This window comes from Schistocerca cancellata, chromosome 11, assembly GCF_023864275.1.
Source record: "Schistocerca cancellata isolate TAMUIC-IGC-003103 chromosome 11, iqSchCanc2.1, whole genome shotgun sequence".
Lineage (NCBI taxonomy): Eukaryota > Metazoa > Arthropoda > Insecta > Orthoptera > Acrididae > Schistocerca > Schistocerca cancellata.
The window spans coordinates 106,427,495-106,571,673 of NC_064636.1; the positions used below are offsets into that span (position 1 = coordinate 106,427,495).

A 144,179-nucleotide genomic window follows, 5' to 3' on the forward strand; every position below is an offset into this window, starting at 1 on the left:
CCCATCGCACCCCCCTCAGATTTAGTTATAAGTTGGCACAGTGGATAGGCCTTGAAAAACTGAACACAGATCAATCGAGAAAACAGGAAGAAGTTGTGTGGAACTATGAAAAAAAAAAAAGCAAAATATGCAAACTGATTAGTCCATGCACAAGACAGGCAACATCAAGGATAGTGTGAGCTCAGGAGCGCCGTGGTCCCGTGGTTAGTGTGAGCAACTGCAGAACGAGAGGTCCTTGGTTCAAGTCTTCCCTCGAGTGAAAAGATTAATTTTTTATATAATCAACTTCGCTCTCCAAAATTCCAGGACATGTTCAGATTTGGTTGGACATATGCAGGATTTGACGGTCTACACAGGGAAAAAATTTGACAACGTTAAAAACACATTTTGACGGAGCACAGAGAAAACTGTGCGACTGTGAAACTGTTGCATTCATCTGTTGCAGTTTATGTGACAAACTCTTATGTTTTCATCACTTTTTTGGGAGTGATTATCACATCCACAAGAAAACCTAAATCAGGCAAGGTAGAAGAATCTTTTTACCCATTCGCCAAGTGTAAAAGTTAGGTGGGTCGACAACATGTTCCTGTCATGTGACGCACATGCCGTCACCATTGTCGTATAGAATATATCATATGTGTTTTCCTGTGGAGGAATCGGTTGACCTGTGACCTTGCGATCAAATGTTTTCGGTTCCCATTGGAAAGGCACGTCCTTTCGTCTACTAATCGCACGATTTTACGACGCGATCGCAAAACACAAACACTAAACTTATTACAGTGAATAGAGACGTCAATGAACGAACGGACAGATCATAACTTTGCGAAAATAAAGAACGTTAACTTTTCACTCGAGGGAAGACTTGAACCGAGGACCTCTCGTTCCGCAGCTGCTCACGCTAACCACGGCGCTCCTGAGCTCACACTATCCTTGAAGTTGCCTATCTTGCGCATGGACTACTCAGTTTGTATATTTTCTTATTTTTTTTCATAGTTCCACACAACTACTTCCTGTTTTCTCGAATGATCTGTGTTCAGTTTTTCAAGGCCTATCCACTGTGCCAACTTATAACCAAATCTGAGGAGGGGTGCGATAGGGAGGTTCTCTTGTTAGAATTACTCACTTTCGAAAGAATAACGAACCTGTAAACTTATGCAAAGGTTCAAAACAACTAGCATCTGTCAACACACTATAAATACTGACGATTAATCATCTTGATTGCGAAGCAATCGAACCTAGCTAACCTGTTGCAATTGCCTCCACCTGACTGCTGACACTTGCATCCTGAAAGCAACAACTATACCGTGTTTCCTAGTTCCTCTACCTTTTAATGTTGACTTAGTTCTCCTTCATTGCATTAGAGAAATGGTTCATCCTGTTCCAACAATGCTCTGCTGTACTGTGATTTAATATGAGAGCGGCTGTGTTGAAGACAAATTTGGTAATCCTGATCAGGCTGATGCAGATTGCTTCGATAAAGATCTCTCCAAGACTATATTCTTTGTTACACAGAATCACGAAATCTTAGTATACCAGCACATGTAGTTGACTCACATTGATGACAATCTTTTGGCTACCAATTGATAAATCCATAGTATAGCCACTGAGCTAGAACTGCAACATTAGGAAATTCAAAACTCGATCCAGTACGACTTCATAACTACACAGGGAATTGTGATAACTGACTACTACTTCGAAAGTAACCAAAACCTTACAGATGTTTTTGTATAGCACACATGCAACACAGCTGCATGTTAACACCTTGCACGCTATCATTCAGATAGGATTACAATAGAAGCTGAGCCCTAACTTACTGCACAAGCGAAATCTTCATTAATCTTCAATAATATCGACATATTAACTTTCATACAATAAACTACATAGTATATTGAAAAAAAAAGGTTGTTGGCAATATTATTAAGCTAAATCTCCTTTGCATCGAAATACCCCACAATGATTTGCTGACACACCCCACTGATGGAGTGTTAGATCTTCAAAATTTGTAACCATCTTTGGTGCCCCAATGCTGTCGTTTCTGACCACAACACTCCATCACTGTGCTCAGCCATCACCATTGCATCAGAATCGCCACTGCCCAAATGATGCATCTTGCTGTCCCTGCTGCCTCAGTACACTTTTGGTACATCTTTCATCACTGCACCATCACACCACTGCATCATTTCAGTTGGCCACATTTTTTTCTACAATAACCAAAAATGACCAATTCAAACAATAAATTATTGTACTATTTTTTATAAAATTCTTACAAGCTTTATATCACTGTCCGCTGTTTTACTACGTTCAGCAATGTTTCTGTTACTCTGATTAGAACAAAGCATCCCTTAGCAAGTGCTACTCATCCAAAGGAGTATTTTCAGTCATTCACCAAATATGTCTGTAATTTTGAGATCAGTAACCTGCAGCTATGGAGGGGGAAATAAGTGTGCATTGTGTACCAACTGACAAGGTGAAAAGCTTTATTTTAACCAGAATTCTAATTTTTCAAAGGTATCTCTTTATATAACTGAACTGTGTTTCGCTGTAGAGCTATGGCTAGGCAGAGGCCAGTTCTGTACTATTTACTTCTGTATATTGTCAGCAGTGCATGCCTTCTTCACATGCATACCATGCTCACAAAGAGAATGTTAAGATGCAACACTTCACAGAAGCATTGCTGGTTAGGAAAAGCTAGAAAACGCTGCTCCAACTAATCAGGTATCTGCGAAGAGTCACATGGGGCCATAGAGCATACCTGGGACCAATGTGACTTGCTCTTGGCTATCGGGTTTTGATCTGATTCGGCATGCCTTCGATCCCTCTCTTGGGCAGTATGTCTCTAAGTGTGTTAGTGGCCGCAGAGCATTAGATTATGGAAGTAAAGACAAGTCAGTTATCTTTAAGCACAATACTTCGTTCCCTATTCAACAATACGTTCAATTCTCATGCACTTCTGGATCCCATGTCCCACAACTCTCTTGCCATTGACAGTTCTTATACAATGGGTTGTTCATCAGTTGTGATTTATTTAGTTTGTTTTTATTAGGAGCAGTTACATTCATGTATTTATGGGTATGTATTGTTTCCATGGATCAATTTCTTCAAAAATGGCTCTGAGCACTATGGGACTCAACATCTGAGGTCATCAGTCCCCTAGAACTTAGAACTACTTAAACCTAACTAACCTAAGGACATCACACACATCCATGCCCAAGTCAGGATTCGAACCTGCGACCGTAGCAGTCGCAGGGTTCCGGACTGAAGCGCCTAGAACCACACGGCCACTGCGGTCAGGAGATCAATTTCTTTTACTGGTTATCCACACAACCACAAAATATGATGTTCATTTCCTGTTTACACCTGACATACAGATGAACACTATATTACCGTTCCTTAGCATACTATGGTGCTTTTTTTAATATGTTCCTACAATTTTTATTGTTTTTTGTTGTGGATTCATGATGTATAGTCGCCACATTTAGTAGTGTATTTTCAGTAACAAATGCAGAGAGGACTGTTGTCCTTAATGGGCATTACAATGGAAAAAGAGGTCCAGAAAGAAAAAAAGAACTTGGAAAAAGGTCAAGAGGATGATCTACAATATGGTGCAGGATGCCTTTGACTAAAAATAAAAAATGAAGCATATATTAAGTGAGTAGTCTTTTGAAACTTAAGAAGCTGTTCCTGAAAATTTACATTTTCTGTTGCATTTTTCCCTAAATCTCAGAAACCACTTTGAATGGAGTATTCAGATTTTTAGGAAGTAATAACATACATAACCAGAGGCAACTAAACTAAAAGAACATAATGTTATGTACAATTAAAATTATTTCCGATAATGTACAAAAAATACACAAAATGTCAACCACGTAATTAAACAATTGCCTTTCCAAAAGCAGTGGCTGAAGGGCAATTATTACAGTTCAGTAGACTCAGAACACACAGTATAATGTCCATCAAAAGTTTCATGTCAATGGTTCGTGAAATACAGGGAAGCCAAGTCACTAAATTTAACATTGTCGGTATGGGACGATCCAACTGCCCTTAAACCTGGTTGTGCTTTCCTTTTACTGAAAAATAAAATTTAATACAAGTGTATGTTGATGTAACCAGTTACGAATAATTTATACAGCAGTTGAAGTTGTCCCATAATGAGAAAGATGGAATGAAATGTAATCACATAACTAAAAAGTGTTATTGTTAAAGTCTAGCAAAACTGAACAATGTCAATAAAAAAAAATGGTTGAAATGGCTCGGAGCACTATGGGACTCAACATCTGAGGTCATCAGTCCCCTAGACTTAGAACTACTTAAACCTAACTAACCTAAGGACATCACACACATCCATGGCCGAGGCAGGATTCGAACCTGTGACCGTAGCAGTCACGTGGTTCTGGACTGAAGTGCCTAGAACCGCACAGCCACCGCGGCCAGCACAATGTCAATCACTTAATGATAATTATCTTAAGTTGTTACAGGTATGATGAGACATACTAAACCACTTTCACTAATAACAAATACTTAGAATATCAAAAATAAAAATCATTCTGAACTTAAAAACAAAGCTTATTTACAGAACTCCAAAAAACATCATGTTTATTCACAGAAAGTAAGAAAAATATCCAAAATGAAAAATCTTAAAATAACACAAGAAACAATAAATAAGAATGCTCATTTGATGTATTTATTAAGTACAATAAATATTATTCAACTGGATTAAATTCAGTAACCAGTAATCACATTCTGAGCTCTCCCAAGTGTTGTTCTTGTGTATACCAACACCTGGAATCAAACTATATCATTAAATGTTTACCTATTACAATTTCTGTGGTGCTAAATGCTAAATAAATAATTAAGAGCTTTGGTGCGTAACACTTATATATCTTATATCTGATTCATGATCAGAGCTTAGGAATTTCACAAAAATATAGCTATTGTGAATTGGTGTAATGGGCAAACAACCATGATGAACTTGTTAGACTGCATACTTTACCAACTGACTCATTTGTGTGACTATGCATTGACAAGCACAAGTTTTATTAACACAGTCGACCAGGAGACTGAATGCCACATGTTGCAGGCACATGATGCAGTAAGGAGAGTACGAGTATATAAGCAGAACAAAGATCAACAAGGAATTATTCTAGCAATGATGTGAGTTGCAAACATGTAAATTTATTGACATAAGTGACTGTAAGAAAGAACAGATTGTTCTGGTCTGACGGCTGGGAACTAGCATCTCGAAAGTGATGCTGGTTGGGTGGTTGTATGCTGCCACTGTGAACATCTGCAGAAAGTTGCTGGGGCTCAAAATATCACAAAACATGGAGGTCAGGGGCTTGCCTGCTTTGAGGTACTTACAATTACTGACACAGTTTAAAGATTTATCCAATAGGAAAAATAGCAGCGTAAATGAGAAAAACAAATTTGATTCACTTTAGTGTACAGTTTAGTACTACAGTTTCATGACATTTCATGTTATGGATTTTTATATTGTCACACTATCTGTGACCCCTCTATAGTACACATTATTGCATATTTTTTCACAGTCCTAGCACATTTTAATGTTATTTCACAGGCATTACATAATTAATGTCTCACTGTCATATCCTTTATTCTATAAGCCTGAAGGGCACCAACCAGAGAAAGCTATTAGCTTGAAGCAACACTTTTTGTGACTTCTTTCTGATGTGAAGTAATGCATGACTCCAGAGAGTACACAACACAGCAAAAGATTTGCCTCAAATATCTCACCCATGAGACTTCTTTCCAGTGTGAGTTAATGCATGTCTCTGGAGATAACCTGGCCTTGAAAAAGATTTGCCACAAATATCACATGTGTGCGATTTATTTCCAGTGTGTAATAACGAATGTGCTTTTAGATCAACTGACCTAGCAAATGATTTGCCACAAATATCACATTCATGAGGTCTCTGCCCAGTGTGTAAGAAGGCGTGTTTCTTGAGGTCACATGACATAGCAAAAGATTTGCCACAAATACCACATTCGTGAGGTCTCAGCCCAGTGTGTAAGAACGCATGTCTCTTGAGATCACCAGTCAGAGCAAAACATTTGCCACAAATGTCACATTCGTGAGGTCTATCACCAGTGTGTTTGAATGAATGTTGCTTAAGAGAACATGTTCTAGCAAAAGATTTGCCACAAATATCACATTTGTAAGGTTTCAGTCCAGTGTGAATTAATTCATGTCTCTTGAGAGTACCCAACTCTGCAAACGATTTGCCACAAATATTACAATTGTAAGGTTTCAGTCCAGTGTGAATTAATGAATGTCTCTTGAGATTACTTCGCACAGCAAACAATTTGCCACAAATATTACATTTGTGGGGTCTCTTTGTGGTAAGTCTAACACCATGGGCACCAGCTGTGGATAAAGTTCCATAACCACTCAGCTTCTGTGTCATACGTGGTTTACGTGTGTCTTTAAAGGACTTTTTTGAAGCTTTTGAAGATTCCTTATCTGAAGATTGCTCAGTGTGTTCTGTGAGAGAACCTATTGGCTCACTGTCTGAGAGGCTACTGTTCTCGTGTTCTTCACTACAGCCATATTTCTCATGATTGCCAGTTGTTAGGACTCGACAATTCTCACCCACTCTCAAATGTTTTTTCAAGCTAACATTACTGTGAAATACCTCGCCACAGGATTTACAAACATACGTAGGAGGTTGCATGCCATCAATGTGCATGACCACATGCTTTCTGAGTCTGTATTTTGAAGTAAAGCACAGTAAGCAGACATCACAAATAAATACATTGAATTCCTGTTCCCTCATACTACATTCAAATCTGGTGCTAAGCGAGATATCCTCATCCATGGTTAATTCTTGTGTATGAGTACCACACTCGTGTGTTGACTTCTCTCTGTCTCTCTCCAGCTCATTCTTGACCAGTCCATGGTGAACAGTTTCTTCAAATGAAATGCCACAGCTCCCACCAGTAATTTGAATCAATCTGAGGAGTTAAGAGGAGAATGTTAAATATTGATATATACAAGGCATAGAAACTATATTTCAGAGTCCAGACCTCCAGGACTATAGGCCACAAGTCATAGACATACGAGCATACAAAATTACAAACTGAGTAAATATTAGCGATTTAAAATTATAATATTCTACCAGAAAGAAAGAACTGATGAAGTAAAGGTGGGTAAAAAGAAAATAACCAGAGAAAATTCAATAATAATCACTGACGATTTTATTTGGAATTTTTGCATACTTAAAATAATTAACTTTTAATTGTTATAATTCTTTTGGTGTTCCTCTTCCATCATAACAGCTCTGCAAGTACTTTTGTTTTGAAAACACCTTTGGAAAGAAATTGGTACAACCACCAACAGATAATTTATTTCTCCAAATAAGACAGAATTTTTGCCGTTTGATTCCTAGTGAGTCAAGAAGTACTGCAAGCACCAATATCTTTACTGGATATCTAGTATAGTTGTCAGTCAGGTGGGTAATGACTGTTCATTACAATAAACAATGTCATCATTAAAAAAAATTCAAAACAGAAATTGCATAGAGATGAATGAATGTGAATGACACACATTTACAGATACTTTCAGTCTATGAATGTGGTTTTGGCACTGCAGCTTATGTGAAGCCTTGAGCAAATGGAAATACTTTCTGGAAGGATGGAAACAGTTATAAATTAGCCAGTATACTTACAGATAGTCATTTTGAAACATACATGCACATTATAATTACATTTTCCCCTGAGACATTCAAGTCCCTCCTTTATCTACCTGGCAATTGTGACAATGTAAGGGAAAATAAGCAAAATATATGATTTGACGTTTGTGTTGGGGAGGGCACTCAACTTGGATAGTTCAGGCAGCAATGTTAACCATACTGCTGTGGTGGTGTAACGCTTAGCGTTTCTGCCTAGCAAGCAAGAAAACCTGGGTTTGAGTCCCAGCTGCAGCAGGAATTTTAATTCATTTCTATTGCTTCATTAATAATCGTATATGTACATCTTCCCAACATCTGGTCATGTGGTATTCGAGAACAACCCTGACTGAATCAGACATGCATATCAATGGCCACATCATCACCCATCAGACACAGTGCAGTCTAACATACTCTACTGACTGTCAATGATGGCCCTGTAGTATTCAGTTCCCATCAATCTGCCTGCCATTAAATCCTTTCCCACAGAATGAAAATGTGACACCATTCAGCATCACATTATGTGCATCATGTTGGGAACTGAAGATTGCAAACTCTTGAGGGCATGCATGCTCCAGTGTTTTTCCTTCTATCCTGATAGTAGTTTCTGATTATGTTGCAGTGTCTTCGATACAGATAGTTTTCCTTGGCATGGTATATAGCAAATTTCGAGTGTTTTTAAAATCTTAACTGGAATCATACAATTTTTTAACTGAATTGACATTGTGTTTGTCAGATTTCGTAAGTTAACAAATGAATCACTAAATATTGTCTTAAATTTTTTTCATTCAACTAGTTACAACATGTGTTTTCATACAGATGCAAACGAAGCAGCTGAATATTAATAAGGAACAAGGGGAAAAATGCAAATAACATTCCAAATAAGTACTGCCCTATGCTTCTTATGATTCCAGAAATAAAACTTTTAAGTATCTGTTTTGTGCTGTGCCAGTCTTTCATAAGAATAAGATACAGAAATTCTGGAAAACTTGAAGGATAAGTAAATTTGGATGTTAATTACCAATCTTTTTACAAGTCAGCAAGTAGACATGTAAGTACTAGGTCCTGGTGTCTGTCATACACTTAATATTTACCCTCCACTTCAGCAGTTTTCTTGGCAAGTACACCCATAAACTTATCATACAGTGGTCACAGAAATGCACAACCATTTTATCAACACATGTAGTACAGCCTGGAGAGTAACATGTTGATGGTTTGCAGTAGATCTGTGAAAAAGTTTGACACTTTGGCAGTTGCCTTTATTTCATTCGTTTCTATCTTATTTCCTTTCCTTCCTTCTCTCAAGTCTCAAATTAAGGCGCTGCAGTTTTGAACAGAAACAGTTTCTTACTGTACTGTGAAAAATATTACATCTAATTCCACCTACTACGAAAGGATTGTCAATGTATTTGATGCTACATTTGCAGACTGCTGTGAATACAAGACCTATAAAAGCTATAATATCAGAAACATCAATATCATGCACGTAAGATCTACTCTTTTAAATATGTTTTTATATTATCAAAATTTTGATTTATCATTGTTAAATCTCATCTAAAATATCTTTAGTGGAAAGTACACCCGTTTACTTGAGGAACGTCTGGAGTTCTACCCAATGTTTTACCACTAATTCACAGGCCAGGAATCCACAAGAGCAACGTTATACTGTCTTATACCAACATTGTTTGGTGGTTGTACATTTCTCCATTTTGAAGAGTTTCCCTGACCATAAAAGCTGTAATCATGGTGATATGACTATGTTCTCTCTTGTTGTCATCATCATCATCACCACCACCACCACCACCACCACCACCACCACCACCACCACCACCACCACCACCACCATCCAGTTTGCTTTCTGAATTTGTACCACCAGTTTCTATCAGGTAATCTTGATAAATATGACTGTCATCTAGAACTTTATCAATCATTTATGCAAAATGTATGTTCAAGTATGGTTCACTTACTCTCACAACTCATGGAGAATAATAAGTCTTTTCTGGTAGTTTTGAATGGTGAGATGGACGTCACACACACTCCAATATTGTGCAATTTCATTACAAGAAACTAACAGAAGTCACAATTATTACATAGCAATAATCAGAATAAACATGAACTGCTGATACAAAACGCCTGCTGAATGATAATCACAGAACTTGTATAGTATGTCTGTGAGACGTCAGTGCCTTCATTCTAAATTTACTGCATGTCAAACTGTGTGAAAGCCACACATCTTAAAAAATGTGACCAATACTGAAGGTATTGCAAAATGTGTCTATCACTTGGTAACTGGCATGTGGTGTCACCCCACTCTTGAATGAAAATGATGGTGCAGACACTGCTGTGTTCTTGAAATGCTGGAATAATTTGTTGCATAACAAGGTACCTATGAAGTGCAGATGTCACTGTACATCTAACAGGCCTGTGAGGTGCCTGTCTCGAATAAACACGTACTGAGAATGAAGGCACTTGTGAAACCATACTACATGGATGCATAATGTGAGTGTGGTGCTCCTACACAACTTGTGGTAGAAGAGAAACCCATATACGGAGTAAAATGTGCCTTGTCCCTCCAACTAATATTCCTAAGCCACATGTCACCCATTTCTATTCATGCCAAAAACTAAGAGCAAAGTCACTGCATTGTAGCTATCTTGGGGCTTCTTTTGGAGCACATTCCAATTCTTATAGAGAAACCAGTCTAAAATTTGCCAAAAAACTTCTGAACTCCAAACCAGGAGAGAGAGGGATTTCTGTGACAACTCTATCAATTTCTGCACAATTTGAGGCATCTGCTGCATGGTTGGCCATAGCTAAAAGCAACAACAACAACTGCAATGGAAATGGGACATCTTCCCCTTCCTGCTGCATCACGGACTTCAACTGTTTTTCCAAAATTCTTGATTGTATTCTTTAGCACATTTATTGACATCGGTCCTCTTCGCAGGTTTCTTTCAGCAAAATTCCTGCAATGCGGAGCTATTGTCCTGATAAAACAACGTTTCAGGCAATGCACAGTCTTTCTTCTCAACAGCCACTACATTTCACGTGGAAGACTTAGACATTCTTAACCAGGGCGTGTATTTGGTCAAGAAAAACGAATTCCCATAATTTTTCATGATAATGTGAGAGGGGAGCAGGTGACAGGGCAAGAGCAGATAACGGGGAAGAGCAGATGACGGGGCAAGAGGAGGGAGTTATAAGAAGAGGGCAACAGGGGTCAATGAGGGGGGGGGGGGCAAGGGGGTGTAAGACAGGCCTAATAAGGAGGGAATGAGGCCAGGAGGGGGGGGGGGAGAAACAGGCCCGGGGGGGAGAAACAGGCCCGGGGGGGAGAAACAGGCCCGGGGGGGAGAAACAGGCCCGGGGGGGAGAAACAGGCCCGGGGGGGGAGAAACAGGCCCGGGGGGGAGAAACAGGCCCGGGGGGGAGAAACAGGCCCGGGGGGGAGAAACAGGCCCGGGGGGGAGAAACAGGCCCGGGGGGGAGAAACAGGCCCGGGGGGGAGAAACAGGCCCGGGGGGGAGAAACAGGCCCGGGGGGGAGAAACAGGCCCGGGGGGGAGAAACAGGCCCGGGGGGGAGAAACAGGCCCGGGGGGGAGAAACAGGCCCGGGGGGGAGAAACAGGCCCGGGGGGGAGAAACAGGCCCGGGGGGGAGAAACAGGCCCGGGGGGGAGAAACAGGCCCGGGGGGGGAAACAGGCCCGGGGGGGAAACAGGCCCGGGGGGGAAACAGGCACGGGGGGGGGAAACAGGCACGGGGGGGGGAAACAGGCACGGGGGGGGGAAACAGGCACGGGGGGGGGAAACAGGCACGGGGGGGGGAAACAGGCACGGGGGGGGGAAACAGGCACGGGGGGGGGGAAACAGGCACGGGGGGGAAACAGGCACGGGGGGGGAAACAGGCACGGGGGGGGAAACAGGCACGGGGGGGGAAACAGGCACGGGGGGGGAAACAGGCACGGGGGGGGAAACAGGCACGGGGGGGGGAAACAGGCACGGGGGGGGGAAACAGGCACGGGGGGGGGGAAACAGGCACGGGGGGGGGAAACAGGCACGGGGGGGGGAAACAGGCACGGGGGGGGAAACGCACGGGGGGGGAAACAGGCACGGGGGGGAAACAGGCACGGGGGGGGAAACAGGCACGGGGGGGGAAACAGGCCAGGGGGGGGAAACAGGCCAGGGGGGGAAACAGGCCAGGGGGGGGGAAACAGGCCAGGGGGGGGGAAACAGGCCAGGGGGGGAAACAGGCCAGGGGGGGGAAACAGGCCAGGGGGGAAACAGGCCAGGGGGGGAAACAGGCCAGGGGGGAAACAGGCCAGGGGGGAAACAGGCCAGGGGGGAAACAGGCCAGGGGGGAAACAGGCCAGGGGGGAAACAGGCCAGGGGGGAAACAGGCCAGGGGGGAAACAGGCCAGGGGGGAAACAGGCCAGGGGGGAAACAGGCCAGGGGGGAAACAGGCCAGGGGGGAAACAGGCCAGGGGGGAAACAGGCCAGGGGGGGAAACAGGCCAGGGGGGAAACAGGCCAGGGGGGGAAACAGGCCAGGGGGGGAAACAGGCCAGGGGGGAAACAGGCCAGGGGGGGAAACAGGCCAGGGGGAAACAGGCCAGGGGGGAAACAGGCCAGGGGGGAAACAGGCCAGGGGGGAAACAGGCCAGGGGGGAAACAGGCCAGGGGGGAAACAGGCCAGGGGGGAAACAGCCCAGGGGGGAAACAGGCCAGGGGGGAAACAGGCCAGGGGGGAAACAGGCCAGGGGGGAAACAGGCCAGGGGGGAAACAGGCCAGGGGGGAAACAGGCCAGGGGGGAAACAGGCCAGGGGGGAAACAGGCCAGGGGGGAAACAGGCCAGGGGGGAAACAGGCCAGGGGGGAAACAGGCCAGGGGGGAAACAGGCCAGGGGGGAAACAGGCCAGGGGGGAAACAGGCCAGGGGGGAAACAGGCCAGGGGGGAAACAGGCCAGGGGGGAAACAGGCCAGGGGGGAAACAGGCCAGGGGGGAAACAGGCCAGGGGGGAAACAGGCCAGGGGGGAAACAGGCCAGGGGGGAAACAGGCCAGGGGGGAAACAGGCCAGGGGGGAAACAGGCCAGGGGGGAAATCTTTAAGAGGGAGATTTTGGGTAAATGGGTAAAATGCATTGAAGAGTGGGTAGATCCTCCTGCCCCCTCATTGTGGTACTACTAATTATGCATGTAGCACCTCCCATTCTGTGCTCCAGCAATTTGTATGAAACAACACTTGCCCCATGCAACTTATGCCTCTGCACCCATGACTTCACAATGCTACAACTAACATGTATAAAGTGTTGCATATGTACAGAATTGTTAAAATGGCTGCCCATGCAAGGAATGTTCAAATATTGGTTTACCTATACCTATCATGGTTTGTTGCTATTACATCAGCAAGAGGTTGTAAGTTTTTTTTATAGATCTGTGCACAGCACTCTTTCACAGTGGTTGCATCCTTACAGACTGATGAAGGCATCGAATGCAAGTACTTATTATCAAAAACAATTGTCTGCTATTCTTAAATCTTTGTGCTAAGCATTAAATTTTCTATGCAGAATTTAGGTTTTGTCAACAGTATGATGTAATGGGTGTGCTGAGTATAAGGTATTGGGGAAACCTGCTGTTGTTGCTGTTGTATTCTAGAAAATTTATTGAGAATGCTGTCAGAAATTATGTAAACAAGTTGCATGCCACCTCTGGCTCCGAGACAATAGTCAGCCACACCACATGAAAGTCCTAATTGCACAAGTTTTGAAAATATACAATGATGAATAATAGTCACCTACATCTAACATTCCTCTGCAATTCTTAATTATGAGCCTGGCACAGGCTCATCGAAAAGCCTCCAGTCTGCTTCTCTACTATTCCACTCTCCAACCGTGTGCGGGTAAAACCAACACTTAACATCTTCCCATGCAAGTTATGTTTTATTTTATTATTATGATCATTTCTCCCTATGCACACGGGTGCCAACAAAATATTTTCACATTCTGACATGTGGTGATTGAAATATCATGAGAAAGGCTTGCCACTGCAAAAACAGGTTTTTTTTTTTAAGACAACCACTGCTCTGTGTGTATTTTAATGGTGATACAATCTCTCTTATTTCATCATGATATGAAAGGAGCTCCCGTTCTTTGAACTTTTCCATGTCCCACGCTGCATTGTAATACTCCAGAAGAGTGTTGACAAGTGTAGCGTAAGCAGTATCTTCAAGAGACGCGTTATATAATCTACGCATTCAACCAATAAATCGTCTTTGCTTTGATTTCCGCAGGGCATTTTGTATGTGACTGTTACAATGTCAGTTATCCATAACTGTCATCCCTATATATTTGTGTTTACAGTTTTTAGATTAATGGATTTGTTTTAGTACTCCTGGATGAAATCACAATTTTCACTGTTTAGAGTCAATTGCCATTTTATGCACCAGATAGGTGTCTTATCTATCACTTTGCAATTCATTTTGATCATCATTTACAAGAAGGTAAATAACAGTTTCATCTACAAACAATCTAAGAGAGCTGCTCACATAGTCTTCTAAATCGTTTACGTAAATCAGGAACAACATAGGGCCTATAAAACATCCTTGGGAATGCCAGGTACGAGTTCGGTTTTGCTCGATGACTTTCTGTCGGTTATTACGAACTGTGACATTTCTGACATGAAATCATGAATCAATTCACACAACCAGGAGTATACTCCATGGGCACACAATTTAATTAAAAGTTGCTTGTGAAGAACAGTTTCAAAAGTGTTTTGAAAATCTAAAGATGTGGAACCAATATGGTATCATCTGTCTGTATCACTATTTATTACATAAGAATAAAGAGCTAGTCGTGTTTCACAAGCATCGTGTTTTCTGAATCCATGTTGGCTATTTATCAATAAATCATGTTCCTAGAGGTCTTCACCCACAGTGTATGTTCCAAAATCCTGCTACAAATTGACGTTAGTGATAGGGGCTATATTTCAGCGGATTACTTGTTTTTCCTTTCTTGGGTGCTGGTGTGATCTGTGCAAGATTCCTGTCTTTGGGAACGCATCTTTCTACAGTTGAGCAATTGTATATGACTGATAAGTATGGCACTATTGTATCAGCATACTCTGAAAGGAACCTGACTGGTATACAGTCTGGACCAGAGGCCTTGCCTTTCTGAAGTGTCTTAAGCTGCTTCGCTACACTGGGGGTTTCCACATCTAAGCTTCGCATATAAGCAGTTTTTCTCAATTAGAATCCTGGAATATTTACTTTGTCTTTTGTGAAGGGATTTAGGAAAACCATCTTTAATAACCCTGCTTCAGTAGCACTGTCATCAATAACAGCCACCATTGTTATCATCCAGTGAAGGTATTGACTGCATCTTGTCACTAGTATACTTTACATACAATCAGAATTTCTTTGGGTTTTGTGCCAGATTTCGAGGCAGTTTCGTTTTGGAAGCTAATAAAACTCTCTCTTTCACTCAAGTTTGCTTTTGTAAAACCTTGCCAATCTTGAGGATTTTGCATTCTTTTAAGTTTGGCATGCGTTTTCTGCAATAGTCTTGGGACCTGCTCTGTGTACCTTGGGGGATCAGTACCACCTCTTATTAATTTATTTCGTTCATGTCTCTTACTTACAATCGATATTATTTCTTCGAATTTAAACCACATCTGGTCTAAGCTTACAAACTCAGATCTTGAGGAGTGGAGACTGACTGTTACAAAGGTGTCAGGCGAATTTTTATCTGCTTTTTTAAATACATACATCTTGCATTTATTTTTGATGAATTCGATGTTTCAGTATTCACTCTTGCTACAACAACCTTGTAGTCACTAATCCCTGTATCTGCCACCATGTTCCCTGTTTGGTCAGGAATATAAAGAGGTCAGGCTCTGTTGGGTTGGGTTGTTCGGGGAGGAGACCAAACGGCGAGGTCTATTGGTCTCATTGGATTAGGGAAGAAAGTCGGCCGTGCCCTTTCAAAGGAACCATCAAAGCATTTGTCAGGAGCAATTTAGGGAAATCACAGAAGACCTAAAGCAGGCAATGTTTTTGCCACCATTATCACACTGAGTGGGCTCCTGAACTAACTGTTCAGAATAACTTTGAGATGGCAGTCAGTATGTTTTGAGATGTCATTTTATGCCTACCACCAACATTCACGCATTTTCACCAACATATCAAAGGTAGATTGAAGTCACCACCAACAATAATTGTATGGATGGTGTACCTATTTGAAATGACACTCAGGTTTCCTTTGAATTGTTCAGAAACTGTATCATACGAGTCAGAATATCGGCAAAAGGAACCAATTGTTAATTTATTCTGGTTGTCAAGTATAAACTTTACACGTACTAACTCACAGTAACTATCTACTTCAATTTCGCACCCAGGTAAACAACTACTAACAGCAATGAACACTGGATTCCTTCCTCTCCTTTGAAGTCATATCCCTAAGGGGTGCCATTAAGAACCTAACATTGGAGTTCCCAGATATGAGTAATACCACCCTCCGTGAATACCCAGATCTTCCAGGTCGAGAGGCTTCCTTCGAAACAGGGCAAGCGACTTCATCTGGCTCATGGACTTCATCAGCCACAGACATCACCTGAAATCTATTCACCAGATGAGGTGGGGAGGTTCTCTGATTGGCCCCTCGGAAAGTCTTTTGCTGCCGCCCACACACTGGAATGACTTCCCACTCAACCACAAGTGAGAGGTCAACCTCATTGTGGGCAGTGCCTGAGGTAGCCACAGTAGTAGACTGATCGTGCACCATATGGGTCATGGTCAACGTCCTGTGACTGAATACAACACTGCCTGGCGCTGTGAGCTAAGAGTCACCAACTCAGCTCACGTCTGAACACAGGATTACTGTTTCTATCCATAAAGCTGGCATGGCAAATACACAGACACACATGATATAGGAGTTGAAACTAAGAAACGTGTGGGCACTGAACTAGAATCTTGTTCAAGTTTGTTAACATACCCAGCTATAAGAAACAGTTTATAAAAACCCCTACATTCCAATGCAAACAAACAGGTAACACCATAACCAAGTGGACAAAAAAGTCTCGTTACAAGGGTCTTGTTGTAAGTGACTGATCCTGCAATGATTGTTGAAACCAGAATAACAATACGAATGGATCATACTTCCCGATATTACACGGTTTTGTAACTGGGCCTCCATGCTGGGGGAAAATAATCTGGTTCTTATGCTGTTGACATATCCTGAGAGAGTCTGCTTCGACATGTATATATTCTTATGAGAAACTGTTTCAGTAAAAATATCAGCTATTGCAGGAGATTTTGCATGGAATTAAGGGAGTAACATATCAGACATTCAGCAGAAGCAGTGATATCCCAACACCAGAAAAAAGCCAAACAGCAAATTTATATTTGGTGACGTCTTTGTGGAAAATCGGGTATTTCTGTAGATATTTCTGCTTTGGTCACCATGTGCAATTTTACATATTTTATTTCAGAGAGACATACTTCCTTAAGGATCTCAATGCAGATGGCCCAGGATAACACAAACCTTATTATTGCTTTCAAACAGGGCAATCTGAATTTAAAGCATATTTACCAAGCACATGTAGGAACTTACATGTCACTCAATGAATTCATGACATTTGGGGATTGCTGGAATAACTCACAGTATGGCTTTCTGGTTATAGATAAAATTAGGCAATTCTATCAAAAAGTAACTATCAGCATACTGTAGACTAGAAGTAAAGCTGCACACATGTTGCACATTCATTCAGAGAGCGCAAAGCACATTCATTTATCTGACAGAAAAATTGAGATAATCAACACTAAGTTAATGCAATAGGAAAGGTCGAAAGTGCTGTGACACACTATTGACAGAAGCAGAAAAGGAGGAGGAGGAAAAGAAGAAGAAGTCACAGTAAAGACTGTTACTGGTTACAGTAATCCTGAGTTACAACAAACATGTGGGGTCACCAGGCCAAAACCACAAATGTTAGGTATGGACTCATTATGTTTACTGAGAATGCAGAGTTGGGGATAAGGAATTTGAAAGAATGCATTTTCTATTACAGTCAACCTTCTTGAAAACTGAAAACATCAAAAAGGATACCCTGAAAGTGTACAAACATATCAAATATTACACATAATCAATGCACATAAGACCCCAAAAGGATTAATGAAAATCTCAAAAAATGACAAATACGAGAATGCAATTAAATCAACACTAGCAGCTGCACATAGTGCAGGTAAATTGGTTGAAATTCAGCATTAAAGACTGAACAATCTACCCCCAGAGTACATACATTATGATGTTCCAAATGCAATGATAGCTAAATTATGACTGCTTACAGCTTCAGCTGCTTCAAGGGATGCAGGTCAAAAGAACATAATATTATTGATCATATCTAAGCTTTTAGAAAGTCACATCATCACGTAGTCTGTTGCAGATTGGAACAAATTAGTTCTCCCACACTATTCAAACCTATTATAGAGGTGAATTTTACAACAGCACAAATGGAACAATATGGGATTAACGACTATTCAGCCACCTCCCGTTTGAAGGCCAAGACTGTTGAACACGATGATAAAAACTGAATGTGGGTGCAATTTAGTTTTCAATGTATGTACAAATGGCTGAACATACTACCACAAATTATTGAGAAGTATAACTGCATTACTCAGCACACAATTAAGAAGAAATCTATTGATGTCACAGAGGAATATAGAGGAATTACAGAAAAGTTCTGAACTGAAGGTGTTCCTCACAGAGCAAGTCCTAAGACATTGAGGGAACAGGGCATTGTTGAAATGGCTCAGTTTCTCAACTAAGCCCAATTATTGGGGGAAGACACACACACTTTTCTATGCAATCAGGAAAGTAAACCTCAAACCATGCAGTAGTGTGACATGAATGCAAGGAAACATATCCAGATAGGTGAAGGTGTTATTCTTGAGAATCTTCCATTCAAACTTTGTATCTCTGGATACAATTTCTGTGGCCCTTGAACAAAACTGCAAGAGTTCCTAGCTTATGGTGAGAAAGGATTTGAAGTATTGGACAATACATGCAAAGAACACAACACTGTTTACACTACAAATAAAGATTATCATACTGCAGACCAAATATTCACTTTTATTTATTTATCGTGTCAAAAGTGTATATAAGTGATATGCTTCACTATCCCCTGCTGAGATGTGTTGGAGGAAAGTACTTTTCTTTTAATTTAGACCAATGTTCTTTCAGTGTGAATGACATTACATCACAACTTTAAATGATGCAGAGATTTTTTTACTGCGAAGTTTAGCTATTGAGCCATAGCTGAAAGTGAATTTCGGGAGGTAACATAAAAAGGGCATGCCCCTTGACATAATAAATATTCACTGATGAGGCTAGAGAGATAAGTCAAGGGAAGGATATTGGTATAGGACAACGTATCACTGCATTAGTGGCTGATAAGGCAATGTGTGTCAAACTGAAGTTGGGTACTGGAATAACTTTCAAACGAATAATGAAAGCAGTTTGTCACACAATAAAGTAGAAGAAAATACCTATGACATGTTTAAGAAATTGCATCGAATTAGTGGTGACTGGCAAAATGTGCTTTGAACCAGAAAGGAGGAAGGAAACGGCTTGTTAAAATGCCCAGGGTCCTACCAATACCAAAGACATCTGGCTGAAGTGTTCTACTTCTAATCCCTCCATTTGCTGGGCTTACAGCCACTGGTTGACGACTTGCAGGGGGAGGGGGGAGCCACTGCCATATCTCAAGCAGTAAAGAATTCCGAAAATGCCGAAAAGCAATTACAAGAAGCTAAAATGCATGATATGACCATGGAAGCTATCGGCAAAGGCCTATATTTAAAACCATACAAGAAAAGGGTCTCAGTGACTTAAGACTGTCTGAAGAACTGTGTCATTACCTCACTGACAGAAACCAGGTGTACAATATAAGGCACTACCAAAACTTAATTCATACCTCCAAAAATACTTCTGCCTGATATTTATCCTGAAAACTGCATAAAAACAATCAGTACACAAATCTCTGCATCATTTCAAATTGTGATTAATGTCATTCATACTGAAAGAACATTGGTCTAAATTAAAAGAAAAGTACTTTCCTCCAAAAGATCTCAGCAGGGGGTAGTGAAGTATATCACTGATTGGTCTAGGAATATAAAAAGCATAGCTTATGTCACTGAATTAATAATAAATAGATAGCAGGGGAGTTGCAACAATACCTCCTGGGTGCTGTGAGATTGACAATTTATATGTATACAGAAAAACAATTAGTTTAAGGATTTGAGCTACATGAAAATGTTAATATGTTCTCATCAGTTAAAAGCAGGAAATATTGTGGACTTTAGTAATAAATGTTCAATAGCATGGCTAGTAGGTTTCTTGAAAGGACATGTGATGGTGCACAATACCGATAAAATTTATGAGTCAAATCAACCAGTCGACATACTGCCAGTCAGTACAATTTACATTGAGAGTAATATCGCAACGACTTTTTTACCTTGACGACATATTAGTACATATTATATACACATTTTTTCCTACAGTAGGTCCTGCTTATAAAATTGAAGCCAATGAAGTCCAAGATGAACACAGACTGCCACACAAAGCCAAGGCGATGAAGGGTTCGAACCCATTGGGGCATTGGCAGGTACCGCAAAGTTTATCTCTTGAGTCATAGCCAAAAGTGAACTTCAGGAGGTAACATAAGAACGGCATACCACATATGGTGGGCAAGGCAGTCATTGAAAAAGTGGGGCTGTGTGGAGTGGCCATGCCATTTGAGGCGCCATGTCACGGATTGTGCTGGAGGTTTGAGTCCTCCCTCAGGCATTGGTGTGTGTGTGTGTGTGTGTGTGTGTGTGTGTGTGTGTGTGTGTGTGTGTCATTCTTAGCGTACGTTCGTTTAAGTAGTGTATAAGTCCAGGAACTGATGATTTGGTCCCTTATGATTTCTCGCAGATTTGAACATTTTTGGAAAAGTGGGCATATGGTGGGTGGCTAGGCATGACAGAAGAACAGGACATATATCCACTGAGAAAGATATCAAGCTGGTATGACAGTGGTGCCCCAGCAGCTTCTGAGTAGACTCTCAACCGGGCTAGTGTAAAAGGCATCAGTGGCCAAGCATATTCCACAATGGTGGATTATGTTAAGACACCATAAGGTGGGGAGACGTGCAGAGAAATACACAAAACACCCATAGTTTGGTTCTGAACAGATGAGGGATCAGTACAAATGGAGGAAGGTATTTGATCCACTACCCGTGAATAACAGGGTTTATGGCTATAGCAAAGAGGGTGAAGCTCAGGCAGATTCCTGACACACCGCTTTCCTCTGGATAAGGGTGTCTGACAGGGCTGAACCCACATGTACCGTTGAAATTTCAGTCCTTTAAAAATTCATTACGGAATTGGAGCAGGTGGCCTCAGAAGCCCACCAGTCCTCCAGCTGATGTAGGCTTTCTCCAAATCAAAGAACATAGCCACAGTCTCGTTTTCCTGCAGGAAACCATTCATGGTATTCGTTGACAAACTGACGAGATGGACGACTGCCAAACACTGCATTCCAAATCCTCACTGTGTGGGCGTCAGGAGATAGCGAGACTTGGCGTGCCAAACCAACCGTCCATGAATCATATGTTCCACCATCTAGCAAACACAGCTGGTGAGAGAAACAGATGGTAGCTAGAAGGGAGGTGTTTGTCCTTGCTGGGCTTAGGTATGGGTATAAGAGTGGCTTCATGCCAGCAACTGGGAAATGTGCCCTTTGCCCAAATGTGACTGTATATACAAAGGAGAAAATGCTTTCCCACGAGAGAAAGATGCTGCAGCATCTGAATGTGATGATCGTCCAGTACTGGGGCAGAAGACTGGGATGAATTAAGAGCATGGTCTTGCTGCCTCATAGTAAACGTGAGATTGTAGCATTCACTACTCTGAGAGGACAAGGTATCAGTTAACCCCCCTCCACTCATTGCTGGGGGGAGGAAGGTGGGGTGATAGTGGGTAGAGCTATAAATCTCCGCAAAGTAGTGGCCCTAGGTGATGGAGATAGCAATAGGGGCCAATGACATCATCCGTCATGGTCATACCAGAAATCGAGGAATGGAGCTTGGTTGCAGAGAATGAACAGATGTTGCCCCACACCATGAAAGAGGGAGTGAAACTGTTAAAAGAAAGAGTAAATGAAATCCAGCTAGCTCTTTTGGTACCATGATGAATGTGATGACACTGTGCATGCAACTGTTTATAATGAATAGAGTTCACCATCACAGGATGATTGTTAAAAATGCGGAGAGCATGTCTCCGCATGGGAATCACATCGTCGTACATATCAGTCCACCTAAGGAGTGGGACACATTGCGGTAACATGAAGTGGAAGGTATGAAACATTCTGTGGCAATAATAAGGATAACATTTGTAAGATACTTTACCTGCTCATCACAGCCGGGGAAATGCTGTTGGTCGAAGGTTGCCAGAAAGAGGTAATGCCTCCAGTCATCCTAAGAAAGCTACCAACTGTGTTTACAATCAGTTGTAGTAGTCAGTCTGAAACGTGTGTGCTCCATTTTAACTGAGAAAGTCTGCCAAGAGGGAACCTCTTGGAGACATTCTCAAAAGGCCTGAAGGGTGACAGTGGGCATTACAGTCACTAAGCAGCAAAACGGGGTGAGGGAGCAGCTGACCAATGTGCTGAATTAAGTCTCCCCTGGTGACAGCGAATGATGGAGGGCAGTAGACATTAAAAAGAGAAATGTGAAATGATGAAGGAAAATGCAGACTGCAACAGCTTTCAGCTAGGTGTTCCACGAGATGCTTTGGTTACGAACATCATCCTGCAAGACCAGTATGTCTCCGCCATGAGATTGACTGCTGTTCTTGGGATGGGGAATATCAAAGTGGACTGAAAGGAAATGTGGGAGGCCGCCAGGACAATTTTGTTTCTTGGAAGCAGAAAACAAGTGACCCTTGCGTTCCTCATTATTTGATCTAATGCTTCCTATGTTCCATTGGGGAAGAGTCATAACGAGATTGGGGAGGAGGGGACAAATGAATGATAGTCACCTCCATGGCTGCAGAGTGCCAGCCTTCAAAGACACACTGCTACATTGTGCTGAGACTGGAGGCATCAGCATTCTCTGTGGGTCAGCCTGCCGATTCCAAGGGAGAAAAATTGTGGGTGGTGTGCACCACCCAAAGGGAGGCCCACCGTATAAGGGTATCATGCGATGAGGCCATTGAAGAGGGTCACTAAGTCTGGGAAGGACAAAACAATTTGCCTTTCTTTGATTTCTTAGAGCCTTGTTGGCAGTCGATGACTCTGACGTGTGTTGGCTGGAGGAATGTAGAACGTCTTCACAGGAGTATTCCTCTTCTCCTCTCTGGCCTGCCAGTGGTGTAGCAGGTGATTTTGTAGTCGGGGCGAAAATCTGGCAGCTTGCTGCACACCTGCAGGAGAAGAAGATTGTGATACTAAAGCGATACTCGGTAATTTCACAACTGCAGCTCTGAACTGGAGGTCAGAAGTCTACATGGCTACATCCTTTGTGAAACAACAAGGCACAGCAAGAATGGTACTAAAATAAAGGGCTCTTGACTAGCTAACAACGTGCAAGAGACAGGATATGGTAGTTTTTCCTTGACCTTTATCTTCCAGATGGCCCACTCATCGAGGTACACGGGCCATTCATGGGATGAGGTGGCATGGTCGCCATTAGAATTGATACAGTGGAGAGAAGGAGGTGAGAAACCACCCTCGTGAACATCTCTACCACAAGTAACACATTTGGCCATGTTTTGACAGGGCATGCGTGTGTGGTTATAATGTTGACATTGGTAGCAAAACATCTATTTTTGATGCACGATCAGACTGTGATGACTGCATGATGTTGTTGTTGTTCGTTCAGTCCAGAGACTGGTTTGATGCAGCTCTCCATGCTACACTACCTTGTGCAAGTTTCTTCATCTCCGAGTAACTACTGCAACCTACATCCTTCTGAATCCGTTTAGTATATTCATGCCTTGGTCTCCCTCTACGATTTTTACCCTCCATGCTTCCCTCCATAACAAAACTGATGATCCCTTGATGCCTCAGAACATGGCCTAGCAACTGATCCCATCTTCATACCCTGCATTAATCTTTGAGGGAAGCATTACTCAATCAAATGACAGAAAAAAGTGCATGTGTGCACTAGGTTTTCATCAACCTATTTCATTACCCAATGGACTGCAGTAATAAACTGATCAGATAAGTGCAGATTTTTCCCTCGATCAGACCCTCAAAGAGCCGAGTGCAAGTAACAGCACATGAAGAATTCCGCATACAATGGTGCTCAACACGAACAGGATATCCATGGAGGAGCAAAGCTGTTAGCAGAGTTTGGGCTTCAATTCACAACTGGTATCCAGAAGAAAAGTCGCAATACGTAAACGAGAATGAGGTTTCACAGAGCTGTGGTGCAGTGGTTAGCACACTAGACTTGCATTAGGATTACGATGGTTTAAACCCATATTTGGCCATACTGATTTAAGTTTTCTGTGATCTTCTCTGCATTGCTTCAGGCAAATGCCGAAATGGTTCCTTTGAAAGGGGACAGCTGAGTTCCATCCCCAACCTGTCTTAACCCGATGGGACCGATGACCTCGCTGTTTTGTCCCCTTCTCCCAGATCAACCAACCTACCTGTTGACCTGGGGCCGGCAATTATGCACTATCCTGTTGCCTATTATGCATCAAATGGCTGGGCTGGCCTTTAGGAATGCATAGGGAGGAAGAAGAAACAAAGAAACCAAAACGGAGAGGGGAGAGGGAGAACGAAGAGAGAAATGAAAAGCAAATAATGGACTGTTCCGATGTCAGGCTACTGAAACACATTCCTGAAACTAACCAAAACATGTACCCCAAGGACGGGGGAAAAGAACAGCAGGACAGATATTCAGCACAGAAAAGGAAGAGGTGCTGCAAAGACTACGGATCCCGTGGCACCCAAACACACTCAAAGTGTGGTGAGCCCCCAGGGAGAGGGGGGCGGGGATTTTTATTTCAATTCTATGAAAACATACTTTCCTCCTATGACCTACACGTAACGATCAGTATAAATTTGATCAGCATGGCTTGGCTCCTAAAACATTAATGGCCACTGGGTCTCAAAGCAAATACACAATGGGTTTTGCAATACGTCCTTTAGTCTTTTTAGGGAATTTTTCTGTGGCAGACTTTCGAAAGTGGAAGTCATCCAGGTGCCCTCAGGACTATATGACACAGAAACAATATTACTGTGCCTAGAATCAGTGAGGATTCATCAGTTACGTCATCACAACCTTACTGAAACTGTCTCCAGCTATTTAAGGTACTTCTTGATGATGGGCTGTAAACCGTAAATACTACAAGCTTGTGTGTTTCCTGAGCATGACTGCAGTACATTGAAAGAGCTGTTCAACACTATATTCTTTAATATACCATGGCAGTGAATTAACTCCAGTCTTGTTCTACAGTAATAAAACAGCTTGTGTCCATGAAGATGAATCTATTGAATTTCAGTAATTTTCATGTGATGTTCTGCATTAAGCACACTACAGCTGCTGACTTCCACCTGAACTTTCATTTTCCTGTATGCATATTGTAAGTTGGTTCAAATGGCTCTGAGCACTATGGGACTCAACATCTGAGGTCATCAGTCCCCTAGAACTTAGAACTACTTAAACCTAACTAACCTAAGGACATCACACACATCCATGCCCAAGGCAGGATTCGAACCTGCGACCTTAGCAGTCACGCGGTTCCGGACTGATAAGCCTAGAACCGCACGGCCACCGCAGCTGGCTAGTGTCAGTTGGTTCTATTTATTTAGAAATGAACACATAATGGCTCTTGTAGAGAATAGCATTACTGACCATACTGCCTTGTTACATTGTAGCTTGTCTGTAACACTAAATAATTACAGAAGTGCATTTCATATCTGAATTACTTCCACATACAGTAAGTAAAAATTTATGTTACTCAAAAGGTTCCACTGTATATAATTAAAACTTACCTCTCACTATTTGATGCATACCTTGTTGAGGTTGCCACCTGAAATATTTCAAGAAATGTCCAGTGATTCACAAGTGATGAGAGTAAATAAATAAAATTCTATTAACACCTACCAACATCTGATTGGTCAATCAGTTGCTGTATGTGATGTTTCAAAATAGCATTAAAGATAACATGATAAACTGTTGCAGTTATTGAAACAGTGTGTCAAGTAAGAATTCCCACTTCATTTCCACCCTGTGTTTTTGGTCCTGTAAATAATTATGCAAGCTAGTGGTTCAGTTTTACCATACTTCCCACTAGATGATTCAAAAGAAAAGTGGCCGAAGACATTTTTCATCTGTCATGCACTTACACCTTGCAGAAAATTTTCATTTCCTCATTTCATTATGGAAATTGTTATTCACAGAGGGGTGAATCCATCATAACAAGTGATCCATTTGGACCTTCGTGTTCTTGGCAGCTGACAAACAACTTGCAAAGGTGAGGAGTGTCTTCTAAACCCAGCTATACAACTGAAGTGCAAAACAAGATACGGGCTTGGAACATTAAATATACAAATACTAATAAATGTTGGCAAACTGAAAATACTGTTGGATATTGTAAATTTACTACAAATTAAAATATTAGCATTAAAAAATATCAGATACACAGAAGAAATCGCACTTTCTGGTAACTGTAGATTTTTCACAGGGAAAACAGAGACAAAATTCATAGAACTATGCCAAAACTATGCTCTGAATTCATAAATAGAAAATCTGTATTACAATCAGTTACAAATTTTTCAGTGTCTTCAGAAACACTCTCCCTGTAAAATTTCAATATGTAAATGACAGACAATAACTAATGGACACACACACACACACACACCAATAAATCAGGATCACAAGAACAATGGAGACAAAGTAAAACATTTTTGAGAACAATGTTGAGAAAAATCTGATGAAGTACCACAGAAAGAGTATAAAAATTTCATTACATTTTAATCCTCAAACTGGTTGACAATGGAGATTAAAACATTTTCTGTCTCCATTGCCATTAAATGTATTTATTCACTAATGGAATTTTGACTGTTATGCCATTCTCAAGTGACACCTCACTATGAAGTAAGTCAAGTTACTAAATGTCACACCTGGCGCATGGGGAGTACAAATTAAAAAGGGCAGTAGGACATGACTTTGACAGACATTATTACATGAAATGCTATGTCATTTTGTAGCCATATAGACGGCAAACACTCCCGTCTTTTTACGATTATGGAATTTGTAAACATGGTTAACACAAGGAAAGTGTTGTCTGAAAAGGAATTATGACGCACTTCGACAACACAATGAGCTGTCACTTGAGAATGGTACAACTCCAAAATAACAATTTTGAATAAATATATTGAATAACAGTCCAGGAAGAAAATGTATTCATTTATAAATTTCTGCCTAACTATGGATGTGAGAAAAATGGAAAACTGGTAGGAAAAAGACTTTAGAAAAGTTGTTGGCAGCTAACTCCCCCCCGCGCGCGCGCACACACACACACACACACACACACACACACACACACACACACACACACACACACAAAAGTTTTTGCGTTCAATGCCTATTAGCTGTACAACGACAGGAGACAGTGTGGTACTGGGGTGCAAGACTCTCATGTTTCTTACAGTTGACTCACGTATTATGTGCAGCCAGTCTTCTCGGATCAGACGGCTGCATCTATATTCACAAACCCTTCTTCTCCGAAGACTATAGCTGGTTAAAGGAATTTCAAAATAGACTCTTTTTCTACTCTTGAAATAATTCTGCACTTTCAGGATACTTTTTGTTTAACTCTGTTATATTTTTGTCTCCACAGTAAAACAACCCTAGTTTCAAACAAGCATTCAACTCTCACAAGTCAAACCTGTCTTGGACCATAAGATACTAACAGATAAAAATACAATATGTTTGGTTTAAAAACCACTATAGAACCAGTTCTTGCTTCTCTTTAGTTCAACACATAATTCATTTGTTCACAACAATATAGTCGTTACACCATCAAGGAATACAGCATTATCCTTATATTGGACATACAGCTTCCATGGCACACGATGCAAACACTTGTCCGAGCTGATCAACCGTCACTATTGCAGTACTCTCCCGATACATGTCCATCCTGCACACACAGAAACCGGTGGCGAGGTGGACACATCTCCACTCTCTCATTCTCGTACTTAAAATATTGGGTGTTTGAGATGGTGGAAAGCTGAGTGTCTCTAGATCATACACTGAAATTCTCGAGGCACTGCTAACTGTGATCGAAGCCCATGGCTATGTAACAAAACACTGATTTGCTGAATTGCTCTTGAGATTCCAAAATAGTTTTATATGTATATAAGACCTAAAAATTACTCTTGGGTCATCAGAATTGTTATTTCTGTTTTGATGTAATGTAACTTCGTTTAAACTATACGTAGATTTGTAGTAAATGGATTACAATTACATAATTTTTAATAATCCACTGGCAGTTATTTCTATATTACACACTTATCTTGATGTAATCATAACTAATGCTTTTTACAAAATACTTTTGAGTGCTACTATAGTAGGACTGTATCTATCCACAGTGAGATGAACGAAGCAGATAATGAACAACAGTATCAGCATACAATCACTGTTTTGTTATTCAGATTGCTACAGGTAATCTGATGCTCCTCTGGACGGCAGCAGGAATCCTTAATTACAGTGTGTGATGTGAGCTCTTCCAATCAAATCATAACTCATCAAAGAAGACAACTACCGTATCCTATGGACTATAAAATGCTATGGACACACAATTTTCAGGCAACATTAATTTTTTTTTTTTACCATTTCTATTGTTAGACTGCAAAGCATTACTAAAAAAAATTCTTAGTTAATGAAACTGAATAGTTCTTTATAATTCCTGAAAATTGTCATCTCAATTTTCTCTATTTTCTCTTCCTCTACATTATTGTTGTTCTCTTCTTATTTAAGATGATCTTCGCTGAAATTGAGAGCATTACTTATGCTGCATTTCTTGAAAGATTTGACAATTATCTCTTCCCTCACTCTAGGCCATGATTGTTTACCCACTGACACACTTGCTTGATTGCAGGCCATTTTAAAGCTCTGTTCAGCATAAATTCATGCTGGGTTTCATCCATTTGTTCCAGTCTGTTAGCAAATACACTTTGAATAGTTTATTTATTGAGACACCAAGAAGTTGCAACTGTCAAGTAAGTCCTCCTGGAATAACTGAAAGCTCTGTACTTGTCTCAATTTCTCTTTTCATGCAGAATTTTTCAAATGACTGCTAAACTGATCTAGCACAAGAGTACTCTTCTTCAATAAAGCACCTTTCCTTCTTTCCCACACTGTTAATCCTAAATTTCATACCAGCCTTGTCCATCCAACCCCTGCCATGTACATGAACAACTCCTGGCAGTATTTCAGAAGGTTTTGGCATTATTTTGTACTAAAAAATGATCAATGGATTAAGTTTAGTACCATTAGCACAACACGAAAAGACAACAGTGTAGTGCAGTTTTTCATGTCCACTTGTTTTTATAGTTACATTTTTAGCACCTTTCATGGCAACAGTTCTGTTACTCAGCACATCAAATGTCAGCGAAGTTTTGTCCGTATTTGCTATTTCACATAGTTCTGCACAGGTTATCTTTTGACGCTGAATAATAAAGCAATGTAACGACAGTATTTTCTCTTCATACTCTTGTGGCATTCTCTGAGGTGGTTGGGTATTTGTTTGCATCCAAAGTCCACGAAGCTTCATAAACCTGTAACACCAACAAACTCCACCCTTCAAGTCTGTTGAATACCACTTTAGCACTACCCTATGACCAAGTATTTCAATTATTTTTGTATTAATTCCAATGTGATGTTGATGGTGCCCTTGAATCCATTTCAATATATCATTATCTAGTTGTGGTCATTTTGCATTAGTCATCTATGAAGGGTGTACTAAACATAAGGTTCCCAATGAGCTACATCCTTGAGGGTAGGTGCTAGGCAAAATCCAACAACAGTGCCATGTGCAGTGGTTCCCGCACTCTTGAGCTCCCCATCCACGATTCGCTACGTCCCTCAGTGTTGGCTTGGCAGCCGTCAGAGATGGAAGTGGTGATCGCCGCACCTGTCAAGTGCAAGGTTCAAGCAGTAATCCAGTTTCTCCATGCAAGATAGTTACCGCCCATCAAAATTCATCAGCCACTGACTGAGGTTTATGGTGAAGAGTGCATGTCCATTCATCATGTCCACAAAAGGTGCAGGGCTTCTGCTGGGGGTCACATGGAAGTTCACGACGAAGAACGCAGTAGAAGACCACAGGTTTCAGACGCGATTGTCCATAAGATCAACAGTGAGCTGCTCAAAGATCAGAGCATCACTGTTCGTGAACTTGTTGAACATATTCCTGAAGCTTCCTACAGCACAAATTAAAGAACTTTCATAGAAATGTTGGGTTATCGCAAGGCGTGTGCTCACAGGTTCCCCTGGATACTGACTGATGGATACAGGACCAACGGCTTGACTGTGCTCACAAGTTTCTTCAACAATGAGAAGGCTGTCCAGTCTTCTCCTATCTTTTGGATGCATTCCTCCACTCATTTCTGCCATCTGTCTCTCGGTCTTCCTCTTGGTCTCTTTCCTTACAGTTTCATCTCGTGTATCCTCCTGGGTATCCTCTTCTCCTCCATTTGCTTAACATGCCCACACCATATGAGTCTCGATTTCTCTACCCCCTCCCATAATGGTTCCACCTTCATTAACTCTCTGATCATCTGATTTCTTAACCTGTCCATCTTTGACACTCCAATACTGTTCCTCACGAATTTCATCTCACTAGCTTGTACATTGCTTTTCTCTCTGCCTTTCATAAGCCAGGTATCAGATGCGTATGTCAGTATTGGGGTATAGTATGAATGGTATATAACTTTTTACTGGTTTGAGGTACACCCTTGCTCCATTTCAGAGTTCTGCCACTCTTCCAAAATGCTTCTGCTTTTCTCCCCACTCTATTTCTTTGTCGTTTTGTCCATATTCCTGTTTCCTAGGTACTTGAAACTTTTCACTCTCTTCAATTGTTCCCCATCAATTGTTATTCCAGTTGTTCCTCTCTCCTCTGTTCTTGTTGTGATAATTATCTCACTCTTTCTTATACTAAATTTCATCCCATATTTTTGTACTGTTCATTCCCATATGTCCAACTGGTCTTGTACTTCCTCCTCCTCGTCCCAAATCATCATATCATCTGTAAATACCACAGCTTTCATCTTTCCTTCACCAATTACTTGTGCTACTGTACTCATTATATCATACATCACTACAATGAAGAGTAATGGTGAAGATGCAACTCCCTGCCTCAAGCCATTCCTCTGTTCAATCCAAGCTTATCTCTCTCCTCTCGCTTTCATACAGCTCATACTTCCATGGTACATTTCTCTTATCTTCCAAATAATCTCTTTTGCTACTCCTCTGTTCTCCAGAACTTTCCACACAATGCTTCTATGTATAATATCACACGCTTTTTCAATGTTCAGGAAGGTCATTAGTAGATCTATTCCATATTCATAATGCTGTTCCTGCAGTTCTCTTACAGCATAAATTAGACCCACAGTGGACATTCCTGTTCTGAAACCATGTTGTTCTCTCATCCTTCCTTCTAATTTTGTCCATATTCGCGCTTCAAAAATTTCCTCAAAAATTTTGCACAATGACTCATCAATGCTATCCCCCAATACTTCTTGCACTATTTCCTATTTTCCTTCTTAAAGAGTGGGACAATTATTCTCTTCTTCCGGTCTTCTGGGATCATCATCTGTCTCCTAACAATTTTCATTGCTCGAGATAGCCATTGTATCCCCACCTCTCCTGCTGCTCTCACCGTCTCTACAGTTAGCTCATCCAGACTTGGTGACTTCCATCCCTCCATCTTGCCCTATGCCTCTTCCACTTCTCCCCATGTAAGGTCTCATATAACACCTTTTTTGAACCTTCACTATCCCCATCCATCATTCTGGTCCACTGTTCTATCCACTTTCTTCTCTCCTCTGCCACCACTCTTTTTTTGCTTCTTTCTTTCTAGCCTGATACTTTTCTCTTGTCTCTACTGTTCTCTTCTGGAACCAGGTATTTAGTTGAATTTACAGCCTTTAGATTTGAGTGCTTTATCATATAACCAAAATTTAATGGATTCCTTTAAGCACTCATGTGGATGAGCTCACACTTTTCTCTATTTAGAGTCAACTGCTCATTTTTGCACCATGGAGGTAACTTTTAAATACTATTTTGCAATTTGTTTTCATCTTCTGATGACTTTACTAGATGATAAGTGACCGCATAATTTGCAAAGAACCTAAGACTATTTTGCAATTTGTTTTCATCTTCTGATGACTTTACTAGATGATAAGTGACCGCATGATTTGCAAAGAACCTAAGACTGCTGCTCAGATTGTCTCCTAAATTGTTGACATAGATAAGGAACAGCAAAGGACATACAACACTACCCTGGGAAATGCCAGCAATTGCATCCACTTTACTCAATGACTTTCTGTCAATTACTACGAACTGTGAACCCCCTGACAGGAAATCACAAATCCAGTTGCATAACATACGATATTCCACAAACATGCAATTTGACTAGGAGCTGGTTGTTAGGTACTATGTCAAAAGATTTCTGGATCTAAAAATACAATATCAATTTTAAATACTTTGTCTATAGCACTCAACACTGTGTGAGTAAAGAGCTAGTTGTGTTTCACAAGAACCATGTTTTCTAAATCCGTGTTGACTACATGCCAATAGACCATTCTCTTATGTTTGAAAACAATAACACAATATATGTTCCAAAAACCTGCTGTATATTAATTTTAACTATATGGGCCTGTAATTTAGTGGACCATTCTTACTGCCTTTCTTGAGCATTGGTGTGACCTGTGCAACTTTACAGTCGTTGGGTCCAGATCTTTCATCGAGTGAGCAGTTGTATACGATTGTTAAGTATGGAGATATTGCATCAGCATGCTATGAAAGGAACCTAATTGGTATGCAGCCAGGATCTGAAGACTTGCTTTTAATAAGTAATTTAAGTTACTTCACTACTTCGGGAATATCTACCTCTAAGTTATTCATGTTGACAGCTGTTCTTGATTAAAATTCTGGAATATTTACTTCACCTCTTTGGTGAAAGAATTTCTGAAGGTTGTGTTCAGCAACTCTGCTTTAGTAGCACTAACATTGATAGTATTTCCATTACTATCATGCAGAGAAGGCATTGACTGTGTTTTGTTGTTGCTAGTATACTTTACATATGACCAATGTCTCTCTGGATTTTCTGCCAGGTTTGAAGACAAAGTTTTGTTGTGGAAACTATTATAAGAACATCACACTGAAGCCTGTGCTCAATTTCACACTTCTGTAAAAGATAGTCAGTCTTGTACATTTTACATTTGTTTACTTTTGGCATGCTTTTTTCATTGTTTCTGCAACAGTGTTTCACCCATTGCATCACACTGACCTGTCTCGTCACACAAAAGAAGGTGATACTGGGCCTACATGCATTCCACTTCTCTGCGATTTAAATCACTTATTATGGTTAACAGTTTTGCAGTCATCTTTTTGTGGCATGCTGCACACAATTGCTTCTGAGTGGTTTAGTTTACAGAATGAATAGTGTACTATTTTAACAGCATTATTGTATACATACTCTGAAGCTACACACACACACACACACACACACACACACACACACACACACACACACACACACACACACACACACAAAACCTAAATGAATAACCTAACCAAATTCAGAATTATTATGAAATGAAGTTACCTAATTTTGATCTTTATTTTAATCATGCCAATCACGTTAAGAACAGCGCATCTCCTGCAAAATGTACTTCACTGTAACAGTGCCAGCAGTAAATTCTAAGGAAATTAACACCCAATGGGAATGTTAATAGCTAAATAGTGCTATACTAGTACTTTAACATCACATTCATTCAATTACACTGCATTTGTGAATTGTAACATAAGAATGTTCCAAACAACGTGATCTCTGTCACCACTTACAGGTTAGAGACCACACCCTTTAACACAATAAATAAACAAAGGCAATGACAAAACAGTATTTCACAAACCTTTTACTCCCTCAACAGTATAGTAATTGATGCTCAAACATCATGCAGATCCACTGGGGCAGAGTGAGAGAATTTGTCCATGTGCATGTTTAAATGCTGTACTTTCAGTTGGTTGTAAATGCAAAATATTAGAATTATGGCCAAAATTTCCAAGCTGAATCAATTTCAGGGCTGATAACTTGCAAGTACCGTATTTTATGGATTGTAAGACAGTATGGACTGTAATATTCACGTTAATTTTTAAGAATTTTTTTTTTAAATCATCATTTTCACCACTTTTAATAATAGACTGCAAATCCAGACTTAATATATGAAACCAAACTGACCTTTAAAACCCCCGATAATCATACTTCCCATTGTTCTTCATGATCGTCCTCGTAATACCCAAGATATTCTTCACCACCATTGAGAGCATTACTTATACCAAACTTATTGAAAGATTTAACAATGTCTCCTCTCACTCTACACCACAACTGTTTTATCCACAGACACACTTCTTTGATTGTAGGTGGTTCATCTGTAACATAATGAATGTATTCAGTCACAAAATTTGCCAGAGTGGAAGTGAGTTGCAACAGAGCTAGCCACAGGCAGGGGAGGGTGTTATGCGTTGCAAAGCAAAACACGGCCAACTGCCTGTTCGACCACAAGACAGGACAGCCCACTCTGAGTCAAATTGGAGAAAATTGAAGGCCACCATCAGCTACATCGCCGTGCTATCATCACAGTCACAGCCAGAGATGTCACTGACAGCAATATTCAAGGGACACCACACTCAGCCCCCTCCTTGTACTATCAGCAATGCTGCACGTCTATTGTTTCGCATGAGAGGCAACCAGATGCCTCCACCAAGGTGTTCCTTATGTACTATAGCTGAGGGCTGGAAAAATGGAATCAACTGACCAAATCTAATGTCACCCTCACATGTATCATTTTGCTAAAGGGAACAATTTGGGGTAATAACTTAATAAAATACAGAAAGTGTGAAACAATTTTCAGATAGGATAAGGAAAATTAATGGACATACCTACAAAATAGGGCAGGATGCTGCAGTGAATTACATTATTTTGCTAGAAGCTGAGCAGATGGTCTTCTATGCTTTTTTAAGATGGTTGCATCCGAAAAGTCAAAATTTGTGTAGAAAGGTGTCCAAAAGATTTGCCAACAGCAGTGCAGTTAGCTATTGAGTGAGAAGATATCTGTTTGTTGACTGGAATGCAGGAAAAACGGACAGCATTTGCAGAATATACATAAAGTTTCAGGTGTGGACGAACAGGGAACATAAGGAGACACTGTCATCCGCCTCAGGGTAATATGAATAAAGTAAGAGAAAGTACTAGTTCTAGAAATACAGAATCAGGCAGCAATAAGGTGCTAAATACCAATGCGAACTCCAGGTCCATGTACGGTCGTTTCCAGTAAGACTGGATGCTATGAAACTGTATGCAGAGGCGGCTTGTGCAATAAAAGGAATTGTAGGAACAAAGGGTTGCATGATATTACTGGACACAGGGGTGCTTGTGTCAGTCACCAGTAGTGATCTTGTGAAATATAAGCAATGGGACCCATCACGGTACAAATTGTGTGGAGTTGGGGATAAAGATGTCACACTATTAGGATCAGTGGATGTAGACTTTTGCCTTGATATGGCTCAATTTGAACAATGAGTAGAAATTGTGACTCACATGAGTGATGGCTATTGCATGATTTTGGGATTAGATTTCTTACATCAGCACTGTGCAATAATCAATCTTTAGCAACATAAGGTGGAACTGGATGGAAATTATTTCAGTACAGTGAAGCCATTGCCAGTGTAGCAATATCATGAGGGGAGTCTGTAGCAAAAGATGAACCAATTAAACCATGAACAACCACACTAAGGCTTGACTTGCACAGTAGTGTACATAAGGCTACTGGGAAATTCCTTTGCGTCAGTGTTGAGTCTAGCTTGCCAGTAGGAATTTTGTGGGTGGTGGAACCATTAGAAAAGAATGAAGTATATAAAGAGTGAAAAAAGGTACCTGCTTCTATCAATAGTGCAGACAACATAGGATTAACAAAGCGGTTGTTAATTGCTAAGATGGACATCTCGGAGGAAGAATGGGGCACGTGGGGTATCAGCCATGGATAATTGTCAGACACTGTTGAAACAGCATTATGAGAAAAACTGAAGCACCTGGAAGGAAGCTACAAGCAACAGATGAAAAAATTACTTTGGAATTTAAGGATTTATTTTTCCAAAAGGGCCGCTACCAGCAACACTTATTACACAGCGCCACATACAAATGGGAAATGAATCACCATACAGAATACCCAAGCACTTCCTGCCAATTTTAGAGCAATTTAATGGTCAACATCTGAAAGATGGAATAACTGAAGAAAGTAATAAACCTTGTGAGAAAACCATAATGGGTGCCCACCCCTTCCCAAACATCACAGAAACCTTGGATAGTTTAGAGCAATGCAAATAGTTTTCAATGATGGATTTGAAGAGTGGTTATCACCAGATAGAGGTTGCACCACAGGATCAACCCACAACAATAGTTTTGGCACCCTGGGGACAATACCAATTTATAAAGATGAGATTGAGCTTAAAAACTGCACCTGAAATGGTTTCAGAGATCACTGAATGGAGTACTAAGAGGTCTGAAATCACTGCAATGCTTAGTGTATTTCGATGATGTAATCAACTATGGGAGTGACATGGAACAGTATACGCAGCAATTAATGGAAGTATTCCAAAGGCTAAAATCAATGAAATTGAGTATGGAAAAGTGTAATTTATTGATGGAAGAGTTTGTATACCTAGGTCATACCACAAGTAAAAGATGGTGTTAAGACAGATGCAGGATTAGTTAAAACTGTACATGAATTTCCTGTACCAGAATCTGTAAGGGAGTTGCAATTATTCCTGGGACTTGAGAACTATTACCACCCGTTCGTAAAAGGACTTACAAATAATTCACTTGTTTGAAACAATTGTTAAAAAAGGGTACTGCGTTTGAGTGGTCAGAAGAACGCCAGCATGCTTCTGGGGAGCTAAAAGAAGCTTTAACATCTAGTCTGATACTGATATTCTGAATTTCAAAAGAGAATTTGTTTTATCATGTGATGCATCAAACATGCACTTGGCTCTATGTTGTCACAAGAGGTAGAAGGCACAAAACATCCAGTAGCTTACGAAAATTCTGCAGAAAGAAATTATTGTGCAACAGAGAAAGATTTACCATATCTTACCATGCCTTATTTATGGAATCACATATATCAAATGTTATCTGTACAGTAAAAAGTTTAGAGTAATAAGAGATAATGTGGCATCAAAATGGTTGTTGGGGTTATAGGATCCTTCCGGCAGGTTGGCACGATGGGCAGTAAGATGAAGTGAATTTGATTTAGAAGTTATACATAAACTTGGGGAAAAGCACAGAAATGCAGATAGCTCATGCCGAAAAGTAGCAATATCAAATATTAGTTAAAATAGCAGGGAACTACAAAACGAAGCAGAAGTCTTTGATAGGAAAGTAGTACCGACAAAAGGTTGCAGTCCATGGAAAACAGTGTTTGGTAAGCATGAGGGAAAGTAGTAGAGCTACAGGAGGCTATGTGGTAGCCTGTAAGAGGTTAGCTAGCAGTAATATTGTTGCTGCCAGAGCTGTATTCAGAGGGTCTAAGTACAATACCAAAGCAAATACCACTGGAGATGAGGTTGGCTTTAAAACCCGAGAACAAATCTCGCTCTTTTGTTTCAGAGTAGTATCAGTGAGAATTGATCGAGAAAAAGTTTCTACTTTAATTTCTACACCAGTAGCAGGTATGCAAGCGCATCATGATTGTTACATAGTTCATGCATAGCCCGTCAGGTGGCAAATGCTGAAGAAATCTGTAAGAGTAAAAATGCAGTGACTGTCATTAACTGCAAATGACAGGTAAAGGTATGTACAAATGAAGGAAGCAAAGTTACTAGAATGCCACCAAGTGGATGACACAGTCTGTCCAAATATGGTAATAAGAGAGGGGCAGGATTTCTGCACAGTAAAATTGTTAATGGAACAAAAGATGTAAGAGAATGCAATAAAGAAGTGATTGAGCCACAGTTGCACTTTCAGCTGGATGAGGTGCATTGGTTGTACTCTAGCTCTGACAATATGGTGGTAGTGGCCACTTGTTTTGAGCAGGGGAAGCTTATGTCGGCAAGGTGGCTAGAATTAAAAGGGAGTGGTTTGTTATTATATGGAATGGGGCTGACTTTTGTCTGCTCACCATGATTCCAGGGACAGCTCACCAGTATATTTTGCAGCTGCATTTGTACTGGCCACAGGAGCCTTTGAAAGTGCTAGCAGCTACAAATCTAACCAGCTTAAACCAAGTGCCAGAATTAATGCAGTCTATACAGATGCTTCTGAACCAGCAGGGAGGATGAGTCTCCCAGAAAACCTTACTGCAGCATTTAAATTCATGTAGGGAAAACCCTTACTGGGAGACAATACAGACTATTGTCATACCAGCCACTGCATTGGCAAATGTTCTGCTGAGTGTAGTCCTTGTTTTAGTACATAGAAGATGAAGCACAGGACTGAACTTGGACCCGGCCATATTTGAGGTTCCAATGGACTGGATGTCCTGAGCATTAAAAGCAGCAGAAGGAAGCTGAATGAACAAAAGGATACCTGGTTCATTTTCACTTATAAGATGGGTATAGAGAGATGTGATTGTGCAACAAGCCTAGTAATGAAATAAGTTCCATGGTGTCTGCGTAAAGGAGCACGGTAAGGGACCCTGTGGAAACGTGCAAGATTAAGTGCTAAATGATTCTTGTCTCAGCATCACTGCCTATGCCATTGGCCTGTGACACCTGGAGCAACATTCCAGAATGCAGTACAGAGTCCGCTGTTCGACGATAAGATGTGTAATGGGGGAGCTGCCTGGTTGTTGGAGCAAGTGTTTCACATGAGAGGCAACTGGACACCTCCACCAAGTTGTCCCTGATGTACTACGGATGTGGGCCAGAATAAAGAAATTAACTGAACAAATCTACTGTTGTCCTAATGTTTCATTTCATCTCCACAGGTGACAACCAAGGGGACATTTAATACATCCATCATCCATTTGTTCCATTCCCCTCTCACATACACTTTAAATCATTAATTTCTTGAACCATCAACAGGTTGCAACTGTGAAGTGAGTCCTCTTAGAATAACTGTAACCTCTGAAATTCCCTGTTGCAATTTCTCTTTCACAGAATTTTTCAAATGACAACAAGCCTGATCTAGCACAAGAAGAGAATTCTTCTTCAATAAAGCACATCAAATGTCAGAGGAGCTTTGTCCATATTTTCTCTTCACTTTCTTGTGACTTTTTCCATGGTTTTTTTGGTTTTGGTTCACATGCTATGTCCATGATGCTTCATAAACCTGTATCCCCAACCAACTTCACCATTAAAATATGTTAAGTTTCACTTTAGTACTAGGTTACAAGCATGTATTTGAATTATTTCTATATTAACACCAATGGCATTTTGACGGTGTCCTTGAATCCATTTCAGTAGGGCAGCATCTCGTTTTTGTCATTTTAAATTCAGTCCTCTGTTAGCATATTTAGCCTTCTCAATTTTTTTCCAATTCTTTTTTACTAGCCCGCCAATTGCAAATGGCTTTCCATTGTTGGTGGAGGCCCAAAATACCTGCTCCGTTTCCATGTTGTTCTGCATGTGCTATTACTTTCAATTTAGAGCATGCATCATATGAGTACCTTTCGTTTTTTTTCCATTACAGACCTACACTGAAGAGCCAAAGAAACTGGTACACCTGCCTAATATCATGTATGCAGAAGTGCTGCAATACGACATGGCATGTACTCAACTAATGTCTGAAGTAGTGCTGGAAGACATTGATACCATTAGAACTTACATTCAGGTCAAGCTTATTACTATTATTTCAAAATATCTTTATTTTCTACCTTACATAATCATAATAAACTGAGGATCCACCCCATTAAAGATGTGCTGGCTATTCAGAAGTGTAAAACGATTTTTTTTCTTTTTTGTGAAGAATCAGATGCTGCAGATGAAGACACACTGGCACACGTGCTGGCATAGATGTGTATGTTGATCTAATAATCCTGGAGTGCTTGTCACTGCAGACATTTTAAATGAGAAAGGTATAAAATGATTTCTATGGCATCTCTGAAAATGGAGAAGTTAAGGTAATGTTTTAGAAATCCATTTCAAAAGACTAGAATTTATTCACACAACTCAAAAGTGATAACACCCCTTTTGTTACACCTGAATAAATTATACAATTATTATTCAAAAGAGCAATTTATGTCATTACTTATATCTTTGGAGTTGGGACCTATGACCGTATAGAAAGATAAATTTGTATTTAAATTGTATAATTTATGTATACCTTCAGTTTTGTGGAGTACCAAAAGTTACAACAAGCATTGTGTGAGTCCTATACGGAACCAAGTGTGTTCCAAATGGGACCAGTTTTTAATATTTATTTTCAAGATTTTGAGGTTTAGGTACAATTATTGCATGGAAGATTGTTATTCAAATAATTTCTAGAATCTGTATATTCTTGTGTGGTGCTAGGTACTTTTCATGTCCTGTATGAAACATTTCATTTTATGCTTTAAACATAATTTTTAAGAATTCTTTCAGAAGTTATCTTTAATTCCACACAATCAATTGTCTGAATGTGTTATCAATTACTTAGAAAAGGAACTATTACTATAACAAATAATGAACCTTATTTTTCAAAAGCCTGGTTGCCCAATAGGAAACATTAAATCATTCTTTACTCAGTCCAATTTTACTTTTGATGCAACTGACCTTTAATGAGTAAGCCTACAGTTTTATTTCATTATGAACTCCTTTTATATCTGTCCACTAAACTACCAGGTGAATTGATCATGCCACAAATCCAAATTATTTCTATCATTAATTGGTGTATATTGAGTGCTTCAGTCATTTCTACAATGAAGAAAACAAATTTATTAACCAATTTAGAGGTGATCTCAATTCTTCATTGCATTTTCTTCATACAAAACTACTTTATTAGAAACTTTGCTCATTTTTGATAACCTACAAAATATTTTACTGCATCCTCTGGGCTGTTCATTAAAACCATGTGAACAGAATAGAAAGGAAACTTTCCATTTCAGAATAGGAGTATTACCCTTTATGTTGTGCAACAGTAAAACACACAACTGACTTACACACTCCTCAAATTTTCTAAGAATCAATGGTGCCAGAATCCATTAACCTCTCAATGACTAACTTAGGGATCAAAATTATTTTAAGGAAATATTAAATGCTTTGTGAACTTGACAACTAAAGACTGATCATCGAACACTTAGCACAGATACACCGAGTTAAATTAATTGGGAAAGGTATGTACAATATCTGTGTTCACAATACCTATATCCAGATATTGGGCTTAACAGACCAAGTGTTATTTTAAACGTTAGACATACCTGTTACAAAGAGATGAAACGAAACACAGTTTACTAGTACAAAGAAAAAAGGTTATGTAGATGTGTAAAATTGCAGCAAGTATTTAGTTGGTGTATAAGTTCTTGGCATTTTTCCAGAAGTTTAATACACACAACAGATACCCATAACAGTGACTTTAGTCAGCAATGATACATTCTACTGTACTATTTACAGCTGTCTTCCCATGCGGGGTAACTTTTTGATTCTGTGACTGTAGACGTCACATGGTTTTGAGGTGAAAAACTTGTCAAGCCATGTCCAGAGTGCATTTTCATCTAGAAAGGAAGTCCCTTGAAAGTTATTTGATACCGAGCAGAAAAGGCAAAAATCTGAGAGTGCAAGATCAGACGAATAAGGTGGGTGTGGGTTTGCTTCAAAACCCAAGTCCTGTGTATAGTTTTTTGTCAGTCAAGCACAACGTGGGTGGGGGTTATCATGGAGTGGCATCACTTAAGACAATATTCTTTGTCATCTTTCTTGGATGTGTCTGCAAGATGTGTCTGTTGTTGACAGTAAATGTCAGCAACAACAAGTGGTTACACTTCAGGGAAGCAATTCACAGTACACCACACCATTGCTATTCCACCAGACATATAACATTATCCTTTGTGCATACTTCTTGTTACTGCTTTCTTTGGGCCCAACTTTTCCTTTCTTTTCCTTATTTCAGCATAAAGACACCATTTCTTGTCACCATAATGGCACAGGACTGGAATGTTTGGTGTTGTTCACAAGCAAACTGATGACAAGCAATCTGAGATGTGCACATGGCCAACCACTGGTTTTTGCGATTTTGGTTTAGAGCATGTGGTATCCATATTCCTGATTTTTTAACCCCCTCCACTACATGGCAATGTCACACAGTGCTGTAATGGTCGCAGTTCATCACACTTGCCAGCTCTTTAGCACACTGATGTGAATCATTGTGGATTAATATGTTTAGGTGATCTTCTTTTAACCCACAAGGTCTTCCTGAACGTGGAGGGTCACTAATGTCAAAACAATTCTTCTTAATATGACAAAATCATTTTCTTGCTGAGCTCTGTCCAATGGCATTGTGTACGTACATGGCATAAATGTTTCTCGCTGCCTCCAGTACTGTTACCCCTGTACACAACTAAAATTGAAGAATATGTCAGCAATTTTCTGATTTCTCCATTTGGTACTCCACATTCTAGTGACCAAAGTTCCCTTTCCCGTGCCAAATGACCAAATGACAACATTTATACTCAAATAGCAACAGTGAACTACAAATAAAAAAGACAATTGATAAATAAACTCACAGAAACCGTAATACCAACATGCAAAAACAATGTACTACAAACTTGCGTACCAAAATAATATTTATAAAAAATTGAAAAAAATTGTTGCATGGAAACAATTTCGTAACAGCAGCTGAAATTACTGGCGAGAAAAAATGACAGTTGAAATTAGATCCATTACACTCAGTCAAGAAGTCTATACTCTACCAGCAGACATCAATTCCATCAGGTGATCTGTCAAATCGATCACAGAAATCATCTGGTGACAGAAGCAGGAACTCTTCTTGTTATGATCGTAACAACCTAATTACTAAAATGTTGTGCTTACTTTAAAGTAAGGCTTAAAATATGCAGTAGAAACACTTATTACAGAAGTGGGGAAAACTTACTGACAAATTACAATCCTGATTTCCCCTTTACTTGGGAATTTATAATGTTATGGTGTTAAAAGAATTACAGTTACAAGAACTGAATCATAGTTTAGCAACCAAAAACTGGCTCATAGTAACAAATGTTACCTTCAGAGGAAAATTGAATTCAGAATGGGGAAACATATTGGTCGATGTTCCATAGGGTTCAGCATTTGACTCATCTTGACTACATAAATGTTATGCTAAAGCCACTGGAGGCCCCTTCAAAAACTGTAATGTTTGCTCTTGGCACAGTATACTGTTAACCGAGTGAAACACATTCATACCAGGATCATCCAGGAGAATACTGGCCCTGATTGCAATTGGTTTACAGGCAATTACAGAAAAATTCAACCTCTATACTTACAAAACCACACATCATGCCATTCCAAACAAATCAAAACGAGTTAAAGATACAAGGAGGAGGACTGGATCAGGATTCATGTGTAAAGTTCCTGGGCATGCAGATGGATAATAGATTAAAGAGGCACCAGCATGAGAATGAGTAAACAGAAAGCACTCTCTGCCTTGAAATTATCAACACTCCTCTAGTGCATCAACCTGCTGAAATGCTTCGTAGTATACTTTGCATGGTTTCACATAGTACTGTCTTACAGGATAATCTTATAGTGCATGGCATGGAATAAATATGTATCATAAAGCAGCACGCAGTAAAAATGCAATGTGATGTTGACAACTGAACATTGCATAAACCTCTCCAAAGACCTACAGAATCTTGCAAATACATGCCAGTACGTAACTCCCATTGGTTTTTATGTTAAAAAACCATATAGATATTTTATTTATTTGTAGTGCGCTGCCCCACACAGTAATTCCAGGAACAAATGAAAAATCCAAAAGAAGTCATCATTATTGTCTGTAGGTGAGTGGCACTGAGTGGATCAATTTGGTAAGTTTATTGATTTGTTGACCATTTCAATTTGAAATCCAAGCACACACGAAGAATTTGTAAGCAGTACATTTCATTTAGTGTGCGACCAGTAGCAGGTCATTTTTCATTGCTTGAAATCATATAAAATGAATCCTTGTGGGATTAAGACAAAATGGTCCTGTAAACCACTTGCACGCATGATCAGCTGTCATCTGAGCTGTGTCTTTTTAGGTTGACGATGGGCATTTGATTGATATGCGTATGTTGTAAAAAAAATATAGTATGTAAAAGAACTTTATGGGAAATTAGTAATATTTCTGAAATATCCCAGTGACAAATTATATGAACAGCCACTACACGAAGAACATAATTGGAGAAGCCAGGAAGAGGACTACTGCAATGGCAGTAAAATGAGTCTTTAACTGCCGCCTTGCAGAGAACCATTAGGATGAAGCAGAATCAAGAAATTCAGTCAGTATGGCAGGAGGTGATCAACCAATGAGAAACCTGTCTGATGTAAACAAACCACCAGGCATTAACAGCATGGAACTATGAGAGCAGCTGGGTTTAAGGTACAAATAAACGTTCTTTTTGTTAATTTTCAACTACTGTTCTCAAAACAAGTAACAACAGTAAGGCTAACGAGCTGTGCAGTAGGCAACAGGAAGTTTGTTGGTGATTATCATGATTTTTTATTCAACTTCGTAATTTTATGAAGGAACAGTTTAGTGAGGTAATTGAATCTGAAGAATTATGCAACAAATTAAAGAATATGGATAAAATTGGAAAACACATAAACGGACTGGAATTGGCCGGAATGGAAAATGATCAGAAATATAATTTTTCAACTGGATGTAGTACCACTGCTTCTGAGCCTGCATAAAAGAGCACTTCTTAATTATGAGATGGCAGGAAGATCAATTGGCTGTAAGGGGCTGCAAATCTGAGCTTGACATTTGCTTGATCTCACAGTACAGTATCTTTTTTTATTTGTGGGAGTTCATGAAAGGCTCCACCTACCAGAGAACTGTTCAAAAAATTCCGGAACATTCATAATTTTCAGTCAATGGTGTGTTGGACAGGAAAGCAGTTGGTACCCATGCACACACCTAAGTTTAATGTGTAATTGCTGTAAGCTCTATTATCATATGTCTTTAGTTATTGTTCAGTGTTGTATTGAGTAGAACATTGTGTCACGCATTTTGTGAATTTCGAGATTCCAGAGTTACATGAGCAATGAGCTTGCATTAAATTTTGTGTGAAACTGAAGAAAACCTTTACAGAGACACACCAAATGATGCAGGAATGCTATAGTGGTGAGTGCTTACGCTGTACTCAGTGTTAGAAATGGTTTATGCAGTTCAAAAACGGCTGGACAGATGTAAAGATGACCCTTATTCAGGGCCCCTTCAACATCTACCCATGGTGCTCATGTCAGAAATGTCAAAGAAACTGTGCACACAAATCAAAGATTGAGTGTCTGACAGGTTGCAGAAGAATGTACCATTTCAGTTGGATCATGTCGTGAAATTCTGACAGCATCTTGGAATACATCGTGTTGTGGCTAAGTTCATCTCACGGCTCATGACCAGACAGACCTACGATTTGCAATCTGCGAAGACCTTTTGGATCACGCAAATGAGGATGCGATGTTTCTTAAGAGAATCATAGCTGATGATGACACGTGGGTCTACAGTTGTGATGTTGAGACCGCGGTTCATAATTCACAATGGATCAGGAAAGATTCTCTAAGGCCAAAAAAAGCTCATCTGGTCAGATCAAATGTCAAAGCCATGCTGACCCTTTTCTTTGACTTTGAAGGATTACTTCTTCATGAATTTGTGCCATAGGGACAAACTGTTAATCAATGGTACTATCGGGACACGTTGCGACACCTGCGGGAAAATGTGAGAACAGCCTGAAATGTGGTGAGATAATTCATTGCTCTTGTATCATGATAATACACCAGCACATCCATCCCTGTTGGTGTATAACAACTGCACAAAAAACTGAATCACTGTGCTGCCTCATCCTCTGTACTCTCCACACCTAGCCCATGTGGACTTCTTTTTATTTCAAAAGTTGAAAATCCCACTGAAATAACGAAGATTTATGAAACTTTACGAAATAAAAAAATAAATAAAAAGAATAAAAAAAACATGTGATGCTTCACGCAATCCAGCGAGAAACATACCAAGACAACTTCTGGAAGTGTAAAAGGCATTGGGAGTGGTGTACCAATTGTGGAGGAGAGCACTTCAAAGCAGACAACGAGCAACAAGTAAAAGGTAAGCATAGAAAGATTTTGTGGACAAAATTACCGAATTTTTTAACAGACCTCATATGCACTTCCCTTCAAACAACTTTGGGTGAACTATGATGGTACATGGTAACAGCAGTGACTATAGGAATTCCTGAAATGCTTGCAAAAGCTCGGGACAAGGCTATCGTCTTGATGATTAAGTATATTAAAATGGAGAATTTGATCATAAACATAGTTATGAAAAGAACCTTAATGTTGTATGCATGTAAATCATATACAACTGGAAAACCATATCATTCTTTTGTAAATAAAGGCTTTGCAGGCAGGTGCAAAGGTAAAAATCTGCCCCAAGCCTCTATGTTCATTTATGCCACAGTTATAGCCTTGTGAAATTTTATGATTTTAATCATCCTGAGGAATTGCTTATATACGTATAATTTATTTTAGTAAAATACAAAAACCTAAATTTGTATTGATATGTTGCATTTATTATTACACATTTTAGCATTTTTTCATAAAATTAAATTTTCATTCAACACTGTAACCTATACCTTGCTAAAGATGGTGCGTGAAGGTTATTCATTTGTCCATTCATTGATTTACACATTGGATTCCTTAAACGGTGATGTGGTTGGATGTAAAATGAGCCACAATGCAAATTTAAAGGAGAAGCTGCCACAGCAATTTACTTCTGTGAAGTATACTGACAACCAGCAACTGTGACTAGTGCTAATCTACTCACAATGCTCATTATGGGAGCTGCTAATAGATTATTTATTATGTGTGTGTGTGTGTGTGTGTGTGTGTGTGTGTGTGTGTGTGTGTATTATCTACTGTGAAAAACATCACTGTTGCTCCTGCAGCATCACTCAGCTACTTATTTTACCTATTATCTGCACCTGCAGCGATACTTCGCAATTTCCCTTATGGCATGTGGTGGAAGATACCTTGTACCACTAATATCCATTTCCTTTCCCATTCCACTCAGAAACAGAATGAGGGAAAAATGACTATGTACCTGCATATGAGCCCTAATCTCAATTTATCCTAGTGCTCCTTATGAGGAATGTATGTTGGCAGCAACAGAATGTTTGGCAGACACCTTCAGATGCTACTTATCTAAATTTTCTCAATTGCATTCCTCGAAAAGAACATCACCTTCCCTCCAGGGATCCCCATTTGAGTTCCCAAGGCATCTATATGACACTAAGTGTTTTGTTCAAAACCTACCAGTAACAAATCTAGGAGCCTGCCTCTTAACTGCTTCTCCAACAAAAGAATCTACATCTACATCTACATCCATACTCCGCAAGCCACCTGACGGTGTGTGGCGGAGGGTACCTTCAGTACCTCTATCGGTTCTCCCTTCTATTCCAGTCTCGTATTGTTCGTGGAAAGAAGGATTGTCGGTATGCCTCTGTGTGGGCTCTAATCTCTCTGATTTTATCCTCATGGTCTCTTCGCGAGATATACGTAGGAGGGAGCAATATACTGCTTGACTCTTCGGTGAAGGTATGTTCTCGAAACTTTGACAAAAGCCCGTACCGAGCTACTGAGCGTCTCTCCTGCAGAGTCTTCCACTGGAGTTTATCTATCATCTCCGTAACGCTTACACAGAAATTGTATCAGCTGTCTGCTTATTGCCAAAGTTGAAACCCATTCAACATAAACACTAATGTTAAGTGGAACTTGCACCCCTTAGTCAAAATATGGCTATTATCTTAGTACTGAACTATGGTTTTAGATACACTATATCTACTGGAAACTAAATTTTTCTATTCATCCACTCTACAACAATAACGGCAAAACAACACCCTAATGCTCTACACATACCAGGTGTACTGGTATGAAATGAGTGTTAAGATACAAATGTGTCAATAGGGAACATTTGTTATGTACGAGTCTTAATTTTTTTTTTTTTTTGTTTGGTTGATATGACATCTGTCAAAGATATTTAGTATACATCAAGTCATGGAACAAACAACAGAATATGTTTTCATCATGTTAACAATGTCGAATCTTGTACCAGAAAGTGATGATTTGTGGAAAGCATTAATTTTTTGTTTTCATTTGAAAAAAAGTGCTGCAGAGTCGCATTGAATGCTCATCGAGGCATATGGTGATCATGCTCTATCAGAAGCAACATGCAAGAGATGATTTCAACAGTTCAGAAATAATGATTTTGATGTAAGAAATGAAGAACGTGGAAGACCACCAAAAAAGTTCGAAGACACTGAATTGCAAGCAATATTGGATGAAGCTGATACTTTGAGTCAGAAGCAAATGGCATCAATGCTAAATGTTGCACAACAAACAATCTATGACCGTTTGAAAGCTATGGGAAAAAAAGTGTGGAAAATGGGTGCCACATGAATTGAATAAAGACAGATGGAAAACCGAAAAACCAGAATTGAATAAAGACAGATGGAAAACCGAAAAACCATTTGTCAAATTTTGCTTCAAAGACATGAAAGAAAATCAATCTTGCATAAAATTGTTACTGGCGATGAAAAATGGATTTATTTTAAGAATCCTAAATGGGAAAAATCATAGGTTAATCCAGGACAACCATCAACATCGACTGCAAAACCAGATCGATTTGGCAAGAAGATAATGCTCTGTGTTTGGTGAGATCAGAAAGGTGTGGTGTATCATGAGCTTCTAAAACCCAGTAAAACTGTGAATACTAATTGTTACAGACAACAAATGATCAATTTGAACTATGCATTGATCGAGGAAAGACCAGAGTGGGCCAGAAGATATGGAAAAGTAATTTTTTTGCATGACAATGCACCTGCACACAAAGCAAAACTGGTTCAGGATACAAAACACTTGGGTGGGAGCTGCTACCCCACCCGCTGTATTCACCTGACTTGGCCCCTTCCGACTACCATTTGTTTTCATCAATGGGACGCGCATTGGCTGAGGAAGACTTCGATTCCTACGAAGAAGTTGAAAATTGGGTGACTGATTGGTTTGCTTCAAAAGACGAACATTTCTATTGGCGTGGTGTCCACAAATTGCCAGAAACATGGTCAAAATGTATAGAAAGCAATGGTCAATGGTCAGTACTTTGAATGAAATGTTTTTACTTTTCAATTCAAAATTAGTGTTTCATTTTCACAAAAAAACGCTCATTTCATAACGGTACACCTGGTATACATGAAGGGGCCCACGTCACTGAATAACAGAATGAAAGATACACCCATGCTTAAATACATGTTCATTCCATATGAATCCATCCTGATGCCTCTGCAGAACATTGGGCTCTCTTTTACCTCACCCCTAGCCCACTATTTCTTCCCAATAACCCTCCACTGTGTTACACTCCATTCTGAAATTAGTTGTGTTCTACTGGAAGTGGCTGAAGGTCTTAACTCTCCCATTTATGCAATAGTCTGATACTCAACCTGTTGTTCAATTAGACACTGCAGAGTCCTTGCACTACTGTTCTCTAATGCAATCATAATCTACTTGCTGATTTCTTTCACAGAAATAGCTGCTTCCAACCCAAATTTCTACTACCCATTTTCCCTTATGATACATGATGGTTCCAAAAGACGATTTTCTCCATCTCACTAAACCCATTTGGGAACCTCTATTTTCCATATTGTCACTATAGCAAATAAAGCTCTCCACATGAAAAAAATCAACCATCAGCAGTCTAGTGCCTTAAACCTACCATGAAACTAGTGGATGGCACAGACTTGGGCAGCTATAACCAGTGTTGCAAAATATGAAATACTTCTGAGACTATGTCTTACATTTCTTAAACAATGCCATTACAAACTGACCTCCATGTTCAGTCTTTCAAGCAATGCCACATCAGCCTATAATCACATCTAGCTGCTGGAATCTTATTGCAGAACATCGTCTTTCAGCTAGTAGCACATGTGTATTGGTCTGCAAGATCACCAAAACCTCAGAAAAAGTACAACAACTGAGAATTATTGTTCGACAGCATGCAAGTGACAAAAATTAATACAACTTCTTGATCCCAACATCTAATCTCTTGACTTCATTTCCTAGATGATGCGTCTCTTTGGTTATTATCTTCTTCACTAATGCCACCTTCACATACAACAGCAATTACAATCTAGAAAACCATAACACACAGGCAAATGAGACTATGTCATAAATGCACATCAAAATTAAGCCTGGTAAACAAATGTCTAATGCAGAAAGAGCAAATCTGAGGTAGGAACCAATTCTGCTGGTTTTTAGAAAATGTAAATCACACACTCCAGGAGTTCAATTAACAACAACTTTAAATTTATTGATCTAGCTTCTTGTGCAATTAGCTAGTAAAATTACTAATTCCACAAATGATACAGAATCTTGCTGTCCATCTGCCAGTATCAAAATGGCCAGCCCCAATTTTCTGCATCATTAAGCCCCAGCATTTGACATTAAAAAGACTGAATAATTTATTATTAATACAAGAGGTACCACAGAAGTAGCCACAATATGTATAGGTTGTGGCCAAGGTATCAGGGGTGATCTAACACATACAAATTTTTTCTCTTTTTTCAAAACCCAAAACATTTTTGGTACTAACTGACAAATAGTCATGACTCACACGTAAGATAAGAAAGACTGATATTCTTTTGATTTGTTTAGACAGAAGTTCTTGGAAAGAGGAATATTTCTCAAATGACTTACACTATTAGAATTTACACTTTGTCTAAATGTGAAGCTAATGCATCCATCACATATAGCCACTAAACAACACATTTGGTATCAACAAGGGCTACAGAAAATAGGACTATACCAGTCACCAGTTCTTCCACTTCTGTTCACAACAGTCAGCAAATAATAGGTGATATGCAAGTCAATTGGAAGAGTACATGAATGCTCTACAATTATATATAGCAATACGGTCCAGACAATTCGCAATCTGGGCCAATTCCACTGCAATGCATCCTGTACTTTACACAGTTAACAGAAGACTTTTTTCTGACTCTGCATGGAGTGCCAGAGATGTGAATACCTATAATATTCTCACTTACACTGACTTCCACATTTAGTTCAGGATCCTCCTAGATAAAATCAGTGAACCAAGAGATTCCCAATGGACCTTCAACAAACTAAAAGAAGAAAATAATCTCCGAATTACAACTGCTTGCTAACTTCTGTATGTACAAAACAACTATCAATAATCTTTTTTTTGCCAGTATCATCCAGCTTTACAGAGATTCATATGGCTTGAGAAGGAGTGTCAGAATGCTTCAAAATCAGTTCTAATATCTCTCATTTTGCTATCCACCATTGTGTAAAAGTTATATTGGCATACTTTGTCTTTCTTATCCTGTCATATACTCTACTCTGATTTCAGTAGCACTAGGACCTGCTCTCTTGGGTGGTCAGACTCGCATATATATGAGATGCAAATAATCTGCCAGCTATATACTCATAAAAGGAATGCTTTTTGGTCATTAATCAAATTAATATGCATTCCATAGATTACAATCAACATTTACCAAATTTAATGATATTTACATAGCTTCCTCCTCTGACACCACGTATTTTCAGTGCATATTTATTAGGAAACAATGCAAATTTATGTCATGTACTGGGGAAAAATCATAAGGAATTACATACAGTGAATGCAGGATTTCAGTGATGATTTAAATACTTTAGTGAATTGTGACTGCAAAGTCTAAAACATACACCCGCCACATATCTTACTTGCAAGTTTCCATTGTAGCACTGTGACACAGAGACAGATAACTAAATTAACAATCACTTCGAAGAGGAATTCTTCCTTGCTATATTGGTACCAAATACGTATTTAAGGCATTCATAACATACTGGCATAATACAACATTAATAAAAGAGTAATAGTAAAAACATGAATACTGTGGTAACAGGCAACATGTAACACATCTAACTTGAGTCAATTGAAATTCCTCCAAAATTCTTGACAATAGCTGGTACCATAGGTTACAATTGCTCACCATCCATGATAATTTAATTTGAATGTCCCATATTCCTTTCATGACATTTTTTACTACACCTTATGGACAATACAGTGCTTCTGTGCAAACTTACATTAAAATCAGAGTCATCCACATGTTTCAGTTCTGAATCTTGCTTTACTCCAACACTAGGCTCTTCAATTATTACTGGGTCTTCAGGAAACTGAAAAAAGGAAAAAATTGCATTTAAGGCTTTCATGTCCTTTCCTTACATGGCCCTCTCCTAGGGAGAAAGAGAGAGAGAGAGAGAGAGAGAGAGAGAGAATACTTTCAAACAGATCTTGTGTAGAAGCTGACAAGGCCAAAATCATGCATATTCATCAGTTACGACCAGGCAGCCAGAAAATGTGGATGCCACAATTCAAATATTTGAAACCAAAGCTTTGTTTGCTCTGAAAGCCAGGCACATCAGTAAGAGATTGTCCACCAAATAACAACCAAAATTATTTTTCACACACCGAGCAGCAACCAATATACACAGTATTCATAAATATCATGGAGGTGGATATATGTTCCACATTTCCTCCCAAACCACTGGATCGACTTCAACCAACCTAGGTATACATATAACTTACTATCTAGACAAAAAATACTAAAAAGGTATGTACTACCAACCTCCTATGGAGGTGGGTGTGTGAATATGAAAAAGAGGAGGGGGAGGTACAAAGACAGTGAGAGGGGGAACTGGCAAAGATGGACAGAGAGAGCATAGCAGATGAAGAGGGGGAGGGGGAGAGAGAAGCAAATGGACATTGAGAGCATAGCAGACGGACAGTGAGAGCACAGCAGATGGACAGAGATCGTTGGTTGGTTCATTGAACAGACCGAACTGCTAGATGATCAGTCCTTTTTTCTTTGAACAGATAGGTCCAAGAGAAGAGAGACCCTACTGCACAAAACCCAGAGAAAGAAAACCTCAAGGTCTACTAAAGTCGATGAAACTGACTTAAGGGACAAAAAGCAGGAAGAGAGACAAAGGAAGAAAGGCAACCAAGATTCCCCATCAAGGGAGCAGCCGGAAGCCCCCTGAGAGCATATACAATGGGGGTGCATACATCCACCAGCCCCTGCCATTCGCCACAGGTACTCCACACAAGAAGTGATAGGAAAGACTATGAACAAGTCTAACACACCATGTGAGAGGGGAAAAAATAACAAAAGAGCAGGTAGGGCGAGGACCAGGCTGGACCACTAAGACAGGGTGTATACACTCAGACAACAGGGAAATCTGGGAAAAACCAAGGAATTTTTTCATCCACAAGAAAACTGGGAAGAACACTGGAATTTTCTAGAATTCTGAGAATTTCTCATTGTTTTCCTTTTCAGTTAAATTTTTGTAGTTTAGACTGGTAAGAAGTGATACTCTAACAAAGAATTTTACTTTAGCCCACTACTACAATGTAATGTTGCAGCAATAAAATTAAAGCAAGAAAAAAAAAACTTAAGTTGCAAAGGAAAAGCGCCATTTACAGCAACAAAACAGAATGCACACACAAGCACCTGCCAACAGCAAAACTTTTCAAGGCTTTAGGATGAATGCTATGTAATAATTCATAACAACAAACTACTTCCAATGGGCGTGACATCACAAGTTTCATTAGATTCATTTGAGTAGTTGCCAGTGGGCTTATGGGCATACGCAGTTGAGTTGTGTATGAGCAGTACTTTCTCCCAATTCTGGCTATGTGAAGTGTGACTATTAGCTGTATCCAAGGTAACAAGACATGAGCTGTACCAGCAGTAGCAACAAGCATGCTACCCAGAAACATTTTTTTTTTTTTTTTGCGTGCCCAAGCTGCCAGATTTGCAAATGCGCAGAGCAGTCCGAGTTGTAATGGGATGAGGGTTAGTCTCCATGTGAACCATGTTTACTTTTAGTGTTTTTCTGATACTCTTGGTTTACAGCTCTCAAGTCAAATGAAAACAAAACAGATTTATGAAGCTGGAAGCTATAAAGTGAATTTAAATACATTCACATAATGATGGAAGGTTAAAACATTGTATTAGTTACAGTTTTCTGATTTTATTTTATTTCCATGTTTTTGGCAGCTGGGCATTAATTGCCTTGCAGAACACTGAGGTTACTTTTGTACATTTGATAAAAAATTGGCTTTGATTAATCTTTTCCTCAGAGGCAGTCAATTTATTGGAAACACTACTGGCTAGTGTCAATTGTCTGTTGAATTTCAAGTACACGTTCTTACCTTTTGGGACATATGGCATTATGCCATAATAAAGAACTAAACATGAGATAATATGGTACTGGTACTCCAAGAAAATTTGCATCCCAAAAACCACACTTAAAAGTTTAATATCAGCTTAGGGTGTATGTCTTTGTTAATCTGGAGATACGAATGTGATATGTAAGTCGAATTATGTATTTTATTATCGTTTATGAAATTCCGATGCTCTTGAGGTATCCTGTGATGTCCTGTTTCATTTATGGCATAATGTAAGGTCATTTAATGCTATATACGTACAAACATACGAACTACCTACATCATAGTAGCAGCACAGGCACAATAACACCATTTTCTGGCATTTTCTGACATCTGCTGAAACGAATTCTAATAGGTCACAGAAAAATAATTCGATTGGTGGTTTGAAAAGTGTTACTTTCAAAGTACATTTCATTTTACGTAATCTGTTGGTCAGAGTCCCTGTGCTCCTGACATCATGAGCACATACTCCTTGGCATACAGGGGGAGTTTTCAGTTCAAGCACCAACAGTGTGATACCTGTCTGGTCAGGAGGCTACCACTGTGCAGGTACTTCATGCCCCTACCACCACCACAGAATGGCTACCATGCTTGGTTTTGGCTATATTACCTTATTAAAGGCAAAGGTGCAAAGCTGGAGCATAAACAGCATTGGGTGATCTCCTTTTCATGATCCATACTTCTGGAGAATTTTAGAAATTGTAGCAGGTCAAATTCAACAATGGGCACCATGTATTTATTTAATGAAAAGTTGTAGAAAATACCAGAAGTGGAAACTCACGTCCCAATCATAAACCAGGTGCAAGCAGGGTCTGCACCAAGAAACCCATGCGATGGAGAAGCAGAGGGGAAAATGGATTGTGGAAGTGTACACTTGCTGTAAAAGAAAAGTAATGCTACAAAGCCTGCTAGCCAGTCACATACTAACAAAAGAGTTGTAAGCCCCCTGGGGGCAGATGGACAGAGAGAGTAGCAGATGGGCAGAGAATATGGGTGCAGGAGGTTGGAATTGGAGTAACTAAATACCCAGGAAATGCCCAATACCCAACTAGTTTTCCTTAAATAAAAGTTCCATCATTTTGCAAAACAATAAAACAATGGCATATATTTATTGTACAAAAATAAAATGTGAGATATCATGACAACTTTCTCCTTCTCCCCAATACTACAGCCATGGTACTGATGTAGTGGATTATGGAGGCTTTATCAATTATAAAATTACTTATTTTACACCTGAATTTAACTGTGAAATTGTCCTAAATTTGTACAAATAAAAATAATGATATGGGTTTGCTTGCACCTCTATCAATCCTCCAAAAGTCACAGGAAAGGCTCACTGTATGGCATCTGCAATTACATCTACATAGATACTCTGCAAGCAACCATATGGTGTGTGGTGGAAGGTACCCTGTACCACTACTAGTTATTTCCTTTACTCCCAAACAGAATAAGTGAAAAACAATAGTCTGCACTATAAGCCTCCATATGAGCTCAAATTACTCATTCTGTATCTTCATGGTCCTTCTGTACAATGTATGTTGGCAGCAGTAGAATCATTTGGCAATCAGATTCAAATGCTTGTTCATTATATTTTCTCGATTATGTTTCTCAAAAAGAACATCACCTTCACTCCAGAGATTCCCATTTGGGTTCCCGAAGCATCTCTTTAATGCTTACATATTGTTTGAACCTACTGGTAACAAATCTAGCAGCCTGCCTCTGAATTGCTTCCATGTATTACCTCAATCTGACCCATTACAGGTCCCAAACACACAAGCTACACTCAAGAATAGGTCCTACCAGCATCCTATATGTGGTCTGCTTTGCAGGTGAACCACTCTTTCCTAAAATTCTTCCAACAGACCGAAATCAAAGATTCATCTTCCCTACCACAGTTCTCACATGCTTGTTCCATTTCATATTGCTTTGCAACTTTATGCCCAGATATATAAATGACTCAACTGTCTCAAGCAGAACACTACCAATACTGAATGGCTAATAAAGATTCTTATTCTGTATTCGAACATTACAGGTTTTTTTCTTCCTACTCATCCATATTAACTCACAATTTTCCACATTTAGAACTATCTGCCATCCATCACATCAACTATAAATTTTGTCTTAGTTGTCTTGTATCTTACAGCCGTTCAACTTCAACACCTTACCATACACAACTGCATCATCAGCAAGTAACCACAGTTTGCTGCCCACCCTGTGCTCCAAATCAGTTTCACATATAGAGATTAGCAGCAGTCCTATCATATAATAATTTTTCATAATGTGGGGCCACAGTCATAATATATTTCTTTAAAGTCAGTACCGCCATTAGACTTTTCTATTTGCAGTGTTACATTTACACGATCATGATTTTTGCTTCAAAGTTCCATTATCAAGTGTTTTAATGTATACAGTGCCTAAGATGGCATACTGTCATATTTAAAATAAACTATTAGAAACATATTTCTGGTAAAAGCCTACTGCCTACTACCAGAAATACTGACCATTAGACAATGTGTCTAATAGTGCATTTTAAATATGACAGAATGCCATCTTAGGCACTGTATAACATTAAAACACTTGATAATGGCACTTTAAAGCCAAAATCATGATTGTGAAAATGTACCATTGCAAATTAAAAAAAAAACACAGTCTAATGGTGGTAATGACTTTAAAGAGTCCTATCATACTTCCCTGGGGCAATCCTGATGATACCCTTGTCTCTGATGAACACTCACCGTCGAGGATAACATACTGGGTTCAATACTTAAGAAGTCTTCGAGTCACTCACATATCTGTGAACTTATTCCATACGCTCATACCTTTTTTACCAGCCTGAAATTGGGCAACGTGTCAGATGCCTTAAGGAAATCTATAAATACGGAATCTGTCTGCTGTCCTTCATCCATACTTCACTGTATGTAATGTGAGAAAAGATCAAGCTGAGTTTCACATAAGCGATGCTTTCTAAAATCGTGCCGATTCATGGTCATAGGCTTCTCAGAATCACGAAAGTTTAATATATTCAAACTGAGACTATGTTCGAAGATTCTGCAGCAAACTGAAGTTAGAAATATTGGTCTGTAATTTTGTGGGTCTGTTCTTTTACCTTTCTTATATACTGGAGTCACCAGTGCACTTCTACCTTCATTTGGGACTTTGTGCTGACAAATGTAGGCTTGGTAAGTGACCAATTCTGTTCAGTACTCCTTATAAAACCAAGCTGGGATTCCATCCAGACTTGGTGATTTATTTGCTTTAAAATCTTTCCATTGTTTCTCTACCCCAGAGATGCTTATTACTATGCAATCCATACGGGAGTCTGTCCCAGTGTCAAATGACGGTACGTTTGCATGATTCTCCTGTGTGAATGATGTGAAATTTAAAACTTTGGCTTTTATTTTGCTGTCATCAAATGTCACACCAGTCCAGTGAACAAAGGAGTGAATGGAACCAATTGTTATTGTAATACTAACCCAAAGAATTGAGACAAATTTTCCACTACACCGAACAGGCACAGGAAATGGCCACCGAAGTAAAAGGCAGTGACCACTTGCTTTATACGCAGTAGAGTACAAAATCACAGCTGTTTACATTCCACTCTTCCTAGTCATGTGGTTTAAAGTTGGAGTCACACTCTTGGTACAGTTTTAGCTTTCAGTGGCCTCTCATTACATCCATGTATGTTCCACGATTTTTCTGAAATTCTTGTCCCGAATTCAGCATGTCTAGTATCACTAGTTTATCCTTACAAAAACAGTGCCACACATTTATTTTTCTGGCCACTCAACTGAAGAATTCTCATTCCATTTGCTGTAAATGAAAGCTATTGGGTGCTATAATGTGTGCATAACTAGTACAGCACTTCTGCAGCAGCATTATTAGTAGGTGCATAAATATCTTTGTGTGAAGGATTTTCTTTTACTGTGTGTTTCTGTGTGGAAACCAATATTGTAATCAAACAATGGAAAATCCAGGATGGATTTTGTCAACTACAGTATAAGGCAAGAAAGAAGAGTACCTGATGAACTTGCTGCAATAATGAAAATATTGGAAGCTTTTGTGGTGTAATGCAAGAACACATATAGTGTAGGACAATTTGTGACAGTAGATGAAATGCTGCAAACTTTCGGGGTCACTGTTCTTTTGTTCAGCATATCCCGAACAAAGCAGCAAAGTACGGGTAAAAATTTTTGGTTTAGCAGATGCTAAAACATTATTCACTTGTAATATTGAAGTATATTGTGCAAAACAACCTAAAGGACCATATGATGTTTCTAATTCTCCCTGTGATATTGTAAGAATGCTAGTTACTCACACTGAAGGCAAAGTATGGGATAAAAAATTTTGGTTTAGCAGGTACTGTGTTCTGCAATCCTGAAAATGACTCCAGAGTGTTCTTGTGACTCCTGTAATCATTGAACATTTAAACATATTTCAGATTATCCCCTCACAGTTCCTTGAATGTTTCAGTCTGTTCATGTGGTTTGCTACACTGGCTCCTCCTGGTCCAACAATGTGTACTCTGCCCACCTACTGTCAGTATATAATGTTTAAAACTTCGCTGTCAATTTTAACAAAGCAACTTCAGTTTACCCTCTCCATTTTTTCCTCATTCATGATAATCCTGTCACTTTTGCCATTTGTAAGGCATCTGTGCAGGGGATCAGGTACTGAAATGTCTTGAATTTGTCACTCATTACCACTTGTAATATCTGAATCAGACAACAGCAACATCAAAATCTTTTATTTCCCTGAACGCTTATTTCTGGCAAAACTATTTAAAAAATGCACATACACCCTACCTTGGCACACTATTTACAACTATTCCATTGCCATTAATTTGTTTTGGTGGGACAAGAACATTCCTAATAGAAAGATTAAACCAGCCCTATGCTATCGACCAGAACTATGGTTTTTACATGTTGGTCTCAACAGAAGACAAAGTCCTGGAAATGTATTATTTATGAAGGAGCACCAGCGTATCAAGATTGAAAAAACCAGTAATGCTGAAGTAAGAGCTGAAATGAGGACAAATGAAACAGCAACAACATGGAAAGAAAATCATTAAATTGGTATGGACATTTGTTGAAAATGTTAGATAATTGACGGCCAAAGAATAGTTTATTGGAAACTACCTTGCTGACAGAAACACAGTAGACCACTTAAGTTTTGGAAAGACAGTATCAATGAAATAATAAGGCGGCATGGTGTATGCAAAGAGGATGCATTGGAGAGAGATGGTTGGCAGGAGATAGCAAGAATACAACAAAAATGGTGTTATTATTTTATCTTTCTATTAATTAGCTGCACATAATAATATGAATATAATAATACAAATAATGATAACAATGATACTATCATCACCACCACCACAACCAAAAAAGCATCGTCTTTCAATAATGGGAACTGCCACACTCTGATCTGCTAGATCATCATGACCACCTTCCTGAAAGCCAGAGTGCCCAACTTTTGCACAGAATGATAGGAACACATTGTGGTGTGGAAGCTATGAAGCCTTTGTAGGTCACTGGAGGGTTGTTGGTACCTCATCTGTACTGACAGGTCACCTAATTCTCATAAATTCTGAGGAACGGGTGGGGGCAATGAGCTCTGATACCATGTTCTATGACATCCCCAAAGTGTTCGATCCAGCCCAGATCTGGTGAGTTAGGGAACCAGTACATCGACTAGAAATCACCAGTGTTCCTCAAACCATTATTACACTCTTGACTTTGTGACACAGTTGCCTCATTTTGCCACCTGTTCTATTTCACCATCTGTCATGAGGAGCGGCTACCCAACCCCACAACGTCTGGATGTGGTTTCACCTTAATTTCACCACGTGTTGAAGACACTCAGCACAGCACTCCTCAAACACTAAATACACTGTACAATTTCTGAAACGTTTGTGCTGAGCCTCCAGGCAATCACAATCTGCCCTAGGTCAAACTCAAAATTCATTGCGAACCTTCCCCATCAAACACAGACAGCAAGCTTGCTGATACTACATGCACCGTGTGTGTGTGTGTGTGTGTGTGTGTGTGTGTGTGTGTGTGTGTGTGTTTTTTTTTTTTGTTGTGGTTTTAGGGCGCAAAACTTCTATGGTCATTAGCGCCCAGCCCGTGACTTAAGACAGTAAAAAACCGAAATTTAAAACCAGCAGCAATGGGAACAAAGTCAGAAAATTGGAGAAACTAAAAATAGAAGACTGCTTAAAAATCCACTACAGAAAGGGGGTGATTGTCCCCAAAAAAAGCTTCAAATGACTGACGTCATTTCACTGTCACGAATAAACTGTAGAACGCGGTCGGCGGAGCGCGTGTCATCTGCTAAAATCGACGATAGATCAGGCGATAGCTGTAGACGGGAGCGTAACGGATTAAAATAGGGGCATTCAATTAAAAGGTGTCTTACCGTCCACAGCTGAGAGCAGTGGGGACAGAGTGGGGGAGGATCGCCGCTTAAAAGATGTCGATGGCTAAAACGACAATGCCCTATCCGGAGTCTAGCTAAAATTACCTCCTCCCGACGACGCGTTCGGGAGGAAGAGGTCCAAGCGCAAGGAAGGGCTTTCACTTCCCGCAATTTATTACAGGGAAGTGCCGACCAATGGGCATGCCATAATTGAGCAACATGGCGACATAAATCGTTCAGAAGATCGGTGAAGGGAAGCGACTGAATAGCTGGCCGAGGAAGAGAGACTGCGGCCTTGGCCGCTATATCGGCCGCCTCATTCCCACAGATACCAGCGTGTCCCGGGAGCCAGAGGAACGCCACCGAGACGCCCCTCAGGTGAAGCAAGCGCAGACAGTCCTGAATCCGGTGGACCAGAGGGTGCACAGGGTAAAGAGCTTGGAGACTGAGGAGAGAGCTGAGAGAATCTGAGCAGATAACGTACTGTATCCGCTGATGGCGGCGGATGTAGTGGACAGCCTGGAGAACAGCGTAAAGCTCCGCAGTATAAACCGAACACTGGTCGGGAAGCCGAAAGCGATTTGGGGTGTCGCCAACAATATAGGCACTCCCTACACCTAACGATGTTTTCGAGCCGTCGGTGTAAATAAATGTGGCGTCCGTCATTTCTGCACATAGAGCAGCAAATGCCCGATGATAAACAAGTGTAGGGGTACCATCCTTGGGAAATTGACAAAGGTCACGGAGCAGGCAGATCCGGGGACGGAGCCAAGGCGGTGCTGTACCCCAAGTTGTCAGGAAGGTTGTAGGAAAGCGGAAGGAAAGAGAATGGAGCAGTTGACGGAAGCGGACTCCCGGGGGTAGTAGGGAGGAGGGGCGGCCTGCATACCCTACATCAAAGGAGGCGTCGAAAAAAAGGTCGTGGGCTGGATTAGCAGGCATGGAAGACAGACGGCTAGCATAACGACTCAGGAGGACTGCTCGCCGATTGGACAGCGGAGGTTCAGCAGTCTCAGCATAAAGGCTTTCCACAGGGCTAGTGTAAAAAGCTCCAGACACTAAACGTAATCCACGGTGGTGGATAGAGTCGAGACGCCGAAGAATAGACGGCCGAGCAGAGGAGTAGACTATGCTTCCATAATCCAATTTCGAGCGCACTAAGGCGCGATAGAGGCGGAGAAGGACCACTCGGTCCGCTCCCCAGGAGGTACCATTCAGGACACGGAGGGTGTTAAGTGATCGCAGACAGCGAGCCGAAAGATAGGAAACGTGGGAGGACCAGCATAGTTTTCTGTCAAACATAAGACCCAAGAATTTAGCGACGTCTGAAAACGGAAGGTTGACAGGACCTAGATGTAAGGAAGGCGGAAGAAACTCCGTACGTCGCCAAAAATTGACACAAACGGTCTTACTGGGTGAAAAACGGAAGCCAGTTTCGAAGCTCCACGAGTGGAGGCGATCGAGACATCCTTGAAGACGTCGTTCAAGAAGGCTGGTCCGTTGAGAGCTGTAGTAGATCGCAAAATCGTCCACAAAGAGGGAGCCCGAGACATCAGGAGGGAGACAATCCATAATTGGATTTATGGCGATGGCAAACAGTACAACACTCAGCACGGATCCCTGGGGTACCCCGTTTTCTTGGGAGAAAGTACGGGAGAGAGTAGTGTTCACCCGCACCCGAAAAGTGCGCTCTGCCATAAATTCGCGAAGAAAAAGGGGCAGCCGGCCTCGAAAGCCCCAAGAGAACAGTGTGCGGAGGATGCCTGTCCTCCAACAGGTATCGTATGCTCTCTCCAGATCAAAAAATATTGCTACCGTTTGGCGTTTCCGGAGAAAATTGTTCATGATATAAGTGGAGAGAGCGACAAGATGGTCAACTGCAGAACGATGCTTCCGAAATCCGCATTGGGCTGGTGTTAAAAGGCTGCGGGATTCCAGCCACCAAGCTAAACGGTAATTCACCATACGCTCCAAAACCTTACAGACACTACTCGTGAGAGAAATGGGGCGATAGCTAGAGGGGAGATGTTTGTCCTTTCCAGGTTTCGGAACGGGAACGACAATAGCTTCCCGCCACCGTCTGGGAAAGGTGCTGCCGGTCCAAATTCGATTATAAAGGCGAAGGAGGTAACGCAGACTATGGGTGGATAAATGCAGCAACATTTGGACATGGATACCATCCGGTCCTGGGGCGGAGAAGCGAGAAGATGAGAGGGCATGTTGGAGTTCCCGCATGGAGAAAACAGTATTGTAGCTTTCGTGATTTTGGGAGGAGAAAGCAAGAGGTCGCACTTCCGCTGCACGTTTCTTCGGGAGAAACGCTGGCGGGTAATTTGAAGAGCTCGAAATCTCAGCAAAGTGCTGACCCAACGAGTTAGAAATTGCGACGGGGTCCACTAAGGTATCATGCGCGACAGTGAGCCCAGAAACCGGGGAGAAACTAGGCGCGCCTGAGAACCGTCGAAGCCGACTCCAAACTTCCGAGGAGGGAGTGAAGGTGTTAAATGAGCTAATAAAGAATTTCCAGCTTGCCTTCTTGCTATCGCGGATGACGCGACGGCATCGCGCACGGAGCTGCTTATAGCGGATACAGTTGGCCAAAGTAGGATGGTGACGGAAAATGCGAAGAGCACGTCGCCGCTCACGTATTGCGTCACGGCATGCCTCGTTCCACCAAGGAACTGGGGGGCGCCGGGGCAATTCGGAGGTGCGTGGTATTGAACGTTCCGCAGCTGTAAGGATAACGTCGGTAATGTGTGTGACCTCATCGTCGACGCTGGGAAAGCGACGGTCATCGAATGTCGCGAGAGACGAAAAAAGTGTCCAATCGGCTTGGGCAAACTTCCAGCGTCGCGGGCGCATATATGGCAGTTGAGGCTGCAGTCTGAGGACACATGGAAAGTGGTCACTCGAGTGTGTATCATCAAGGGCGAACCATTCGAAGCGCCGAGCTAGCGGAACAGTACCGACCGCAAGGTCCAAATGAGATAAGGTTGTCGTGGAGGCAGACAAAAATGTGGGGACCCCAGTGTTGAGGCAAACTAGATCCGCTTGATGGAAGACGTCTAGCAATACGGAGCCACGTGGACAAGGGTGTGGAGATCCCCAAAGCGGGTGGTGGGCATTGAAGTCCCCAACCAGCAAATAGGGGGGTGGAAGCTGACCAAGAAGATGAAGGAGATCAGCTCGTGCCATTGGTGTGGACGATGGAATGTATACAGTACAAAGAGAGAACGTGTATCCGGAAAGTGAAAGACGGACGGCGACAGCTTGGAAGGAAGTGTTTAAGGGGATTGGGTGATAATGGAGAGTATCACGGAGAAGAATCATGAGTCCTCCATGGGCTGGAGAGCCTTCAACAGAGGGGAGATCATATCGGACAGACTGAAAATGAGGGAGAACAAAGCGGTCATGGGGACGCAGCTTTGTTTCCTGAAGACAGAAGATGACCGGCGAGTAGGAGCGTAAGAGGACCGACAATTCATCCCGATTGGCTCGAATGCCGCGGATATTCCAGTGGATAATGGACATGGGGTGAAAAGAGAATGGAGGAATGTGACCAAAGTTGCTGTCAACTCAAAGACTGCTCGGAGCTAGCAACCGACAGCATGGAATGGCATTCAGCCGAAGGCAGAAGATCCTGATCCATAAGTTGGTCAGGAGCAGTCCCTGCCACCAGCGATCGGCCGGTTGACCGGCCACCAGCAGTGCGCCTCGGCGACACAGAAGATGGCCGAGGGCGATTTCCGCCAGGTGGTGCTGTAGAGGGGGCACGCCTTGGCGGAGAAGGAGAGGAACTGGGTTTCTTTGTAGCCTTCTTGGAAGAATGTTGTTTAGAGGAAGGAGGAACCGATGGTTGTGAAGCTGCGGTCCGTAAAAACTCTTCACGAGTATGCTCTTTTTTCGAAGACTTGGCGTCCGACTTTTGGGCTCGAGATGTAGCAGAACCCGACGAAGGGTGAGCCATAGAGTGGGCAGGCGAAAGTGGTGAGGTTGAACGAGCGATCTTTGCGCTGGCCGATCTGACGACCGTGGTACTAAAGGTGAGGTCGCAAGTCTGCGTGGCCGCCTCCTTTGTTGGCCGAGGAGAAGCAAGGACAGTGCTGTATTTTCCTGTCTGAGGCACGGTGGGCTTGCGACTGGCGAATAATTTTCGAGCAGCAAAGGTCGACACCTTTTCCTTCACCCTTATTTCCTGGATGAGCTTCTCATCCTTAAAAACGGGGCAATCTCGAGAGGAAGCAGCGTGGTCACCCATACAGTTGATGCAGCGAGGGGATGGAGGTGGACAAGCACCCTCATGGGCATCCGTGCCACACGTAACACATTTGGCTGGATTGGAACAGGACTGGCTGGTGTGATTGAACCGCTGACATCGATAGCAACGCGTAGGGTTTGGGACGTAAGGGCGAACGGAAATTATCTCATAGCCTGCTTTGATTTTCGATGGGAGTTGAACTGTGTCAAATGTCAAGAAGACAGTGCGGGTTGGAATGATGTTCGTGTCAACCCGTTTCATTACTCTATGAACTGCCGTTACGCCCTGGTCAGACAGATAGTGCTGAATTTCTTCGTCAGACAATCCATCGAGGGAGCGTGTATAAACGACTCCACGCGAGGAATTCAAGGTACGGTGCGGTTCCACCCGGACAGGGAAGGTGTGGAGCAGAGAAGTACGCAGCAATTTTTGTGACTGGAGGGCACTGTGTGTTTCTAACAACAGGGTGCCATTCCGTAATCTGGAACAAGACTTTACAGGACCTGCTATTGCGTCGACTCCTTTCTGAATAATGAAAGGGTTGACCGTGGAGAAGTCGTGACCTTCATCAGACCGAGAAACAACAAGGAACTGTGGCAACGATGGAAGAATCGTCTGTGGCTGAGACTCAGTATGCTTACGTTTGTGACTAGACTTAGTGGAAGGTGAGGAAACCATTGCGGAAGAATCCCCCATGATTACCGGCGTCTCCGATGGCGCGCTCCTCCCTTGTGGGGGCCCTCTCTGAGGGCACTCCCGCCTTAGGTGACTGTTCACACCTCAGGTCACACCTCCCGACAAACGGACGGAGGGACCAATCGGCATTTTCGGAAGGTATCAGCTCGGGTAATCACCCCTCCCTGGGCCTGGCCGTTACCAGGGGGTACGTACGTGTCCTACCTGTCTACCCGGGGCGGGGAATTACGCGTTACCCCGTCACCGGCTACGCACGAAGGGCGTGGGTCGGCCTTCAGACACGCACAGGGAGGAAGAAAGAGAAAGGGAAGGGAAGGAAGAGAGGTCTCAAACGCCGCAGCGGAGAAAAGAGAAAGAGAAGAGGTAAGGAAAAGAGAAGGACAAAGGAAGGAAAAAGACAGAAGGACAAAGGAAGGAAGAAGACATAAAAGCAAGGAAGGCAAGAAATGCAGTACATTTACGAGCGTCCGTCTCCGGACGTAGGCACAAACCATACTCCCAGATGGGGAGAAAGAGAAGGAAAGAGCCAGAGGTGAGGGGAGGAGGGGCGAAGATAGGGATGGGGAAGGATGCGGAATGGGAAGGTATGCAGCCCGGAAAGGAAGGAAGGCCACATTAGCTCGGGGTCCCGTGCTCGCTACGCACGTATCCACAAAAGAGTTGTGGACCCCCTGGGGTGTGTGTGTGTGTGTGTGTGTGTGTGTGTGTGTGTGTGTGTGTGTGTGTCTAGCAATCATTCCTCACCAGAGGACGCTCTAAGGCAGTCGTCATTATGTTCTGGCTGATCAGTGAATATGCATTCAGTATTATGGCTTCCAAATGTATGCTGCCAAAGCCAAGGGAACCATGCCACAACTCTGGAGGGAATGGTCAAAGGTATCTATTTATTAGAAGTGTGTACTGGGAAGTAATGCCTCCAAAATTTTTATTCTGTTCTCAATATCAATTGTGGTATTACTTGCCATGCATATTACTCTGTCAACTCTTCCACATTGCTGACACAATATGCAACCCTCTGTGCTAGCAGGCTCCAAATTGAAGTGTGTTGTGTTGTGTGTACAGTTCTGCCACTGGGCACAAGAGAAATTACGGGACGATGACAGATTTCTTGCACGCAATCTATTTAGCGATGAAGTGTCATTTACCAACAGCGGTAACATAAACTGGCATAATATGCACTATTTGGCAATGGAAACTCCACGATAGCTGCGGCAAGTGGAACATCAGCAAACTTGGCAGGTTAATGTATGGTGCAGCATTATGGGAGGAAGGATAATTGGCCCCCATTTTATTGATGGCAATCTAAATGGTGCAATGTATGCCAATTTCCTACGTAATGTTCTACCGATGTTACTACAAGATGTTCCACTCCATGACACAAAATGGCGATGTACTTGCAACATGATGGATGCGGTTGAAGCTGTATTGAATAGCATATTCCATGACAGGTGGATTGGTCATCAAAGCACCATACCATGGCCTGCACGTTCACCGGATCTAACGTCCCTGGATTTCTTTCTGTGGGGAGAGTTGAAGGATATTTGCTATCATGATCCAACAACAACGCCTGACAACATGCGTCAGTGCATTGTCAATGCATGTGCAAACATTATGGAAGGCAAACTACTCGCTGTTGAGAGGAATGTCGTTATACATTTTGCCAAATGCATTGAGGTTGACAGACATAATTTTGAGCATTTATTGCATTAATGTGGTATTTACAGGTAATCACACTGTAACAGCATGCATTCTCGGAAATGATAAGTTCACAAAGGTACATGTATCACACTGGAACAACCAAAATAGAATGTTCAAACATACATACATTCTGTATTATAATTTAAAAAAAACCTACCTGTTACCAACTGTTCGTCTAAATTTGTGAGCCCTATGTTTGTGACTATTACAGCACCATTTATGAAAAGTGAAAAAAGTGGTCCAACAAAAACATTCATATTTCTTTACGTACTACACGAATGTGTAATAAAAAATTGGGGGCTCTAATTTAAAAAAAAACATAGTTGATATCCGTTTGACCTATGGTAGCCCATCTAGTGGGCTAACCGTAGTGCCAACTGGTTTCCCCCTTCAAGCTAGACAAGTTTGTTTCTTTGTAGTTTTTTCGTTTGACGCTTATTTCGCGAGATATTTGGCCCGGTCACGATCAATGGACCACACTGTATAGGTCAGCATCAGCTCATCATAGCGAAACACCCTTAACGACGACAACACATTGGAATCGGACTCTTCCCTTGACCTATATGGGTCTGGTGAACAAAGGAGTGAATGGAGCCTATGGTTATTGTAATACTAACCCAAAGAACTGAGACAAATTTTTCACTACACTGAACAGGCACAGGAAACGGCCACCGAAGTAAAAAGCAGTGACCATTTGCTTTATACGCAGTACAGTACCCTATATGGGTCAAGAGCAGCTCACTATACCAAAACTACCAAGCAAACAACACAGAAATATCCCACCAACCATCATAACATGCACAAAATATACCCAAAAGAATGACTACTTAACACAAAAAAGTTCTGGTGCTGCACACTAGGTCAGCCACCATAATCTCTCTCTCTCTCTCTCTCTCTCTCTCTCTCTCTCTCTCACACACACACACACACACACACACAAACCACAACCAAAAGAAACTCCCAACCCACCCACAACCAACCACCCCCCCCCCACCCAACCTCCACCCTGCCCCCAGAATCAAATATCCACCAACAAGTAAAAACAAAAAAATAAACAAATCTCAATCACACACTACAACTCAAAAACTGCAACAAAACAGATCCTCCACAAGACAATCACAAAACAATAACCAGCCCCCACCCATCTACCTCCACAAACATTACGAACAACTACACCCCCCCCCCCCCCCAGCCACAGCTGCCCACCCTCACAAACACCTCCTTAACCAACCATATATACCCAATACATTACATTTACAATACAAATTCACTTTACTAGTTGTTGTTGTTCTGGTCTTCAGTCCTGAGACTGGTTTGATGCAGCTCTCCAAGCTATTCTATCCTGTGCAAGCTTCATCATCTCCCAGTACCTACTGCAACCTACATCCTTCTGAATCTGCTAAGTGTATTCATCTCTTGGTCTCCCTCTATGATTTTTACCCTCCACACTGCCCTCCAATACTAAATTGGTGATCCCTTGATGTCTCAGAACATGTCCTATCAACCGATCCCTTCTTTTACTAATTGCCCTTAAAAAAACCCGAATAATGCAATAGTCCCAAGGGATGCTCTTCCGCAACAATACTCATCTAAATGAGACAGAAGGTTAGAAGCGCACCTCTTTCCCCTCCCAATAACCGACTTAACCGCCCCCACCCCCAACCCCTCTATCGTATTTCTGCATGCTCCAGTCTCATAATTCTTGAATTGTAAACTATGGTTAACAACTAAATGATGATAGCCCTCTCGCCCAACTCTATAAGATGAAAAAGTATTGGAAACTATTGTGATACCCTCCTCTACACACTTCTCAATTAATCCCACCAATTCCCTTTTCATGCGCCCTTCCAAACCGCTAAAAAAACACACTGAAAAACCATCCCCGGATACAACAGTCCCCCACACCCATAAACCAACCAGATACTTACCCCTCCCATACTTCCTCTTCCCAAACTACAACTCATCAACCTCCACCACCACCCCACGCAACTTACCCCTGTACTTAATATATTCAGAACAAACTTCCCTACAAAACAAAAACCAGTCACAAACCATCCTCTCTCTCACACCAGTGTCATTTGCACAAAAACTGTGGGAGGATCTATAGCAAAAGTAATACATCCATCATCAACACAATCTCTCTCATGTCCAACCTAGACCTTCGAACCAGGTACCATGCCTTAAGGAGCACCATAGGTTGTCTCTATGGCACTGCCACATGTAGCAACCCCTGGTCCAAGACGCTGTAACTTTTGCCAACTGCATGTCCTGCTCACATGCCGTATTTCACCACTTTAGCCAGCAGCCCAAATAATTGTAAAAATTTTATGAAGGACAACATATTTTCCCTGTTTATTGAACACTAAATTGTAACCCTTGCCTCAATTCTGTGTGACATTCAACACAAAGCTCATTTCAACTGTGAAAAATGTCATGTTTAACACTGAAAAACACTGGTTTTTTAGTAGACTATATTACTCGTGGTTCCAGTAGTATGACATGAATTGCATGTATTCACACACCATACTGCACAAATAGATTAATGAAACAATGGTAAGAAGTAGAAGTAAGCCACTTACCATGGAGCCTGGCTCAGCTGGTACTTCATCTGTTTCCTCTTTTTTCATCCACACGGGTGGCTTCTGGTCCATAGCTGCACTTCTACAAATCTGAAAAACAAGCAATAAGATAAAAACAGTTTTACTTAATTTCCATTCTTACCGGGTTCCTAGGAGGAAGTTATTGTCTGTTCTACAAGATTATGGAATACGAGGCAAACTTTTGCAAGCAATTAAATGTCTTTACATGGATAGTCAGGCAGCAGTTAGAGTTGACGGTAAATTGAGTTCATGGTTCAGAGTAGTTTCAGGGGTAAGACAAGGCTGCAACCTGTCTCCACTGTTGTTCATATTATTCATGGATCATATGTTGAAAACAATAGACTGGCTGGGTGAGATTAAGATATGTGAACACAAAATAAGCAGTCTTGCATATGCGGATGACTTAGTTGTGATGGCAGATTCAATTGAAAGTTTGCAAAGTAATATTTCAGAGCTAGATCAGAAATGTAAGGACTATGGTATGAAGATTAGCATCTCCAAAACGAAAGTAATGCCAGTGGGAAAGAATTATAAACGGATTGAGTGCCAAATAGGAGAATCAAAGTTAGAACAGGTGGACGGTTTCAAGTACTTAGGATGCATATTCTCACAGGATGGCAACATAGTGAAAGAACTGGAAGCGAGGTGTAGCAAAGCTAATGTAGTGAGCGCTCAGCTACGATCTACTCTCTTCTGCAAGAAGGAAGTCAGTACCAAGACTAAGTTATCTGTGCACCGTTCAATCTTTCGACCAACTTTGTTGTATGGGAGCGAAAGCTGGGTGGATTCAGGTTACCTTATCAACAAGGTTGAGGTTACGGATACGAAAGTAGCTAGGATGATTGCAGGTACTAGCAGATGGGAACAATGGCAGGAGGGTGTCCACAATGAGGAAATCAAAGAAAAACTGGGAATGAACTCTATAGATGTAGCAGTCAGGGCGAACAGGCTTAAATGGTGGGGTCATGTTACACGCATGGGAGAAGCAAGGTTACCCAAGAGACTCATGGATTCAGCAGTAGAGGGTAGGAGGAGTCGGGGCAGACCGAGGAGAAGGTACCTGGATTTGGTTAAGAATGATTTTGAAGTAATAGGTTTAACATCAGAAGAGGCATCAATGTTAGCACTGAATAGGGGATCATGGAGGAACTGTATAAGGGGGGCTATTCTCCAGACTGAACGCTGAAAGGCATAATCAGTCTTAAATGATGATGATGATGATCCATTCTTACCATGACGTACAACTTAAAGACAGTATTTTCACTCCCCTACTGGGTGCAGAAAATGGTTGATTACACAGGACACACAGAACAGTGGATGAGGAAAAGACTGTTCAGTGATATCAATTCATTCACACTTCCCAGGTTATGAGGAGACAAAATTCAATCTTAAAATCACATTCAATGGAAACCAAATAGTATCAGTTGTTGCTGCCATTTCTTTGTAATACAAGCTTATGGTATACTATGCCACAGAGAATTATGGAAGACATGTAATTTTTGTGTGTACACTAACTTCAGCATTATGATTAATTACAGCAATCAATACACTGTAGTGAAATTACAAACATTTTATTCAACACTGTTTGCTGTGTTACTTAATTTCAGTCTGATGTACAAATGATGTTCGCCAACCAGTGAATATGCATTTTTAACATAGGTCTTACTTTGAAACTTTCTTCATCTACATTCATTCACAGTTGTATCCTCAATTTAGAGTAAGCACTGATACTCTGGAATCTTTACCTACTCACTGAAGAAAAACACACACGTATACTGCAATCTATACAATGCACTGTGGAACTTCTGATTCTTGATTAGCATCAAGTTTTAACATCTGTTAGTTTTTCCTTACAAAACTGATTTAGTGAAACTACTTCCTACTAACCATAATGACGACGAATGTTCTGTTGAGTTCTGATGATGTGTAATGCTTTTTGTTAGAGAAATTACACCTCGGTTAATTAATACCTCATCCTGGCCAAATTTTCTGACACTTTCTAAATAATGTTATGATAATCTTATACAAAAATACATTAAAACCCACACACTACAACAAACTGGTATTTACATGCAATTTACCAAGATATAGAAGAAAACAAGAAAGATAAATAACCTAAGCACACTGAAAATAAACAGAAAATGGAAATACGGAAGCGTCCGATACCGCCCGTCTGCTTTGACCCATGACGTCACAAATATAAATATGGCGGAAACAAAAACAAACACACACACTTTCCACAAGAAGCCTTAATGACACTAACGGGACAAGCTCGGGAAATGGGGTGTTTTGGGTGGGGGGGCAAACTAAATATAAACAAATTTAGACGCCTTGCGTAGCTACAACGTGTAAGTGAAGACAGCCATGCATGAATACCCACCCACCTCCCCAGGGGTCGTAACCCCTGCAACCTATAGAAGATAAATATGCTTCAGTAGCTGATTAGTGGTTTTTGTCTTTTTTTTTAAAAAAATCTCACGGGATAGAACGAACAGTTCAGAAAGATAAATATAATAAACTAAAACAGAAATTGGAGGAAACAGATAATTAAAATAAGTAATAAGCGTTTTTAAATTTAAAAAATCTCACGAGATAGAACGAACAGATCAGAAAAGTAAATAAAATAAGATAAAACAGAACTGGAGACAGCCACACTCAAACCAAACTCCGCGCCGTCATGACGTCACACACAACAACACCCTTACGTCACGGGTCAAAGCCGACGCGCGGGATCGGACGCTTCTGTCGACCCCAGAAAATGCAACACAATTAATTCCTTCTAAAGCATTACTTTTCACGCGAACATCCCAAACTATGAAATGTTGTAGGTGTGGGCATTCGTAAAATTGCTTAACGGTAGCTCTACAATCTGCAGCAGCTATATCCCTGCATCAGATCACAGCAAACTATCTTCGCAAACATTATTACACAAGTCAACATAACCATGCTAAATTGGTGAATGTGCGAACTTCACTGTCCACCTTTTCTCGTCAGTAACGGAGTACACAAAATTGACATTCACTTTCGCTGGAGATCATTGCGTGGACAAACTGCTCCAGTAACTTCTGACAATATGTCACAATCTCAACGTCTCTTTTACGAAGGCACATACAACGACTTTACCAGACACGCCAAACACAGTAAGCAATGGACTGGACGCCATACAATATCGACCTAGTAATTTTCGTAATGGATGTACCATGTAGACACGAAGTGCACTAAACTGCTTGTTTAAGAAGTATTACCTACCTTTTGCAATTCGAAAACTTATAAGACCACAGATAATAACACAGGTGTTCGGTTGTGATAAACATAACCTGAAAAAATCACACAGCGTCCCAGACTGTCACCAGGCACGGCATAAGTAATGTTCACCATTAAATACTGAAAAGTTTCATTCACGTGTGCCTAATAAAATTAGAAAAAAAAAAAAAACGTGTCAGGAATAGTTACCGCAGTGTTATCACAAGATATTCGCGACTACACTCATCAAAATCAGCTGTGATCATAATAAAAGAGAAATACCGAGTTAATTTGGTCACCAAAGAAATTTTAATGTTTCTTTTACTGATTTTTGTAATTTCTAAAGGCTTATTTATTACCTGGAATATGTAACACACAAATTTCTTCAAAACCACGAGATGGCAACAGGTTAAGATCATGCAACACCAAAACCAAAGATATTGCAGCAAGACAGAACACAGTGCTATATGCTGAAAGATAAACATTATGGAAGAATCTCCATACGGCTAATTTGCAAGACCGGAAATAAAAAAATGCGAAAAGCAAAACACTATAGGTTATTCTATCTCTTTGGTAAATGCTTTCCGTCATATTAGTACAACACCTACATAACTACACCTACAGTAACTGTTATTGAAGGAAACGATTTTGAAAATTTATTGGAATTTGAAAGCTGTACACAAAGTGATTGAAATAATTGTGGTCTCATGGCTCATTTAGTTAGAATAGGCCGATACTGTACTTTTAGATTTGTTCTGTTTTTCCTTTAAAATCTGATTTCTTTTAAATAAAAAAATTATATGTATATTTGGTGACCTACTGCACATGATGTGATTTCCAAATTACATGAGCTCGCTAACTATCATAAACATACTTATTTCAAAGAAATGCATAGTAATATTAAAATATGCAAGAACTGTTTTAACCCTGCTGTTCTGTTCACTTTTACTACACAAATGTACTCTTCAGGTCAATACGACACAAAATAATGAAATGCTGAAAAATCTACTCACATGTATTTTTCGTACAATTGTATGCCATCGACATTGTTCTCATATTTCAGTATATTGTTAACGATCATAGCGATAATAATAAAAGTAATAATAATAATAACAATAATAACAATAACACAGAACGTCGCTTAATATAATTTATTATTTTAGTATTCATGCAGGGTATATTAGGAGCAACAGACATTTCCACCAGAAAGTCATTCTCAATAACCACCTGTCCGTCTGCTCATATCACTTTCTTTCCTTCTTCCTCACTGCAGTTTGGACACAAGTAAGTGACGTGTGTTTTGCGTGCATGTTTATTACACTTTCTGCACAACATGTTTGTTTTACTGTTATTGGTTGAAGACAGAGCTTACACTGTGCACATTTAGTAGAGTTTTTGCTGCTACTGATTTCGCCACACCTGCCACTCCTTCAGGGTTTTGGATCCTCCTAACCATTCTCAAAGAATTTTCTGTTCTTGGAAAATGCTTACTTGATGCAATGTGCTCTGCAAACAGTGATTTTCTAAGCTCCTTCAAAAATATTCTCCTTCTACTCAATTTTCTTGCATTCCAGTTAGGGTCAATCGAAGTCCACAAGACACATGCATTATAAGCAGCAACATCAAGAATACTCTAGAAAACTAACATGGGCCTTCTACTGGTATTTCGTTTGCATCTATATGTACCTGTTAGCTGATAGAGGGTTTCTACAGCCCCTTTGGTTGAATTATAACCGAAAATCATTTTTGGCTTCTTATTAGCCCTTTCAATTATTTTCCCACTGTGGTGGAGAGTGGTCATTAGAACAACATTCTTATTCCTCTTAAGAATGTAATTGACCACTGTAGTGTCATTTGTGAACTAAAATGAAGAGCTATGAATCTCGCTATTGGTCATATTTTATGGAAGCTCTGGCTTATTTTTACCTGTGGTTCCTAACATTATCAGTTTCCTTTTCAGGAACACCTGTCCCGTATTGTCACATGTATATCCTGATCTATCAAAGCAGAGGTAAGATCAGCAACTACTCTCATTCCCTGATTTTTTTCTGTCGCCGCTCCACTCTCCTTTCCTGTATAAATTTGGGATTTCAGTGCCTATGAAGATTGACTGTGACACAGAGTCCATATCTTGACTCCACATTTTGCTGGGTTACTTGGGATGTACTGCTTGAATGGACAGTGGCCCCTAAATGCCATCAGGTGCTCGTCAACGGTCACATTTCCTCCTAGACTGTACAGTTTAGGAAGAGCCTCTAACCACTTTCCCCAGATACTGCGAATTGCAGCGGTTTATAAGTATATCATCTTTCCTCTCTTGTGGATTTCTTATCAAACCGGAAGACGTGCAACATTTTACAGGATGTTTCTAGAGACATGGTTGCTCGAAATATGTTCCAGCCAGTATCCTTATCCCACAAACGTTTTGTAGATTCCCCTTGTGAATGTTATACACACACAAGGAATAGGAGTCCTAAACATGCATGAAAAAGAGAATCATCAAAGTTTGTCCATTGTTTACCATAAACTCGTTGCTCCTCAATATTTGACACCTCTGTTATTTCAAACTTCTGTAGAAAATAATACTTCAAACGAGCTTTTTACATCACTTATTCTACTGCTTGCATACCTGGTAACTCCCAGGGTACTCCTGATGACGTTCAAAGCAGGCAGGCTGCCATTTGCCCCTGTGGTTGCAACTAGCATTCTATGTCCCTGTTTTTAGAAATAGAAGTCTGCATACTACTTTGAACAGGCATTGGACTATCGTCAATGTCATCAGAATACTCGCTTTCAGATGCATTACTGACATGATCTTCGAACATGGAAAGTGATACTTTGTCTCTTGAGCTGTTTACTAATTCTTCCAATTCAGCATCAGTCAGTGATGTAATCGACATGATGTCACAATTCAGACTGATCACAATCGATAGAGAACACAAACTGAGCACAAACAATGGATAATTCCAACAGTTGTCAACTTGTAATGACAATTCCATTTAGCAAATGCAGCGCCTTTGTTGACTTCTTGAATGTTGAGAGTAATTATGACCAATGAAAGTGATTACTACTGTAATATATGAGTCAACCAGTCAGTATTTGACTTTAGAGTAATCATATTAATGTTGGGTCACATTAACTTGAACACTATGTATGTAATTCTTAAGGATTGTGACCAGAGAATTAAAATGTTTTAAAAATATTTGAACCATATACTGCGCTTACATTTTCAGACAAACTCAGCAAATTTCATAAAATTATTTTCATGTTTAAATAATAAGAAACGAAGTTTATAACCATTTTGGGCAATATAGACCTGAACAGAACAGCAGGGTTACCCATACGATACAGTGTCGAATCTTCTGAAATACAGTGTTATTCAATCACTTTTTCACAACACATTACAAAATTTCAAAAACATCTGTCAATATCAGAAGACATTCACTGAATCTTCTGATGAGATGAAGGACATCCTTCTGGTTTTCTTTGATTTGTAGGTTTTGCAAGATGACCAACAATCCACTCGTAGCGAGGGAAGCACTGACTTGAATAGCGACATCATATTGTTCTGGTTTTCCTTTGTTACAGGATGAATAGACATGTACAAAGATTCAATGCTTGACTTTAAATTTTGTTGACTTTTCTCGTTTTCTTGATACATGTCAGAGCCCTACACTCTTCACTAAAGTTTTCTTCAAATCACATAACAAATGGATGCTGTTGTATGATGTTTACCCAAAACATACTTAACCATCCGAAGAAGGAAGGGATATTGGATTTAACGTCCTGTCGACATCAAGGCCATTACAGACTGTGCACAAGCTCAGAGTTTGTTAAGGACGAGGAAGGAAATCAGCCTTGTCCTGTCAAAGAAACTATCCCCGCATTTGCTTGGCGCAATTTAAGCAAATGACAGAAAACCTAAATCTGGATGTCCAGACACAGGTTTGAACCATCGTTCTCCAGATACGAGTCCAGTGTGCTAACCACTGTGCCACCTCACTCGGTCTCAGCCACCTGACTCCCTTGCTGCACACATCTTTTCTCTTAATAGGCATGTGGCGATTCACATGATAATTCCAATTGATGATCTTTTCATGGGTTATTTTGTCAACAACATAAGGTTAGTCATCCCTTGTTCTTGCATGTTCAGCAATAGCCTTCCAGCCAGCATTCCAGTTCAGTCTCACCAACTTTGTTTTTTTATTCTATAGTGGCTGCCTGATGCAATGAGTTACATTCCATTTCAGCATGACAAATAAACATGAATTTTAAATCAGAGTATTCTAGGCTAGTTTTTGCATTCTTTGATTAATGCTAGCTTAAGTGTTTCCTAAACAGCTGACAATCACATCACAGCAACAAATTTCATCAGATTCTAATCTCCCTGCTAAAATGTGCTTTACCATTGCAGGTACAGATTTCAGTGTCCATACAAGCAGCTTGTTATCGAACAGGTACTTCATTTTCCTTCTGTTCCTGAACACATGAAACAATCTCCTTCTTTCCACTTTATTCCATGCTCTGTAAAATTTAAAGAGTTCAATCGCTGCTTATAAAGCAAAGTATTGTTGTTGGGATCAGTTGGTGCCAACAAAATTTTTTGAAAAAGAAGTTACAACTGACAAAGGTCCCATATAAGTTTAGGGCTTGCTCTTGTTCCTTTTTGTTCTCCTCTCAAGCCCTGTCTTTTCCTAAAAGGTGGGAATTATAATTAGATGTAAGTTCATCTTTATTGACTCTAGCGCTACTGTAGGCCATACATAGACATCACTGATCTTTTTTGGGATGGTGAAAACAGAGGCCGTAATCCTCTGAAAATATCTTTCTGTAAATATGGTCTTTAGCTGTTTTAAGACCATTTTCTGTATGCACAGCTTTGTACAGGGACCAATGACAGATTTACCAATTTTATTTTTGTTCTTGGGTGAAAGTAGTGAGAGTGATCCACTGGAAAATTTCATTGTGATTCCTCACATTATCCCAAAGTTCTAGTGAACTAACTTTCTTTACATGATGGCCCTGCTGACTTCTTCAATTGAGTTTTCCAATGTTCTTTTCTTCATTGCTATAAGATCTATTTGTTGTGGAACACAACAACATATTCTGACATCAAACATAATGAAGTATCTTGAACAGGATGACCTACTCAGTGCCAACCAGTGTCGATTACGAGAACATCGAACATGTGAAACCCAACTTGAACTTTTCTCAAATGACATACTGAAAACTTTGGGTCAAGGCAATCAGGTAGATACAGTATTTCTTAATTCCCAAAATCATTTGACTCAGTACCAATCTATGTTATTGTCAGAAGTTCTTTCATATGGGGTACAATGAGAAATCTGTGACTGTCCTGAGGACAACTTTGTACAGAGGACACAGCATGTTATTTTGGGTGGAGAGTCATCCTCAGATATACAAGTAATTTCAGGTGTGCCTCAGGGAAATGTGTTGGAACACTTACTTTTCAGGTTGCATATTAATGGCATTACACACGATATTAACAGTAACATAGAGTTTTTTGCAGATGATGCAGTTATCTATAATGAAGTACTATCTAAAACAAGCTGCAGAGATATTCAATCGGATCTTGATAAGATTTCAGAGTGGTGCAAAGGTTGGCAACTTCCTTTAATTGTTCAGGAATGTAAAACTGTACATTTAATAAAACGAAGAAACGTAGTATCTTATGACTATAATATCAGTGGGTCTCTGTCGGAATTGACCAACTCATACAAATACCTGGATATAACACTTTATAGGGATAAGAAATGGAATGATTATATAAGCTCAGTCGTGGGTTATGCAGGTGGTAGACTTAGGTTTATTGGTAGAATATTAGGGAAGTGCAGTCAGTCTACAGAGGAGATTGCTTACAAATCACTCATGCAATCGATTCTAGAATATTGGTCAAATGTGTTGTTCTCATACCAGTTAGGATGAACAGGGGATATTGAATGTATACAGAGAAGGGCAGCATGAATGGTCACAGGTTTGTTTAATTCATCAGCGAATGTCACAGAGATAGTGATGGAACTGAACTGGAAGGCTCTTGAAGACAGACATAAACTAATCTGAGAAAGTCTATTAATGAAGTTTCAAGAACTGATTATTAATGGTGAGTCTATGAATATACTACAGTCCATTACTTATCATGCACATAGGGATAGTTAGAATAAGATTAGAATAATTACTGCATGCACAGAGACATTGAAACATTCATTCTGCCTGCACTCCATACGTGAATATGGTTCAAATGGCTCTGAGCACTATGGGACTTAACATCTGTGGTCATCAGCCCCCTAGAACTTAGAACTACTTAAACCTAACTAACCTAAGGACATCACACACATCCATGCCCGAGGCAGGATTCGAACCTGCGACCGTAGCAGTCGCGCCATACGTGAATAGAACAGGAAGAAATCCTAATAACTGGTACTATGGAATGTACCCTCTGGCATGCACCTCAAGGTTGTTTGCAGAGTATACATGTAGGTGTAGAACCACAACACCTTTACCGATTCCAAGTTTACTCAGAAATGAGGCCCTACAGAGTTGAATTGATTCCATTCGTCATGGCAACTAGTATATAACAGCGAAGTTTTTTGTGTCCACTCATGTACTAGTTTTTTAAAGATTTTATCTCCATTACTGCAAATAAAGCCTCTTTTTTTCTCATAAATCTCTGATTTATAATATCTTAGAAAAATTTTCTGCCTTTCTCCACAGATGAACTTCTTATGACACTTTCTTCTACAGTTATCTCAACATGGATCTTTCATGTAGGCTCCTGAAAATGGAGTTCCCTGGATGAGATGTAGGATTCTTTGCACTACCACCTGATACTGAATTTACTTATATCCCAGTGTTCTTGATGTTTATATTTTCCTATGACATTGCTTGCACTTTCAGGTGTTTCTTTTATGGCTTCTAAATTCTGTTCATTAAAAGGCTGCACATCAGTAATGTCATCATTAATGGCTCTCTCCAAAGACTCTCGTCCTGCTTTGTTGCCACCAGCTGGTTTTAAATGTTTCAAATTAACTTCTCCTCATCTTTGTCCCTCTTCATCTGATCCATTGATAGTCCAAAACAGGAGGAGAGACACCTGATGATGAATGTAAACCATGATTGTCGCCACTGGGAGGCAAAGTAAAAGGCAAAGTGACTGATTCGGGTGGTTTATCACTCAGAAAACAGGAAGAATCAAGGCTACTTGCAGAAAAACAGAAACATGTTTTAGCGTATTGTCTATTACGATACTTAAAATATTCCTTACTCTTCAGCTTAAGAAAAAGTAAAAGAAAATGTTTCCACTTAGTGTACATAGAAAAGGAAGAAAACAGAAAAGATATATAAAGCACTGAAATTTTAATTTCAAAGTTACAGTGTTTCAGAATAATATTGTAACACGTGTGAACACAAGACTCTAAATTCTGTAGAACAAATTCCATCACATATTTCCTCTGGAACGATGAATTAATAAATTAACACAATAAGACAGTTCTTAAATCAAAAAACACACCTGATTTATTCACTCTTTACAGCATAAAGTGGACAGAAACTGAAAGAATGGGGGGAAAATGTTTACCAGACATTGTTGACAATGTAAACGATATTACTGTCACACACAGGCAATATAAATATTTCAACAGTGTATGCTGGTTAGGTATTAAATTATGTAGTTCATGATATCTACTTCTGGCATTACAGTTATCTCGTCAGTGACAGTTGTTATTATGGAACACCTGGGCAATTCAGAATATCTATTTGAGCAGAGAATTACTCACTAGTACAATACTTACATATTTGTTGAAATGAGTATTGTAATCCAACAGTAAATCCTGAGAGATTCCTAGTTGTAGCATGGGGTATACACGTATTAATGACTCAAAAGTCCAAAAAAAAAAAAAAAAAAGGAATTACCTAGTTGTGTTAATGTGGCGACATTTATTAGCGTTTGTATAGACAGGTTTGAAATACTATGAATAACTGTACAGCAACTGTACACCCTACGACCATACTAGTAAACATAGCCTTATTCATGACAGTCAGCAGTCTTTGAAAACCTCAACCAAAACAGCATAAGAAAAAATATATACTGAGTTACAAAACGTATTACAAACAAAAACGAGGCAGTCACCTCCACAAAGGGTCATGTGTATTAAGGTATGATATCCCAGCTTAACAGTGTATATGAAAGCATCTATCAAATTTTAAAGAAATTCAAGTAATTATACTATTTCACCAAATTAATTATACCATTTTTAGCAATAGCATCTTTATTTAAAAATTCGTTCACCCGGAATTTATGTATATGCAAACTTTAATAAAAGTGCATTTTTGAGAATTTTCAGAATTTGGTAGTGTTGGGCATAGTATATTTCCTAGTAAATCAGCGTTTGTGTTTATAAGAACAGTTTTATGTTCAGATGGAATTTGAGGTAAGATGAAATACAGCTTTCAATATCTGGTGGCACTAATAAATTTTCTGTTGCCACTTCACTGTATAATTTGTGACTAAAAATGAAAATTAATTTATTATGCTGGAGCAAAGAAATTTTTAAAATACTAATAGTTGTACAGTTTTGTGAATATCTGCACACCTATACTGAGTGCATTGCAAAATAATTGTCACTGCTTTGTGTAGAAAATTAAACTGTGAATTGATTGAAAGAAATTGCCAAAATACAGAATCAAATGCCTTTCACAAGGTTTAAGTATATTTTGTCACTTAAAATTTTGTTTACGTTTGATATTTACAAAATGATAGCTCAAAGAATATGTTGAAACAGTGTTTATTCATTAATTAGTTAGTATCAAAACCCTATACTAGAACATTACAACTCTGCTGCATCTGTGCTGACTCACTCAGTTTCTTTTTCTTGGCCGGGCTACAGGTTTCCTCCTTCTGCAGTTTTTAAAAAGATATTCATGTTCATAGTCAGCAGAAAATACCTACCACAAAGCGACTCATCTTAGGCTGAATACAGTTAACAAACAGAATAAAGTTTTTTTTAAAAGATATATGTGCCAGTTATGCGCCAAATCAAAGCTACTAATTTAGTGACAAAACTTACCTGTTGACAACAGATAGAAGAAAATTGAAATCATTGTTTAGATGGCATATGTCATTTTTGTTGCATGACTGCTATAGCAACAAACAGGCAAATATATATTAATTAAAAATTCTGGATAAAAATGCATTTAGAAAGCTAGCTGTCGACTGCAAATTTGAATTCTCATTCAAAATCTCTTATCTTCCATAAATAACGTTAGCAAGTATTTTATTCTGTTAGGTTACAGTTTAATCATTTAGTCACAGTTTCCAGAAAAATCTGAAATAAGGCACACAAGTAGGTTACTGCAATGTTGAACATATATCTCAGGCTACACTACACATTAGTTTTTTATTTCAGCCCTACTGTCGTCTTGAGCTTCGTTGGCTTTGGTAACTCACTACCAAACTGTCATATTCCAACCATTCTAGGCATTGGGTTACTGGTATTCTGCAGATCAGTCCATCAACACCTACATTTTCTCATTCGTGGCTTCACAAACTCACAATCAAGTTGTAACACTTCAACCCTAAAATGGGGCTCAGGCTTCACCACAGGTCAGTGCATCAACACATCTACTTTTTTTAATTCAACAAACAAATATGAAAATCGGTAACCAACCTTAAAATTCATAATAACCGGTTATTATTCTGGTTATATGAATATTTAAAAAAATGTAATCAGTGTGTATCACCTGCTGAAAGAAATCATAAGGTACAGTTATTCTCAATGTCTACCATGTACTACCATCCAATTGGCTATGATCAGTACCAATGAATTTCCATCAGCACACGGAGCAAGAGCAATCAACTCTGTAATGGAAAAATAATTTTAACCATCTGTTACACATCAAGTATATGTTAGGTAATGGTAAAATATGATTACATACACCAAATTGTTAACAGATGCAATTTATATACTGTTTCTACGTGTCACTGACCATACTTGTGTGTATTTTAACCACAATGAACAACACACAGATAAAAATGCTAAACAAGAACCAAAATTTCTTCAGAACTTGCAACTATGCCTCCACTGTACTTGTACCAAAATAAAAAGACAGTTTGTGTATATATAACAAAGTGAGCTGATAGTTTGCTTCACACACAATAGAGATGCAATGTGCCTGACAAAGACTATGCATCAACCTTGAGACCCATTTTCCTCTACAGGGTAGCTCCTACCGATATCTCCCTCCCCCCCCCCCTCTGTAGTCGGGCACACCTTCAAAACATATGGGAATTTGCGGAAAACTTGATGACCAATTCTTATGCAAACATGTGTCATGGATGTCCTCAGTAGAGTATGGCGACATAGGTGTCACTGCCACCTGTGGTATGATAAAACCGCTCATTGCTTTTTGTGACAAACGAGATTTGTACTGAGCTGGTAGCTGGTCATTGGGTAACAGGTAAGCTGGTTTTACCCTTTTGAGTCACACTGTTTACAGGTTATCGTTGTATACTGTTTGCACTTTATACAGAAAACAAGCTCATTATTTTGTTTTTACAAGGCCTAAAGAAATCTTTCCCCAACATTGTTTTTGCAGTTAGAATTTATTAGTCAATTTTCTACAGATATGAAACACGTTAAAGGATCTGACAACATGATGGCCAACTAGTTTTCAAAGCTCAATGGGGGGATACCACTGATAGTCAAAAACTCGTTTCAGAACAAGCAGCCAATATGCAGACAGAGGAGGTCACGTGAATGGAGACATGGAAATTCAACTAAAAAAACTTTTTCCAGAATGAGATTTTCACTCTGCAGTGGAGTGTGCACTGATATGAAACTTCCTGGCTGATTAAAACTGTGTGCCGGATCGAGACTCGAACTCGGGACCTTTGCCTTTTGCGGGCAAGTGCTCTACCAACTGAGCTACCCAAGCACGACTCACGCCCCGTCCTCACAGCTTTACTTCCGCCAGTACCTCGTCTCCTACCTTCCAAACCTTACAGAGACTCTCATGCGAACCTTGCAGGAGTAGAACTCCTGAAAGAAAGAATATTGCGGAGACATGGCTTAGCCACAGCCAGGGGGATGTTTCCAGAATGAGATTTTTCACTTTGCAGCGGAGTGTGCACTGATATGAAACTTCCTGGCGGATTAAAACTGTGTGCCAGACCGAGACTCGAACTCGGAACCTTTGCCTTTAGCGGGCAAGTGCTCTACCAACTGAGCTACTGAGGTACTGGCGGAAGTAAAGCTGTGAAAACGGGGCGTGAGTCATGCTTGGGTTGCTCAGTTGGTAGAGCACTTGCCCGCGAAAGGCAAAGGTCCCGAGTTCGACCGAGCGAGGTGGCGCAGTGGTTAGCACACTGGACTCGCATTCGGGAGGAGGACGGTTCAATCCCGTCTCCGGCCATCCTGATTTAGGTTTTCCGTGATTTCCCTAAATCGCTTCAGGCAAATGCCGGGATGGTTCCTGTGAAAGGGCACGGCCGATTTCCTTCCACATCCTTTCCTCACCCGAGCTTGCGCTCCGTCTCTAATGACCTCGTTGTCGACGGGACGTTAAACACTAATCTCCTCCTCCCGAGTTCGAGTCTCGATCCGGCACACAGTTTTAATCTGCCAGGAAATTTCGAAAAACTGTATTTAAGACGATCAAAAACTTCATTGTGGTGCAGTATCTCTAAGCTATCTCCCACACCTCATCATGCCTGCTGGTACTTTTTGTATGCAAGACTTCACCCCAGTGCACATCACTACTCACCATGGAGCTAATAATAAAACTTGTCAAGAACAGATGAGTTAGGCAAGTACTACAAAAAGATGTTGTACATGGACTAGAGCATGTGTGGTGCTTCAGGCAGGAAAAGTTACCATTACATAATTAGTCAATAGGTCATTTTTCTGAAACCACATAGTGTTTTTTCCATGTTAGTGCCCCCACTGCCTCTAGCAGAAGGGTTCTGATAAGCCTTCACGCTCATTATGTGCTAAAATTCGGTAAGGGCCCGTGTGAGGTGGTTGCAGTGGTGTGTAAGCAGGTGCTGCCGTTAACCCTTTAACTGCTCTAGACGTGTTAACACGCGCCTTTGTACCTGTCCCTGTGTGCTCTGGACGTGTTTACACATGCCTTTGTACCTGTCCCTGTGTGCTCTGGATGTGTTAACACGCGCCTTTGTACCTGTCCCTGTGTGCTCTGGACGTGTTAACACGCGCCTTTGTACCTGTCCCTGTGTGCTCTGGGCGTGTTAACACGCGCCTTTGTACCTGTCCCTGTGTGCTCTGGACGTGTTAACACGCGCCTTTGTACCTGTCCCTGTGTGCTCTGGACGTGTTAACACGCGCCTTTGTACCTGTCCCTGTGTGCTCTGGACGTGTTAACACGCGCCTTTGTACCTGTCCCTGTGTGCTCTGGACGTGTTAACACACGCCTTTGTACCTGTCCCTGTGTGCTCTGGACGTGTTTACACGCGCCTTTGTACCTGTCCCTGTGTGCTCTGGACGTGTTAACACGCGCCTTTGTACCTGTCCCTGTGAGCTCTGGACGTGTTAACACGCGCCTTTGTACCTGTCCCTGTGTGCTCTGGACGTGTTAACACGCGCCTTTGTACCTGTCCCTGTGTGCTCTCTGTTAACACGCGCCTTTGTACCTGTCCCTGTGTGCTCTGGACGTGTTAACACGCGCCTTTGTACCTGTCCCTGTGTGCTTTGGACGTGTTTACGCGCGCCACCAGACCTTCTACCTTGTGCTCTTAACGTGCCTACCAGCGCCGCCCTTAGTGGCACCTGTGTGCTCCTGCAGCTTGTTCCCCTGTCGCCTCTGACCGCGTTAACGCGCACAGCCGTATATTGGTGCAGAGCGCCTAGTGGCTGTTCAGCGTTCTGCCGGCACAGTTGAAGTCTTGTGAGCGTTTGCTGCTGTGTTCTTGTGTTGCAGTTTCCGTCTGTGGTTTTACTGACTGTGACGCCGTTAACGTTTTGAGAAGAAAATAGCTCGCCTTCGTGGTTGTACAGATGAAGAAATCGTCGAAATTCTCACTAGAAGCGACAGTGAGAATGACGTTTTCGACAGCGATGGTAGTGATTGTTCTTCAACTGAATCTCGACGTAATAGTCCTTTGCCGCGTATTTCAGCTGGAACAACGCATCTGTCAACAAGGGAGGGATATCATTCTGAATCTGATGGGTCTGAGAGTGATAGTGAAGTGCCAATGAAAAGAGCTCGCTTTAGCGAGACGTTTGACTGGAAGAAAAGTATTTTTGTTCATTTGTACATGCGTTGGATGCTTCAACTTCTGGACACAAGTGTATTTTAGGGCCAGATTCAAGTGTTTTGTCATATTTCCTGATATTTTTAACGGAAGACCTGATGAAAATTGTAGCAGATGGAACCAACCGATTTTTTTTTACACACGAAAGAAAATACGTCAGAATCAGAGCATTCTCGTTTGTCCAGATGGAAAGAAATGGGTTTCGAGGAACTGTATTCCTTCGTCACTGTTTGTATGCTAATAGCTCGTGCGAAAAAGCTGAAAATCAGTGACTATTGGTCAACAGACATACTCTTGAATACTCCTGTGTCCGGCGAAATTATGCCCAAGGACCGTTTTCTGTTAATTTTAAGAATGTTTCACTTCAGTGATAACTCTGTCAGCAATGAAGAAGAGAGGTTATTTACAATTACGTATATAAGTGATACAATACGTGCAAGATTTCGCAGCATGTTTCATCCATACCAAAAGCTCTGCATTGACGAAAGCCTCTTGTTCAAAGGGCGATTATCGTTCAAACAGTACATTCCCTCCAAAAGAAGTAGGTTTGGAATAAAAACATTTTTAGTACCATGTTTTTAGGCTTGTCACACTAACCAAAACTATTAATCCTCTATAATCACTCAGAAGAGAAAAAGTGACATTGATTATTTTCTAAAAGTAAATGACAACAAAGATAAAATAAAAAATACAAAACTTGCATACAAAATAAAATAAAAATTATATATTTTTAATTTCGCCAGTGCTGGTACAAAGCCCAGATCATAAAGAAGGATGGAAAATATATTTAGAAGGTGTGAAAGATACTCCAACATTTAGGATTTCTGACTTGGAAGCCATTTTACAGAAGTGTTACTGCACACCCAAAAACACGAACTGCATTTCTCAGATGCCATTAAATCTATTACATATGTTAAGCATAAAATTAAAACAAGTATAGTGCTACATTGCTGATTTAAACAAACATCACATTTGTTTGCATGGCCATCTTCCGCAGCAGCTCTAACAATTAATTATTGTTAGCTTTGCCATCTTCAACTTACTGCAATTAATGAAGAAGAATTTCACACTAGACGCGTTTCACTTTTGTTTACAAAGCATCTTCTGTGCCCATTGGTATTCCTACTTCATATTTACGTCCTTGGCAAACCACTGCTTTCCCTCTCTTCATTAGCGGAGGTTGACATCTAAAGATGACTCCTTTGTATACATATGGCTGACAGTTTTTTTTTAAAGTTTTCAGTTTTTTCTTCCGCTGCATTGGCACTGTAGCTCACCTCACTTATGGAACTCGAGACAGTGCCAATGCAGCGGAAGAAAAAGCTGACAACGGCAAAAAAAGACTGCCAGCTATTGTCGTCTTTCGATGTCCACCTCCGCTAATGAAGACTGGGAAAACAGTGGTGTGCAAAGGATGTAAATATGAAGTAGGAAAACCAGTGAACACAGAAGATGTTTTGCAAATAAAAGCGAAACGCATCTAGTGTGAAATTCTTTTTCATTAATTGCAGTAAGCTTAAGACGGCAAAGCTAACAATAATTAATTCTACATATCGTTTATTACAGTGATTCTTAGCAACATAAGCAGTTTCAATGCACATCATGTGGGTCCACTAATTCATCTGCAGATGCAAAGCCACGGAAAAAGTATCGAGATACATCGTGTGTCAATGATCACACTCAGAAGGCGAGACAGCGCGAACGCTCTGTCTCGAGAAATATTCAGCACAGGGCGTGCTCGGTTAAGTGGCGAGCGCAGCCGCAGGCAGCGATCCGTGGGGAAAGCCATTAGCGCAGGTACAGGGTGTTTCAAAAATGACCGGTATATTTGAAACGGCGATAAAAACTAAACGAGCAGCGATAGAAATACACCGTTTGTTGCAATATGCTTGGGACAGCAGTACATTTTCAGGCAGACAAACTTTCGAAATTACAGTAGTTACAATTTTCAACAACAGATGCCGCTGCGTTCTGGGAAACTCTATAGTACGATATTTTCCACATATCCACCATGCGTAGCAATAATATGGCGTAGTCTCTGAATGAAATTACCCGAAACCTTTGACAACGTGTCTGGCGGAATGGCTTCACATGCAGATGAAATGTACTGCTTCAGCTGTTCAATTGTTTCTGGATTCTGGCGGCACACCTGGTCTTTCAAGTGTCCCCACAGAAAGAAGTCACAGGGGTTCATGTCTGGCGAATAGGGAGGCCAATCCACGCCGCCTTCTGTATGTTTCGGATAGCCCTAAGCAATCACACGATCATCGAAATATTCATTCAGGAAATTAAAGACGTCGACCGTGCGATGTGGCCGGGCACCATCTTGCATAAACCACGAGGTGTTCGCAGTGTCGTCTAAGGCAGTTTGTACCGCCACAAATTCATGAAGAATGTCCAGATAGCGTGATGCAGTAATCGTTTCGGATCTGAAAAATGGGCCAATGATTCCTTTGGAAGAAATGGCGGCCCAGACCAGTACTTTTTGAGGATGCAGGGACGATGGGACTGCAACATGGGGCTTTTCGGTTCCCCATATGCGCCAGTTCTGTTTATTGACGAAGCCGTCCAGGTAAAAATAAGCTTCGTCAGTAAACCAAATGTTGCCCACATGCATATCGCCGTCATCAATCCTGTGCACTATATCGTTAGCGAATGTCTCTCGTGCAGCAATGGTAGCGGCGCTGAGGGGTTGCCGTGTTTGAATTTTGTATGGATAGAGGTGTAAACTCTGGCGCATGAGACGATACGTGGACGTTGGCATCATTTGGACCGCAGCTGCAACACGGCGAACGGAAACCCGAGGCCGCTGTCGGATCACCTGCTGCACTAGCTGCGCGTTGCCCTCTGTGGTTGCCGTACGCGGTCGCCTTACCTTTCCAGCACGTTCATCCGTCACGTTCCCAGTCCGTTGAAATTTTTCAAACAGATCCTTTATTGTATCGCTTTTCGGTCCTTTGGTTACATTAAACCTCCGTTGAAAACTTCGTCTTGTTGCAACAACACTGTGTTCTAGGCGGTGGAATTCCAACACCAGAAAAATCCTCTGTTCTAAGGAATAAACCATGTTGTCTACAGCACACTTGCACATTGTGAACAGCACACGCTTACAGCAGAAAGACGACGTACAGAATGGCGCACCCACAGACTGCGTTGTCTTCTATATCTTTCACATCACTTGCAGCGCCATCTGTTCTTGAAAATTGTAACTACTGTAATTTCTAAAGTTTGTCCGCCTGAAAATGTACTGTTGTCCCAAGCATATTGCAACAAACAGTGTATTTCTATCGCTGCTCGTTTAGTTTTTATTGCCATTTCAAATATACCAGTCATTTTTGAAACACCCTGTACAAGGATTAGACGGCCTCAATGGCGCGCTCGACCCAGCTAAATGGATGCACGACTGCAGCAGCCAAAGGGTTAACATTATGTGTGAACAGTTTCGTGAGACTTTGTGGATAAAATCTTGGTTTCTCTGTGTAAAGATGCTAGTGCGTTGTGTAGGGCAGATCTTGGTGATTAGATGTTTCACCTATTGTAATAGTAATGGTTACTGTCATGCCACAGAGAATTCCGTCAGAAGATGTCGTGATCCCTGTAGACCACTTTGACTGATGATTCATTAATATCCTGTTTTATGTGCAAGTCAAGTAACATCAGTGTTAGTGGCACCATCCAGACTGCATTGTGGCACGTAAGTGCAACTTTTAGCACCCTGTGCCAGTGCTCCACCATCTCGTAGCTATCTGGGTGGTAGCTGATTGTGTGATGATGGTGAAAACAACACATCCAGTTCATGGAACAACGGTGGGCTGGCCGGTGTGGCCGAGCAGTTCTAGGCGCTTCAGTCTGGAACCGCACGACCAGGTTCGAATCCTGCCTTGGGTATGGATGTGTGTGATGTCCTTCGGTTAGTTAGGTTTAAGTAGTTCTAAGTTGCAGGGGACTGATGACCTCAGATGTTAAGTCCCATAGTGCTCAGAGCCATTTGAACCATTTTTTGAATAACAGTGACTCGAACTGTTGTCCTTGGTGCTGTGTGATGTGTACCAGACAGTCAAACCAAGTGGGTCATGTAGTAAGGAAAGTTTTGACCGGTTTTCCCGCAGAAATGTACATAGATGGATTCGCATCAACCCAACAGGTGTACCACTCAGTCGTAATGAAGACTTACCAGAACCCTTCTGCTGGAGGCAGGTGGAAAATTACGCTGTGCGGTGCCATAAAAATGACCTATTGACTAAAGTAAATCGTGGTTTCTTTTGCAACCTAGAGCACCACACATGCTCTAGTCCATAAGCAACGGACTTGTTCAGTACTTGGATAAAAGTTTTTGTCTTTAACAAGTTGAATTGTGGTATCAGCTCCAGGGTCATTGTATACTGGGATGATCACTTGCTTGTGAAAAACAGCAGCATGCATGAAACGGTGTGGGAGATAGTTTAGAGACATTGCACTGCAACGACGTTTCCGATCCCTTTGAGTACAGTTTCTTCAGCTGAATTCCCATGTCTTCGCCCAAATGAGTTCCTCTAAAAGCATGTCTGCTGCTTGTCCTGAAACGAATTTTGCACAGTCAATGGCATACGAGGGTTGCCCAGAAAGCAATGCATCGCTTTTTTTTTTCTCAGCCGAAAACAATGCTACGAATGTGAAACTTCACGTATGTATTACTTGAAGTCTCCTGAGTGAGCACACCAAGTTTCTGTCACTTCCAACAGGTAGCGAGGCTGTAGGACTGTATCAAAATGGAGTCTGTGTGTGATGTATGTTACAAGCAACGTGTCGTCATTGAATATCTCACTGCAGGAAAAGAAACTGTGGGGAATAGTCACAAATGCTTTTGCAAACGCTGGTGCATCTGCTGTAGACAGAAGTACAGTTAGTCGCTGGACACGGAGGGTGAGGCCATCAGAAGGCGGTTCGGTGGAGCTCCACGATTTGCAGTGGTCAGTGAGACCACCCATGGCTCTCACACCTGTCGACACTGACCTAGCCCCATCGGGCTTACACTTGTTTGAGCCATTAAAGGACGCCATTCGTAGAAGACATTTTGAGGACGATGAAGCGGTGATTTACAAAGTGAAGCACTGGCTCCGCCACCAGGACAAGGACTGGTACTGACGGGGCATACACGCCCTGGTTTCGCAGTGGAGGAAGGCCACAGAACGAGATGGAGATTACGTGGAAAAGTAGGGTGTGTAGATAAAATACCAGTCTTTCGTGTGTAATTCTGATTATGTTCAATAAAGAATTTCACCAAGTTCTCTTGCGTTCACCATTGCAGTGTGGTGTGTCAGAAGAAGCGTCTTACGTTGCCTGGCCATTATCCACCTCAAAGTGCACTATATCTCCTTAGTTTCTGTCAATTGACAGTGAATACCTTGTTTGGCCCGCTAAAGCCGTCGTCAGCCACACATGCATTGCAGCTTCTCCATGCAAATTCCGCCACTAGAAATATACCATCCCTAAAAACCATCGTAACTGTTGAGAAGTAGATAGGGCGTAGTATGCTCTAAGCTGCTTCGATATTTTCTTCTAGCGAGTGCTCATCCTGAATTATTTGCAAGTAAGCGTCACTCAAGTCAATTTTGACAGTGACGACCAGCACCCAATTTATCTATCAATTCTCCTGGGCACAGCAAGGGATAACTAAATGACTGTTTGCGAGCTCGTTATGAGACCTGTTTGCCATAGCAGTCTACAGAGCAGACAGTAGCTTTCTCATAACTGTCTGCTGCGCTTTCACAGGATTCTTGGCAGGCTAGAATCTGCAGAATCTGTTGCAAGAAAGGACACAGGTGTTTAAGTATCTGTTCCTGAATGTGAGAGTCAGCTACATAGTGCATCATGGCATCACGAACCATTGTGTCACTATAACATTTGCGACGGTTATATTTGTATGCACACTGTCTAGTAAGGCCTTGTAACAGTCATTCACTTACAGTGTGTCTGTCCTTGTTGCTTATGCAACCTAAAGAATTTGTAACAGGTAGCCACCACTTGAACCATGTCCTGATTACATTTTGTAAGCGCCTGCAATAAGTTCTAAAACTGCATTAATTCAAGGCGGGATGGGGGAAACAACTCAGCGCCCAGCTGATAAATAATCACTCCCACCATGGTCAAGAAATATGAATGTTTGTCAATACCTCACATGTGTGCTGAACTGTGCGAAGTACTCTGTCCAGTTTTCCTTCACGTAATCAAACTCATGAAATGGCGGCACATACATAGGCAATGCAGGCAGTGGTGCTGCCTTTGGCCCTGCTGTCTTGTGTGAAGTTGTCTGCGTCATTGTGAAGTGACACAACACGTGAAGCGGTTGCGTTTCTTGTTGACTCTGAATAAACTGCACTAGATCAATTGCAAGTGGCGCAGTAGGTGATTGGGGCTTAGTAGCCATATTCAGTTAAGCAACGCACAAAGTAACAAGACACATAAGAACATAGAAAGCAAAAAGAGGGAACAAAAGCAGGAACCTCGGAACCTAAAACATAAAGCGCACAAGCAAGATCGACACTGGAAACACAAAAGACAATCAAGTACAACAAAAACCAATCAAAATCGCTATAGAACAGGGAGAAGTGAACTTGAAGAGAGCTACAATAGCCACGATGACTTGTCGCCAGGTATGTTGTGTGCAATTTCACACACAGCGGTAAGGCGAGGCGGGCTGCAGAATGGTGTAGCAGCTGTCATTGCAGGAAAGCTCGACAGGAGCAGAAATGATTAGCAAACAAGTTCATGTAGTAAATAGAAGATTTACTTAGTCGGCATTTCTCCAAGCATACGAACACTCATTACAAATAATGTAGCAAGAAACAGAGTCCTGCTGTCATAATGTCGACACGGATAAGACCCTCTGAACAAAAGCACGAATGACGGTATCAGAGCTGTGACTAGGAAGCATCCGCGTAGCATCAGGTAGTGAAGAGACTCCAAATGCAACTGGCTGTCTGGATGCCAACAGCTGTCCTATGTCATGACGGCAGAGGGTGCACGTAGTCCAGACCCACTGGAGTTATGCAGGATCCCTCAGGCCCAATGGTGCTCAACCGCTATCGGCGTCTGATGGAAACTTGCCATTCTGTTGCCAGCTTAAGGACACTGGTAAGGAGATATCAATATGTGGTATGACAAATCGATTGCAGCTGCTACTAGCATGGAAGTGGGCTATATTTGAATCTGTCAGACATTCACAGGACTACATACCCTGAACAGAATATGGATTGGCTGAATAATCCTGTATTTGTTAGCAAGCTACAATAGTTGCGATAGTGCCACAGAGGTGGCAATTTCCCTTCGTGATGTAAGCTGGTCTCCACTGGAAAAACGTGCTGATATCGACAATGACCCAATGAACAGTCAGCAAACGCATCAACACAGACTCCATGGAAGACCTCAGTGCCCTTTTGTGATGTTACGTCGGGTAGGCTGGGACTGTGGCAGCCAAGAACAATAGTAGTTGCATAATAATGCTACAAGGAAACTTTGAAATCAAACTTATATCAAATTACTTATGCAATTTAATTAAATTGATCAATTAATTAACCCACCCTGATGACATCATGGGATATTCCCATGTGGTCAATCCCCACACTGCCTGTCTTGGAAATCCCTGTCCCTCCTCTCCCCCTACTTTGAAAATAATGGCTGGAAATTCAAATTATGACCAGAAATCAAGATGGCCGACCCAGATTACTGGTGCAGTCTAATTCCCCTATTTCTACTGGCCGGAAATTCAAAAACTGGCTGGTAAATCCATTTTTTTTCCTCTGGCTCTGAGACATTGATCAAGCACTATACGGCAGCTCTATCCAGTTTCGTCAGTAACTGCAGGGTGTAGAGAGGATATTTTCGCTTAGTTTAGCACTAGACAGTTGCTCCAGCGAGTATACCCAAAAGCCCTAGGCGGGACGGATGGGTAATAATGACAGAACAGCAAGCAATCACTGAAGTGCAGGGGAGAAGCTTCCTGCCGATCTACTAGTGGATATACTTACAAATGAACACCAACAGTCACAACTGCAAGCAACTTTCTTTTTGGTGAGGTTACCGGTTTCGGTCTATTTACACCATCTTCGGACCTCGCACTGAAATATGTACATACAACAGTATTAGAGGGATGTAGTAATATATAAAATACAACTTACATAACAAATAATAAAAGAAGAAATTATACCCATGACGGTAGACGGTGGCTGAGAACGGAGCAAGCGGCACCACTCCATGAGCTCTAACTGCTGAGGAAAACAATGCAGCTGTTACTTAAATACGTGAAGCTCCAAGCACTGCACACCGAATTACATCAGCGATAGTCAGTCAGGCATACAGTATACCCAGCAGTTGCTACAATGTAGTACATAGAAAATGGTCACACGAAAGCTAATAACAGGTAAAGAAATGGTGCCTTATATTATATAAATATATATTAGCTTTCGTGTGATTTATATATACACATTGGACCATGGATAGCGAACGCGCCAAATATCTCACGACATACGCGTCAAACAAAAAACTACAAAGAACGAAACTCGTCTTGGTTGAAGGGGGAAACCAAATGGCGCTATGGTTGGCCCGCACGATGGCGCTGCCATAGGTCAAATGGATATCAACTTCGTTCTTCTAAATAGGAACCCCATTTTTTATTACATATTCGTGTAGTACGTAAAGAAATATGAATGTTTTAGTTGGACCAATTTTTTTCCTTTGTGATAGATGGCGCTGTAATAGTCACAGACGTATAAGTACGTGGTATCACGTAACATTCCGTCAGTGCGGGCGCTATTTGTTCCGTGATACATTATCCGTGTTGAAATGAACCGTTTACCAATTGCGGAAAAGGTCGATATCGTGTTGATGTATGAGTATTGTGATCAAAATGCCCAACGGGCGTGTGCTATGTATGCTGCTCTGTATCCCGAACGATATCATCCAAGTGTTCGGACCGTTCGCCGGATGGTTACGTTATTTCAGGAAACAGGAAGCGTTCAGCCGCATGTGAAACGTCAGCCACGAATTGCAGCAAATGATGATGCCCAAGAAGGTGTTTTAGCTGCTGTCGCGGCTAATCCGCACATAAGTAGCAGACAAATTAAGCGAGAATCAGGAATTTCAAAAACGTCGGTGTTGAGAATGCTACATCAAAATCGATTGCACCCGTACCATATTTCTATGCACCATGAATTACATGGCGACGACTCTGAACGTCGTCTACTGTCCTGCCACTGTGCACAAGAGAAATTACGGGACGATGACAGAATTTTTGCACGCGTTATATTTAGCGACGAAGCGTAATTCACCAACAGCGGTAACGTAAACCGGCATTATATGCACTATTGGGCAACGGAAAATCCACGATAGCTGCGACAAGTGGAACATCAGCGACCCTGGCGAGTTAATGTATGGTGCGGCATTATGGGAGGAAGGATAAGTGGCCCCCATTTTATCGATGGCAATCTAAATGTTGCAACGTATGCTGAGTTCCTACGTAATGTTCTACCGATGTTGCTATAAGATGTTTCACTGCACGACAGAATGGCGATGTACTTCCAACATGATGGATGTCCAGCACATATCTCGCATGCGGTTGAAGCGGTATCGAATAGCATATTTCATGACGGGTGAATTGGTCGTCGAAGCACCATACCAGGGAATGCACGTTCACCGGATCAGACGACCCCGGATTTCTTTCTGTGGCAAAAGTTGAAGGATATTTGCTATCGTGATCCACCGACAACGCCTGACAATATGCGTCAGCGCATTATCAATGCATGTGGGAACATTATGGAAGGCGAACTACTCGCTGTTGGGAGGAATGTGGTTACACGTATTGCCAAATGCATTGAGGTTGACGGAGTTAATTTTGGCCATTTATTGCATTAACCTGGTATTTATAGGTAATCTTGCTGTAACAGCATGCGTTCTCAGAAGTGATATGTTCCCAAAGGTACATGTATCACATTGGAACAACCGAAATAAAATGTTCAAATGTACCTACGTTCTATATTTTAATTTAAAAAACCTACCTGTAACCAACTGTTGGTCTAAAATTGTGAGCCATATGTTTGTGACCATTACAGCGCCATCTATCACAAAGCGTAAAAAGTGGTGAAACTAAAACATTCATATTTCTTTACGTACTACACGAATATGTAATAATAATGGAGGTTCCTGTTTAAAAAGACGAAGTTGATATCCGTTTGACATACGGCAGCGCCATCCTGCGGGCCACCCATAGCACCCTCTGGTTTTCCCCTTTAACCAAGACGAGTTTCATTCTTTGTAGTTTTTTCGTTTGACGCTTATTTCGTGAGATATTTGGCCCGGCCATGATCAATGGACCACCCTGTGTAAGACAGAGATTTATGGTTCAAATGGCTCTGAGCACTATGGGACTCAACATCTTAGGTCATAAGTCCCCTAGAACTTAGAACTACTTAAACCTAACTAACCTAAGGACATCACACACACCCATGCCCGAGGCAGGATTCGAACCTGCGACCGTAGCAGTCCCGCGGTTCCGGACTGCAGCGCCAGAACCGCTAGACCATCGCGGCCGGCAACAGAGATTTAGGAACCAGGTTTTAAATTGTAAGACATTTCCAGGGGCAGATGTGGAATCTGACCACAATCTATTGGCTATGAACTGTAGACTAAAACTGAAGAAACTGCAAAAAGGTAGGAATTAAAGGAGATGAGACCTGGATAAACTGACAGAACAAGAGGTTGTAGAGAGTTTCAGGGAGAGCATTAGGAAACAATTGACACGAATTGGGGAAAGAAATACAGTAGATGAAGAATGGGTAGCTTTGAGAGATGAAATAATGAAGGCAGCAGAGGATCAAGTAGGTAAAAAGAGGAGGGCTGGTAGAAATCTTTGGGTAACAGAAGAGATATTGAATTTAATCTATGAAAGAAGAGAATACAAAACTGCAGTAAATGAAGCAGGCGCAAGGGATACAAACGCCTCAAAAATGAGATCGACAGGAAGTGCAAAATGGCTAAGCAGGGATGGCTAGAGGACAAATGTAAGGATGTAGAGGCTTATCTCACTAGGGGTAAGATAGATACTGCCTACAGGAAAATTAAAGAGACCTTTGGAGAAAAGAGAGACACTTGCATGAATATCAAGAGCTCAGATGGAAACCCAGTACTACGTAAAGAAGGGAAAGCAGAAAGGTGGGAGGGTATATAGAGAGTCTATACAAGGGAGATGTTCTTGAGGACAGTATAATGGAAATGGAAGACGATGTAGATGAAGATGAAATGGGAGATATGATACTGCGTGAAGAGTTTGACAGAGCACTGAAAGACCTGAGTCGGAACAAGGCCCCTGGAGTAGACAACATTCCATTAGAAATACTGGCGGCCTTGGGAGAGCCAGTCCTGATAAAACTCTACCATCTGGTGAGCAAGACGTATGTGACAGGCGAAGTACCCTCAGACTTCAAGAAGAATATAATAATTCCAATCCCAAAGAAAGTAGGTGTTGACAGATGCGAAAATTACCGGACTATCAGTTTAATAAGCCACGGCTGCAAAATACTAACAGGAATTCTTTACAGACGAATGGAAAAACGGGTAGAAGCCAACTTCGGGGAAGATCAGTTTGGATTCCGTAGAAATGTTGGACACGTGAGGCAATACTGATCCCACGACTTATGTTAGAAGATAGATTAAGGAAAGGCAAACCTACATTTCAATCATTTGTAGACATAGAAAAAGCTTTTGACAATGTTGACTGGAATACTCTCTTTCAAATTCTGAAGGTGGCAGGGGTAAAATACAGGGAGCAAAAGGCTATTTAGAATTTGTACAGAAACCAGATCGCACTTATAAGAGTCAAGGCACATGAAAGGGAAGCAGTGGTTGAGAAGAGAGTGAGACAGCATTGTAGCCTCTCCCCAATGTTATTCAATTCGTATATTGAGCAAGCAGTAAAGGAAACAAAGAGAAAAATTGGGAGTTGGAATTAAAATCCATGGAGAAGAAATAAAACTTTGAGATTCGCTGATGACATTGTAATTCTGTCAGAGACAGCAAAGGACTTGGAAGAGCAGTTGAACGGAATGGACAGTGTCTTGAAAGGAGGATATAAGATGAACATCAACAAAAGCAAAACGAGAATAATGGAATGTAGTCGAATTAAATCGGGTGATGCTGAGGGAATTAGATTATGAAATGAGACACTTAAACTAGTAAATGAGTTTTGCTATTTGGGGAGCAAAATAACTGATGATGGTCGAAGTAGAGAGGATATCAAATGTAGACTGGCAATGGCAAGGAAAGCGTTTCTGAGGAAGAGAAATTCGTTAACATCGAGTATAGATTTAAGAGTCAGGAAGTCGTTTCTGAAAGAATTTTTATGGAGTGTAGCCATGTATGGAAATGAAACGTGGACGATATATAGTTTAGACATGAGGAGAATAGAAACTTTTGAAATGTGGTGCTACAGAAGAATGCTGAGGATTAGTTGGATAGATCACATAACGAATGAGAAGGTATTGAACAGAATTGGGGAGAAGAGAAATTTGTGGCACAACTTGACTAGAAGAAGGGATCGCTTGATAGGACATATTCTGAGGCATCAAGGGATCACCAATTTAGTATTGGAGGACAGCATGGGGGGTAAAAATCGCAGAGGGAGTCCAGGAGATGAATACACTATAAACAGATTTAGAAGGATGTAGGTTGCATTAGGTACTGTGAGATGAAGAAGCTTGCACAGGATAGAGTAGCATGGAGAGCTGCATGAAACCAGTCTCTGGACTGAAGATCACAACAGCAACAACAATAACAACAAATGAACATGAACAATCACAACTGCAAGAAACTTCTTTTTATGAGATTATCGTTTCCGGTCTGTTTTAGACCATTTAGGGGCCTCACACTGAAATATGTACATGCAACAGAATTAGCGGGAGTTAGTAATATATCACATAAAACTTACGTGACAAATGATAAGAGAAGAAATTATACCCATAAAGGTAGACGATGGCTATGAACGAAGCAGGCCCCACCACTCCATGAACGCTAACAGCTAAGGAAAGCAATGCAGCTGTTACTTAAATACGTGAAGCTCCAAGCACTGCACACCGAATTACATCAGCGATAGTCAGTCAGGCATACAGTATACCCAGCAGTTGCTACAATGTAGTACATAGAAAATGGTCACACGAAAGCTAATAACAGGTAAAGAAATGGTGCCTTATATTATATAAATATATATTAGCTTTCGTGTGATTTATATATACACATTGGACCATGGATAGCGAACGCGCCAAATATCTCACGACATACGCGTCAAACAAAAAACTACAAAGAACGAAACTCGTCTTGGTTGAAGGGGGAAACCAAATGGCGCTATGGTTGGCCCGCACGATGGCGCTGCCATAGGTCAAATGGATATCAACTTCGTTCTTCTAAATAGGAACCCCATTTTTTATTACATATTCGTGTAGTACGTAAAGAAATATGAATGTTTTAGTTGGACCAATTTTTTTCCTTTGTGATAGATGGCGCTGTAATAGTCACAGACGTATAAGTACGTGGTATCACGTAACATTCCGTCAGTGCGGGCGCTATTTGTTCCGTGATACATTATCCGTGTTGAAATGAACCGTTTACCAATTGCGGAAAAGGTCGATATCGTGTTGATGTATGAGTATTGTGATCAAAATGCCCAACGGGCGTGTGCTATGTATGCTGCTCTGTATCCCGAACGATATCATCCAAGTGTTCGGACCGTTCGCCGGATGGTTACGTTATTTCAGGAAACAGGAAGCGTTCAGCCGCATGTGAAACGTCAGCCACGAATTGCAGCAAATGATGATGCCCAAGAAGGTGTTTTAGCTGCTGTCGCGGCTAATCCGCACATAAGTAGCAGACAAATTAAGCGAGAATCAGGAATTTCAAAAACGTCGGTGTTGAGAATGCTACATCAAAATCGATTGCACCCGTACCATATTTCTATGCACCATGAATTACATGGCGACGACTCTGAACGTCGTCTACTGTCCTGCCACTGTGCACAAGAGAAATTACGGGACGATGACAGAATTTTTGCACGCGTTATATTTAGCGACGAAGCGTAATTCACCAACAGCGGTAACGTAAACCGGCATTATATGCACTATTGGGCAACGGAAAATCCACGATAGCTGCGACAAGTGGAACATCAGCGACCCTGGCGAGTTAATGTATGGTGCGGCATTATGGGAGGAAGGATAAGTGGCCCCCATTTTATCGATGGCAATCTAAATGTTGCAACGTATGCTGAGTTCCTACGTAATGTTCTACCGATGTTGCTATAAGATGTTTCACTGCACGACAGAATGGCGATGTACTTCCAACATGATGGATGTCCAGCACATATCTCGCATGCGGTTGAAGCGGTATCGAATAGCATATTTCATGACGGGTGAATTGGTCGTCGAAGCACCATACCAGGGAATGCACGTTCACCGGATCAGACGACCCCGGATTTCTTTCTGTGGCAAAAGTTGAAGGATATTTGCTATCGTGATCCACCGACAACGCCTGACAATATGCGTCAGCGCATTATCAATGCATGTGGGAACATTATGGAAGGCGAACTACTCGCTGTTGGGAGGAATGTGGTTACACGTATTGCCAAATGCATTGAGGTTGACGGAGTTAATTTTGGCCATTTATTGCATTAACCTGGTATTTATAGGTAATCTTGCTGTAACAGCATGCGTTCTCAGAAGTGATATGTTCCCAAAGGTACATGTATCACATTGGAACAACCGAAATAAAATGTTCAAATGTACCTACGTTCTATATTTTAATTTAAAAAACCTACCTGTAACCAACTGTTGGTCTAAAATTGTGAGCCATATGTTTGTGACCATTACAGCGCCATCTATCACAAAGCGTAAAAAGTGGTGAAACTAAAACATTCATATTTCTTTACGTACTACACGAATATGTAATAATAATGGAGGTTCCTGTTTAAAAAGACGAAGTTGATATCCGTTTGACATACGGCAGCGCCATCCTGCGGGCCACCCATAGCACCCTCTGGTTTTCCCCTTTAACCAAGACGAGTTTCATTCTTTGTAGTTTTTTCGTTTGACGCTTATTTCGTGAGATATTTGGCCCGGCCATGATCAATGGACCACCCTGTGTAAGACAGAGATTTATGGTTCAAATGGCTCTGAGCACTATGGGACTCAACATCTTAGGTCATAAGTCCCCTAGAACTTAGAACTACTTAAACCTAACTAACCTAAGGACATCACACACACCCATGCCCGAGGCAGGATTCGAACCTGCGACCGTAGCAGTCCCGCGGTTCCGGACTGCAGCGCCAGAACCGCTAGACCATCGCGGCCGGCAACAGAGATTTAGGAACCAGGTTTTAAATTGTAAGACATTTCCAGGGGCAGATGTGGAATCTGACCACAATCTATTGGCTATGAACTGTAGACTAAAACTGAAGAAACTGCAAAAAGGTAGGAATTAAAGGAGATGAGACCTGGATAAACTGACAGAACAAGAGGTTGTAGAGAGTTTCAGGGAGAGCATTAGGAAACAATTGACACGAATTGGGGAAAGAAATACAGTAGATGAAGAATGGGTAGCTTTGAGAGATGAAATAATGAAGGCAGCAGAGGATCAAGTAGGTAAAAAGAGGAGGGCTGGTAGAAATCTTTGGGTAACAGAAGAGATATTGAATTTAATCTATGAAAGAAGAGAATACAAAACTGCAGTAAATGAAGCAGGCGCAAGGGATACAAACGCCTCAAAAATGAGATCGACAGGAAGTGCAAAATGGCTAAGCAGGGATGGCTAGAGGACAAATGTAAGGATGTAGAGGCTTATCTCACTAGGGGTAAGATAGATACTGCCTACAGGAAAATTAAAGAGACCTTTGGAGAAAAGAGAGACACTTGCATGAATATCAAGAGCTCAGATGGAAACCCAGTACTACGTAAAGAAGGGAAAGCAGAAAGGTGGGAGGGTATATAGAGAGTCTATACAAGGGAGATGTTCTTGAGGACAGTATAATGGAAATGGAAGACGATGTAGATGAAGATGAAATGGGAGATATGATACTGCGTGAAGAGTTTGACAGAGCACTGAAAGACCTGAGTCGGAACAAGGCCCCTGGAGTAGACAACATTCCATTAGAAATACTGGCGGCCTTGGGAGAGCCAGTCCTGATAAAACTCTACCATCTGGTGAGCAAGACGTATGTGACAGGCGAAGTACCCTCAGACTTCAAGAAGAATATAATAATTCCAATCCCAAAGAAAGTAGGTGTTGACAGATGCGAAAATTACCGGACTATCAGTTTAATAAGCCACGGCTGCAAAATACTAACAGGAATTCTTTACAGACGAATGGAAAAACGGGTAGAAGCCAACTTCGGGGAAGATCAGTTTGGATTCCGTAGAAATGTTGGACACGTGAGGCAATACTGATCCCACGACTTATGTTAGAAGATAGATTAAGGAAAGGCAAACCTACATTTCAATCATTTGTAGACATAGAAAAAGCTTTTGACAATGTTGACTGGAATACTCTCTTTCAAATTCTGAAGGTGGCAGGGGTAAAATACAGGGAGCAAAAGGCTATTTAGAATTTGTACAGAAACCAGATCGCACTTATAAGAGTCAAGGCACATGAAAGGGAAGCAGTGGTTGAGAAGAGAGTGAGACAGCATTGTAGCCTCTCCCCAATGTTATTCAATTCGTATATTGAGCAAGCAGTAAAGGAAACAAAGAGAAAAATTGGGAGTTGGAATTAAAATCCATGGAGAAGAAATAAAACTTTGAGATTCGCTGATGACATTGTAATTCTGTCAGAGACAGCAAAGGACTTGGAAGAGCAGTTGAACGGAATGGACAGTGTCTTGAAAGGAGGATATAAGATGAACATCAACAAAAGCAAAACGAGAATAATGGAATGTAGTCGAATTAAATCGGGTGATGCTGAGGGAATTAGATTATGAAATGAGACACTTAAACTAGTAAATGAGTTTTGCTATTTGGGGAGCAAAATAACTGATGATGGTCGAAGTAGAGAGGATATCAAATGTAGACTGGCAATGGCAAGGAAAGCGTTTCTGAGGAAGAGAAATTCGTTAACATCGAGTATAGATTTAAGAGTCAGGAAGTCGTTTCTGAAAGAATTTTTATGGAGTGTAGCCATGTATGGAAATGAAACGTGGACGATATATAGTTTAGACATGAGGAGAATAGAAACTTTTGAAATGTGGTGCTACAGAAGAATGCTGAGGATTAGTTGGATAGATCACATAACGAATGAGAAGGTATTGAACAGAATTGGGGAGAAGAGAAATTTGTGGCACAACTTGACTAGAAGAAGGGATCGCTTGATAGGACATATTCTGAGGCATCAAGGGATCACCAATTTAGTATTGGAGGACAGCATGGGGGGTAAAAATCGCAGAGGGAGTCCAGGAGATGAATACACTATAAACAGATTTAGAAGGATGTAGGTTGCATTAGGTACTGTGAGATGAAGAAGCTTGCACAGGATAGAGTAGCATGGAGAGCTGCATGAAACCAGTCTCTGGACTGAAGATCACAACAGCAACAACAATAACAACAAATGAACATGAACAATCACAACTGCAAGAAACTTCTTTTTATGAGATTATCGTTTCCGGTCTGTTTTAGACCATTTAGGGGCCTCACACTGAAATATGTACATGCAACAGAATTAGCGGGAGTTAGTAATATATCACATAAAACTTACGTGACAAATGATAAGAGAAGAAATTATACCCATAAAGGTAGACGATGGCTATGAACGAAGCAGGCCCCACCACTCCATGAACGCTAACAGCTAAGGAAAGCAATGCAGCTGTTACTTAAATACGTGAAGCTCCAAGCACTGCACACCGAATTACATCAGCGATAGCCAATCAGGCATACAGGATGTCCAGCAGTTGCTACAATGTAGTACATAGAAAATGGTCACACGAAAGCTAATAACAGATAAAGAAATAGGTGCCTTATATTATATAAAGTAACTGCTATAGGCAGCATTATGTCAATCTGTGATATATATCTATATATAAGAGATAACCTACCGTAACCTATTGTGAGAAAATCGAAAGCCATCTGAGGGGATTTATCGCAAACTTGTAGGTTGTATGGAAGTAAGGAAGGATGGAGGTTAGGCGACGCTAATGGTTCCCATGGAGATTGTGTGGTCTTATCGGCATGTGCAATCCAGTAGAGGAGGACCTGAGGGCGACTGGTTGCAAACGTAAAAACTACGAAGAACGAAACTCGTCTAGCTTGAAGGGGGAAACCAGATGGCGCTATGGCTGGGCCGCTAGAGAACACTGCCATAAGTCAAACGGATTTCAACTGTATTTTTTTTTTAATTGGAACCCCCCTTTCTTGTTGCATATTCGTGTAGTACATAAAGAAATATGAATGTTTTGGTTGGACCACTTTTTTCGCTTTGTGATAGATGGCGCTGTAATAGTCACAAACATATGGCTCACAATTTTAGACCAACAGTTGGATACAGGTAGGTTTTTTAAATTAAAATACACAGCGTAGGTACATTTGAACATTTTATTTCGGTTGTTCCAATGTGATACATGTACCTTTGTGAACTAATCATTTCTGGGAACGCATGCTGTTACAGCATGATTACCTGTAAATACCAGATTAATGCAATAAATGCTCAAAATTATGTCCGTCAACCTCAATACATTTGGCAATACGTGTAACGACATTCCTCCCAACAGCGAGTAGTTCGCCTTCCATAAGGTTCGCACATGCATTGACAATGCGCTGACGCATGTTGTCAGGCGTTGTCGGTAGATCACGATAGCAAATATCCTTCAACTATCCCCACAGAAAGAAATCCGGGGTCGTCTGATCCGGTGAACGTGCATTCCCTGGTATGGTGCTTCGACGACCAATTCACCCGTCATGAAATATGCTATTCGATACCGCTTCAACCGCATGCGAGATATGTGCTGGACGTCCATCATGTTGGAAGTACATCGCCATTCTGTCGTGCAGTGAACCATCTTACAGTAACATCGGTAGAACATTACGTAGGAACTCAGCATACGTTGCAACATTTAGATTGCCATCGATAAAATGGGGGCCACTTATCCTTCCTCCCACAATGCAGCACCATACATTAACCCGCCAAGGTCGCTGATGTTCCACTTGTCGCAGCCATCGTGGATTTTCCGTTGCCCAATAGTGCATATTATGCCGGTTTACGTTACCGCTGTTGGTGAATTACGCTTCGTCGCTAAATAGAACGCGTGCAAAAATTCTGTCATCGTCCCGTAATTTCTCTTGTGCACAGTGGCAGAACAGTAGACGACGTTCAGAGTCGTCGCCATGTAATTCCTGGTGCATAGAAATATGGTACGGGTGCAATCGATTTTGATGTAGCATTCTCAACACCGACGTTTTTGAAATTCCTGATTCTCGCTTAATTTGTCTGTAACTTATGTGCGGATTAGCCGCGACAGCAGCTAAAACACCTTCTTGGGCATCATCATTTGCTGCAATTCGTGGCTGACGTTTCACATGCGGCTGAACGCTTCCTGTTTCCTGAAATAACGTAACTATCCGGCGAACGGTCCGAACACTTGGATGATATCGCCCGGGATACAGAGCAGCATACATAGCACACGCCCGTTGGGCATTTTGATCACAATACTCATACATCAACACGATATCGACCTTTTCCGCAATTGGTAAACGGTTCATTTCAACACGGATAATGTATCACGGAACAAATAGCGCCCGCACTGACGGAATGTTACGTGATACCACGTACTTATACGTTTGTGACTATTACAGCGCCATCTATCACAAAGCAAAAAAAGTGGTCCAACTGAAACATTCATATTTCTTTACGCACTACACAAATACGTAATAAAAAATGGGGTTCCTATTTAGAAAACGCAGTTGATATCCGTTTGAACTATGGCAGCACCATCAAGCGGCCCAACCATAGCGCCATCTGGTTTCCCCCTTCAACCACGACGAGTTTCGTTCTTTGTAGTTTTTTCGTTTGATGCTTATTTCGTGTGATACTTGGCCCAGTCACTATCGACAGACCACCCTGTATAATCTATCTAATACCTTCCAGTATCTCCAGGCTTCTTCCATGTATACAACCGTCTATCATGATTCTTGAACGAAGTGTTAGCTTAGATTGAGTTATGCTCTGTGAAAAATTCTATTAGGCTGATTTCTCTTTCATTCCTTACCCCTATTCCATATTCACCTACTAATTTTTCTCCTCTTCCTTTTCCTACTATCGAATTCCAGTCACCTGTGACTATTAAATTTTCGTCTCCCTTCACTATGTGAATAAATTCTTTTACTTCATCATACATTTCATCGATCTCTTCGTCACCTGCGGAGCTAGTTGGCATATAAACTTGTACTTCTGTGGTAGGCGTGGGCTTCGTATTTATCTTGGCCACAATAATGCATTCACTATCTTGTTTGTAGTAGCTTACCCTCATTCCTATTTTTTTATCCATTATTAAACCTGCTCCTGCATTACCCCTATTTGATTTTGTATTTACACTCCTGGAAATGGAAAAAAGAACACATTGACACCGGTGTGTCAGACCCACCATACTTGCTCCGGACACTGCGAGAGGGCTGTACAAGCAATGATCACACGCACGGCACAGCGGACACACCAGGAACCGCGGTGTTGGCCGTCGAATGGCGCTAGCTGCGCAGCATTTGTGCACCGCCGCCGTCAGTGTCAGCCAGTTTGCCGTGGCATACGGAGCTCCATCGCAGTCTTTAACACTGGTAGCATGCCGCGACAGCGTGGACGTGAACCGTATGTGCAGTTGACGGACTTTGAGCGAGAGCGTATAGTGGGCATGCGGGAGGCCCGGTGGACGTACCGCCGAATTGGTCAACACGTGGGGCGTGAGGTCTCCATAGTACATCGATGTTGTCGCCAGTGGTCGGCGGAAGGTGCACGTGCCCGTCGACCTGGGACCGGACCGCAGCGACGCACAGATGCACGCCAAGACCGTAGGATCCTACGCAGTGCCGTAGGGGACCGCACCGCCACTTCCCAGCAAATTAGGGACACTGTTGCTCCTGTGGTATGGGCGAGGACCATTCGCAACCGTCTCCATGAAGCTGGGCTACGGTCCCGCACACCGTTAGGCCGTCTTCCGCTCACGCCCCAACATCGTGCAGCCCGCCTCCAGTGGTGTCGCGACAGGCGTGAATGGAGGGACGAATGGAAACGTGTCGTCTTCAGCGATGAGAGTCGCTTCTGCCTTGGTGCCAATGATGGTCGTATGCGTGTTTGGCGCCGTGCAGGTGAGCGCCACAATCAGCACTGCATACGACCGAGGCACACAGGGCCAACACCCGGCATCATGGTGTGGGGAGCGATCTCCTACACTGGCCATACACCACTGGTGATCGTCGAGGGGACACTGAATAGTGCACGGTACATCCAAACCGTCATCGAACCCATCGTTCTACCATTCCTAGACCGGCAAGGGAACTTGCTGTTCCAACAGGACAATGCACGTCCGCATGTATCCCGTGCCACCCAACGTGCTCTAGAAGGTGTAAGTCAACTACCCTGGCCAGCAAGATCTCCGGATCTGTCCCCCATTGAGCATGTTTGGGACTGGATGAAGCGTCGTCTCACGCGGTCTGCACGTCCAGCACGAACGCTGGTCCAACTGAGGCGCCAGGTGGAAATGGCATGGCAAGCCGTTCCACAGGACTAGATCCAGCATCTCTACGATCGTCTCCATGGGAGAATAGCAGCCTGCATTGCTGCGAAAGGTGGATATACACTGTACTAGTGCCGACATTGTGCATGCTCTGTTGCCTGTGTCTATGTGCCTGTGGTTCTGTCAGTGTGATCATGTGATGTATCTGACCCCAGGAATGTGTCAATAAAGTTTCCCCTTCCTGGGACAATGAATTCACGGTGTTCTTATTTCAATTTCCAGGAGTGTATAACCCTGTATTTACCTGACCAGAAGTCTTGTTCCTCCTGCCACCGAACTTCACTAATTCCCACTATATCTGATTTTAACCTATCGATTTCCCTTTTTAAATTTTCTAGCCTACTTGCCCGATTAAGGTATCTGACATTCCACACTCCAACCCATAGAACGTCAGTTTTCTTTCTCCTGATAACACCGCCCTCCTGAGTAGTCCCTGCCCAGAGATCCAAATGGGGGACTATTTTCCTCCGGAATATTTTACCCAAGAGGCTGCCATCATCATTTAACCATACAGTAAAGCTGTATGCCCTCAGGAAAAATTACACCTGCAGCTTCCCCTTGCTTTCAAATGGTTCAAATGGCTCTGGGCACTATGGGACTTAACATCTGAGGTCATCAGTCCCCTAGAACTTAGAACTACTTAAACCTAACTAACCTAAGGACATCACACACATCCATGCCCGGGGCAGGATTCGAACCTGCGACCGTAGCGGTCGCACGGCTCTGGACTGAGCGCCTAGAACCGCGAGACCACCGCGGCCGGCCCTTGCTTTCAGCCGTCAACAGTACCAGCACAGCAAGGCCATTCTGGTTAGTGGTACAAGGCCAGATCAGTCAATCAACAAGACTGTTGCCCCTGCAACTACTGAAAATGCTGCAGCCCCTCTTCAGGAACCTGTCTGGCCTCTCAACAGACACCCCTCCATTGTGGTTGCACTTATGCTACGTCTATCTGTATCCCTGAGGCATGCAAGTCTCCCCACCAACGACAAGGTCCATGGTTCGGGGGGGGGGAGAGGGTTATATTTATTTATAAATAATAAAAAACCGCTGTTCTCCAAGAGAAACATTTTCAGAAATTACATGTGAATAGTTGCTGGGAGAAACATGAGGATGGGTAATAATATCACAAAAGCGACCCACTGTCCCTGTACACTTATAAATCTCTGCCTCCATGTACAGGACTCCTGTAGCAACATCATTGGGGAACGAAGCACATTTATACGAGTCCCTATTTACGAGTCGCAAGTCGTATCCTAGACAACAGAAAGATGTGAAATACATCGTACGACTTTTTTCCGAATCTAGTGCTCATTTTCTTACATGAACACGGCATCTAAAGACGAAAAACAAAAAATGATCAGTCACCTCCACGGTGGTCGAGTGCCATCTACCGAGTGTATCGTGCTACCTAAAGTAGCCATGACTTCCAGTCGCCAACCCCTCGTGACCATTCCTGCCGCTGACCGTGGTACATTGAGAGACAAGCAGGTGCAACATGGACTAACTGCATTTCCACCACTGACACAGACTCCTCAGTTTAAAAAATCCACGTCACCCAATCCAAAAGCGAGATGTTGTTTTGTTAATACAGCTCGAATTTGTCACGTAAATTGTGCATTCTTCCATTTTATACGAATTATTTTCGAAGACAGAAGAAATCGGACCAAAAACGTGGTTTCGCAACGCTTAAGTATAATTAATTATTGTGAAAATCATGTGCTACAGTGTGGCATAGGCCACATTTCCTCTAAGTAATCTCTCGTCAGGTAGGAAAATATGTTCTTACCAGCTTAATATCTGCCACGTCCTTCACAACAGGACTGTAATATTAAGCTCACTTTTGGATCATGACGGAGTGCTACGAGCATACTCTCCCTCTGTCACAGGATGAGCGTCTCTCTGTAAGTAGGAGACTGAAATTCCATTAAAAGATCTCGCCGCAATGATTACCACATCAACTCTCGCATCAAACCTGTTGTACTCTCACACTCACTTTCACCTGCCTGGCAACACGTCATTGACATCAAATTGATTGACTAATTAATTAAATTGATCATGGGAGTCCCTTTGCATGGCGTATAATTTTTTTCCTGTAGTAGATTACATGTGCCAGGTAACCATTACAGATGCTTCCGTGACGTCTCTGGAGCCTCCCCATAGGCTAGGTAGTCACTTCTCCTGATACCAAAATGGGTGGTAAGCGTCGTCAAGTATCTGAAGAAATCCAACACTAACTGCATTCTGTCTCTTGGTTGAATTGTCATGCTGGTGGAGGCAAGTCATTTAGAATTCTGGTATACCACTGCCTAACTAATCCTGTTGAGACCTATCAGTCTATGGGGGCAGTAAAATGTTTCATTCCCCTCTCCATCCCAGCACCGCCTCCTCTCCCATCACTGCGTTGCGTATGAACATCTGCCACCGCCACCTCTGCCCTCACATCAGGGCTCTTTTGCTCCCATCCAACATCCCACCACTCACCATAGTGGACAGCTGTTAAAGATTCCACACTCTCAAAAGTTGTCCTAACCTTCTCAGAAGGAGTGGGTGCTTAAATGTCCCTGAGGTACATGTCATGATGTTAAACAATATGCTCCCCCTCATCCGTCCTGTAAATCTAATCTTTCTGAGATGTGTTTTCGATATATCCCAGAAAGGCTGATCCAGTGAGCAACAGGGAAATACACATCTTCTGACCATCACATCCCAAATGTATATTGGTCTGCAGACCAAGGCATCCCTAAGAATACAGTCCTATAGAAGCGTTCCTATTGGCTTCTGTCAAATTGGTGGGCAGATGCTTGAAGAACACAAATAGGAATTCACAGAGGGAGTGCGATGTTCTTTTCAAGGAACACTATAGAGAACAGACATTTGAAGCTGACTGCAGAAGAATTCTTCCATCACCAACATACATTTTATATACAGTGGTGGTGGGGGTGGTTTTCGGAGAAGAGAGCAAACAGCGAGGTCATGGGTCTCATCGGAGTAGGGAAGGAAGTCGGCCGTGCCCTTTCAAAGAAACCATCTCGGCCTGGAGCGATTTAGGGAAATCACGGGAAACCTAAATCAGGATGGCCAGATGTGGGATTGAACCGTCGTCCTCCCGAATGCGAGTCCAGTGTGATAAACACTGCGCCACCTCGCTCGGTTTGTATGTACAGAAAATGAAGATAAGATAAGAAAAATTAACACTCATATGGAGGCATATGGACAGTGTCTTTCTCCATGTCTCTACTTAAGACTGGAATAGGAAAGCAAATGACTATTAGTGGCACAGGGTACTCTTTGTTTTTCACTGTACAATGGCTAGTGAGGTATGCATATAGATGTAGGCGTAGATGTAAATTTAGTCTACCTATTAAGATGTCAGTCCATCCTGTTATAGGCAGACAAAACTCATGGGAAAATGATGTCTCTCATCTATTGAGAGAACAAAGACGGAATTATGCTGCTGAATGTGTGTTTACTTATTGCAGTCACTTCACGAGACGTATGTGAGGAGTTGTAATACGTTTGCTAACAATACTTAGGAGAAAAGGTATAGAGCTCACCTCTCAACTCTCTTTCCATCAGAATATCTCTTACCTGAAGTATTCTCACGAGTCTTCCCGTCTTTGGCATATAGCATTTGAATCCGCTGATTTTAAGAGTAATAGATGTACCCACCAGGTTACAGATTCCTGCTATTTATCTCCAAATCCCATCACCTTCCGACAGTACTGTTCCATTAGTTAGAAGGCTATCTGGTGCTCCATCTATCATTGCCTAGTGGAGGGCTATCACAATAAGAAAAATAGCAGACTGGTGTACAGGAGGAAATTCACGACCCTGCAGAGTATACATGGACAGCACAAAGAAATTCAGAAGCATAATATCTAGAGTTCATCGATACTGAATGACTGTCTATAAATATCTCCCTGTACTGTCCAAATCTCCTTTAAAGTATTCCTATGATTTCTGTGGTACGTATGTGACAGTGTAATCGTGTCCAACCTTTTGTTGACAGCACAGTCTCTCTCTCTCTCTCCCTGTCTTTGCTTTTTCTTATGTAACATCTTACTAATTAAACCTACGAACTATAAAAACTTCGCTAACTTAACGTGGTAGGGAACTCAATAAAATGTTGCAGTACCTCTTTCTCCAGAAATATCGGAAACAATACCATCAGCTTGTTGACATCGACCAGTGTGGTGATCCCATTAAATACACTCCTGGAAATGGAAAAAAGAACACATTGACACCGGTGTGTCAGACCCACCATACTTGCTCCGGACACTGCGAGAGGGCTGTACAAGCAATGATCACACGCATGGCACAGCGGACACACCAGGAACCGCGGTGTTGGCCGTCGAATGGCGCTAGCTGCGCAGCATTTGTGCACCGCCGCCGTCAGTGTCAGCCAGTTTGCCGTGGCATACGGAGCTCCATCGCAGTCTTTAACACTGGTAGCATGCCGCGACAGCGTGGACGTGAACCGTATGTGCACCTGATGGACTTTGAGCGAGGGCATATAGTGGGCATGCGGGAGGCCAGGTGGACGTACCGCCGAATTGCTCAACACGTGGGGCGTGAGGTCTCCACAGTACATCGATGTTGTCGCCAGTGGTCGGCGGAAGGTGCACGTGCCCGTCGACCTGGGACCGGACCGCAGCGACGCACGGATGCATGCCAAGACCGTAGGATCCTACGCAGTGCCGTAGGGGACCGCACCGCCACTTCCCAGCAAATTAGGGACACTGTTGCTCCTGGGGTATCGGCGAGGACCATTCGCAACTGTCTCCATGAAGCTGGGCTACGGTCCCGCACACCGTTAGGCCGTCTTCCGCTCACGCCCCAACATCGTGCAGCCCGCCTCCAGTGGTGTCGCGACAGGCGTGAATGGAGGGACGAATGGAGACGTGTCGTCTTCAGCGATGAGAGTCGCTTCTGCCTTGGTGCCAATGATGGTCGTATGCGTGTTTGGCGCCGTGCAGGTGAGCGCCACAATCAGGACTGCATACGACCGAGGCACACAGGGCCAACACCCGGCATCATGGTGTGGGGAGCGATCTCCTACACTGGCCGTACACCACTGGTGATCGTTGAGGGGACACTGAATAGTGCACGGTACATCCAAACCGTCATCGAACCCATCGTTCTACCATTCCTAGACCGGCAAAGGAACTTGCTGTTCCAACAGGACAATGCATGTCCGCATGTATCCCGTGCCACCCAACGTGCTCTAGAAGGTGTAAGTCAACTACCCTGGCCAGCAAGATCTCCGGATCTGTCCCCCATTGAGCATGTTTGGGACTGGATGAAGCGTCGTCTCACGCGGTCTGCACGTCCAGCACGAACGCTGGTCCAACTGAGGCGCCAGGTGGAAATGGCATGGCAAGCCGTTCCACAGGACTACATCCAGCATCTCTACGATCGTCTCCATGGGAGAATAGCAGCGTGCATTGCTGCGAAAAGTGGATATACACTGTACTAGTGCCGACATTGTGCATGCTCTGTTGCCTGTGTCTATGTGCCTGTGGTTCTGTCAGTGTGATCATGTGATGTATCTGATCCCAGGAATGTGTCAATAAAGTTTCCCCTTCCTGGGACAATGAATTCACGGTGTTCTTATTTCAATTTCTAGGAGTGTATAAATGTATTGGTCAACTGGAGTAGGTGACCAGTGATCGAAAGTTGCAGACACAGATCAGTGTAAGGTTTGGTCGCCTGTACTGAAGGAAGGTCATAGCACACAGATTATCAGTCAGAAGAGAGGATTCTTGTGTTATTGTTCCATAAGCAGTTTGATACATTGGTTTTTGCAATAACACATCGAAGTAGTGTATGACTACAGCTAAGTACCGATCCATTGGCTCTCACAGAAAGCTGGACATCACATGTAAACTACGCTGCTCCCACAACACACAGGATGGTTGAAATAAAAGACAGAGGCAGTGTTTCTTATTGACAAAAATGTGGAAGCTATTGAAGCATATGGCAACTGGAAGAGTTTTTGGCATTGTGAAACGTTTCCAAACAGCTGTCCAAACACCTCTGCATTTAATGCGATCCTCCACAGTGATGGGGCAGCAGATGTCTCTGTGTTCCATTTTCGAAGAGACCTAGAGCATTAATTCCTCATGTTCGTGGTGCATATTGCACTCAGATATATGGTAGCTGTTTTGGCGTCCTACGTGGTAGCATCTTGACCTCCAAATCTTTGGACAGCGCGTTTTTCATTTTTGTTACTTACAATGCATAACCATATCTGGAACAGGGAGGTATTCTACAGGCATTAAACCCATAGAGCATGGGTAGTATGAACCATCAGTTGTCAATCACACTGGTGGAGGGAAGAAAGACTACCAAATCAGTAATATTCTATTACGGTTTGCCATCTCCTCCTATGTGGATGGGAGTCACAAAGCATTCTCGCATTCGTAGGATAAAGTCGAAGATCGAAAGATATCCCCGCTTTGTCTTTGACCAACCCTCCCTGCAACAAAGTCACCGATTTAATTTGCAACAGATCAGCAGTAGGAGGGTACTACACCCACTACATTCCACGTCTCACATGGGGGCAGAGCGAGCTGAGTCCATAACTGCTGTTCAGAGAAGACTGTTCCACACCAGCCTTACTAATTGTACCTGTCTAAGGGCACAAGATCTCTCCAGATGTGTTCATGTCCAGGAAGATAGCACCCATTATTGGTGTATAGTAGATATGAGAGTGCTGCAGAGATATAACAGACAGTCAAGAATAAATGTATGGTTTATGAATGATGGAGCACCTAAAGGACAAACTTTGAAACATTTTACATAAATAAAGTGTGATTTCAATTCTGGAGTACTGTTCTAGAGCTTGGAGAGCGTACCAAGAAGGTATTGGCAAGAGCAAACTTATCGTAGAACATGAACACACCAGCTCCTAAGGCTACACAGTTTTTCACTTAAACACACTATAGTGTAATGCCATGTGGTTTCTGAAATATTAGTTGTGCAGAATGCAACGCTCTTAATGCTCTAGTGCAATACCTATACATCCAACATTTGACATACATACATCCTGCAATTTTCTATCCCATTCGCTACCGTGAAAAACTTTAAGATTATGAAACTACTTCCTTCTGCACCAAAGAAAAATGTAGATTCTCTGTAATACATGCACAATATAGCTCTCTGGAAGTATATAGTGCCCATTGTTTACATCTGATTGTGAGTTAGAAATTATAGTATGCTTGCATCAGCCTAATAAAATGATCGCCAGCATTGAAAAATGCCTGTTATGAGGAAATAGACAAATCCATAGCAGCGGTATTTAACACGTGAAATTACACAGCATGATCCTCTAACTCCAGGCACAGCACAGCTGTCAAGCAATTGAACACACACGATTTGCAGCAACTCACAAAGCTATGTCAGTGACTTAGAATCAAAGTACACTACCGGCCACTAAAATTGCTACCAAGAAGAAATGTAGATGATCAACGGGTATTTATTGGACAAATATATTATACTAGAACTGACATGTGATTACATTTGCACGCAATTTGGGTGCATAGATCCTGAGAAATCATTACCCACAACAACCAACTCTCGCCGTAATAACGGCCTTCATACGCCTGGGCATTGAGTCAAACAGAGCTTGGATGGCGTGTACAGGTACAGCTGCCCATGCAGCTTCAACACGATACCACAGTTCATCAAGAGTAGTGACTGGCGTATTGTGACGAGCCAGTTGCTCGGCCACCACTGACCAGACGTTTTCAGTTGGTGAGAGATCTGGAGAATGTGCTGGCCAGGGCACCAGTCGAACAGTTTCTGTATCCAGAAAGGCCCGTACAGGACCTGCGACATGCGTTCGTGCATTATCCTATGAAATGTAGGGTTTCGCAAGGATCGAATGAAGGGCAGAGCCACGGGTCGCAAACACATCTGAAATGTAACGTCCACTGTTCAAAGTGCCGCCAATGCGAACAATGGGTGACCGAGACGTGTAACCAATGGTACCCCATACCATCACGCCGGGTGATACGCCAGTATGGCCATGACGAGTACACGCTTCCAATGTGCGTTCACCGCGATGTCGCCAAACACGGATGCGAATATCATGATGCTGTAAACAGAACCTGGATTCATTCGAAAAAATGACGTTTTGCCATTCCTGCACTCAAGTTCGTCGTTGAGTACACCATCGCAGGCGCTCCTGTCTGTGATGCAGCGTCAAGGGTAACCGCAGCCATGGTCTCCGAGCTGATAGTCTGTGCTGCAGCAAACATCGTCGAACTGTTCGTTGTCTTGCAAACGTCCCCATCTGTTGACTCAGGGATCGGGACCTGGCTGCACGATCCGTTACAGCCGTGCGGATAAGATTCCTGTCATCTCGACTGCTAGTGATACGAGGCCGTTGGGATCCAGCACGGCGTTCCGTATTACCCTCCTGATCCCACCGATTCCATATTCTGCTAACAGTCATTGGATCTCGACCAACGCGAGCAGAAATGTCGCGATACGATAAACCGCAATAGCGCTAGGCTACAATCCGAACTTTATCAAAGTCGGAAACGTGATGGTACGCATTTCTCCTCCTTATACGAGGCATCACAACAACGATTCACCAGGCTACGTCGATCAACTGCTGTTTGTGTATGAGAAATCGGTGGGAAACTTTCCTCATGTCAGCACGTAGTAGGTGTCGCCACCGGCGCCAACCTTGTGTGAATGCTCTGAAAAGCTAATCATTCGCATATCACAGCATCTTCTTCCTGTCGGTTTAAATTTCGCGTCTGCAGCACGTCATCTTCGTGGTATTGCAATTTAATGGCCAGTAGTGTAGTCATGAAACTGGCGCTTCGATTCATGTCCAAAATGTGACTGGGCAATGGTGTACTTCATACACATTGGAAGGACGGGGCTGAAATAGGTTTCCCAACAGTTTGGTGGACATGATTCGTCACACATGTGTTGCAAGTCCTCTGTTGACTTTGGTATGAAGAAGTTTGCTATTAACGATTGTGGGTAGATAGCACTCTAACTCACACTCTGGACAACTTCTTAGGAAATCGTCTAAGACAGCGGTCAACTTGTATATATTCACACCACCTCAGTACTGCAGAATATTGTTATAAACCATGCAACAACTGTTCCGTAAGGTAATAATTAGCAGAACCACATGGTTGTGATTCGTAGAGAGTACAGACAAGCATTTTGTAAATACTGTTTGTTTAAGTTTAAAACACTTAGGCAGTCTTGCACAGGGTAAAGCATGTAAACCGTTCAGTAGTTGTATACAGCAGCCCCAAACCTGGTAATATAAGACTCTTTAACAAGGAGGATATAAAATATTTTCGTAGTCACATGTCCAGAGACTTTATAAAAATCTGTGAGTTGGTCACACCAGGGCTTATCATTTAACATATATAAATTTATTACTCTACATTTATAGATCATCCACATTAAACAGTCTACTCCAACCGTCTCATCGTTGCCAATAATCATATTAGTGTTTCCATGAGTCCCAATGCTTCCATTTCGATTTTCTTCTTGTATCTCTCTTGCTGTCACACACTCAACCCACGTGCAAGAACTTTCCTGTGGTAAGCAGACATGTAAGTACTCTCCCTTCTTCCTAAGTTTCCCTGCATTTTGTCCTATCTTCCATCAATTTGTATGTAGTTTCAGTCAATTTTTGTAATTTGTTTTACCGATTTTTAGATCATTTTCTCCACTTTTTTTTTCGGTATGCATATGCTCACATTGCTAACATAACCAGATGTGGTTTGATTTTATATGTGTTATATACATAAACATACTAAAAATATTCCTGCGGGTTTCTCTATTTCTGATGATCCACATGCATGCAATTCAGATGGGATGAGGCTGAAAGTAATCGAGCTAGATACTTGAAAGTATAGTAACCCTTGTTTTGTAGCTATATGAGCCTCTACGAGCGCAGTATGCGAAGAATGTAGTAGAAACTCAAGGTCTGGAAACACTTCAGTGTCTCACATTGACACATCAGAGAAAGAGTCTGCAGACCCATATAGTGGTGCAGCTGATGGATACCCAAATCTGGAAACAGTTCTGCATGTTAACTTGATTCCCACTCCAATTGTAGGGAGCTGCAACAGGGACATGAGCTATGTACACAGGTCCTTGGAAGCGACTTTGATCACTTGTCCCCTACTCCAGTGGACCAGTACATGTATGTTCAATAGGATCACGACATATAGTCGCTGTCAACTTGCAGACAGTGTTCGTTTCCAATATTTGAAGAGAAAGATATGCAGTGAAATGTTATTGAGTTCTCTGTCAGGTGACGTTGGTGAAGTTTTTATAGATCGTAGGTGTGCTCAGTTGAATGTTACAAAGCCGGCCGGAGTGGCCGAGCGGTTCTAGGCGCTACAGTCTGGAACCGCGCGATCGCTACGGTCGCAGGTTCGAATCCTGCCTCAGGCATGGATGTGTGTGATGTCCTTAGGTTGGTTAGGTATAAGTAGTTCTAAGTTCTAGGGGACTGATGACCTCAGGTTAGGTATAAGTAGTTCTAAGTTCTAGGGGACTGGTGACCTCAGAAGTTAAGTCCCATAGTGCTCAGAGCCATTTGAACCATTTTTGAAATGACTAGTTAATCTACATCTTCCACTGCCACCAATCGAGCAAATAAGTCATATTACTCCTAGGTGCTACACTGTGTGTTTAGCATAACAGACATAGCAGTAATATGCTGAACTAATAAGGGCTCTCTTGGGAGTGTTGCAGCGAACCTTCTTCTTCCAGAATCCCTGACCAACTGATGCCTGTGCGAGATCCCACCACATGATCTGGAACACCTGAGGTATAAGGCTGGCACAGTCGCTCACCAGTTCTAGCTTCAGTCAGTGGAGGGATGATGATATGTCAACAGCAGATGAGGTCGTTTAGCACCTCCCAGCAGAATAGTAAGACGAAAATATTTTTTTGATGCTGACATGCATAGGGAGAAACGATTATCATAATAAAATAAGGGAGTCAGAGCCCGCACAGAGAGATATTTGTGTTCCTTTTTTTCATACACAGTTCAAGAGTGGAATAAGAGAGAAATATTGTGAATGTGGTTCGATGAACCCTCTGCCAGGCACTAAAGTGTGATTTACAGAGCAGCCACATAGATGTAAATGTAGGTGTACACCTGCAGCAGTGGCAATGACCTCCGGCATGTGGAGTTCTGTAGCGGAACTAGTCAGCATGTTGGAGCCAAACAAGAATCTGCTACTGTCTGTGCTTCTCATTGATGAAGACACCCAACAGCAGACCATGGATATACCTGTCCTCGAGTCACAGAAGTGAACCAGAGACAGCCATGTCCTGCTAGGCAGCATCTTCAGTCTCAAACAGCATGGTGCTGGTGGGTACTGGATCCTAACATACAAGCCAACCATTGGATTACAGGACATTCCAGTGATACTGCAAGGGTAGAGGGTGGATGTAGTGGATGAGAAGATACCAATTACTCTCAATGTAATACTACTATTATTCACTGTGGAGCCGTGTGTGGCTCATGTTCCCACCATAATGTATTTTACACCCTGTTATTAACATATTTCCACCTCACTACGTTAATTTACATTACTGGTGTCACTGATTTGCTGCTTTGCCTGACCGTCAGAGTAACTAGCACCATGTATCGATATATCCCCTCTCGCATTATCTTTGCTCGACTGCTATTACTTCCCGGTCGTTGTCTGTCGTAAGCGACTTCGGATCACTAGTTCGGGCTGCCAGTCAGTTGGAACGCATCTGGAGCGCAGTCCGAACCTGCCAGTTGGAGAGTTGCAATGTGGCAGTAGTGCACTCGGGTTGGAGCAGCAGTGAGGTCTACGCCGATATGGCTCGCCCGACCATTGCCGCCACGCATCATTTGAGCCGACTTCGGTCTTGGTGGATAGTCAGTCGATTTGTCTTCGTGCATGCTTAGTTACTGTTGGGTATCGTTCAGATCTTCGTGCAGTGTTTATCAGGTTGTGTGTGTAGTTGGCGTTATTTCCAATGACGACTATTTTAGATGTTGTCGGCATTCTGAGAGGAGTCGATCGGTTGCTGCAGACCAGGGAAGTTATCTCCGCGCTAGGGACTTTAAAGACGACCAGAATTTTCTCAGGTTCACTGCCACATCTTTTGCTAAGGTGTGACAGTGGTCGTTATTGTACGCTTAGCGCTTAGATCTTTTCACAGACGCACGATTCTCTACTAACCTTCGCTTGTCGTCATTTGTGTGTCCTCTTTTGAACCGAAAGTTCAACAGGCTCTGCTTCCTCAGCAACTTCCGAATTTCGTTTTTAAACCATGGTGGATCTTTTCTATTCTTTATCCACTTACAAGGCTCACGATTTACAATCTGGGTAAACTTTGCCCATAAGTCCTCTACATCCATCTTGCTGGAACTAAGTGATGTCAGTTCACTGTCTAAGTGAGATGTTAACAACTGCTTATCTGCTCTATCTAGCAGAAACACTCGCCTTGTCTTCTTGACTGATTTATTAGCTTTCGCAATCATAGTCGCTTTAATGACTTCATGATCGCTAATCCAAGTTCCTATATTGACATAGTCAATAAGGTGCGGCCTGTTTGTGGCTGAAATATGTCCCCTGCGTGTGGCCTGCTGAGCTAGCTGCAACGACGAAACACGCTACGACGATCTACTTGGATGATTTCTTGTCCGCTAACAAGGCGGAGGTATTTGTAGCAGATAGGAGGGTCAGAGTAGCCGTAGAAAATATGACCTACGAAATTTTTTTCAGATAGTACTCAAAGGAGCGGCAACACTGACGTCTTGGGATCGATCATCTCGACATCTCGACAGACGTATCAGATAAGCCCCCCAAGTTGATGTACAGATTTATCAGCCTCAGCAAATTCCCCAGGGTGCAGAAAAAACAGTCTATGTCGAAGTCAAGTCATCCTGGAGCAAAGAAGAGCTCTGGTATTGACCGAGTGGTCGTATGAATGTGAGTTAATGGACAAAATGCACTGTTATATCGGCGGAAGTGTAGGTGTGGCTACAGTGGTGAGACAGAATATAGCTAGAGTCCCAATAAAAATAACAAACATGAGCAACGAAGACGTTGTATTGCCACGAGGAACGAAGGTTGCCGAATTCTAGAGCATAAGTGAAAGAGATGTCATACAGGTCCGAAATGAAGTTTCAAATGTAGCAGTTACGAAGATAGATTTTTGTAGTGGTACTGACAAATGCAACAAGGAGTCGAAATTAACAGTGAACTAAAGAAAAAAAATTGGCAAACATAGAACATTTGACAGTCGAAGAGCGGAAGATATTAATCCCTACTTTGTTGGAGTATGCGGTCCTTTTCCAGAATTGTTCAGAGTCACCAGTCACTTTGGTTCATCACCGTATTACTACTGTAAGTGCAGCAACAGCACCCCAGAAACATTTCAGAAAACCATTCACTCAAAGAGAGCTGGTAGAAGAAATGGCTATGGACAACAGGGAGCCGCAATTATAGAACCAAGAGATTCAGCAGGTTACCAGATTTCACCAGTTGTTTTGTTAGAAAGGAATATGATTCTGGAGAGCCACATTTCCGTTTTTGTGTGAATTACCACGCTCACAATACAGTAACCACATCCCACATTTACCATTTACCAGACATGGTAGAAACCCCATATTACTTGGGCAAATGTGTTTGAATTGTGGTCTAACAAGCGGATATCATCAATTGACTGTCTATCCAGATGATCAAGGGACTATACAAATAGCTGCGTCTTCAATTTCGACTTCACAATGCCATCTATGCTTCAGTTCCTAATGGATTCAGTTTTCTGAGGGCTCGCACCAGTACAAGCTCTTGTATACCTTGTAATAATTTTCGGTGAAAATACTCAGCAATGTACCGAGAGACTTCATGCAGTTTTTGAGCGTATAAGAAGGGCAAATTTGTCATTGCCACTAGATAAATATCATTTTACACAAAGTCACGTGGATACCTTGGACATGTTATTACCATTAAACCCGTCTGCAATGTTCCAATTTTACGGAGCTATCAAGAACTTTCCTGAACCACAGAATTGAAAGGAAGAGCAGTCATTCCCGGAAATAGCGAATTTCTATAGATCTTTCACAGCTGGTTATACAAATAGAGCACATACAGTGACAGCTAGCATAAAGACAGTGGAAAAATTGAAAACTTTCCTAACCACAGATACAGTGTTAGCTTACATAGATTTCAGCAAGCCTTCATTCTTCCAACAGATGCTTCAAGTTGCGCTATTGTTGCTATTTTGTCTCAAGAAACTGAAGGCCGTGAACACCTGATATCATTTGCTTCCAGACAATTAAACAAAGTAGATGTAATTATTCTACAACATAAAAGGCGTTCTCCGCTTAAGTTTTCGGTACAGCACACAACAGATGTTTCTCGAAAAGAAGAGAATTTACAGTGATTACAGGCTGTGCTACATTAAAATGGTTATTGAGCTTAAAGAACCCAAGTGGACTTTGTGACTGAGTGAGTTCCAGTTTCAGGTTATTCACTGATCTGTTAGACTATGCGTAAATGATGGTGTGATGAGCCAAAAGGTTCGTGTTTATGTTACAATAAGTTGTGAGGAAGAGTTAAAACCAGATCAAGAGGTGGATCCACAATGCAAAATATGGAAAAGCTATCAACGTTTTGTCGAAAAGGATGGATTGCTTCACAAAATCACTAGTAAAAGAAACCGCCTAGTTATTCCTGACAGCATGAGAGGAGAAATAAGTACAGAACAATTTTGTTCATTTTTATTGTCTAAACACTGCAGTGAAAAAGCTACAAACATTAAAACAGCTGAGGTATACTGGTGACCAAGTCGTAAATCTGACTTTTTGTGTTTGTTTCACAATGTGATTCCTTTCACACACGAAGTAATTTGAGAAAAATTAAGGCACCATTATTACAAGAACTGCCAGAGACTAGTGAACCATTTGAAAGAGTACAACTCATCGTCATTGGGCCACTGCCTAAGATTAAGGGACTAAAGATGGGAATGATTTTAGATCACTTCTCCAGGTATCTGCTCATGATACCAATACCGGATCAGAATACCAAGACCATGGCTAAAGTTTTTGTAAAAGAGTGGATTCTAAAGTTTGGATCACCATCAAACATAATTGATGACCAAGGCTGCAATTTCATGAGTGAATTGCTTAAACAAGCTTGTAGCCAATGCAAATAACGCAACTAGGAAGTACACCAGTACATGCTGGAGAAAATGGACGATTGATCGAGTTTGCAGAACGATCATTAAGATGGTTAGCCACTATATAATCAGCAATCAGCTGGAATGTGTGTCTTCTATACGTCGTGAGTGCTTACAATACAAAAATGTACACGGCAACTGAAGTCCGTATGAAATTGTATGTGGAAGAAAAATGCATTCACCTTTGGACATTGCACGATCAGCCACTGGAGTCAGCAATGAACACGTTAAGGAAATGGCGTGCAAGCTAAAGGAGGTATGGGAGGGAGTGGATCAGGGGAGTCATCAGTTTCTTCCGCAACAAGCGGAATAACCCGATCGCCGATCGTCAAGCAGAGCTGCTTGCAGCATTTGGAGGAGGGCCACGGACACACAAGGACAACCCTCTGAAGTTGCTGCTGTCATGGGGGCGCGTTTTGTAGATCGTGATCAGCTAAAAGACAGGCAGTCTGGGAAGATATCAGAACACAGCAGGAGCACAACATATCCAACAGTTCTCAGAAGTAGAGTGAGTTGATAGGTCAGAACATTAGGAGACGGAAGAAAAAAAAAAGTGTTGAGCTTGTTTCATCTTCGGTATATTTACATAGTTCTGATGCAGTAGATGATGCCTGTTTGTCTGAACGCAATATAACTATAGGGATAGAATAGTTAGATGGAACTCGTTATTAACTGTCATCTTTTTCGTGCAGCGTTAGTGTATTGTGGAGAGGGAGGAGTCGCTTCAATGGTTCAAATGGCTCTGAGCACTATGGGACTCAACAGCTGAGGTCATTAGTCCCCTAGAACTTAGAATCAGTTAAACCTAACTAACCTAAGGACATCACACACATCCATGCCCGAGGCAGGATTCGAACCTGCGACCGTAGCGGTCTCGCGGTTCCAGACTGCAGCGCCAGAACCGCGCGGCCACTTCGGCCGGCTGGAGTCGCTTCATATCTTACAGTTCAGCACAAGGGCTACAATAATGAAAAGAGTGATATTTGTTTTAGACAAGAAGCTGGAAGCATGTGGTTGTGAGTTGTTACTCCAGAATAATTCTCCTGAAATTTTAACAGCCTACAGGTCACCCATGGGAAACTTTCAGCTTTTATTGAGGACTCTAGATTCACTTCCTAGCTACCTGTCAGAAAGCAAGAAACAGTAAACAATTTTTGGAGGTAACCAGAAACAACTTGATGAAGGCTGGGATGGCTCCCACTGATTTGGACTCCTATTACTTTTCTTGTCCCGCCCGAGCCTATGCCATGCACTCCCATGACTGTGAATTAAAATCTTCCGTTTCTCCTTTTATCAGTTTCACCACCAGAAAGGATTCGGCTGGATTACAGTAAGCTCAAGGTGTTAATAGATCTTGTAAGGCTTCGCACTATAAATGAATTAAAGGCCGTCCCTGATTTGTGTCGTATTTATCACAGGATTTGTGTGAAATCGTGTCCAAAATGACTGAACTGTGCGCAATATACAAAGGAAGAACGTTGCACGGGAATGGAAATCATAATGTTAATAGTATTTTGCGGATACCGAAAATAATGTGTTATATCAATAAAATGCGCCGAAAGATTTTGCTTTCGTTCCAGTAGCGTAAAATGCTGGAATCAGACCTTGAGTACAGACCAGCATATGAACCCAGGGCAGTATACAGGGTGACTCACCTAACATTACCGCTGGACATATTTCGTAAACCACATCAAATACTGACGAATCGATTCCACAGACCGAACGTGAGGAGAGGGGCTAGTGTGATTGGTTAATACAAAAAAAAAAAAAAAAAAAAAAATGCACGGAAGTATGTTTTTTAACACAAACCTACGTTTCTTTTAAATGGAACCTCGTGTTTTGTTAGCACATCTGAACATATAAACAAATAGGTAATCAGTGCCGTTTGTTGCATTGTAAAATGTTAATTACATCCGGAGATATTGTAACCTAAAATTGACGCTTGAGTACCACTCCTCCGCTGTTCGATCGTGTGTATCGGAGAGCACCGAATTACGTAGGGATCCAGAGGGAACGGTGATGGACCTTTGGTACAGAAGAGACTGGAACAGCACATTACGTCCACATGCTAAAATCTTTTTATTGGTCTTTTTCACTGACGCACATGTACATTACCATGAGGGATGAGGTACACGTACACACGTGGTTTCCGTTTTCAATTACGGAGTGGAATAGAGTGTGTCCCGACATATCAGGCCAATAGATGTTCAATGTGGTGGCCATCATTTGCTGCACACAATTGCCATCTCTGGCGTAATGAATGTCGTACACGCCGCAGTACATCTGGTGTAATGTCGCCGCAGGCAGCCACAATACGTTGTTTCATATCCTCTGGGGTTGTAGGCACATCACGGTACACATTCTCCTTCAACGTACCCCACAGAAAGAAGTCCAGAGGTGTAAGATCAGGAGAACGGGCTGGCCAATTTATGCGTCCTCCACGTCCTATGAAACGCCCGTCGATTGTGTACCTCACCCCTCATGGTAATGTACATGTGCGTCAGTGAAAAAGAACAATAAAAAGATTTTAGCATGTGGACGTAATGTGCTGTTCCAGTCTCTTCTGTAGCAAAGGTCCATCACTGTTCCCTCTGGATCCCTACGTAATTTGGTGCTCTCCGATACACGCGATCGAACAGCGGAGGAGTGGTACTCAAGCGTCAACTTTAGGTTACAATATCTCCGGATGTAATTAACATTTTACAATGCAACAAACGGCACTGATTACGTATTTGTTTATATGTTCAGATGTGCTAACAAAACTAACGGGGTTCCATTTAAAAAAAAACAGAGGTTTGTGTTAAAGAAACATACTTCCGTGCATTTTTTTTGTTTGTATTAACCAATCACACGAGCCCCTCTCCTCACGTTCGGTCTGTGGAATCGATTCGTCAGTATTTGATGTGGTTTACGAAATATATCCAGCGGTAATGTTAGGTGAGTCACCCTGTATATGTGTGAGTGGATTTCTATGCCGAGTATTAACTCCCAGTGTAAAGCCCATTCAGTCACAGAGTTGAAGCATTGATGCAAGAACAAAGATTTTAAATAGTTTGTTGTAAAGCAGAACAAAAAGTCTTCGCTGACTCAGGAGTAGAAAAAGCTAAATTAAATTTCCAAACAAATTCGCTCATAAAAATATTGCTGCTACAATAAGCAACTTACGGCTTCTTTATTTGTATATGTGCAAGATTATGTTTGTCAGCATCCACAGTGTCTGTCTGTGGAAGAAAGAATATTTCAACAATAGGAGGACCAGCGTCGCACTATGCCCCTGAAATGTGGGACCTTACAGACGGAATGATGAAAGTGACACGTGGGTAGTATGTATTCCTAAAGAGGCTGAAGAGATTCTGATTTGGTAGACACATTTAGCATGGGGCCACCTTGTGGTCATAAAACTGCCTCGAAAATTAAATGAATTTTAATGCCAGTACTATTCAAATGGTGGAACAGAGTTAAAAAATTATTGAGAAAGTGCGTATTGTGTCAGGAAACAAAGCCCTCCAATAGCAGGGATAAACAGAGATATTAATTCAATAATACCAACTGATCCAGCATTAGTTATGTTTGTAGACATATGCAGACCATTTCCACATGGAAACATCGTTACTAAATATTGGTACAATGCATTGTATCTTCATTAGCTGCTGAAAAGTATTCGGCCAGAACAAAGCTGCTTGCTCATCCATCGTTAATTCCATTGATAGAGACATTAACAGTAGTCAGTTTATCTATCTGTAGTGGAAAAAATAATTAAAGGAAAACGAAGAAAAATAACATCACTAAAATAAATATCCAAAAAATAAAAGTTGAAAGATAAATCTTAAAGTTCGAATCTCGTCTGGCTGATCTTGATGTCAAAATTTTATTCAGAATGAAACCGGGTGCAAAGTACATTCCGAAAGTTAAGTTGGTTAATGCGCCTTGAACTATGGAAAAGGCAAATCTTCCACTTGGAGTAGTTACTAGTTACCTTAGAAAGGTTTTCAAAAAAAAGAAAGGGGGAAGAGCTCATTCCTTGTCTGAGGAACCTGTACCCTAGTTGTGAAATGTAGAAACTCTTGTCTGTGAGGTGGAGAAATAAATATGCGAACGCTGAGAGGTAAACTCCACCAGTTTTTCCTCCTCCTCCCTCAAGAAGAAAAATAGCAACACACATCCTATGATGACCCGTCATCGCTGTGTCTGTCACCCTAGTACCAAACAACTGCTGGCTCACCAAGACTCCACTGCGAGCCGAGAAAGACACTCCATGTCTTTGCCAACACAGCTCTTTAGTTGCATGCAGTCGCCTGGGGACCGCCTGTGACGACACCAGTAGTGGTCAGTAGTCCGAGGCGGCGGCAGGTGGCATGCGCATGCACATGGGAGACTGCTGTGTGCAAGACTGTAGCCCTCCACTCTTCCCAAAGAAGATTAGCTGCTCGAAACGACCACCTGGCTGTCACGAGTCTGTTCCGCCAGCTTGGGCTTCCGTAGTTATGGCAATGTTTATTTCACTTGCAGACGCAATAACGTTTGGTACTGACGTGTAGACTTTTGAAATAACGGCTTGGTTCATAACACATGTTGTAGACACGAAAAATAAAAGAATAAAAATATAAAGGTAATAAGAACGTAATACAGACAGTTATGTATGGTTCAATGAAATGAAGGAACTGTCAAAGTTGCTCATATGTTTGTTTTTATTTAAATGGCGACCAATTTTGGATCTCAGTCAATTATCAAGCTATCCACATAGGTGCTGCCACACTGTGTGTATGCTGGCCACATTGCTTGTTTGAGTGGCCAAGTGCAAGGTACTATTTCCATACTGCAGTCCTGTGCTACATGCAGTTTCGGCTCTTAGTCAATTATCAAGCTATCCACATAGGTGCCGACACACAGTGTGTATGCTGGCCACATTGCTTGTTTGAGTGGCCAGGTGCAAGGAACTATTTCCATACCACAGTCCTGTGCTGCATGCAGTTGCGGACCTTAGTCAATTACCAAGCTATCCACATAGGTGCCGCTATACTGTGTGTATGCTGGCCACATTGCTTGTTTGAGTGGCCAAGTGCAAGGTACTATTTCCATACTGCAGTCCTGTGCTGCATGCAGTTTCGGCTCTTAGTCAATTATTAAGCTATCCACATAGGTGCCGGCACATGGTGTGTATGCTGGCCACATTGCTTGTTTGAGTGGCCAAGTGCAAGGTACTATTTCCATACTGCAGTCCTGTACTGCATGCAGTTTCGGCTCTTAGTCTATTATCAAGCTATCCACATAGGTCCCGCCACATGGTGTGTATGCTGGCCACATTGCTTGTTTGAGTGGCCAGGTGCAAGGAACTATTTCCATACCACAGTCCTGTGCTGCATGCAGTTGCGGACCTTAGTCAATTACCAAGCTATCCACATAGGTGCCGCTATTCTGTGTGTATGCTGGCCACATTGCTTGTTTGAGTGGCCAAGTACAAGGTACTATTTCCATACCACAGTCCTGTGCTGCATGCAGTTCCGGACCTTAGTCAATTATCAAGCTGTCCACATAGGTGCTGCCACACTGTGTGTATGCTGGCCACATTGCTTGTTTGAGTGGCCAAGTGCAAGGTACTATTTCCATACTGCAGTCCTGTACTGCATGCAGTTTCGGCTCTTAGTCTATTATCAAGCTATCCACATAGGTCCCGCCACATGGTGTGTATGCTGGCCACATTGCTTGTTTGAGTGGCCAGGTGCAAGGAACTATTTCCATACCACAGTCCTGTGCTGCATGCAGTTGCGGACCTTAGTCAATTACCAAGCTATCCACATAGGTGCCGCTATACTGTGTGTATGCTGGCCACATTGCTTGTTTGAGTGGCCAAGTGCAAGGTACTATTTCCATACTGCAGTCCTGTGCTGCATGCAGTTTCGGCTCTTAGTCAATTATTAAGCTATCCACATAGGTGCCGGCACATGGTGTGTATGCTGGCCACATTGCTTGTTTGAGTGGCCAAGTGCAAGGTACTATTTCTATACTGCAGTCCTGTGCTGCATGCAGTTGCGGACCTTAGTCAATTACCAAGCTATCCACATAGGTGCCGCTATACTGTGTGTATGCTGGCCACATTGCTTGTTTGAGTGGCCAAGTGCAAGGTACTATTTCCATACTGCAGTCCTGTGCTGCATGCAGTTTCGGCTCTTAGTCAATTATTAAGCTATCCACATAGGTGCCGGCACATGGTGTGTATGCTGGCCACATTGCTTGTTTGAGTGGCCAAGTGCAAGGTACTATTTCCATACTGCAGTCCTGTGCTGCATGCAGTTGCGGACCTTAGTCAATTACCAAGCTATCCATATAGGTGCCGCTATACTGTGTGTATGCTGGCCACATTGCTTGTTTGAGTGGCCAAGTGCAAGGTATTATTTCCATACTGCAGTCCTGTACTGCATGCAGTTTCGGCTCTTAGTCAATTATTAAGCTATCCACATAGGTCCCGCCACATGGTGTGTATGCTGGCCACATTGCTTGTTTGAGTGGCCAGGTGCAAGGAACTATTTCCATACCACAGTCCTGTGCTGCATGCAGTTGCGGACCTTAGTCAATTACCAAGCTATCCACATAGGTGCCGCTATACTGTGTGTATGCTGGCCACATTGCTTGTTTGAGTGGCCAAGTGCAAGGTACTATTTCCATACCACAGTCCTGTGCTGCATGCAGTTTCGGCTCTTAGTCAATTATTAAGCTATCTACATAGGTGCCGGCACATGGTGTGTATGCTGGCCACATTGCTTGTTTGAGTGGCCAAGTGCAAGGTACTATTTCCATACCACAGTCCTGTGCTGCATGCAGTTGCGGACCTTAGTCAATTACCAAGCTATCCACATAGGTGCCGCTATACTGTGTGTATGCTGGCCACATTGCTTGTTTGAGTGGCCAAGTGCAAGGTACTATTTCCATACCACAGTCCTGTGCTGCATGCAGTTGCGGACCTTAGTCAATTACCAAGCTATCCACATAGGTGCCGCTATACTGTGTGTATGCTGGCCACATTGCTTGTTTGAGTGGCCAAGTACAAGGTACTATTTCCATACTGCAGTCCTGTGCTGCATGTGGTTTTGGACCTTAGTCAATTATCAAGCTATCCACACAGGTGCTGCTATACTGTGTGTATGCTGGCCATATTGCTTGTTTGAGTGGCCAAGTGCAAGGTACTATTTCCATACCGCTGTCTTGTGCTGCATGCAGTTTCGGACCTTAGTCAATTATCAAGCTATCCACATAGGTGCCGCCACACTGTGTGTATGCTGGCCACATTGCTTGTTTGAGTGGCCAAGTGCAAGGTACTATTTCCATACCGCAGTGCTGTGCTGCATGCAGTTTCGGAACTTAGTCAATTACCAAGCTGTCCACATAGGTGCCACCACAGTGTGTGTATGCTGTCCACATTGCTTGTTTGAGTGGCCAAGGGCGAAGTACTATTTCCATACCATAGTCCCGTGCTGCATGCAGCACTTAGCCACTCACACAAGCTATGTGACCAGAATACACACAGTGTAGTGGCGCCTACGTGGATAGCTTGATAACTGACTAAGATCCGAAACTGGTCGTCATTTAAATAAAACTGTGCAACTTTGACAGTTTCGTAATTTCATTTAATCACAGTAAGTTGCTGCCTGTTTCCATGCAGCATGTTGCAAGTGAGTAAATACAGTATGGATTAACATTACTGGAACATTCAAAAGACTTAATCCTACCTGTTGTTTCAGTGAAATTTAACTCATTCTTACAACTAAAGTATTTACATTTGATAGAACATATTTGTACAAAATTTTGGTTACACGAACATTACGTCCCTCTCAAACTGCTCGCAAGTAACATCTTTCTTCAAGACTCTGCAGACAAGCTCTAGGTGTCACTGCAGATGCCGCTGTAGAAGTCGCACGCTATGCAGGCTGCACAACTAAAAATGCAAATGAGGACTTTCAGTAAAATGCTCTAAACAATATGAAGGCCTACGTAACGCACGGTGAAGGAAAGCCAGGTGGTGGTGGTGGTGGTGAGTGTTTAACGTCCCGTCGACAACGAGGTCATTAGAGACGGAGCGCAAGCTCGGGTTAGGGAAGGATTGGGAAGGAAATCGGCCGTGCCCTTTCAAAGGAACCATCCCGGCATTTGCCTGAAACGATTTAGGGAAATCACGGAAAACCTAAATCAGAATGGCCGGAGACGGGATTGAACCGTCGTCCTCCCGAATGCGAGTCCAGTGTGCTAACCACTGCGCCACCTCGCTCGGTGGAAAGCCAGGTCATCACGGTCGTAACTGCACGTTCTGTATTGTCAGTGCTGAACGCCAACTCAGTGACACTTTTGAAATTGTCCATAGGTTCACCAATATCTTAACGAGTTTCCTGCCACCTGTACCGAAGCATTGGTCTATGTATTTCCACAGATAATGGACTGTAAATAAGAGAATTAATTTTCATGGCAAAGTATCTCTGATCTAATGTTGGCTACATGTTCCTGGAACGTATTTTAGGAAAATCTACTATTCTCTTGGAAAATATTTTATATTGCTCGAAGATATACACGTCCAGAGGTTGTCCAGATCGTGTAGTTTTAGGCGGAATAATTTGTAAAATTACATCTTTCCCTCCGGACTTGCCACAGTACATCCTCATGTAGAGAGCAGGTGTCACAAAGTACTTGTGACTTTGTCACCAAACGTGTTAAGATGTTCTTTCATCACCTTCCTGTTTAAACTTGAATCTATGGAACACGCCATTTTTCTATTTGTCTTGACACAAGGGGCCCAGGTTTTTCAATTAGTTCTCGGAAGTGTATATGGAGTTTGCCTGTCGATCGTGCATCCGCTGTTACAGCAATATCGATCTTGTAGATGTGTGTTACACTGTCAAGTGATTGCGGTACCAAAACAGTATTTCTCTCACCTTTCATGGATAACATTCATTCAGAAGAAAACTCATAGCTCAACTGACTCTGATCACAGTTCTCTATGGAGCGCATTTGGATGTTTTCTGTCGTGTTATGCATGACTTTAGCAACAAATCTTTGAGCTCTTTGAGTCATCTCTTTTTCGTTGTTCCCACATTTTCGTCCTTGGAGCATAGTTATACAGTGCGATGTTATCCTAAGCTCCTCTTTGTAAATCACTAAGAAATTTCAGTGATGCTGTAAGAGTAGATGTAAAAGGCCGGTTCTGCCCCAGGCCTGAGGCTAGTGTCCATTTGCATTAACCCCACCCTCCTCACCTTTAACGTAATGTATGCAGTAAATTTAACCAACTCTATTTAACCAACTGTAACACCTCCGTTTTCATCCCGACCTGATCTGATTGAATAGCAGCCCAATATTTATTATTAACATGACCGAGAAACTAATGGGGCTGGTAATCGGAATTAACTGCTACAGAAGTTGTTACTTTTCAGTTCGTCCTGTTCAATTCTATAATAATGTATGGTAGTAAGGAACACCAACACAGTTTTTCTAATTATGAACTTATATTCTTCTCAAAACATAAAAAGGAGACAGCCACTGCCTTCGTCATACATATCTAATTACGGCTAATCTCAGCACAGGCTTTCTTCATTTGCCATTATCATCACACGCACATCCAACACTGCAATCCAAGGTTAGGCCAGTGCGGTAGACGCGAAACTAAATATCGGCACTAGCATCGTCACTGATCACATTTATAAAGATACTTCATCACTTTCCCGGTACGTATTTATTATTTAGGGGTCTAACCACGGCGATGGTGACACCCTTCTCGGTTAAAAAGAACCCTGTATTCCAATAATGGTCTATGTGTAGCGTCTTTGATTCATAATCAAAACGTCTTCGGTCCTGGGTTCGATCCCCGCCATTGCCTAAATTTTTATAAATAATCAGCATTGGTGGCCGAAGACTTCTGGCATAAGAAGTCAGCCTCATTCTGCCAACAGCCTTGTCAGAGAGGGCGGAGGAGCGGTTAGAGCTTCAGGGCACTCTCTTGTCCTAGGGGTGGGAAATTGTCCCTAAAGGCGGAAGAATCAGCAATGATCAACGACATGAGGATGCAGAAGGCAATGGAAATCACTGCATTAAAGACACGCAACGTGTATCCATAGGACATGTGGCCTGTAATTGAAGAAGTATGATGATCTCTCCATTGGCAAAAGATTCCGGAATAGTCCTCCATTCGGATCTCCGGGAGGGGACTGCCAAGGGGGAGGTTACCATGAGAAAAAGATTGAATAATCAACGAAAGGATAACGTTCTACGAGTCGGGGCGTGGAATGTCAGAAGCTTGAACGTGGTAGGGAAACTAGAAAATCTGAAAAAGGGAAATGCAAAGGCTCAATCTAGATATAGTAGGGGTCAGTGAAGTGAAGTGGAAGGAAGACAAGGATTTCTGGTCAGATGAGTATCGGGTAATATCGACAACCGCAGAAAATGGTATAACATGTGTAGGATTCGTTATGAATAGGAAGGTAGGGCAGAGGATGTGTTACTGTGAACAGTTCAGTGACCGGGTTGTTCTAATCAGAATCAACAGCAGACCAACACCGACAACGATAGTTCAGGTATACATGCCGACGTCGCAAGCTGAAGATGAACAGACAGAGAAAGTGTATGAGGATATTGAAAGGGTAATGCAGTATGTAAAGGGGGACGAAAATCTAGTAGTCATGAGCGACTGGAATGCAGTTGTAGGGGAAGGAGTAGAAGAAAAGGTTTCAGGAGAATATGGGCTTGGAACTAGGAATGAAAGAGGAGAAAGACTAATTGAGTTCTGTAACAAGTTTCAGCTAGTAATAGCGAATACCCTATTCAAGAATCACAAGAGGAGGAGGTATACTTGGAAAAGGCCGGGAGATAGAGGAAGATATCAATTAGATTACATCATGGTCAGACAGAGATTCCGAAATCAGATACTGGATTGTAAGGCGTACCCAGGAGCAGATATAGACTCAGATCACAATATAGTAGTGATGAAGAGTAGGCTAAAGTTCAAGACATTAGTCAGGAAGAATCAATACGCAAAGAAGTGGGATACGGAAGTACTAAGGAATGACGAGATACGTTTGAAGTTCTCTAACGCTATAGATACAGCAATAAGGAATAGCGCAGTAGGCAGTACAGTTGAAGAGGAATGGACATCTCTAAAAAGAGCCATCACAGAAGTTGGGAAGGAAAACATAAGTACAAAGAAGGTAGCTGCGAAGAAACCATGGGTAACAGAAGAAATACTTCAGTTGATTGATGAAAGGAGGAAGTACAAACATGTTCTGGGAAAATCAGGAATACAGAAATACAAGTCGCTGAGGAATGAAATAAATAGGAAGTGCAGGGAAGCTAAGACGAAATGGCTGCAGGAAAAATGTGAAGACATCGAAAAAGATATGATTGTCGGAAGGACAGACTCAGCATACAGGAAAGTCAAAACAACCTTTGGTGACATTAAAATCAACGGTGGTAACATTAAGAGTGCAACCGGAATTCCACTGTTAAATGCAGAGGAGAGAGCAGATAGGTGGAAAGAATACATTGAAAGCCTCTATGAGGGTGAGGATTTGTCTGATGTGATAGAAGAAGAAACATGAGTCGATTTAGAAGAGATAGGGGATCCAGTATTAGAATCGGAATTTAAAAGAGCTTTGGAGGACTTACGGTCAAATAAGGCAGAAGGGGTAGATAACATTCCATCAGAATTTCTAAAATCATTGAGGGAAGTGGCAACAAAACGACTATTCACGTTGGTGTGTAGAATATATGAGTCTGGCGATATACCATCTGACTTTCGGAAAAGCATCATCCACACAATTCCGAAGACGGCAAGAGCTGACAAGTGCGAGAATTATCGCACAATCAGCTTAACAGCTCATGCATCGAAGCTGCTTACAAGAATAATATACAGAAGAATGGAAAACAAAATTGAGAATGCGCTAGGTAACGATCAGTTTGGCTTCAGGAAAAGTAAAGGGACGAGAGAGGCAATTCCGACGTTACGGCTAATAATGGAAGCAAGGCTAAAGAAAAATCAAGACACTTTCATAGGATTTGTCGACCTGGAAAAAGCGTTCGACAATATAAAATGGTGCAAGCTGTTCGAGATTCTGAAAAAAGTGGGGGTAAGCTACAGGGAGAGACGGGTCATATACAATATGTACAACAACCAAGAGGGAATCATAAGAGTGGACGATCAAGATCGAAGTGCTCGCATTAAGAAGGGTGTCAGACAAGGCTGCAGCGTTTCGCCCCTACTCTTCAATCTGTACATCGAGGAAGCAATGATGGAAATAAAAGAAAGGTTCAGGAGTGGAATTAAAATACAAGGTGAAAGGATATCAATGATACGATTCGCTGATAACATTGATATCCTGAGTGAAAGTGAAGAAGAATTAAATGATCTGCTGAGCGGGATGAACAGTCTAATGAGTACACAGTATGGTTTGAGAGTAAATCGGAGAAAGACGAAGGTAATGAAAAGTAGTAGAAATGAGAACAGTGGGAAACTTAACATCAGGATTGATGGTCACGAAGTCAATGAAGTTAAGGAATTCTGCTACCTAGGCAGTAAAATAACCAATGACGGACGGAGCAAGGAGGACATCAAAAGCAGACTTGCTATGGCAAAAAAGGCATTTCTGGCCAAGAGAAGTCTACTAATATCAAATACCGGCCTTAATTTGAGGAAAAAATTTCTGAGGATGTACATCTGGAGTACAGCATTGTATGGTAGTGAAACATGGACTGTGGGAAAACCGGAACAGAAGAGAATCGAAGCATTTGAGATGTGGTGCTATAGACGAATGTTGAAAATTAGGTGGACTGATAAGGTAAGGAATGAGGAGGTTCTACGCAGAATCGGAGAGGAAAGGAATATGTGGAAAACACTGATAAGGAGAAGGGACAGGATGATAGGACATCTGCTAAGACATGAGGGAATGACTTCCACGGTACTAGAGGGAGCTGTAGAGGGCAAAAACTGTAGAGGAAGACAGAGATTGGAATACGTCAAGCAAATAATTGAGGACGTACGTTGCAAGTGCTACTCTGAGGTGAAGAGGTTAGCACAGGCAAGGAATTCGTGGTGGGCCGCATCAAACCAGTCAGTAGACTGATCATCAAAAAAAAAAAATTACAATAATGGCCTCCACACACACACCATTCCCGCCAACCACTCTGGCGCATCTCGGCACTCGCTCTCGCAACACATCACAATCGATTGTTCGCCCTATCGACCTGTGCCGAGTGCAAAGTTATAGTAGGGGCCTACGGACCCATTACACAACTCTATTAACCGAAAAGAAAATAAAAGAATTATATATTTTAACTGATTGTAAAAATATAAAAGAATCTTTTGCACAAAAAAAATGTATTTGAGAATAAAGTAGATACATTTTTTAAAACTTCTAAGATAATTTTTTTTTTAAATCTAATAATGTTTTCCTTACAAATCAAACAAAAAAGTATGACTTATGTGTGGGACAAATTTAAGTTTGATATTTTTATTGAGATAAATAAAAAATGAAGAGGGAAACAAGTTCAATGTGATATTTGCAAGAACAGTGAGTTTCTAAAAGAATATACTTGCTTTGAATGCATAAATTTATTAAACTTTAAGACACACAAATATGAAACTTTACACACATATTTACAAACCTCTCAAGTTCAGACTGCAGATGATAAATATATCCTCCATAAACACAAACAATATCCATCGATACTCAAATTCCTCCCATACTAAGGCAAGCATGTCCTTTGTCACTGGTGTTATGGCAGTATGGATCCAGTTCTTCAGCTCTTCCAGGTTCTGTCAGAGTGGTGGTACATAAATGTTGTCTTTAACGAAAACCCAGAGGAAGAAGTCAGATGGTATCAAATCCAGTGACTGTGGAGCCCAGCTGAGACATGCTATGTCACCAGCTCCTTGACGACCAATCCAATGGTTCGGTAGAGCTTCATTCAGATATCCACGTACTTGGCGACCCCAGTGAGGGAGTGCAATGTCTTGTTGAAAAATGAAGTTGTCTTCGTGCAGGTTCTGGAGCAACCAGTTTTGTAACATAGCAAGATACTGCTGACTGTTAACTGCGTTTCCATCAATGAAGAATGAGCCGTAAACAGATGATCACGATATCGCACAAAACACATTGACTTTGGGCGAATCTCATACATGTTCAGTTTCTGGATGTGGGTTCTGTAGGTCCCAAATTCGAACATTGTGTTTGTTTACCTGACCACTAAGATAAAAAGTCGCTTTATCACGGAACACGATGCATTTTGCGAAAGTGTTATCATTGTCAATAGCATCAAGAATCTCGTTACAAAATGCCGCAGGTTTGCGTTTGTCATCAGGATGTACAGCTTGTAACAGCTGTACCTGGTATGGCTTCATAACCAACCGATGTCTCAAAACACGACAAATTTCTGCTGTAGGCAGCTATAACTCCCCACTGGGACGCCGAGTTGATTTTGAGGGACTACGCTGGAAAGCAGCTTGAATTCGTGCAACATTTTCTTCAGGAACACGCGGGCGGCCAGGACTCTTTCCTTTACATACACATCCTGTATCTAGAAACTGTCGATACCATCTGCGAATGTTCCACCCATTTGGAGGATTAATTTGTTACCGGAACCTGAAACGTCTTTGCACTCTAATCACGAGATTGCAATTCGCAAACTTGGACTAGCTATTTTAAACATGTGACATTTACCAAGCAAAACAGAAGACAACTCACATCTAGCGGCTATTAATACAAACTAGACTATTTATTCTTTTCTCCAATAGCCGAGTCGAGGAGCAGCGATCAATAGTTCGGACAAAATAATACTCTGTAATACGTATATTCTTTTTGAAACACCCTGTATTATTTCGAACTATCTTTAATTGTAGACATTTGAAAAGTATGGAATATATTCTTGGCATTGATGTGATAAAAAGACTTTATGGAGAAGAAGAATACAAAAAGGGAATTTGATACTTATGAGGAAACTTGTACAAAAATATGAGAAGAAATACAAAACTAAGATTCTCTCTTTTCTATGACTGTAAGAAAATAGCGCATTATAAACTTTATGACTATCATTACCAATAAATAAGACAACTCTACAAAAAAATTCCTTTGTTGCCAAGTATATGTGAACGTATACTGGATATATTTGGTATGCTGAATCTGAAAACGGATGTCCCCAAGTGGCTCGAGTTTCTTAGACACAGGCTATCTCTGACATTTTGCGTTTAATCGTTACATTATCAGTAAATCGGTTGTGAATTCTATAATTCTGTGTGCCTACTCATCTTATGTTTTGCGATTGCGTATGTACAAATGTAATACCTTATATGTTACACGTTATAGAGGAGAATGTGAGATTATGGGATGTGGTAGTAATTTGAGACTCACTCTTGTGTCTCGCGATTTCAAGGAGAGTCAGTTGGTCACACTGCTGCATTGAAGGTCAGGGTCCCTCACCACCTTGCTTGTGCTCAGAGTGGCCGTTGAGCGAGGAACGAGCATGTGAGAGGATGTGATTTGTGTAATAGCTGTTAAGCTGTTGTTAGTTTTTGTTAGTGAAGAATTTCTCATTCACTGTATCAATAAAAACGTATGTCGCGATTAGTTATTACATTACTATTAGTTAAATGTAAGTTACAAATTATATTGTAATATATATTTTCTTATTAGTTCCACCTTATCATATTTATAATAATATATTTTTGCAAATATAATTTTTATTTTATTTTATTCTTTTCATAGATAACCATGTGTTATTTGTGTAGAGATTGTTTCAACTCTCCCGATGTGGTCTGCTATATCTGTGGAGAATACACTCTGCAAGAACAATGGAAGAACATCACTGACTTTGTGACACAAGCCTATCTTGCGTACTTTGGGATTAAACTGGGAGACCAAGATAAACATTGGGCTTCTCAGAAAGTTTGCAAAAGTCGTGTCGAGTCTTTATGACTGTGGATTAATGGTAAACGAAGGGGTTTAAACTTTGGAGTGCCAATGGGGTGCCGTGAGCAAAAACCCAACCATAATGATTGCTATTTTTGCATTGTCAATGTAAAACGTTTCATTCGCTACAAGCAGCATAAGTGGGAATATCCCCATTTAGAATCAGCAAGGTGACCTGTGCCACATAGCGATGACATGCCTGTACCAGTGTTCACCACTCTGCCAAAACTACGTCCTTCATATGATGATGATTTGCAGAACGTGAACACTAGTAGTAATTAATCTGAATACGAAGGAAGTTCCACAAAACATTGGCTCTTCTGTCAGGAACAGTGTCCCGATATGATAAGAGACCCCGGTCTTTCTATTCAGTCTTCTCAACTCTTGACATCTAGACTAAATGAGAAGAGTTGTCTACAACCAGAAACTAAACTCACAGCTTAACAGACAAGAGAAGAAGATCTAATTACAGACTTCAGTCAAGATGATGTACTTGTTTATTGCAGTGACATTCCTGGTTTACTACTAAAAGTAATACTACCAAAATATCAACCTCGAGACTGGAGGCTTTTTATCGATTGTTCAGCCAGAAGCCTAAAATGTGTGTTGCTGCATAATAGTAGCTGTTATGTATACATTCCAATTGGCCACTAGATGAAACTTCATGATACGAAAATATCCAGATGATTCTCCAGAAACTATGTTATAGTCGACACCAATGGCCTATCTGTGAGGATTTAAAAACAGTTAACTTTTTCCTTGGAGACAAAGTGAGTACACAAAATTCCCTTGCTTTATTTGCATGTGGGACAGGACAGCAGAGCAAGGCATGATCACTGGGAAAAAGTTCCATGGCCATCAAGAGATAGCTTTCCTGTAGGAGCAGCTAATATCCTAAAAGAATCATAACTTGACTGGGACAAAATCATTCTTCCACCACTTCATATAAACCTTGATCTAATGAAGCAATTTGTGAAAGGACTGGACAAAAACAGTTACTATTTCAAATATATATGCAAATCAATCCCTGGATTCAGTAACGGAAAATTAAAAGCGGGTATATTTGATGGCCCCCAAATTCGGAAGCTTATACATGAATTGGAATTCATTACAGTTATGAATTACATTGAAGCATCCGCCTGGAGCAGTTTTGTCTCTGTTGTAAAGAATTTCTTGGGTAACCACAAAGCACTTAATCGTGAGAAACTGGTGCAAAACACGCTCAGAAACTTCAGAAGCTTGGGAGCTAATATGAGCATTAAGAGTCACTTCCTCCACAGTCACATTGATAGATTTCCGTAAATCGTGGTGACTGTAGCGAGGAACAAGGTGAAAGATTCCATCAAGATTTTCAGGTGATGGAAGAACGATCCTCTGTTTTTAACTTCCATTGCTTAGGGGAGCAGACTGAAAGAGCATAGTGCTGTCTGGCTAAATCCACAGGAAACACACGTGCTTCCGGTTAAACTGCAGCTAAGAAAAGCCTTCACATCATTATAGCATTCGCAACACTTCCCAGTTCACCGCTCTGCAGTTCGTCAGTATCAGACAAACGTATTATTAAAATGACTCGGTGTTTATAAATTGCCGCGAAACCTGCTGTGGGCCGAAAATTCCGTCACAACTGCGAACAGAGTTGCTCGCGACAGCATTCTTGCGTCAGACACTGTTCGTGTTCTTGTCGAGTTAAACCTTAGTAACACTTCGCGACTATTTAGGAAATACATTAAATGTATTCGCAGTTGTGAATAAGGACAACCACTGCCTGTAGAATGGAATGACGACGGTAAAAACCTCGGTCACCTCACCATTCGAGTATCCGTGCACGACTCACAACCAGACCCAAACTTGCATATCCCCTCAGCCACGCGTCTGCGACCTGGACTCTTAAGTCCATTATGTACGTTCCCGTGTAGGTCACACGCTGTACTTGAAAGTTGCGTGCCCGATTTAGGCAGATACATACGATATTGCACTTGTTTGCATTTGGAAAGGAGCTTTGCATCGTGATCACAGTAACACAGGCACCGCAATATCGTATTTTCAAATGTCCATCACCTTTTCTCGGGACCGTATCACATTCGTCCTGCTTCCAGAGAAGGTGTCGATGTCTGCGACGCAGTTTCCCCACATCGGGACGCAGCCTCTCCTCCTCCTCACGATCTCATCGGCGTCCGTAAGGAATCCATACCCTCCACCATTTGTTAAAGTCTCCTCTCGATATTAGAAAAGATCGATAAGTTCACTGTACCAAAGACATTTGTATTGCAGAGAACATGGGCATAAAAATTATGAAGCTCGCAACATGATCGCTTCTTCGGACTGGCAAAACCTATTAAGCTTTAATATGTAAACATGACTAGAGGAAAACGGTTTCCGAAATTTTCATCATCTGAATGTTGTGTCCCTTGAAACGGCGTGTCTATCGTACAGTACACCTTGCCTGATCAGCAAACAGGCTTCATAAACTTGCAGAAAATATTAAATTCTGGTAGCTCACCCTCATGGAGACCTTAGACAAAACTTATCACCATTCAGTATACCGTAGTCAAAACCGTTAACAAAGAGAATAAGTGTTTGCCTCTAGATGGGAGAAAAACGACAGCTACATGGCTCCATAGATCATTGCCCATATTTTGTAGCCAGAGAAGGATAAATAAGGGGAGGGAGCGCCCCCCTCTTGCGGGGCCGCCCCCATTGCCACCCGCCCCGCCGCAGCCAGTCAACCCGCACGTTATTCGTTCGTTTATTTCGTCAGTCGACTCGACTGAATCGAGTTATCGAGTAGTCGTACTTTCCTATGTAGCACACGCGCCTGCGTCATCGTATTTTATACATTTCTGTCTGACACATAGGTAGCTAACACATACCTACAAGAAAAGTCGCGACCATTCTAGTGATGCTCGATACGTTATTCTGTGTGGCATTTGATCGAGAAAAGTGGCGAATGTTCTACTGTTTTCTTGTACAGAGACAATGGAGGAGGATCGAATAATTAATACCGATTCTGTGGGTCTCATATGTTGTGGAACACTCGCCCTGACATTGACTGTCCTATTGACGATGTAATTGACCAATTTGCCAGGAAGGAACATAGAATTAATCATTTAAGGTAGAGAAACACAATTGTAAATTATTTGTATCATAAGATGGCATTGTATTGTATATGTGTATAATCTGCTTAAATAAAACTTTCTTAAACTTTGCCTGTGACTTGATTATCTTTTATTACAGTAAAAGTAAAGGTAACTCATATCTTTAGCGCCCCCTCCTTGAGGTTTTTCAGTATCTACATACTGAGATACAAAGTGGAGTTAACATCACCGTTTTTAACAGGCTCTGAGTCATCACTCTCATATCACAGTTGATATCAAAGTACTTCGTCATTACTCACGATGACAGGAACAATGTGACTAACGTAGTTACAAATTTTGTTTCGTTTTCAATGTTTTGGCAGTTGAGCAACAGTGCATAGCCTTCGCTCTCATTAATACCGATTCTGTGGGTCTCATATGTTGCTCAATAATAGCGTGACTGGCGCTCTTGTCAAGGCGTTTTATATGTTTATTACTTTACTAGAGCACTTTTTGTAATCAATAAAGGTATTTTATGTCTATTTTCTTAGCGGCTTTGTTATACTATCACATTTCCCTTTACGTAGTTATTGTCTACTTAATATTAAAGTTACAAATCGCTACCAACGCATTCCGTCATTTTCCGTTTTCAGCACATTCTGCGGAAAAACTAAGTGTACTGGACTCTTAAGAACTCGGTCAACATTGTGTCACGCCTCGTCTGGCATATACAGGATGCGTAAACAAAATTTGACCAAAAGTGTAGGGCACAAAGACAGCATCGAATGAAAGAATTTGAATACGAAACTAAAGGTCGCATTTGATTATTTAAGGCGCTACAGCAGCGCGGAAACGGTGGCGAGTTTGAATATTTGCTACACATAATTATGTTAATTAAGGGGTGCCTCATTTTTCTTTCATTTTGGCCCATTTAAGATATATCGAAAAATGGAACATGGAGATGTTATCGTTTTCACTTCTGAAACGTCAACTAAGTCCGATATCCATGTACATGATGCTTTAAATTTATGTTGTTCTCACAGTGACGATTGATTAATCCAAACATTCTGTTTACGAATACTTTTTCTGCAAATTACCCACCATTTTGAATAAAGACATCTGTATGTCAGATTTCAGTTCCTTTCCTGCAGCGCTGAAAATCTGCAGCTAGGACCCTTAATTGGCATAAACAAATTCCTGTGTTTCATGCTGTCTTTTCCCCCTGCACTTTCGTTAAAAATGTTTTTCTGCGCCCTGTATAACGGTGCTGGATGGCAAACCTCGCTCAGCCAGCCCTGTTCAAATCACTCACTTTTTACGTACCCTACACATACCCCACTGAATGACTCCCAGCCCGGTCGCGCGCCTATGTTCCGCCACGTCACTGGAGAGCCAGCACGCGAAACCAGCATCATATTTGCATAGTGTCATTGTACTAATGGTGAGCACATTCAGACAATAATCGCAGATGCAGAACGTAGTGATCAGGTCCCCACAACCGCACGAGTGGTCGACTGTGAAGAGCGGACAAATTGAATAGCTGGGCAGCGGCCATTAGAGTGGTAAACTGACGCGCGGATTTCGAATGT

The 144,179-nt window shown here is 41.6% G+C and overlaps 1 protein-coding gene across 7 annotated transcripts; it reads right to left on the reverse strand.

The window, feature by feature from the left end:
- Positions 1 to 3,091: 3,091 nt before the first annotated feature.
- LOC126108990 (zinc finger protein ZFP2-like) lies at positions 3,092 to 73,732 on the reverse strand. 7 transcript variants are annotated; one of them, XM_049914391.1, is made up of 5 exons: positions 73,659 to 73,732; positions 70,036 to 70,125; positions 52,245 to 52,334; positions 25,721 to 25,758; positions 3,092 to 4,067 (listed from the first exon to the last, which is right to left on the reverse strand). In XM_049914391.1, exons 1-5 carry the CDS (start codon positions 73,716 to 73,718, stop codon positions 3,968 to 3,970), a joined length of 378 nt encoding a protein of 125 aa, XP_049770348.1. In that variant the 5' UTR covers positions 73,719 to 73,732; the 3' UTR covers positions 3,092 to 3,967. The 7 variants fall into 7 exon arrangements, with proteins under 7 accessions (XP_049770348.1, XP_049770344.1, XP_049770345.1 ...); XM_049914386.1 differs by lacking the exon at positions 3,092 to 4,067 and adding an exon at positions 4,093 to 6,969; XM_049914390.1 differs by lacking the exon at positions 3,092 to 4,067 and adding an exon at positions 22,193 to 23,136.
- Between the last annotated feature and the right edge of the window lie 70,447 nt (positions 73,733 to 144,179).

What these genes read in the sequence shown, in the direction of transcription:
- LOC126108990 (XM_049914386.1), bottom strand. Translation starts at nt 73,718, where the DNA reads ATGATCTTAACCTGTTGCCATCTCGTGGTTTTGAAGAAATTTGTGTGT. An exon ending in TTGTGTGTTACATATTCCAG is followed by an intron (nt 70,126 to 73,658) that starts GTAATAAATAAG and finishes CTTGTTTTTCAG; the next exon opens with ATTTGTAGAAGTGCAGCTAT. An exon ending in CAGCTGAGCCAGGCTCCATG is followed by an intron (nt 52,335 to 70,035) that starts GTAAGTGGCTTA and finishes TCCTTTTTTCAG; the next exon opens with TTTCCTGAAGACCCAGTAAT.